The 144,179-nt window shown below is 44.7% G+C and overlaps 1 protein-coding gene and 2 long non-coding RNA genes across 10 annotated transcripts; all 3 read right to left on the bottom strand.

The window, feature by feature from the left end:
• Positions 1-18,433: 18,433 nt before the first annotated feature.
• Positions 18,434-116,895, bottom strand: KCTD1 (potassium channel tetramerization domain containing 1). 7 transcript variants are annotated; one of them, XM_080582834.1, is made up of 5 exons: positions 116,780-116,895; positions 51,719-51,897; positions 25,544-25,688; positions 22,950-23,255; positions 18,434-19,413 (listed from the first exon to the last, which is right to left on the bottom strand). In XM_080582834.1, the coding sequence occupies exons 2-5, from the start codon at positions 51,880-51,882 to the stop codon at positions 19,255-19,257; spliced, it is 774 nt and encodes a 257-aa protein (XP_080438960.1). In that variant the 5' UTR covers positions 51,883-51,897; positions 116,780-116,895; the 3' UTR covers positions 18,434-19,254. The 7 variants fall into 7 exon arrangements, with proteins under 7 accessions (XP_080438960.1, XP_080438959.1, XP_080438962.1 ...); XM_080582833.1 differs by lacking the exon at positions 116,780-116,895 and adding an exon at positions 116,654-116,698; XM_080582836.1 differs by lacking the exon at positions 116,780-116,895 and adding an exon at positions 85,065-85,439.
• On the bottom strand, positions 66,051-80,509 carry LOC308190975. 2 transcript variants are annotated; one of them, XR_013947599.1, is made up of 3 exons: positions 78,397-80,509; positions 77,802-77,908; positions 66,051-77,040 (listed from the first exon to the last, which is right to left on the bottom strand). It is a non-coding gene; the product is annotated as an uncharacterized lncRNA (long non-coding RNA). The 2 variants fall into 2 exon arrangements; XR_013947600.1 differs by having other exon boundaries at positions 78,261-80,509.
• LOC308191310 lies at positions 114,624-116,416 on the bottom strand. Its single transcript, XR_013947886.1, has 2 exons — positions 116,031-116,416; positions 114,624-115,967 (listed from the first exon to the last, which is right to left on the bottom strand). It is a non-coding gene; the product is annotated as an uncharacterized lncRNA (long non-coding RNA).
• Positions 116,896-144,179: the final 27,284 nt, after the last annotated feature.

Consider the following 144,179-nt stretch of genomic DNA (forward strand, 5'->3'; position numbering starts at 1 on the left):
AATTAATCCACTCTTGCCCTAGGTTGGAGGTAATACCAACAGCACCAAGCACTCCCTCCTGCTGCATAACAAACAAGTGTGGGAGTATCCTGGCCTGAAGGACCAAGCACATTAGCCTGTCCCATAAGCGAAGTGCCTACATCAAAGACGAGGTGAGAATAATGCGTACAAGCACAGCCAGCAGCACCTTGTAAACATGCCTGCTCGCCTTGTTAAAGGCTCTTTATCTGTTAGATGGTCTCATTATCTGGTAGATGGGCTCATTTGCCAATATGAATACACAGGTCTGCTTCCACACTCACTAGTGGGAGGCACACCATGCATGTAGCACAGCAGCAGAGAGAGGGAGGTGAGCCCAGAGCACATGAGGATCCAAGGCAACGTGCGCAGTCACAGCCCCAGGGGAGCAGACCCAACCACACCCCAGAGAAGCTCTTGCTTCCACTCCTCTTCTCCCAGTTCTTCCCAAACCACACCTACATGAGGGGGAGAGAGACCAGGAGAAGCCCTTCTCAATGCTTACTGGGGTCATGTGTAGTAAGTCAGCCTACACTCTCAGTTGGAGCATGGTGATGAGACCTTTAGCTTCCCCCAGGCTGAGTCTCTGCGATGTAGTCTCCAGAGAGGGAAATTAACCCTCTCTTCACTCTAAATCCATAGCTGGGCCCTCATGCTTTCTAGCTGATCAGCCAACACCATGCATGGCCTCCTGGGCACTGGGCACGGTGCTGGCTCCAGGGATGAACGACACAGAGCTCCATGGCAAAGCCATCTCCAGCTGCTCCCTGCCAGCCGGGGCTGTGCAGTCTCAGCCCAAATGCTGCTCTAAGCCAACACAGCAAGCACCCACCCCAGATCTGTACACAGCTCCCACTCTTCCTTGGGGACAGGGAGAGCACAGTGCAAGGTGCATGGATCGTCCTCTCAAGCCTTTTGTCCACACTGCAGGCCTGCTGAGCTACTCGCTGAATCCCACCCGCCCAGTTTCCTGGATACAAATTTCCATTCCTTGAGGCTGACCTCACTCAGGCTGGCAAGCCATTCCTCTTGGCCCCCTTACACACTTCTCCCACCTGCTTCTCCCCCTGGAGTTGCCCACAGCGGTTATTCTGGGACCCAGAGCGTCAGCCCATGAGTGGTGAGTGAATAATTTTACTCATCGCAAGCTCTCCATCAAGCTCATCAGTGTGTGCAGGCTCTGGAAGAGCTGTTTTTATGAAGCAACACTCATCTGGCTTTAGCTACGTGTGCCATCAGCCTGCTGAACTTTCCTTTGAAGGAGAGGGATTTCCCACCCTCCGCTGCAAACTCCCAGTGTGCACAGAGGTGCGTTGGTCTAGGCAAGATGGCCTCGGAGGGGATGGCTCTGTTCTTCATTTCTGAATACCGCTGACTCTTCGAAAGAATGGATTTGCTGCTTGCTCCTTGGCTTCAGAGCAGCAGCCCTTACCCAGCTAAATTCAGCTGGGGGAATTCCACCTGTAAGACGTGCAAGTAAGGGCAAAGACATCCTCTGCTTTGTCCCTGTCAAGTTTCTGCTCCCCAAGGCCTTGCTTTCCCTGTTGGTAGTTCCTGCATGCAGCAGCAAGTCTGCTCCCCATGTGTTTCGCTAAAGCAGAAATGCCCACACATTTTTTCCATTGTGAACCTGGCTACATCCCTGCCAGCTCACGCAACGAGCTATTGTTAAGTAATTGTTTGAGTCATCAGCCGAGCCCACACCCAAGCAGGCTTTTTAGATTTGACACATGGAGGATTCACTACCGTTGGTGTGGCTCTGGGGTACTCTGCCTCCTGCCTCGGCCCAGGATGGAGACAGCAGACGGGGCTGACCGTGGCCATGCCTTGCCCCTCCAGCTACCAGCAAGCCTTTTCCCTCAGGAACAGAAGCTGAATGCGATGCAGAAGAGCCACCAGATTGCCCCACGCAGGAGCTTCTTCCCCCCTTCCCAGTATCTTGCCTTTGCTTCCTGACGTCGCTATAGATAGAGGTCTCTCTTGCTCTCCCTGTCCCCGCTGTCATTACCAGGTAATGCAGAGCAAATATCAGCGCTGCTTCCCCAACCAGTGCCGGTGCCTCCTACTGATCCCTGTTTGACGTGTGGGATTTATAGTTCAATTTAAGTTTGGCACGGTTGCTACTCCCCGACTCCGGCAATTAGGGGATTTGAGAAGTGCATTATGGGCCCCTGATTTTTCATATGGTCATTCTGGCTGACACCACCCTTCTTACCGCCTTTTTACATACACAGCCAAAATGCTCGGCACATTTTCAGAAGAGGGAAGATTAAAAACCCAACCAAAAAAAAAAAAAAAAAAGGCAACAGAAAAAGAAAACAAAGTGAATTACTAAAGTTTATAAGGCTAATACTTTATAGGGCTAGTATGCACAGGCCTGAGGCCTTCCAGATAATATAATCTAATACTTGGAGATCCCCTGATGAAAGGCACTATATATGCAAAGTGCTTTATAAACATTAATTAGTTAATGTTGAAAATTTTGCCCTGGGCAAAAAAAAAGAAAAAAATACCAAAAATCCCCCTTCCCTCCCTCCCTCTAGTCCCTAACTATTCAACGTTAATGATTCTCTGTGTGCAAACTTAGAGCACATTTTAATTTCTGTTTACTTCTGGGAAGATGGAAGCACTTTCATATATATTATGTTTCTACAAGCACTGGTAACATGGTTGCTTCCCCTATCTTCTGATTTAAGCTTTGTGAACCAAGACACCTCAACGCCTACAGCATGATCTTGGCTGCAGTGTTTGCAGTAACACTGTCCAAGCTCTACCATCAGTTTCAGCTCTTCCCTTCTACTCTGTAATCACCAACCAACCAGGCCATGTGTCCTTGTGATGATAGCTTTCATACCAGGCCACCTGCCCAAACCCTGGGGACTCTGGGCAGCTTCTTTCAGCGTCATCACACCCCTTTCCATATGCACAGGAGCAACAGGCAAAGCAATAAACTTGTTAGTTATTGAAAAAGGAATTAACTAAGGGGGTCTGAAGGGAAGGGTAGACCTTGCTTCTGTAGCCTGTTGCATGCAGGATGAGGCTGTGTTTCAAAGCAGCTTGTGTAAAAGACTGCAAATTGTGCTTTCAATATTTCCAGCAGGCAGAGCATTTCATGATCCTTACTGAGCAAGTGCTTGGCTTCTAGGTAACATCTTTGGAAGTGTTCAGAGTTGGGTGGGATGGGGCTTTCAACAACCTGATCTAGTGATGGATGTCTCTGCCAATGGCGGGGGTGTTGGACTAAATGATGTTTAAGGTCCCGTCCAACCCAAGTCCCTCTATGGCTCTGTGATTACTGAGGCACCTTTCAGCTGAAGCCTACATCTGTGCTGGTCTGCTGTAGAGACGTTGTGCAAGACCCTCTGACAAGCAAGCACATTGCACCTTCCACCACGGTCTCTCCTGGTGCTTTCAGAGCACCGTGCTCACCTCCAGACTTTGTAAAGCTTGAGGACCCCCTTCTATCACCCTGCCACCAGCTGGGCTCCCGCAGGCACCGGCAGCAGGACATCTCAGAGAGGCAGCACCAAGGGATGAGACCCCTGGTAAGGAACCACCATTTCCCTCAGCCTGAGACTTGGTAACCGGTATGAGCAAACTCCTCATGTGAGACAGCCCAAATAACCGCTGGCAGCGCATCCATCCCCGAGGAGTGGTGAGAGCTGACTTCAAAACGCGCGTCCCCAGCACAGAGGCAGGCAGGGAGCCAGGGCAGCACCTGCAGCAGGGCTCGGTGCCGGCGGGGCTACCAGCCGTGCTGCCTGGCCTCGGCCCTGCCCAAACTCGGCCCGGCGCTGCCGTAAAGTCTGCGCCGGCTGGGGAATGTGGAAGGAGTGCTGTAATGGTGGCCTGGCCCTGCTCCTCTCCGCACCCAGGCTGTGACAGCCACCACAGCGCAGCCAGTCGTGGTGCCAGGAGGCCAGCTTCAGCCAGCATGACCAAAACGAGCCCCGTCCTTCCTGCCAGCCAGCTCTGTGCTCCCTCCTGTGAAGGGCTGCTCGCCCTTCCCCAGAGACTGCTTCTGCTCTCCGGCTGCACTTAACTGCACGGCTACGAAGGGCTGCTGGCTTTACAGCACTAATAAGACGAGGCCTTCACACGCAGGAGGTGAAGCAGTGGCTACCTGAGTAGGAGGTGGGGTGGCCCCAGCAGGAGGACATCTGAGGATGGGCCCAGACCTCAGCGGGCAGGCTAGGGGAGGCTGGCTCCTTCCCACCACCACAAATAAGGCTAAAATACAACACAGGGCCCCAAGGAAGTTGCAGGAAGGCTCTGATGGGGACAAGGGGGGCTGAACTCTTGGACATGTCTGCTATCCAGCCAGACTCCTCCAGCCCTGGTGTCTTCATGGCTTCCCAGTGTGGGGTCCCGGCTCCCCATCTTTAGAGAAGAGATGATTTATCAAGCTTTAACTCTTCAAGAAGAGTTTGGGCAATTCTTTTAGACATATGGTTTGACTCTTATGTTGCCCTGTGTGGAGTCAGGAGTTGGACTTGATCTTCATGGGTCCTTTCCAGCTCAGGACATTCTGTGATTCATGTTGGAGGAGCATTGTGCTCAGCAGGTAAAATTACTGGGCCACAGATCCCATGCATTCCTGAGGACCTCCAGTCTTAATGACAAGCCCTCTTCATATCGATGACAGCTATGGATGGGGCCTTCAGAGAATCAAAGTCTGCAGGGATTTGCCCTGGCCCAGTCCAACCGCTGCCACCTCCAGGCATTGTGGCCGTTCATCTGAGCATCTGAGGCAGGCGAGCCTTCTCGGGGGAGTTTTGTCTGTACATGAATGCAAGATTAAGCTAGCAAAGGGTAATCACTTACACATGTATCTAATGCAGACGTACCTGAATGAGCTAAGCTGTGCTTTCATCTCACGCAGTTAAGGATGTTTAATTTTAATCCTGTGTCAATGGGGAGAGAAAAAAACCTGTACTGAAGTTCTAATAAATAAACCATGCCACTGAATGCTCGGATCAGCACATCCTTGCTAGAAGCAGTACAGAAAAAGCCGCCTTGCAGCACTGCAGACTCTTAAAACATCCCTTCAAATAGATGCTATTGCAAGCCAGTGATACAGTCATGCTGTTGTGTTGACTTCGGATTGTGAAGTTTTTGCCATTCTGAGTGCATGAAACACCAAGGAAGAAGGAAAATGTGAAATATTTAGTAGCTTTTGATGTTCAGCTTAACTCTTGAAGACCTCTGATTTTTAGAAACCATTTAGCATCTGCTCTCAGACAGTCTGGCTGTTTCAAGGTGCATCATGCTGGGCACCTGCCAAGTCAGCCACTGAAATCACGAGTCTGCTTGGAAAACCCAGATCAGAGATCGCAGTGGGGTAAACCATCTGCACCGCTATTGCTGAAGTCATTGATTTTTACCTCTTCTGCTTTTAAATTACTTTGTGGCATTATCTGCTCTCAAGGAGAAAACTGGAAATTTCAAAAGCAAGACAAGTCATTTGTAGTGCAACAGGCAGAAGACCTGATTTTCCTGGGATTTCTTGAATACCTAGACCCTGGTTAGGCTCCCACGACAGCAGCTAGCACAGCTAACTGTTGCGTCTCAGTCAGATGCTACCAATTTTACCAAAGCCGTCAGTCTGTGCCACAGCAAAGTTATTTGCAATATGTATTAGGACCAAAGCTGTTTACCACCCACTGACGAGCTTTTATGTGTAAAACGTCCCTTTCACTCCCTGTGCTGAAGCAGACACAGGTTTGTTGCTTTGATAGTTATATGAAAAACCTTAACTTTGCTTCAGGATATTTATAACCAAAACATGCAGAATTATTGCACCATAAAGTCTGCTTCGCTGGGTTTTGCCAATATAAAAAGAAAAAAGGAAAAAGAAGGTTAATATAATAAAGAAAAAAAAAGACTGATGAGTACACTGAACACGGTTCAGATCTACAGCACTATATCGTCCCAGCAATGCCACCAATTCAATTTAAATCCTAAGGAAAAAGCTAATGCTATTGAGGCATGGCAAATTAACAACAGTGCTGGCCTTGTACATCACCTCTCCAAGACAACGAGCACATCAAACACCTTTGCTGCTCTGTGCGGAGACGGAGCAGGGGAAAAGTAGCATGAAAGTGAAATGGTTTCTCTTCCTCTGCCACGCCAGAGGCAAGTGCCAACTTTTGCTGCTGTAAACTGTAAGGCAAGGCAATCTGAGGAGTTATGGAGAGAAAATGAATGCTACACTAGCAGGCAGGCAGGCAGGCAGAATGAGACAGAGGTATTTTTAATTGATGCTAGACGAACATAAATACCTGAAGCTGGCATTAAGCAGCACAGCCCTTTTTCTCTCTGTGCCAGGTACCCATTTACCCGGGCTCATAACCAAAGGCCAACATGACATCAGAAGCCCTATGGTGTTTTGCCTTTGGGCAACAGCCGGTAAAACTGGTTTCATCTGGCAGATGAGTGTGTGAGCTGAGGTAATTGGTGTGTTCTTTTCTGCCTCAGATTCCTTATCTCATCCTGAATATTCCCATAACCTCCCTTTTTCCAGCCCTTTTGTTTCTCAACAAAAAAATATTTACATTGAAATAAACAGTGGGAGCCTCTAGATTGCATCACGGCGAGACACAGGTGCCGGCAGCTCCGAGAGCAGCGAGCAGCGCAACGGCAGCTGCCGGAAAGGGGAGCTGGAAGCGGGGCTTTTTTGGTGGGATGTCTCGTACGGAGCAGAAGGGGTTTAGACAGACACCATTTGACAAAGGAGCCCGGCTCAAAAACAGCTGCCACTCTATCGGTCTTTCACTCCTGAGATCAGTTTGGATTATTTTTCTGGGTTGTTTCATGACTGAAGAATAAAAAAGCCTCTGAATGTGATGGCAGTGTCATGAGGGAGTCTTTCCTTCTACAAACCAAAGCTAGAAACAGCCATGGCTGTTTGCAGCTCTGCATGAGCAGTGCTTTGCTCGTGCAGCCAGCCCGGTCTATGCAGATGTTGAGTGGGATTCCTGCGGGCATCCCCCCCATCAGTCCTTGCTTTGCTTGCTGAAGAGAGCAGGCCACAGAACAAATCCTGCTGGTAGAAGCATATTTTCCAAAATGTCAGTGAACACACATTATGAATTTTTTGTTAGTTTGGCTTCACCCATCGTTGCTGTTGGTTTGGGAAGACCACAACGTGTCCACAGGCTACACAGGCTCAGAAAGCTACTGTGGGGGCAGCACCACAGTCAGGCAACGTGTGAGCCTGTCATCTAGGTCGATGGGACAAATATTTCTAGCTTGCCAGGAACAAGCAAACCTCTATGAGCTGCCCCTGATAACACCTTGAAAGGGAAAAAAGTCTTTCTCCTCCTTTCCAAAGGTATTACTGATGGGCATAAATATAGCACAAGGACTGGGCATGATGCCTAGCAAAGAAAGACTTTCCAGAGATAAATTCCCTGCTCTGACACATTGGATCAAACCTGGTAGGATAAAGCCTCCATCATCTGCAACCTGAGGAAATGTGCCCTGCTTTCCACAGTGTCCTCTCTACCTACAGATCCACCTGAAGCTGCAAAGGGGTGCTGGGTTCAGAGAGAAGCCTGGGAAATGTGGCCATGTACAAATCCAGAAACTTAGTTTTAGTCTCTCATATTGGGACATTTTGGATATTTTCCCTGACCCTATGGAAATCACTGTTGAGGTTTCCCACTGACGCTGAGCTGAATCCCAAGTCTGTCAACCCCAGCCTAGATTAAGAGGCAGAAGAAAAAGCAGACGATAGAAAAGGGAGACTTTAACTTGCCGAACAAGGCTAAAACACAAATTGGGTGGTTATGTTAAACAGTCCAAATGAAAATTATCCAAATGTACAGGATTATAGGAGAAGAAAGAAAACAGACGACTGGAAGGAGATGATGAAAAATGGGTTAAGGGAGGAGGAAGATATAAAAGGTGGGAAAATGAATGGGAAAATCCACTCTGGGATGAGGGAGAGGCTGAAGAAGACGTGAAAGGAGGCCACATGGAGGAACATTGGTGTGAAAATGTGGCAGAAATGCAGGAGATGCTGGGGGTGGGGATGGACAAAGGAGTTTCAACCAGCGACATGAAGAGAGGGGCACCAACACCTCTAGAGAGGCTGGAGACTCTGAGCTGTTTGTGCCTGACACATACATGCACCCCTCATTGCACACCCGGGGATAGCCCTGTCCAAGAGGCTGTGGCACTGCTGTGGTGTACCACCGATGCACCCCTACCTTGGCAGGTAGATTTTTTGGCAACAAATGGCTTGAGAAGTTGCTCTGCTTGGCCCACCCAAGACGGTGCTTCTCCCATGGACCCAGTCCATAATGACCAGACAGCTCAGTGACCACACACAATGGTCCTTGGCCACCATTTTCTAAAACAGGTCCATGGCTATGAATTTGGGAGCATGGTTTGGTCGCTGCCCTCTCTCCCATGCTTGGAAACTGTTGGTCCCCAGCCTGGCCAGGGTGTCCACAGCAAAGCAACTTGCCTCCCGCCTGCTTCCCTCTCTCTTGGGTGAAATGCCTGCCAGCACACAGCTTCAGGGACTGGAGGAGATGAATGCCTTGCATTCAGGAAGCGCATTTCGGACTTTTAAGAATGATGAAATGAGGCAGCTGTCCATTGTGAGCAATTTAGCCTAATGTGATACTGAATTCATCTGTTTGATACACCCAGATGCTCCAGCAGTGACTGCATTAAAAAAAAAAATCTTCAATAAATAATGGAGATGTGAATAATTTTTTTTTCTTTTTTTAATGAAAATGGGAAAAACAGTAATTTGCTACTGTACATCTGCATCAGTTATTTAACATGACATCTTGCTGTAGTAATAATCCATCAACATCCAGTATTGCATATGGATTCATAAAAAGGTTTATGCTTGTGTTGGTGCATTCGCTGTCTGCCAAACCAATTATATACATTTTACAATAAATTATACATATTGAACTCAGAACCTGCTGTGTTAATTGCTTGCATTTTTATAGGGGAAAATGTGGTCACAGAGTGATTTTTCTTTTTAAGCATATTGAGAACATGGCAGAAGAAGATGCTATGTCTTCAGTTTACAGAGCTGAGAAATCAATATTTAGCCTGACAGTTTACCATCACTAAAACAAACAAAAAGATCAGCAAGAACAAACACTTGGAAAAGCTTTCTCTGGTGCCTTCACTTTCCTCATTCCTTTAGGCATCTGTGCCTTAGCTTGGAGAAACATGGAAATGTATGCACTGTTTTAGTACTGTGAGTGTCCCACGGAGATAAAGACCAAACTTCTATCGTACCAACAGCTAAGGACATATTTCAATGCCTTCCCATAGTGGGACTCCACAAAGAACTGGTGGTGAGCACTGGGTCTACCTTTCTCAATGTTCTGCTACTCACTTGTTCATTCTCCAGCGACAATGCCATGCAATTATGAGCTACAGCTTTGCTGCTCTCAGATATTCTGTGAGTAATGCTTTAAATACGGTTTATTGCATCAAGCTCAGCACTGGCTTTCAACCCCCGGTAGGACTGAATTCCCATTCAGTTCCCTACTGAAAAATATTGCAAAAGACCTCTCTCAATTGGAATCAAACAAACAAAAAACCAAAAAACAGAGAGCAGGATTAAAAAGCCAGATAATATGACTAAGTGAGGAAAGCAGAATTAAGTCATATCTTAATTGTAAGAAAATGCAAGATCATTTTGATGATCCAGAAACACATGGTGTAACTTAAGGGTGACATTTGGGGGGGAAATGCATTTGTGTCCTCTTTGGATCATTGTAAGTAGAAGGAAGCATAAAAAAACCCTTTCCTGCTCTTTTTTTTTTTTTTTTTTGAGGCAATACATGCAGACTGTTCTGTTTTCAGGGAGAAATACTGTAGAAAACTACAGCAGTTACAGTTACTGTTGTATAAAGGAAGCTGAAAAGTGAAGCCATTTTCCAGCACTGTTCAAAAGGCTCTGCTTTTATTTACCCCTGTTTCATGAGAGTTCCTGGTTGTTGCCTGCGAGAAGAGCTCTTCCTACAAAAGATTAACAGCTTCATGCTACGGCACTTCCCAAAGCAAACCTTTACTTAGTCTCTGCCACGTCCAGTTTCTCTCAAAATATACTAAATTCTAAGGTGAGAGAATGGATAGATGCAGAGTGCATAATCACTTATTAAGAAAAACAGGTATAAATAATGTTTTTTGTTTGTTTTTTTGTTTGTTTGTTTTCAAAAAAAAATAGAATATGGTTTCTGTTGCTTTTGATGAACATGCTTGCAGCCCATAGCACATGCTGCTGAACAAGAAAGAATGAAGGGATGGCCAGGCAGGAGACTGACTTTGTAATTAATGTAGAGATGTTGGAAGAAGAAAGCAATGAGAACATTTTCTGTAACAAAATAGGCTTTTTCAGGTTGTCTTTTCCACTCAACATCATGTCTTTTTTTCTTTTTTCTTCTTTCTTTTAGTATCAGGCATAGCTTTAAGATTTCCTCTTTAAAGAATGAAAACAATCAAGAGCACTTTCTCCTCCTTGCACTGTCCCTCAAGTTACTGTCCTTCTCCCACTCCGGCATCCTACGCAAAAAGTGTGTGCTAATCCCTTCATCTGATGAACATTTCCCTTGCCCTCATCTTTCATCATTCCCGTGTTTTATTGTCACTAACCATACAAAACACAAACCTGATACCAGAGCTCCCAGTGACCCTACGTGCTTCTTTTACGACAAGCTTGTTAAACATTGCTGATGACTTACAGCTTCGTTCTCCCACGTTGGGACCCTTCCCTGTTTACACAGCACTTTTCCTCCCATACTCTGCTTTTACCCCTGCAAAGTTCAGCTTGCCCTGTGGAATGGCAGGGCTGGGACACGGGATGCCAAGCCCTCAGTCCAGCTAATTACTCAAAATGCATCGGTTGTCACCTGGGGACACAGCTGGCCTGTCCCAGTAAAGCCCCTCTGACACCCTGAAGTTCTTTGCCTGTACTGTAACCACCCGGGGGGCCCCAGTGACTGTCCAGCACAGGTTTTGATGTTCTTCTTCAGTCTGCTTTCCTTGGCGCATTTTCATTTTTAACAGTGATTGCTTAAGCTTACAGCAATGCTGTAAAGAGTGTTTTTCCTGGTCTGTTCATAGCTTCTGTAGACAGGATAATTGTCTCTCTAGATTTATTTATTTATTTTTGCACTACAGGCACACCTCTCAGCAAAAAGAGGAGGGCAGCACCAACTGTGGGAGTAGGGCCACATTTCTCTCTTCCTAACAAACCTCTCACATCTCAGTCACTCCCATCCTTCGGGAGGTAACAGGATCACAGAAGAGCTGAGGTGAGAAGGGCCCTCTGGAGGCCACCTGGTCCAAGCCCCTGCTCAAGCAGCAACGCTGAGAGCAGGTAGTCCAGAGCTATGTCCAAGCAGCTTTTGAAGATCTGAAGGAGCCTGCCTGGAGAATTTGCCTGAAGGCAGGGAGCTGGGCATGCCTCCCACCCCTGCAGCCTGGGCACTCTCCAGCAGGAGGTACAGGAGCCGTCCTGGTCCTTGGCTCTCCCTTGCTGCTGGGCATTGCATCCCTGGTGACTTTTGGGTGGTTTCTCCATGCTGGAGCTCTCTTGCAGCACTTGGCCGTGCTACAAAGCTCGGTGAGTTGGGGAAGGCACCATTAAATGGTGGCCATCGGTCACCCACCTGCTGTTCAACCACCACATCAGTGCTGCGGGGCACCTAACAAGACCACACCGCCTGAGATTGCTGCAATAAAAATAAAGCCAAGCCAAGTGTTGACGAGTGGTAAATACCCTAATTTTTAATGACATGCATTGGAAGAGGTGGTTCATCTTGTACTGCAGCTGTTACCAGGCCAATGAAAACAGCAAGCAAGCAACAGCTGAGGATGTAGCTAAATCTCTAAAGTTAAGAACACATAGCAACGTAAGTATGTTTAAAGTGAAGGCATACTGCCTGAGAGATGCTAGCAAAAGGCAAAGAGCAACATTTACTACCAATATGTGCAGAAACATCTTGCTTTTTACCTCTTTGTCACAGTACAGCTCTCTAACATGTCTTTGATATATCTCATGGAATAAGTTAGAAAAAGACCCAATCCTGGTCCCGGGGAACAGGAAAGAAGTATTTCCTACACAGTTTGAGAAACATTCCTTTTTCTTTTCCCACCAAAACAAAGTATTTATTATCTGACTGATTTATTATCTCGGCCTTCAGGCTCAATGGATGTATTAACATTAACAAGTAAAGACTTAAGGATCAACTAAAACAGAGCTTGCAGCAGAGTTCTAGATCAGAATGATCTGTGATGTGAAAAAAACAAACAATCAAACAAAAAAACAGAAATGCTCCGTTAGATTCAGGCAAAAACCCAGTTGTGTTTAAAGGCATCAGTGAGGAGGAGGTGTGACAAGAAGTGTGGGTCCCTTGGGGACACTGTCCCATCCAGAGAGAGGATCTCATGCCAAGCTGCTGTGTGAACACAGTGGTGCAGTTGGTTTGGGCTCACAGAAAGGTCTTTCCCGTGAGCCTGACATTCATTCACTGTCCAAAGAGCAACCATAGGATTTTTTTTTTCCTTTCCAGAAACGAGAAGATCAATCAGGAATGAACTTGACTGCATGCAACATGTTAAAGCACCAAGTTACATGCGCTATGTTTGATTTTTCTTAAACATTGTCCCTTTGTGCCTCCTCCCTAGCCTTCAAAATACTCAAAGAACTCGGCTCATGCACTATCTGGTTTCAGGCAAGCAGTGTGGCAGTTTGCCTGAGCTGAGAAAATATGCTTGAAGTCTGCATTCACAGGCGGCTTCAACATCCTAAGGAAAATGCTTTGTTTTTCTAGCCTGAAAGTATGTCACAAACATGAATAGAATTATACGCTCACTCTCCCTCGCCCTCAATCCTCTTCACCTTAGGAAAAAATTATACACTTCCAATTACAGGGCCAGTTAAAATCAATACAAAGGTGGGAGAAAACAGATCATTTTTCTTATGGAAGTAACTGTTTTCATTAATTTTTCATTAGTCCTGCTTTTGTTGTGCTATCCATCACTGAAGGAGCTGGTATGCAGTAGATTACATTTAGGTTATCTTACATGCTTCCAGGATTTAGTAGATATTGCCTGATAAAGCTGCAAGCTTTATGGCTTTAACTTACATCTATCAATAATGCATCAGAAGAGAATTTTTCTGCACAACGGCGGTCCCTGAGCCAAGCAGCTTTCTCCTGGAAGAGTTGCACTGGTTACGGCGGATACGCTAGCACAGATTTCAAGCTACTCCTCTAAAGGCTACAGCTTCAAGAAACACGAGCAGATGCTTCAGGAGGGCGACAGTTTGGGAGGGTTTAGCCCTAGTTTCCTGGTGTTGCCATTTTGATTTTGGAGCTCTTTAAGCCAGGAGCCAGCCGTGTTTTGCTCGATGTCGGCAGCCACAGCTGGAAAACTTCCTGATATTGACCAACCTGGTGCATCTCGGGATTTTGTTGTGATCACTTTACTGATGAACAAAGCTCTTTCACAAATTATGTCATCTGGGCCAACCTCCTGCTCAGCCAGGGCCACCTGGAACAGGTTACCCGGGACCATGTCCAGGTGGCTTTGAAGATATTCATTTATTTTTCTCTTGCCTGGGAAGGAATTAGAAAAAAAAAAATAATCCCGAAGTGTATCAAGGCTAACACGGTCACAGTGTTACTTTTTAAGCTTGTTAGGTATCTCAAGGATGCTTTGTATGTGCTCAGCTTTAAAACCACGTGCCATAGCACCTCACCAGCTCCAGCCTCCTTCCATCCTGTATGGGCATTGCAGGAGGCAGCTGAAGGTGAATCCTGAAGGGCAGCTTGCCACCCATGTGTTTGGAAGTGAGCCCTCACGAGTCCCTCCCCCAGCTGTAAGACGAGCTTATTGCTACTTTTTCTCCTTACAGCTAGAGAGACATTTAACCGAAGGTTTGCATGATGCTTTGAAGAAACCAAGTACGGTGCTAGGGCCAAAATTTTTACTCTTGAGCTGCCTAGGCTTAGCCTCAAGCAGAAGAAAACCAAGCCTCCTGAACTGCAGAGAATGAGGGAAAGAAATGCATGGCTAGTTTTGTTATTTATTATCTGGCAATACATGTTTTTAACGTGAGCCCTCCAGATCTTAAGTATTTATTCATTCGGAGGCAGTAAGAATTAGTGAATTCGCTGCTACAGATGTTCAGAATCAGCATCCATACTTGGGTTGTTTTGTCTTTTGCTTTTCCATTGACTTTAATTTCTTTGGGGCTGATCAAGAAAGCATCAAACATCCCCTTGTATCCTTGCTAAGCCCCCTGGTTTGAGCTGAGCCAGAACGAGTGCAGTATGGGAGTTCAGGGGACTTCACCAAATGCAGTTTTTTGCTTTATGTCAGTGCCCACAGCAAGGCACACACTTAGCATGTTGCCACCCTGCCCTATAGGCTTGTGTGCCACCGGTGATGGGCTATCTGGAGAGAAGACCCTGTGGACCTGCAGCTCAGCAGGGCTTGGAGAGAGGATCCTGATTGAACTAGGCTTCCAACAACCTTCAGTGGGAAATAGTGTTGATTTTTAAAAAGGCACACCACAGGGACAAGGCACAATTGCATCTGATGCAACAGTACAGCTGACCACCACGCGGTGCCTCTTCTCACAACCCCAGATTACACCAATCTATCATTTGGTTCACAACTTGAGTGTGGGGCAAATTCATGACGAATATAGAAGGCAGAAAATGGGATCTGGCCCATAGAATCTAACATCAGCTGAAAAATAACGTACTGCATTTTAGGGACACAGATCTCAGTAACATATTGAGCCTCTAGACGACAAATGTGAAGAAAAACACAGATTCAAAGAAAATGGATTTTCTCCATCTGTCAGAGGACCACCCCCATTTCTGGAGCTTGCTCTGGTACAAATGGAGGATGCTTTGGGGGGTTGGCATCAGCATTTTCCCCCAGCGTGGACATTAGCATCCCAGTTACCAGCACTAGCTCAGCTTACAAAGGGATGTATTTTTGTGCTATGCACATGCATCTTTTATTTGGAAGATGTATGGTTTTAAGCAACGAGACTTTAACAATTTTGATCTCAAATAGAGGTCCCCAAATGCTAAGTCAGTTTTGGGGTCTTCAGTAACCAGATCAATGAGGTGGCAGCCAAAGCCAACATAGGGACCTGATGCAATGTATTGATTTTTGGTGGTGGCGATCCCTCCAGACCCTCAAGAAATAATAAACCACTCAAACTAAAGTCTGAGAAAAAGCAACTGATCTACAGGCCCTAAGGGTGTCTTGGTTTCATTTCCACTGTAAATAAACCTCAGGCTGCAAGAATGACTACATACAAATACCAGTTGTCCCTAGAAATAATTCATAATATAGAACTCTGCAGTCAAGAAATGACAGATGGAAATAAATGCTTTTATTTCTCTGAAGAAACCTACCCCATTGTCAATAAAAATACTTTCCTTGTCCTTGACCCCAAATCAAGTCTTCCTCCCCCAAGTCCCCAAAAAAGTGAACATCAAAGAAAAATGCACTTGACAACTTATCTGGGTGATGGTAAAACCCCTGTAATTAGTGTATCAATCCATTTTTAAAGGTGGTTGTAAACAAATTATGCTCATGAACAAAATGTTTCTCTTCCAGTTGAAAGCAGGGCCTGTTTAGTGTAAAGAAAAGTAACTAAGGCTCAAATTTCATGCTTTCAGTGGGTAGTAGGATGTCCCCATTGGATTTTTTTATGGATTCAACCAGACATCAAGAAATAGTGCCTCACCTCTACGTTTTTGTGGCAATTTTGAAATTTGTTCTAGACATATGCAATGGAAAGGCAAAACATCAGCTGGGCTAGAATGCCCGGCCAGCAAGGTCTTGGAGACAAAATAAATTAGCGGCACTTGTTTACAGGCAGTACTGCTGGAAAGGGGAAGTCATGACTCTGTGGGACTTCATGCCTCCCAGCTGGTGAAGCCAGCTCAGTCTTCAATGGGACACTCATGGTTTAAAGGTTCATCCAAGCATGCCAGGATCCATATTTATTTTATGCACTTGTTTAATACATTAAGGAGGCAATAGGGAAAGAATTAAACCTCACGTTGATGGCTACTGCAGGAATCCAGTTGTCACGTTACAGAAAGAAGCGATGAAGAGCCAGCTCCTCTGCCTGTGTCTCACCGTGAGAGGGTGGCAAGTGGCATCTGCCACCTCTGCATGTCCACAGCGGTTCTCCTGACAACTGCTTGACCAAGTTGCTGAAGTACAATGTTGGCAGGTACTGTTCACTGTAACTCTTCCTCTTATTGAAAACAGCACCACTGATAGCAACATTTTTAATTAAAAAATTAGGTAAATTGAAGCTATTGTATGTGCCAACGCTACTAACCTCTAGAAAATAGCTGATTGTAGAGTCTGGTCCTTCCCCACCTCCCACCCCCTTGAAATATTTCTCATTTGTCTCACTTTTTCTGAAGAACATTTTAATAAATGTTCTTTTTAATATCTTTTCTAAAGAACATTTTAGAAACACATGGTTACAAGCTGCAACTGCAAACAGGACTACCTCACTTTTTCTCCAAAATCCACGTCCAGCTTACTCCTGCGTATTGTTTGCCATCAGCCACGGCTGTGTTTACTCATGATCTCTGACTCCGTGACGGCACTGTAATCGCAGAGACATTAACATCCAGGGTCTCGGGGTGATTTATGACTCCTTTAACAATGAACACGGCCTCAGCGGGAGGCCATCCGGCCAGCCAAGAGGTGTGGAAGGAGCACACGGGTGTCCCTTGCTGCTGTCAACTCAAACAGGTACGGACTGAGCAAGCAAAACTGCTGGCTGAGCACAGCCTGACGGCTTGGGGAACAGCATGACAAGAAGCAGAAGGAGCAAAAAGTGGGGTGAAGATCAAGTGGATGCCACCTTTGCCTGCCTCCTCCACACCAAGGCTGTGCAAAGGCACTGTGGGGCCAATTTCGGGCCTGACGGTGCTCCTGGGCTCTGCCTCCGGCCTACACCGGAGCCCATGCACAGGCACAGCGGCCAGCAGGGCAGGTCTGGATCTGGACCTTTGGGCTCAGCAGCCTGGAAGTGTGTCCTCAGGTGCATGTGGGACTGCACCTGGGAGTGCAGGAAGGGTTTCTGAACCAACCCTCTCCAAAACGCCACATCACCTCACACCAACAGCAGTCGGCATATTGTCAGCCTACGGCACCGGCTTCTTTGTTGACATTGCTAACTCCGTACCACTTCCAGAAGCCTGAAAATCTGTTGAAAGTATTTATTTCCCATTTTTTGTTGTTGTTTGTTTTCTAACCGACTTCTACGCAGACTAACAACCAAATTTTGGGCAGGAAGAGTAAACATTTATTTGTTAAGAGGACTACTTGCTGCTGATTGAAAGCAAGCACTTGTGCTTGTTTGCGGCAGCTGTTTCAGTACTGGGAACAGACCGATCAGCGTCACATTGAAGATCTAATAATCTGCTAATGAACCTTAATTTCTGGAGTCGCCCTCCCCCTCCCATTTCTGTGTTTCAATAATTTCAAAACCCCACTGATTATGTGCCGACAGAGTTATTTAAATATGCCCTCTGACAAACTTTAATAAAAACCAGAAAAATTGTAGCTTTGAGTTATCAGACTATATTAAAAACCTTGTTACATGTATTTACTTTAACAATTTCTTTTTTCTTTTCTTAAATAAATAGCAAAGTGTCACCAAAATGAATGGAACGCCGGCACCATTGCCTCAATAGAAACTTCCATACCAGGATGAGTACACAGTCATATTTTGGAATATTGCATAAAAAGATACTTTGGAGGAAAGAAGGTGGTTGCTGGTGCATCTTACGTGGTGAAAGCATCACCCTGTGAAGGGGCCGTGCAGCAGCCTCATTATGTGGCCTTTTGTAAAGCCTCGCCGAGCCGGGCTGGCCCCAGCAAGAGACTGCAAAGGAGCAGCTGGCAGGACAACCACGCAGAACTTACTGCCTGCTGTCACAGGGACGGCCTAACACAAGGGGCTGGCAGTCTCACTCTCTCTAGGCAGAAGAACGCTAGCTCTACACAAGGGAAATGAAGGACATTGAAACAAACAGGCTGGCTAACACTCAGCAGGGCAAGGTCTTTGAGAATTGGAGCTGCCAGCTCCTTAGTTAAGAGGGAATGATGCAACATGGATGCCTACAGAACCAGGCACCCCTTTCTGATGGGCTTCCCTGGGCTGGACTGGTATTTTCTGAGCTTGGCCAGCAGCTGCTCTTCAAAGTGGGACAAAGCTTAAAAGGGACAGCGCTGAAGGAAGACCAGCACACTGGACTGACCCCGCAAAGCAACCCCACAACAGCACCTGCTGCCTTTAGCTCACTCCACCGCGCCGGACTGCAGTGAGCTAAATCCCACTTCTCTGCTCCTGTTGGCTGAAATCAGACCCCCATTACTTTAAACAGAGTTTATTGTATTTAATACATTATAAAATTTGAAAAATTGTAGGAAAGCAGCAGATTCAAACCAGAGCATCTCTACCAAATATTAATTATTCTGGCCCCCTTTGAAAAAACACAAAACAAAACAACAAAAAATAACAACGAAAAACTCATTCAAAAGAAAAGTTAACCTTTCACATCTGTGAGGGCAGACAAAACGTGTGCGACTTCTGTACAAACTACATTTAAAATTTCAGTCGACTAGCTTTCCAACGCAATGGATGGTCGTCTCCTGAACGCCTGCCCATCCACCTCCAAAACAGACAGACATAAACCTCCGTATGCAAATAAAGTTGAATCAAGGTGTGTACACATTAAAAATTGGATGGTGTTTGGCAATGGAAAATGCATTATGAGCAGTCCATGTATTCCCCAATGGTAATGGCTTGTACACCGTTAAGTGGGCCTGAGTAAGGCCTAGGACACTTAATGGCCATCACAGCACCAACCTCATCTACCACTTTGTTGTTGCATTTCCTACCCTTTGACATATACGTACATATATGTATGTATATACATACGTATACATATATATGTGTGTGTGTGTGTGTTTTCATTTACACCTTGAGGTTATTATTATTACTACTATTCCAAGTGTTCCCATATGAATTCAGGTGTGGTCTCTATATTTGATATAAATGTGTCTTTTATTCAATTTTAGTTCCAGGACTTATTTGGAGTCCATACTGCACATGAAACGTCCCCCTTTTTTTTCTTTTTTTTTCCTTTCTATCTTTTTTTTTTTTTTTTTGCATAAAGAAACATGTCCATTTTAGTCCAGAGGCTCTTGCTTTATTCGAATGACGGAGGGTGCGCGAGATGTCCTTCTGAGTTCCCGTCTCAGTACGTATTCACTGAATTGGGAAGAGTCCACCCCACCTCCACATGAGCCAACAATCTCAAACCCTCTTTGCTGTAACCTCTCAAGTACCTGCAAAAAGAGGAAACAAAACACCAATGTGTAAGTAAATAAACAGACTATTCACTGTCTAAGGATGATACATGCTGTGTTCAAACAGATCCAGCTAGAAAACAAATGTGGTTACACAGATCCACTAACTGGTTCCCTAAGTTCCACCGTATTGTCTGATTTCTGCTGACTTTTGGGCACACAGCAATAAGAAGAAAAATGGAGAAAAATAGGTATTCTTCAGTACTGTCAGCAAATGCAGTATTCTTCTACCCGCAGATTCATGCCTGAAAAACTGCATTCTCTGCTTCACACAATTTACAGTACAATAGGGCAAATACAGGATTGCACACCAGACATTGAAGCATGTTAAGCAAACACTTCAGTTCAATCGTGATAATGCAGACACTGTGGTCGTAATTTCAGAAAAGTTACCATCAGATTTTCTAGAGACTAATAAGCTACCAGAACTGCAAAGATCTGTGGCTGTACGCATACCAGTGGTAAAACCTGTGACCTAGCTAGGACATGTGCTAGGACAGCAAGGGCAAGCAGAGAGATGGGATAGGGGCAGAAGCAAGCTGGGTTTTATAACGTCTATAAAACTACAAGACATTTTACATTTTTACACGCACTGCTACAGGTCAGCAAATGTCTTTCCAAAATACAGCTAATTACACAGCAGACAAATCTCAAAAAGCAGGAGGTGGGAAAAGAGTTTCAGAAGCCCCCAGTGGAGATCAAACATCAAAACTTCAGTGAGTTTTATTTAACCTGATCTTTAGCATTTAATAATATAAGCCCAAATTCCCCAAATATGTCTCAGTGCAAGCCACTGAAAAATACAGGAGAAGTTAAGTCTTGAGAGAAAATGTGATGGATCAGGAAATAAGTGCATCCCTGGGCAAATCACTGAGTCTGCACCCCACTTTCCAGGCCTACCATAGTCCCTGTCTTGCCTTATATTGTTCTTTGGACAGAGATGCTTACTTCCCCCAAAATGGAAGATGTGGCATCATCAGCATGGGATCAGCATCTCTCTTGAAGCCTGTGTGTATTTTGCCACTCTGACTTGAGTTTTGCACATCATTAAATAGGCTTGGCAATCTTAGTGTGACAAAAATGTAAACATCAGGAAAAAAGCTAAGCTGCTAAAGGATAAAATTGCTTTGACAACTATCATACGACATTTGCCCCCTTGAAGTACTATGTCCAGGTTTGGGGCCCCCAGCACAAGAAGGATGTGGATCTGTTAGAGCAGGTCCAGAGGAAGGCCATGAAGTTGACCAGAGGGCTGGAGCACCTCTCCTATGGAGAAATGCTGAGAGATGTTCAGCCTGGAGAAGAACAGGCTTGGGGGAGACCTTATTGTAGCTTTTCAGTACTTACAGGGGGCTTATAAAAAAAATGGAGAACAACTTTTTGCTCAGCCAGATAATGACAGAACAAGGGGGAACGGATTTTAAACTAAAAGAGGGGAGATTTAGATTAGATATTATGAGGAAATTCTTCACTCAGAGGGTGGTGAGGCCCTGGCACAGGCTGCCCAGAGAAGCTGTGGATGCCCCATCCCTGGAGGTGCTCAAGGCCAGGCTGGATGGGGCTTTGGGCAGCCTGGTCTGGTGGGAGGTGTCCCTGCCCATGGCAGGGGGGTTGGAACAAGGTGAGCTTTAAGGTCCCTTCCAACCAACCCAAGCCATTCTGTGACTCCATGGACATGTGGCTAAATATCCATCTTTGAATGCAATATCCCTTTTCCATTATAATCTTGCATGCAGGGGTGTTCTAAATTTGCATTAGTCACTGGGAGAAAACAACTTTGATGTTTCAGCATGACAATAAAGGCCAATTATTTAAGAGACACAACTGCCCAAGCATAGCATGCGTTAACCATGTCTTGACAGGTCAGATAGGACTATCCCTTCTCCTGTGTTGAAGCACTAGCATTATATGCAGCATCTAGACAGCCTTCAGCACATACCACATTGCTCAACCCTCTTCATCAGGGGATGGGAGCAGAGCTTTGCTACCTGGAGAGCAAGACCTGGCAGCAGAAAGATGTCAAGCTCAACTGGCAAGTCTCCATGTAAGAATTTGCTCCTAAGTCTGGAGCATTTAGGAGGTGTACCTAAACCAAACAGCATCAATAGTGCTAATGATGATTCCAGATGTTAAAAAGTGTTCTCACTCCAAACTGCTGCCTGTGCATGATGTGCTAACTTAGATGAAGGTGGGTGTGGATTTTTTTTTTAAACTAACAAAGGATAAAACAGATGACACTACAGCTTGTAAGCTTAATGCAATTCTTACAGAAATTACCTGCGTTTGTCTCCCAGATTATTTTACCCGTTTCACAATTGTTTTTTTAAACAAATACTACTGATTTTAGTTATTGCCACATCCTCTGAATGTGAAAAAGGAGGCCCTTTCCTAAGATCACAGAATTAGATAGGTCCATTATTGCAATAAGCAGATGTGTCATTGTTGCCACCTCATGAAGGAGAAAGAATGAACCAGTTGTTTTTGTCCAAGGTAAAAAGCACATGGTACATTTGTTCAAGAAACATTTAGGGATATCATTATGCAAAAGACCTGGGTAACACTGGAAAAATTATATGCTAGTTTTTACCATGTGTGTGTGATAACTTCCCCCCTACTGCCTCATAAGAATCCTTCACATTTCAGCTTGCCTGACAGTCTCACTGAAGGGTCAAAGCCCCACAGGATGTCCCACATTGAGGTGTAGCAGAGAGGGCTGAGAGGCTCCTTCTCCTGTGGCTGCTGGCTGCTCCCTTCTCCAGAAATACTGGGTCCTACTCCAGGAGGAGGAGGAGAATTAGGAGGAGGAGGAGGCTGGCTGTGCTCTCCCTTCGTAGATGCATGGCCCTCATTTTAGAGGCTGGCCAACGCTGACACTAGCGTTCAGTCACCTCCTTCTCCAACTAATTCCCTTTTCCCCTCACTTTTCCCGTGTTCCCCAGAATAAGAGACCAGGGCTTTACCTTTTTTGCTCTTCTCTTCTCTCTATTCAGTTTCAGAGCTCCTAAGGACTCTCGGAAATCAGAGCACCTCCACCACCTTTCTTAGTGCATGGTGATTGCTGCCTTGCAAGGTGAAGGGACATAGCCTGATGCGCTCACAATAGCTCTGTAGGGAAGTGGCACCCTCCTTCCCCAGCTTGAGATGTCTCTAGGCCCTCTCGTCTATCCAAAAAAACAATTTATGACAAGCAAGGCATGGGACTGGAAGCAGGGTTGAATGGTCGCCTTATGTTCAAGTGTCAAAAATATTTCTCCAAATATACAGTGTCTTTATAAATTGAGGCAAACATACCTCTAAGAGCTGTTTTTTAACACTAGCGTAGTTTGTTTTGCAAAGAGATTTGGTGACGATGTGTGAGAATTTAGTTGAGAAAGCAGCCCACAGAAGAAAATAACTAGCTCAGAGACTCCAGCTGATTTTGTTCATTGAAACCTTTCAGTGAGAGAGAAAAGCGTGCCAACCCACAGGTACCTGGTCAACAATCTCCCCTCCAATAAATGCGTGTGACCTCCTACCTGAACTGAGTTGAGGTGACAGTATCCGTTCAGTGGAAATCTGATCACATGCGTTGAGTCATGATTCCAGCCGGCATTGACAGAATTACACATCACATCACCGATTTCTGGAAACACTTCTTCTATCAATGACTTATCACCACTCAGTGTAATCCTCTCTCCGAGATCTGGGGCAACTCGCACCACCAGGCACTCACAAGACTTTGAGAAGCGGCCACTCTCCCGGTCCTGTTTCCACCTTTCCATCTCTCCTAGCATGGGCTGAAGCTGGAAATACTTTGCTTCTTCGTATAGCAAACTGTAGTCCTGAAAGACACACATATTACTGTGCACAATTAAGAAAGAGGCATTGATAATGTACCACTTAATGTATCTGGTTATTCAGGCTAACGCTGCTCTATATCTGGAACCTTTCAGACATAGCTCATAGCTACTGCATAGGAAGGTGTAATAAAATAATAGTGCAAGAAAAAACAAACAAACAAAAAAACTCCACCATCAGCAACTTAAAACAGACTGGGTATAGCAGCATTTGTGTGGGGAGGGGGAAGTTACACTTGATCATGTGCCCCATGCTATGGAATAATCCAGGCAGTCACATTCCACTTTTCCCCACATCTTTATCCCCACAGTGATGTCATAAAATAATGACCTCATTGAACAGATGGAACAGAATTCAATCAGGATTCAGAAAATTCATCATTAGGATCCATCGCTTCTTACAGCAATACTAGCAGGCATTGTAACAGGTATAAGAATGTAAATGAGAGAGACTGCAATGGTTCTCTGTGCAAAATGCTTCAGATATTTGCATAATGAATTGCACATATTACTGCATTTTAAAAATTAAGTATTTTTTAATACCTCTCCATTTTGCCAACAGTATTGTTTACTACATCATCTCAAACACCAGAGCAGAGAGGATGCATTTCTACATATAGCCAGTACAGATGTAATTTAGAATTTATGATCCTGAGTTTGTCTACTGCTGTATTTTAAATAAATAAATAAATAAATCAAAATATTGTTCTTCTACGTTTAAGACCATAAGACAATTTGGAAAATATTTATACAGAAAAAAGAAATAAGTGAGAACTAGGGAAGGCAGAGGAATCAAATGACCACAAGAGATGATTGGTAACAGCCAACACAGCCCTGATTTGGGCTACAGACTGAATACTTGATGAGTATAGGACACCTGAAGCCTATTCAGAATACTGCTTATATTTAATGTCCAATGACAAAGTCATCTATATATTTCTAAAAAACAAGGGGCTGCAGTTTACTTTAAGCACTGATCTGTTGGACGACTTACAGCACAACTGGAAGGGACACCCCTTTGAACATCATGGTGGTTGGGTGAATATGCCAGGAGATAACGTCTCTAATTTCAGCTGAGCTATGGTATATTTATGTCATTAAAGGACCCCGCATATGTCACTTCTTAATATTGCATGGAAGGTGGCTTTTCCTTTTTCTGTATTTCTGATTGCTTTCAGGACAAGTGCTGAGAACAGCACAAAGACATTCCAAGGCTTTGAAAGAGGGACATGATGCTATCAGCCGTTTCTAAATTCCCACGTTATTTGGGTAGGTTTACCACATCACCCAGGGAGAAGTATGTAGGTATCTCCAGCAGACAATTCAAAGATTGCTCCTGAACTGAACCTCACACCTGTTATGCCCCAAACACCTGAAAATGTCTCAGATATGAGGGATAAAAGACTGCACTCCAGTGTGAACTGCTCTAACCCTTCCACATCACCGTTTCCATTCAGTCCAAATTGCTGTACTTCCTACGGTGAACTAATGGTGCAGCCAGCCAGGCTGATATGCACTCATAAAGTAATGATAAAGATCTCTTCTGATTGCAGCTTTGGTCTCCAGCACTCACTTCACAGCTACACCTACATACCTGCAAGCACACAATAGTCCAAAGGTCTGCCTCTGTAGGCTGACGTCTGACATGGTGAACTATTACAAATTTGTTATCAAAAAGAGAAAAGCAGACTTTTTAATAAAGGTTAAATGATAAACATAGAACTATTCATCCCTGACTTCTCTAAAAATGTAAAATTAAATTTCCAGTATGCATCCAGGAGTCTGGGGAAGAAAATATTCTATGACTTAATGCTCACATATTACCACGTGTGCTGTTTATTTTGTCAATACCATGATTCCCAAACGGTTCTCTGAATTTCAGCATGTGAGTGGAAGCTGGAGTTGTTGCAATCAGAAGGGAATGATAAAAGAGGATGACAGGACCAGTAACCAGCAAAGCTCACGATCAGTTGGTTGCAGATGGTAACATCCTTTGTTTCCATCACCATCCTACAATGTTTAATTTCCCTAGGTCAAATGTGGCAAGATTACTCCACCACACTATAGCTAGGAGGGGAAAATTTAATATTGATGCCACTCTAGAAAAGCCTGACAGATGCCACTACAGCAACCCCATGCTCACTTTTGCCAAGTACCTGCAATCAAGCACCGTATTCCAGAAGTGCCCCCGTCTGGGGCTCTGTTTTGATTATATGTCAGACTCTTGCTTTACCAAGGTATATGCAAAACATCCAAGTCCCTTGAAATCTCACCTTGAAATCATCAGGAATGAGGAGTTTTGATGTTCTTAAAAAATTCAAGATATATCTGAACATTTGCCCATCTCTGTCGATGAAATAATGCTGCTTGAGGCTGTCGAGGACGATGGGCTCCGTGCCATCGAAGAGCCTGCCGATTCTGGAGAGGAAAGAAGAGGATAATGTCAGGGTCAGACCACACACAGCTCAGCAGTGACTGGGAAAATTTGCTGCCTTGTCTCATGAGACGACAATGCAAGAGTATTTGGGGCACCTTTCTCAATGGCCCCTTGAGCAGACCCCATCCCACCCTGCTGCACCAACCTCCTTGATCGGATCTGTTCTGCTTCCTGGAGGAGTAAATGGTGAATTAGCTCGAAAATTACACTCAGGAAAAGCTTTTTATTTGATTATTTTGTTATTAAATTATTTTTAAACCCAGATCATTTTTTGGATGCTCTTTACTGCAACCCATGCTTGGACCACCACAATTGAGGAAGCAGTGGGTACTAAGTAGTTGGGGAAATAAAAGTTATAAAGTTTCAATGTGAGGTAATGATTTCACAGCAAAACCCAGCCATTTGTGGCAGGTATCAATTAGCATGCTCTAAGTTAATCAGGAGAAATGCCTCAGCATTTACAGAGACCACCCACCACCACGCAATTGCCCAGAGAGCCTCCGCTTGCTAAAAACACTTGCAACATCAGCTGCTGGCTGAACACACGTTTTCTAGAGGTGTTCCTTGCAGAACCTGATTTAGTCAGAGCTGTAGGAAGGGCTAAAAATTGGGAACAACCCCCCTGCCACAGTAACATGAAATACACACCGTGTTTTTGCGCTGAGGTGTTTGCAAAACACTCCGGAGTTACTCACAATTTCCCAGTGAAATCACCAGGGGTGACTGGCACGTCTGATGTTGTGCGCATGTTTATGTGCCTATACGTGCATGTGGAAGCACTTTTTGACTCTTCCCGATGCCACCCCTCCAAAGAACTGTAAACAAAACAGTCTCTAAATAGCTAACTTGTGATACGTCACGTGGAGGCTTTGCATGAAACACTACTGACATTCTTGGGCATGATTTTGGAGCCTTGTCACAAGCTGTTACATTCTGCAATATTCCACAGATTCTGCACCTTCATTGTTTTAATGAAAAAGCTCATTCTTATGTAGTTTTTGTCCTAATATAATTAATATGTTTTGGGAATTAGCACAGAAAAACCTAAGCAGTTCACTAAGGAACGTGCAATATCACCACCGTACACCAGCGTGCAGCTAGGGGATGGACTCTTGTTCCCTGATCACACTCGGCTTTTGGGGTACATACAAAGGCAAGGTACAAGTCTGTCTTTTTACAGGATGGATCCCACAAGCACAACGAATAGCCATGACACACACTTTTCCTTTTAAAAGAAGCGAGGAAACACCATTCCTCACCACCATCCTGAGGCTGCTTTGATCTCTCGTAGAAAACCAAACCCCAAACCAGCACAGCTCAGACATGACCAACCCTCTTGGCTGCACAGAGCACCCCAGGCTGAGATACACCTGTACTTGAGCAAGGAAAGGCAATCTCCAGCAAGGGTTCAAGAGGCAAAAAGACAGAAACAGCTCCCGAAGTTGGAAGGATGGCAGGGCTTGCAGTGAGGTTGTGGGGAACTGCTGAGAAACTGGGCTTCACATTATCATCAGATGGCTTGGGTTGGAAGGGACCTTAAAGACCACCTTGTTCCAACTTCCTGCCATGGGCAGGGACACCTCCCACCAGACCAGGCTGCCCAAAGCCCCATCCAGCCTGGCCTTGAACACCTCCAGGGATGGGGCATCCACAGCTTCTCTGGGCAGCCTGTGCCAGGGCCTCACCGCCCTCTGGGTGAAGAATTTCTTCCTAATGTTTAATCTAAATCTCCCCTCTTTTAGTTTAAAACCATTGACCCTTGCAATAAGCCTCTCGCCATCTTTCCTGTAGGCCCCCTTTAGGTACTGGAAGGCCACTATAAGGTCTCCCTGGAGCCTTTTCTTCTCCAGGCTGAACAACCCCAGCTCCTCATATGAGAGGTGCTCCGGCCCTCTGATCATCCTCGTGGCCCTCCTCTGGACTCACTCCAACAGGCCCATGTCCTTCCTGTGCTGGGGCCCCAGAGCTGAATGCAGGACTCCAGGCAGGGTCTTGTGAGAGCAGAGCGAAGGGGGAGAATCACAGAATGGGCAGGGTTGGAAGGGACCTCCAGAGATCATCTAGTCCAACCCGCCCTGCTCAAGCAGGGTCACCCAGAGCATGTTGTACAGGATCGCTTCCAGGTGGGTTTTGAATATCTCCAGAGAAGGGACTCCACAACCTCTCTGGGCAGCCTGTTCCAGGGCTCTGTCACCCGAACCATAAAGAAGTTCTCCCTCATAAGGCAATGAAGCCTCCTGTGAATCACCTCCCTCAACCTACTGGTCATACATCTTTTGATGCGGCCCAGGGTATGGTTGGCTTTCTGGGCTGCAAGGACACATTGCCAGCTCATACTCGTTTTTTCATCCACCAGTACCCCAAGTCCTTCTCCACAAGCCTGCTCTCAATCCATTCATCACACAGTCTGTACTCATGTTTGGGATCGCCCCGACCCAGTGCAGGATGTGGACAGAGGATGATTCGTGCCCACAGTCACATATCCTTCCTTTAAAACAGCACAGCCAACCCAAACGGAGTCGGAAAAGGCATTCATGCTCACAGCAGGCATCACAACAGTACACCCAGTGACACATTTTGGACAGAATACAAGTCTCGTCCCTTCCTTCTCACTGGGTGGGAGAGGTGAAGACTGGGAAAGAAATAAAAACCCATTAACCTTGGTTGGCCATTTAAAATTCTGTAGGAAATGCCAGAATCAATTCAAACCACGAGAAATCTGTAACATATAAGAAATTAAACATATTTTCCAGTATGATCCAGCACAAAACATTTTTCTCAAAGCTATCCCTTAGAACAATTCAAGCTTTCTTCCACGGTTACTTGTTAGTGCCTGCCCCGCTGCTCAAAATTTAAGCTGTGACAGGCCATATAATACAGACTTCTGTTCACTAGGTGGATGAGCAACATTTATGTCTAATATTGTAACATGAGGCATTTAGATTCGATTTTCTCCCATACTCAAGCACGTTGTCTTGGAATCTGTCACAGTATTCACTCACAAACCATATGTATTTGGCCAAGTCAGTCATTACTGAAATGTATAATTGTAATTGGTTTCTGCAGCGTTTCCCTAGTTCTAAATTACTGTTATAATTACATATTTTAAACCTCTAGGCTTTCTGTCTTCATTTTATTAATTGTTTAGAAGAAGAACAAGATAGTATCGGAGGCTGGAGCCTTCTGACAAAATCACAAAGCTGACACCAGCGCACAAACAGCAGGGACCCGAAAGCCAGTCCATCCGGCTTGGAGGAGCTAGCAAAGTGCCACCTTCGCGTGCTGCTGCTTTCCAGCAGCAGCAAACCACGAGGAATTGCTAAGAGCCGAGGAACTGGTAAGCACCAACTCCTCCCCTCGCCAGGACCACTTTGCAGTGCACAACCATACTTTCAAATGGTACAGCAGCTTCAGGAGACTTCTGTAAATAAAATTTAAGCCTTTTTCGGACTGAAAACCACAGATTCCAGCTTCATGGCCCCCAGGGAAGGATTTGCAATAGCTCAGTGGCAGGGTCTAAGTTGCGTTTGCTGCCATGAGAAGGGACTGGAGACCAGAAGAAGCACAGCAGCAAACTCTGCCCTACCTCGCACTGCACACTTGCTAGACGATAATATTTGAGCAGCCATCCTCCCTGTCTCCCACAGCTCTGCTTCTCCTTCTGCTTGGTCTCATGCTGAAATTATAAATGCTTAAGTGACACCAGGCTGCTGGCATGAGGCAAAGACTGTGAAGCCATGTTCATTATAATTTCGCTTCTCAAGAAAACCTAGAAGATGCTTTTCCCCATCTCCTTCTTGTCAACTTCAGCTGATGATTGACAAAGATATATATATATATTTAAATGACAAACACATAACAGCTGAATGGCTTTCCAAACAGCAAAATGCTTTGAAGGTTGCTTGCAAAATAAGTTGATAATTATATGCAGAACCAGCCAAATATCAAGGGTAAAGGATAAAAAAAATGTAGTTCATTTATAAGGAAATTTACTTCTGATATGTTTAATTAAAACTAACAGGCTGGAATTTTCTGTATATATGGAAAATTAATGTCCCATGGGTTGAAAGTGCGACCTCCAATGGGTAATAATTAACATCTTTGGCTTTAAGTATCATAATCCACTGTCAGAAATCAAATGCTTTAAGGGTTGAAAATATAACCATTGTAAAACTCAGCTTCCACCAGAGAACATGGGTTTACTTTAAGGACACAAACCTGGTTTTAGTGGGGAGAAAACAACAGGACATGGAGAAGATCAGTGTTTTACTTCTGTAAAATACTACAGGGACCCTTGTCCCCACAGACCAGCACTCGTAGAACAGCATTTCTACAACAAAAAGCAGGGGAAGATGACATTGCTTACAGGGTTTCTCAAGTTCTTCAGAAACAACTCCTGTTTGTCGAGTATAAAAATACACTCAGTCTGCAGCAAAGCTGCACGGCGTAAGTGTTTATATCCTTGCTCTCTGAAAGTATAAATATTTACATATATTATTATAGACATAAAGAGAAAGTCTTTCATTTAGTATATTCTGCCTCAGTTGAGTATTTGGGAAAGACGCAGTAATTAAGAACAAGATGGCCAATATTAATTGAACAAGCCAAGTACCGCACAGCTTTCTTACCACTATGAAAAATGTTACAGTTCTGCAGATTATTTGAGTGACTTCACTGGACACAGCAAAAATTCTTCTCTTTTGTATTTTGTATTCTCAGAAGGATACAAGGAACATGGAAAGGCAACAAACTTTGTTATCTGCAAGCATGCAGAATATTGCTTTACGTTTAATCATTTCAAGAGGTAGAAATGAATCCTTTTTTTTCTCAAGAAAATACAGAACCCTTATTGCTGAATATATTCAGCATATTATCGCTCATGTTATTATTATTTAAAGAGGACACTACAAACTCAGAACTGATTTTTTTTTCTCCAGTAAATCATTTTCAGCTGTTCCACGCTGTCAGCTCTCCTTGTTCTCCGTGCCTTTCACAAAACAGCAAAAAAGGAGGAAAACTCATGGTGCAAAGTCCTTTGAGTAACCTGGCAGAGGAAGAGGTGCAGCACTGGCAATGTGGTACCCGCAGTCCCATGGTAGGTACCTGCCTGGGACTTGACTGTGCTCTGACACCCAAGTAGCAAATCCTCATCTCCTTCCTCAAATAATAAATTACGTGGCAAATAATTACCAAAAAAAAAAAAAAAGCTGAAACCTTACATGGTTGGAGCAACGGAATCAAAGACAGCAGGGATAAGTGAATGCAGGTTTTCCTATCTCATCATTACATTTAAGTGGCTAATGCGAATGAATGCTTATTTAACACTCCAGGGTGTGCAGAGAGTGAGTTGGAAGAAGCTTTTACTTTTTTTTTTTTCTCTGCGACTTTTTAGTCCACATTGTCCTTATTAATTTCTTTTCATTTTCTTTTGCTGAGTGCTCAAAGGCAATTTGCATAAGAGCCCATTATAAATTAGATCTGTTTAATGGTATGCTCATCTCATGGCTATTTAATTTTACTTCCTCATATGTCTAAATTATATAATTTCGCACTCTCCCTAGAAGCTAGTACATTTGAAGGGGTAGCCACACCAGGGAGAAATGCTATGCTACCCAAGTGGAGAATGACTAGGCTTTTACTCATTTTTCAAAGGACCACTTTAGCAGTAACAACCTGCTCGTCTTTTTTTTCCAACATCTCATGTCATTTGGATCCACAGCGACTGAATACCTAGCAACCTTCATAACTCTGCATAACAAAAGTTGCCTCATAAACATGATATAAGAGAATAAATTTGCAATTTTCAGTAAGACATACATTATGAAAACCACATTTTAACCAAATACCCTGTTGTAATCTCCTGCTCTCAGTGCTATTATAATTTGTTCTTATCTCTTCCTCCTTACATTTAATTTAAGGTTTCATGTCCATGAGTCTCAGGAATTCCTTGGCAGAGACAGTTCCTAAGTTATTAGAAGAGGCATGAATACAATGATTGTAAAGCGAAGGTAACGGGGGAAAAGTGTATTAAAACCTAAAATCTTATTAAGCCTTCTATAGAAAAGGTATTTATATAGGAGCCAAAGCAGACAAAGCTAGAAGAAGACATTAAAACACCAGGTCTTATGAGATTTAAGAGAGAATGTTACATGGCATTTTAAAGAACAGATAAATCCCAGATACTAAGTGGAAGTGATGTCAGAAACCTTTGTGGAAATATTTGCCAAAGATTAAAGGACTGGATCATTTACATGGAGACCATTTCAAACATCTTATGATTGTTATTTGAGCATGGAGGCAAAAGAGAGGGTAAGGACAAGCTCAAGGGGCTAATAAAACACTTAGAAGGAATTGAGATAGATGGGAGGCGGTGAGTAGCCTTAAATGCAGAGTAAAGTATATGAGGAACAGATGGGAAGGATTTGAAATGATGAGTGAGGTGGTATCAGGAGGGAAGGCATCAGAGACAAAAAAAATGAAACGTGGGATTTGCTATAACCTGCTTGATCAGCGGCAGCACCAGGAGCAGAGATGAAAGCAAATCAGGCCTATTAAAAAGGAACCAATAGTCACTGGATCTAACCCACATGGACAAACTGACACAGTAACTGGGAGAGAACAAATTGCACAACTCCATGCAGTCATGTTGCAGGAATGAGACTTCCATGAGAGACAACTGCGGCTTTATATGCCGCAGATGAGTGAGGAGATGCTGGGGATGTATAACCGAATGACAAACAAGAACATGTGGGTCACAGGGAACATTGAGGTGAACTAAACAATGGATGGCAAAGGCCCCAGAAGACAAAATAGCCTGATCTGTTTGCCTGAAAAGGAAGTTTTCCAAGAAAAATTAAAACCTGTATTTTCCCCACTAAACAGGTGATCTTGCAACCAAGGAGATTCGGACCAGAGGTAAATAATTATTAAATAATAATTCTCCTGGGACGTTCAAATACCCACATTCAGGACCACCAGCCACCCAGACCCAAATGGCACTTGTAGAAATACTGATGTTTTAGAAAGGAAGGCAATAAATAATTGGGATGGGATGTCAAGAGCTGGTGACTCAAGGCTAGAAGAGTATACATGTGGGTAGACAGAAACCCTCTCCCCCACTGCACAGCTGCAGCCCGGGTGAGGCCAGCACAGCACTAACCCCAGACTGCAGATGATGGGACTAACCCCAAAACTAAACTAACTGAAGCACTAACCCCAGACTGCAGTACCACCTCTCCTTGCTCCTTTTTTCAGGCTCACTCACGCACTAGATCTGCTGCAGAGCAGGCTGCAAGCCTTTAAGCCCCACATCTCCTGCAGTGTTTGATATCTTGCAAATAAGTCCCAGAAAACTTTTTAGTTTTCCAGCGCGTATCAAAACCACTTTCCCTAAAAACATTTAAGCCAATGAAATGTTAAATCAATTATTCACGCAAATATTTTCTCCATCTCTATTTTTTTGTAACCAAGTTTTCTTGGCAATGATAACATTTCACAGAAAAATTAACAAATATTCTCTTTGCTTGCCAAGATAATTTTACTAAGCTCGAATCCGATTTCATTGAGGTACGTTATTTATGTTTTATCTTGAGGGAAGCTGCCTATTAGGTTAGTAGCAACCGTGTCCTTTTGCTTATGATACGGTTATTACCAAGTTATCAGGAGTACCTTTAAGTTATTAGGGTGCAATGGCAAATTAAGTACTTTGCGTCATAATTAGCTAATAACTTTTGAATTATATTTTAATCATGTTTAAGATGGTCAGGTTTGCTGTGAGTACAGATAATGGAGGATAGGAGCAGAACTGGAGTGTTTATCGTTCAATACCGAAAGCCAGAAAGCAGCTAAACTGGTGAATGCACAACATCCCAAAGGCCGTGATGCTCTATATATTCAGAAGACTGAGCCCCTTCACAGTCAGCAATGTACTGAAGTAGAACTTGTGTCTTGGGACCGTGTTTAGGTAGAAAGCAGAAAATATATCAGCTCCAACCCACTCTCCTTCGATCCTGTCAATTTTTTTAAAAAAGACATGTTAGCAATAGCCATCTTCATAGCTCTGTCAATATACCCTGTAAACCTAGATTACACAAAGAGACAACACTAAAAAAAATTAAGAAAAGCTACTAGAGACATTTTCCTTTCAAAAATCTTGGCACTGGGGAAAAAAAATCACCCAAAACCAACCTTCTCAGAATGGGGGAAATTCTTTGATGTATTCTTTCGTGCATCAAACTTGCCCCTCAGCTTTCATGAATTTCATTCAAACCACTGCTAGCTCTCAGTATTTCCTCTGTACCCTGAAGAACGCTCAGCATTAAAATTCCACATACAAATCACTGGAAATTAGGAAATACTGCCATGAAATTGTAACAGATCAAGCCTTCCAAGATCTTCACAACTCTGGCTACTTAGCCAGAAACCCTACCTGTGTTGTTTTGCTAGCTGCTGCCTCCTCTAGAAGGACAGACAACTCATCTCCGCAGACGGGACACGAAGGCACTTGCCAAGAGCTGCACAAGCTCCTTCTGCCCATACAGGCATCAGAGTGTGAAACCAACCTCTGCGTGCTGCACAGGGGTCCTACGAGGACTAATTCTCGAGAGGCCACTTCTACATTACAGCCTAATTAACAGCTTCTCACCAATGAATAAAACTCAAAGCGCTTCTGAAACCTCTAGCTGTTAACTACGATGAGCCTGTGTCCCCGGAAAACACAGAACCCAGCATGGAATAAAGCATTGCCACGTACTGTCACAAGGCAAATTCGCCAGGGAAGATGGAAAGGATTTTTAAAGCCTTCTAAGAATAGACAAACGGGGAAAAAATACACATGTAAAGAACATTATTATCCTAGTCAAAACAAGCGTCGCAAGTTAAGACGTCAGACACCGGAGGTCCTTCTGCAGCTGCCGTTTGCGAACCTCCCTGTGCCTGAAACGTGACCTTTTTGTGGTCTTTCGCGACCTACAGACTTCCCACAGCACCCTTCACTTGGGCAGCACGGGACCTGGGATAAGCCAGGGCTGCACAGTGTAGCAGACCCTTGCCCACGGGACCCCCGCTTCAGCTGCCGGAGGAGCAGGGAGAGGCCTGGCGGATGAGGCAAGGGGAGGCAGGAAGGAGCGGAGGCCGGGCAGAGAGGGGCCGTGCTGGAGAAACAAACTCCATACAGATCTCCTGCGTGATGCTACCAAGTGTGCCTGCCTTATTTTGTGAGCTCCCACCCTACAACGTGGGGGCCGGCTCGCAGAAGCACCGAGAGCTCGCAGCCTGAGGTGCCGCGACACCTCAGAGAGCAGCGGCCTGGTGGCCGGAGCACAAACCCAGGCACAACTTCCACGCCTCGCCACCTCAGCCCTTTTCACGTCACATCTCTGCCTTCAAACACTTCAAACACATCTGCCGTGAGTGAAGCAAGAAGGTGCCAGGCTACGGAAAGCTGCAAGAAAGCATGCAAGAATGACTCCTCAGAACGGGACTTGAATAATGTGCGGAAAATACGGCCCAAGGACACATGCTGAACAGTGAGGAGGAACAGGAGATGCTGACGAGATGTTTATTAATTGAGCACCATATTTCTCTGTGCGGAGCAGCAGGCAATCACGTCTTGGAGATGGTCTTACTGCACATATACCACGAAGATGACAGACTGAGGTTGCCCTGGCAGCTCTAATAACGTTCTTTTCCTATTAAAGCTGACTTTAATTGCACGGAGAAAAGCTGCAAGGCCAGCTACATGATAACAGGTTTACTACATGCGTCTCAAGCATTTGTGTCCTGCTTTAGTGCGCAGATCACCTGCTCCCACATTCCTCCGCCCGGACAGAGGATGCACTTCAGATTACAAATTCCTTGAGAAAGGCAACCCAGATAGCACGAGAGCACGCACAACAGAGGCAAGGGAGATGTGGGCGTTACGACCACAGAATTTACTATGAGAAACGCAGGGCCACGCACTGCTATTGTTCTGACTAACTCTAGCTTATATGCATTACAATTACATTGCCTCGATTCCTAGTGTGGACACCCGTGTGCCTACATAGAGAGACGTGTTTATACCTGTCTAATTTATTCTCATACATTTACATGTTTAACTGCTTCAATGCTAGAGGTTCAAATGATTTAAGCATTTCAGTAACTAGGAAAATCACACCATTAACCAAATCAGTTAATACAAAACCTGTGTGCTAATCAGGTAAGAGGACAGGAAAGTCCACCTAAAACAGCTTAGACAGTGGCTCTGAGCAACAAATAATGCTTAATGCATAGGTTAGAAATGCCAAAGCCACGCCTGCATATTCTGCTGGTGGTGGGGGTGATAAAAAGCACACAGATAACATTACTTCCATTGACAGACTTTACATATACTAAACAGTGGCTTTATTGTTTATTAAATTAGATGCTGTCATGGTGTAATAGTCCCTGCAGCCATACCAAACCCCACAGTAAGAATGTATTTCTGTGGAGGAGGTAAAGAAGAAAGGATAAGAACTGAGATACAGTACAGAAGCAATACAGCCCTGTAAATAGGGAGATGAGGATTAATTCATCAATCTAGGTGAAAACATACAGCATTATTCCAGCCAATGAAACCCTCAAAAATACCATGTCCAAAGTGAATGTCACACCACGATTCTTTCAAAGCAGGAGAGCCAGGATGTGACTCAGCTTCCAAACCGCAGGTGCCTGGTGTCGGGATGTTTGGGATGCTCGAGGGCATCCCAGGGACCCCTGACAGGCTGGGGGATGATGCAGGGAAGCTGCCGAAGGCTCATGGAGCAGCCACAGAGTCCCAGCCAGAGCCGTAAATGAGCACTCACTGCCCACGCTCAGCCAGCATCTCCCACCCACAGGATGACCAGATCCTACTAGTAGAAACCAGCGCAGCCCAACAGCTAGGATTTCCTTGTGGCAACACCAGGCTGCTAATAAACAAGTTGCCTCCCTGGAAAGCTGAGCACTGCTTTTAATCCATCAGCTAGATGTTGCTCATGGAGTAGTCTACTGCCTGAATCTATATATTTTTATTATTTCCTAAGCCTAATTTGAAGCCTTTCTCTAAAAAGACAGAATGAAATTTAAATACACTTGGATTAAAAAAGGGGGGAAGAAACAGACATTGCCTAAGGGTCTTTCCATACCGTATCTGTCCTCATCCTCAGACACAGGTACTGCTGCACAACTCTTCTAGCAATAGCTTAAGTTGCAGCTTGCACTAACGATGGATACTGAAAAACCTGATCAACGGCTAACATGAGTAAGTGTACACCACAAGGCCACAATTCCCTTACCAGCAACAAGAAAAAGACCTAGCAATTCTATAAGAAAAATCCTGAATTTCAGAACTGCAATTTTGGAGAATAACACAAGTCCCAGCACAGGCATTTCCAGGGACAGAAAAGTGTTTCAGAGTGTTTTCTTCCTTTCTGTGCTTGTTGAAGATAAAACATGTTACAACAACCTTGCATTATCCCCTCCACTTGTGTAGCTACTTAATACTGATACTTTTTTCTCTATTCCTGAATGCAATAAAATTTTAATTTAGCAGAAATCCAGGTGTTTTGTTAGATTTTATTTTTTTTCTTGCATCACCACAAGGCATAGATATAATTGTTTTTTGCTATCTTTACAGGAGATCTACAGAACCACATTCTGGTTTGCCTGAAAATAGTTTGGGATAATCAAAAGCTGTGCTGTTTCATCAAAGCCCTGCACCCCCCCCCCCACCTCTCCAGAAGTTGTCGAGGCTGCAATAAATGGTTTGGGGCTGTGGGAAGGTTTTGATCATTTACTGCTAACTTCCTGAAAGCCTACTTTTCTTGGAGTTTAGAGGCAGGTAGAAGCCAATTAGCACAACACAAGTCTGGAAAAGATAATGTCTTTTAAAACAAGCAATTCCAACCATGAAGCAAGACCACCAAACTATATTTTCTTGCTAACTGCATCCATGAAAGTCTGTCTTTATTTGCATTAGTCATGCAGACCTCTACGAGGGAAATTTATGCATTGCCCTATTTGACCACTGATTTTTGCGCAGCTTTCTTCCCCCCTTGGTGTACGCTGCAAGATGCCTACCAACAACAATCACAGAAGGCAAACGTCCTTCTGCAGCATCCTGAAAGTGGGTGCCTTAGTTGTCAAGCAGAAGCTGCTGCTGAGCACCAGTTTCGTGATGGGCTTTACCAGGAGGGAGAAGGCACTTAGGGTCAGGTTGGGCTCTGCGATGTTAGCACCGTTATTGCAGCGATACAGCCGACAGGAAAGCAGCAAGTGGGATGAGGATCTGCTTGCAGGTCTGCTGATTGACATCAGTCAAGACATGCTCGCTCCTTAAGGTCTGCAAACAAAGGCAAAATGAAACTCCCGATCTCATTTTGGGAGCACATCGCTGGCTTATCATCACAGGACACACAGAGAAGACAAAGAGGGGATTTCTCTTGGACCCACGGAGCACAGAAGGCTGTCAGGAACGGTGCAGAGCCCTTTCTGGCTGTGGGGACCGGCCCCGCTCGCACACAGTCCCACAAATGTTTTGTTACTACGGCAGAATAACATTAGCACAGCGATGAGGAAAATAAACTCTCCGTGCTATGATGGATGCGCCCTCATTTTGTACGTAAGTTTAGTCAGCAATGTACTGCAACAGACCTGACCTTTACTGGCACTGGGTTTCACCAGCCCTGTTTTTCCAGACCCCACCCCGTTTATTTTGTTCTGTCTGCAGCCTCCTCAGCTTCCAGCTGATGAAGCTTTCATAACCGCTCACCTTCCCCAGCGGAAGCAGTTTGCAAAGAAAGACACCGAGGCACATGAGCCGAAGGTCCTTCACAGGACGGGATGGGGCTGCTGGAAGATGTGCTCCTGGAGCAGCCTCAGCCTGGCTCTCACAGTGCTGCTGCCCTCTCCTCCTGCAGATTCAGGGACAGGCTTTGAAAACAACATGACTAATTTTTCTCCTGAGGATGAGAACTGCACCACCAGCTTTACGATTTTAGCATGGTAAAAAAGCCGGGTGTATGTTCTCCATCGATTCCTATGGCCCGTCGTGTTTTCAGGACTCCATTAGTAAGAGAAGGAAGGAGGTCTCACACCCCTTATTTAGCTGCTTTGCATTTTAACAGCAAATGAAGTGACCCACATAGAAGCTAAATGCAATTGAAAGTTGCAGCCATAGCAGCTGTTTCTATTTTCAAACCAATGCTTTACACCTTATAATGACACCAGACAAGCAGCGACTTCCAGCAACATCCTTTTCACCTCTCCTTTTGTTGAGCCTACCAAAGAGAGAAGCATGAAATGCACCTGATTAGGGCTGTTATTTCTGTATCTGAAGTGAGGAATTGGAGGCTCACCTGGAACCAGACCTCTGCAGCTTGGAGAGCAGCATCCATTCAGTCAGAGGGAGCTGCGCCATTAATCCAAAGTGGAAAGGGGAAAGTGCAATTGTAGCTCTGCTGATGAGTTTATCTGGGTTAGCTACTAAGCAGGGAAAGGCCGGCATGAAAGGCATGGCCCAGGGCCCAGCTTTATGAGACAACAATAATAGAAGCTGGAAAAATGAGAATGCCTGACAAAAAGCGGGGCCTCCAAATACACATTAGCTACTGAAAAGCAGAAGCTTTTCTCTCCTTGTCCTTTCCCTTGAGTTAGGTCTTCCACAAGGAAAATACAAGCAAGGAGGCATCTTTCCCCTAGCTTACTTCCACCTATAACAGCATGTTAGCAAGACTTACGAAACATTCATTTAAAAATAAGACACTGGCATACTGGGAGTCAATCATGATTGGCAGCAAAATGACTTGAAAACCAAAGAGCAGAAAACAAATACAGCAGATATGTTTGAAAAGCAACTGTCTGCTTTTCAAATGCTTGCTGGTGACTTCAGCCATAGCCAGCTGTACCAGCAGCACTTGGAGAACACGCAAATCACCTCATTGTTTCAAACAGAACATGCGCTGTTTCACGCGACAAGCTCCAAGTAGAAAATTAAAAAAATACATTTTTAAAATTCTGCAATTATACAGCTAGTAGAACAGAATTTAACAGCAAAAGTGAATAAACAATCGGTTTTGAGGCTGGAGAAATTACCATCGCGGTGTTATCTAATCTCTCCCCAGAAGTCAAGAATTATGACTAAGCCCTTCCAACATAGATGCAGCCTGAAATTCTATGTCAGAAGTATGTCCAATTGCATTTGGCAACCCTTTGTCAAGAGAGAGGCTGAATATAATTGGATGAATATTTGAAGTGCTTCATTATTCATGTAGGAAGGCTAGGTAGAAAGTATTTTGTAGTCCCAAGACACTCGAGGGTGTGCGTTATTGGGTAATAACCAATTAGGAATGTTGACAGCACTCTGCCTTTAGGATCACCATGGCCAACAATGCACCTGGGTGGATGATGTTGTGCAAAGGCACACACCCACTGCTTACTGCCCAGTTTATTTAAGCAAACCTTTCTCTAAAGGAAATGGAGGACACCCCGAAGGACTTAAGCTTGACAAGTCAGTTGCATTCTGGAATACCGTCTTCGTTCTTCCCGTTGCAGCTGCCCTCCAAAAATACATTTTTTCAATAGTCCTCCTGGATTATTGATACTACTGATTATTGGAATTGATCCTCATTTATTCTCTTTTAATTCATATAATTTAACAAAGAGCAACGTGCTTATTATTTGCAGCAAGGAAACACTGACAGCAAAAAACCAGCTCTTAACCACACAATCTGGTAAAATAACACCAGCAAACACTGCAAACTCAGAACAGCTGAAACCAAGTATCTTCCTTTCATGCTCGTCTAAGTAAAACATACAAATCATTAATACAGGCATGCAAAAAATTTAAAAAACGTCAATGTTTAAAAACTAACAGTTGTGACACACTCAACTCACAAGAACTTGAAATTCAACACCAGTTTAGCTCATGACAGTGCAGTCTAACCCCTTGACAACCTGCCAAAACAAGGCTAGAATGCGCTGACAGCACACGACACTGATTTTTTTCTTTCCTCTTTTATTCTCTTTATCATCGTAAAGCAAAAAAAAATCTGAAAGAAAGTTTGTATTCTGATCTAAAGCAAAGCAATTATTGTAATAGATGCCCAACAGGGCTTTCCTACCAACACAAGAGGCACTCAAAACTTTTCCTGAACGACTTGCTTGTGTTTCAAACATGTAAAATATGAAATCAATTTGTTATAAAAAGGAACATATCAGTTTTGCTGCAGTTCTCATTTTCTGGCTTGTATCGTATTTAGCCTATCCTGTGGCACTGGGAGCACCGCAGAGTTTTCTCTGAATTCCCCAACCACCACCTCACCCTCTCCCCCCACGTATCACCGAGATGATGATGTTTTGATGAAGCACCACACGCAGGCCCTCGAGATAATGGATTCAACGGGATACACTCAAAAGATCATTTTTCTCTTTTGTATTGACTGCCTGCACTGCTCTAAGACAGGAAGGGTTTTCATTTTTTATGCACACTGCGAGCCCCCAGGGCCCTCTGAACTGTTTAAGAGAAATCAATTCTCAGATGGGTGAAAGGGGCCTGGTGGAGCTCCTTGAATGGGGTAGCTGTTTTGGGAGGCTTTCCCCTTGGATCGCCGGCAAGTTTGGGCAGACCAGGAGCCATCTCCCAGCCCGGCTGCTCTCTGGCACGGTGGCGCTTCCCATCGTTTTAAGCTCTGAGGTTAGTGCTCGCGCAGAACTGTAATTTATCATGTGCGTATGGGCAAGCAAAAAAGAAGAAAAGTTCTACAGAAGCAAAATCATCACCACTGCCGATGGAGATAAACAGCAATATTGCTGCTAAGCAAAGCAGTCCTTGGCACTCGCATAGCGGCAGGAAACCATTGCCCCGTGACAAGGTTTTAATACCCTGACATTGTTGCAATTACATCCAGGCAACCTAACAAAACACATTCACTGTATGGCAGAAAATATTTCCAATTCAACGTTGCAACATTTATTTTTTAATTATAGCACAAAGAATGCTTTTGGGGTGTGGAAGGACGTAATCCATCATTTGCTCTGAAGTGACACACTTACGGGAAATGCCCCGTACTATAACTTTCTACGCCGCAAGAAGTAACTACAAGCAATGTCTTAGGCAAGGAATGCAAAGAGCCTGGGTGCGGTCCTGGGAGATGCTGCTTCTCCCTCCATCTCCCTCCCTGCCAGCAGGAGCCGAAGGCAAGCCACATTTTGCTGCTCTGGATTTCAATCACTCCCATTTCACACGTGTGTGTGACACAGCTCAAGCCAGCTCCCTGCCTGCAACGCGCCTCGCATGGAAAGGGCTTCAGCAGTTCGGGTACGGACTACGCCAGAACACAAATACAACTTTTAATTAAAAGGAATGGTATTTTAATAGGTCACTTAAAGAACAATTATGCCTACCATTTGACTGACAGACGAGTCACATTTTAGCATGAAAACCCCACTGGGGTCTAGGAAGTAGAATTAATCTTTGTCTTTATAAATTGATGAGCTACTGAAGTATACTGCCATTTTACTTAATATTGCTATGCTCTGCCATTTAATCTTATGAGGAAAATCTGTACCTTTCTATCACTCTCCCCTTTCACCTCTTTCACTCCTTCACAAACAAAGTTGATTTACAGAAACTGAGTTGCCAGCATTGCTTTCCTTCAACCGAGTGCCTGTGCTGCAAAATGCAGTGGTGCATAAAAATATAAAGTATTGGTGTTCAGTAATTAGCTTGGGTACCAGAGGCAGCAGAGCTGAGTTAGCTGGAAGCAGGATAAACGAGTCCAGGTGGAGCGTTGTACTATATTGCTCTGAGCATCAGAGCTAACCCAAGTGTCTACACAGACTGAGCTATGCAGTGGAAGGACTGGGTGGAAAGGTGACCGTCAGACCACTGCTCTCCTAAAGGCATGCTCCTGCAAAGCAGGCCGTGAGAATTAGCTACAAGCTCAACTCAAAACACTTTCCAGCTGTTACAGGAGACCCTTGATTCTCTGAGGCAGGCAGAGTGCCTCAAAAGCGTCTAGAAGATCGTCCAAATGAGGTGCAGAGACAACTGTGCTGGATCTAAGCTAACATACGCACCACAGTTAGTAATACTTTACTTAGATCACCGATTCAAAGATTCAGTGGAAGAGATTGGTATCAATGAGTCTCAGAGCATCCTTTCAGCTGATGTCACTATGAGTGAAAGCATCATATGAGATATCCAAAAAAATAGGCTGGCTGATTAACTACACCAAGGAAACTCACCAGTAACAGGAGTCAGAAACCCAATGGTGCGTGGGGAAAGAGGGACAAGAAGCAAGCAATGTGCCTTGATCTGGTCAGGTAAGGATCACTTGTGATCTTTGTGAGCTCTGACTCCTGACAGAGACAGAAAAACGCAGGTGAAGAAAAAATGAAGACAAAACAACGAGGGAATTCAGATGGCAAAATTAAGCTTGATGCTCAGAGCTGAATGCGGACAGAAGAAAGATGCAGTCGAAGAGACAGCGACATCCCGAGAGCTGAAGATTATAGGGAAAGAGACTGAGAATGAATGACAAAGGAGAACTCAAGCCTGTCAGACGACAGTTGTCTGGTTATGACACAACTGCATTTGAATACACTGCAAACCAGTTAAGTTAGAGGATGTGTTCACATAACAGAAACAGGTGACAATCCCACAGTATTTATGCATTGTTTATATTAGAAAGAGCACAGATAAACACTGGGTCCTAAGCAGTTTTTCCAAATTCCTATGCAAACTTTGCAGATATATCCCCAAATGGCAAACATGCTTGTATGCCTGAAACCCAACAGGAAAACAGATCATTACCAAAAAGAAGACAAATCAGAATCTACGTCCTAAAGCTCCAAACACACCCAATAGGTGGCCAGGTGTTGACGGCAAAACTGGAAGCCAAATGTTTACTTCTGCAATTGCGTACGCAGAAGATGCCAATTTCCTTAGCAACTGCATTGCAGTTCATGAAAGACCAGAGAAGAGCAAACAGCCCATGTGGCAGCAGAATCAGAACCTAGTGCTAACGTACAGAGGTCCCCGAGTGCAAGGACTGAGTACAGCGAAAGGCAAAACAAACCGGTGAACCTCAAGGCTATGATTCAAATCTGGACCCAATCAGAAATGACCGATAAGCCCAACACTTCAGTGCCAAGCAGGAAGCTGCCACCTCAGCTTCTCATGAGCTTGCCCTTATCAGAGCAGCACAACCCACAGGCTGAGCACTCCCTTTTCTCGGAGTGTTTTCTTGGTCAGTTAGAATGAGCAATACAGCTCGGGTGCCTTTATGCTGGCTTATGAGCCACGCTACTGGGCTACAAGTCTGAATGCTACAACTGCTCCTCGCTAACAGATTTCCACTCGCGGAGCTGAAATCAAGCAGCATGTGCAATGAGAAGATTTCTTGGAGCACCGACCCTTCACAAGCAGTAATTAACATCCCCTCCTCTTGCTGACTGACAGCTTGAACCAAACCATACCACCTCACACGGGTACTTACATGGCCTACTGGTACATGGACCTGTGAGCCATGCTGACAATACGGATACAGATTTTCTTATTTTTCCTCTAGAAAAGTATTTGCTACCTCAGAAGATTACTAGCCTCAGAAATAAGGAGATGAAGCCTTTCACTTTGTAACTCTCATGAATGTAGAAATTTCTTCTGAATATGTCTATCCACACCATCATACTCATGCAGCCATGGCTAAGCATGGCATGAACCTGTGACAGAAAGTCCCTGGGTCTGAGTATGTGTGAGGAGTACTCTAACAGTCCACCATCTTGATTTCACTATTATTTTACACATTAGACTGCAAAAGTCTACAGCAAGTAGAAAACTATTTTTTTAATCCTACAAATAACTAGTACACAAAAACAATTTTACTGACACTTGTAACAGGAAGACATCACCTTGATGGCCCCTTTCAGTGATGACTCACTAACAGTTACTGACCACATGATGTGAAAACCTACTAATCTGACCATACTATTTCTTTCACCCAGTCACTAGCCACAAGCAACAGCGATGGCTTGCTGACCTTGCTAGGTAAACATAGCACAGGACTAAGATTCAGAAAATATTCACTTCTACCAAGGAGACAGTGATGGCTGACCTGTGGTGATCATTTGTTGAGGCAAAGTGAGGTCAATATATACCTTGAGTTCAATATACATACCTAGAGATACAATTAATCTCGGTTCAGCCGTGACTAGAAAATACCCCTCTGAGCAATTTATTGACAGATGTGTGTTACAAAAGATGTCTCTTTACAAAATCAGCTGTGTAAATTCTCTAAATTTCTTGAAACAGGAATGAAGTATACTATCATTTACTGTTCTATTTTCCCCCCAGATCTGTATACGTGGTCACAGCGACCAAGACAAAATAAAGAACAGCAGCCCAGGAGTAAGAAACACCAGGTGACAATGCAGAAGTTTTAAACTTTGTTGAACTAACTGTATTGTGCATGGTCCTTCTGAATCAGCATTTCATTTTTCACTGATATATGCTTCTGATGATAATAATGTCATCAACTGTTTCTATCACAGTTACTGGCATCTATAAATATTTATGCTTCGAGACAGCAATCTTTTAAACTTTCAATTCTCATCACAAAGAATTTTACAAATTGCTTTTTTGTCAACCTTGGTAGGAAGCAACCAAAGCTCAAAGTCAGATCAGTTATCTTGGGTCACAGAACACACCAGTAGTAGAGTGTTGTCCTATTCCAAACCTTTTTTCTTACCACAAGACCATGCAGCAATCAAATGATGAAATATAAAAAGTGAATAATTAGATGAGCAAGCCAGGGTAGGTAACAAAGATTAAACCAAGACTTTTCCAACCTCTTCTGCCTATTCTCCCTTACCAGGAAAATAAAAAATAAAAAATACAAAATATAAAATAAAAAATACAAAATATTAAAAAATTGCCACCTGGACCATTCATATTGAGGCAGCTGCCTGAGCACAACAACATTGAAAACTCTCAAGGGAGCTTGGTCTTTACAACTTACAGAAGAAAAAGTTGTATAAGAAATTTAGCACAGTGATTTAAGTAATAATACTTCAGCCAGCTTTGATGTTGCTACTCTAGAAAGATCACCAAATAGTTCTGCTGATACAGTTGTGCCTTCCAGGAAAACGAATTCAAATAAGGAGACTAGAAGTAAAGATGTAATAACACGCATTCTATTAGCATTTTCATAAAAACAGCAACAAAAAAAAAATCAAACAAAGCTCATTAATTAGAAAACTTAGCTTTTTTTTTTTTTTTTTTTGAATGACTAGCCTCATACGACAATAGTTTGAGAGGTACCATCCAACATGAGTCAGAAACAAGTAAGAGGACTGCTCTCACGGAGGTGTTGCACGGGGACTCCTGTGCACGGTGTAGAACAGCCCCACCACAACAGGCCTCCTACCTAACAAGAAGCCTCCAGCATGGCCTTGCAACCTGCAGAAGCATGAAACAAGGGACATGTCTTCTTCTGGAACTGTGGACAGTCTTCAGACTGCAGAAACTGCCAACGCTCTGGAACAGGTAAACAGCAGTATCCTGCCTAAGGTACAGGATGTCCTTAGGGGTTCACATATGTAACCTGTGAAGGGTAAGGCCTGCTCCCAAACCGTCAGTAAGGGCCACGGGCTGTCTGGGCATTTTGCTAAGTGATTTTATGCTATTGATGCAAAAGAAACCCTTGTCAACCAAAAAAGCCAGTGTCCTAACTAGATCTAAGTGTGTGAAATTTAATTTCCCTGAGGGCTGAGAGTGAAGATTGGGTAAGAAAACTGGGACATGAATGGATTGGTTCATATGAAAACCTGAAACAGCCCTGGGCAGAAATTTGGAAGTATTGTGAAATACTATACAAGAAGAACCCATCTTTGTATGCAGGGAGTAACTCAAGATGGGAGATGTAGCAACGCAATCAAATACCCCAAAAGGTTTTAGAAGGAAAAATATCTAAGGTTTTTAAGAAATCTTCTGATTCTACAGTAGGAATACAGGATGTGCCGATTTGATGCCACAGAATTATGCAAAGGTTTGCACTGTGCGACTCGGACAGAACTAATTAAAAGTCCAGATGCTTTGAACCTGTGACAGACCACACTGCTGATATTGCTGATAACAGAGATATCAGAGAGCTGATGCTCATATGGATCAAAGTCAAACAACTCATTTAGCTACGATAGTCATTTGAGGTTGTCTTAGCCTGGTGCACAACACCTTTTGGTAGATACCATACAGACAGCATTAAAGCTGAGAAATTTATGATTGCCATCTCCAAGCAAAGGGTTTGATCTTATGCAAGATGATAATACATAGAGAAGGTGAGTAGGCTGCTCAGGTCCAAACGAGAACTAACAGACCTGTACTTCCTCTACTCATAATCATAAACTCTACAAACTCAAGCCACTTTCCTCAGACTCTTTGGTGACCGTAAGGAACAATGGGAGAACTTGCATGTGCCTCAGCTCTCAAGTGAGAAAGGCACTTCTAAGAGATCCTCATCTTGTATCCATCTTCCCATTAAAAAATGTGAGGCTTATTCTGGGTTGTAGAAAGCAGGCTCATTTCTGAAAATCTTCATTTGCAAAAAAAAGTAATAAGATAAAAAAACAAAAGTCAGTGCATCCAAATCTTTAACGGATAACTGCATTGCCAAATATTATCCTGCATAATCTAGTTCAAAACAACAAATTCTAAAACCTCGAGACTTCTCACAGAGTAGAAACAACCACATTTGCTCCATTCGCATGGACATATGCATCACCATTGGTCAACAACTGAAAAACAGGAGGAACAATCCACACATGAGTAAATGCAGCAAAGTTTACAGTATTGTAGGGACAAGGTGCACAAAAGGACACTTGGCCCTGCTCAGGTATTTAAAGAAAACTAGCTTTTTTTTTTCCCCCCAGCCTTATATTAGGTCTTCTTCGTTCTACTGATTCAATTTGCCTTTTCATGAGCCTAACTCTGGCAAATTTTATTATTCAGCTGCATGAGATCATGTCTGAGGCATGGTTTCACCGATGGCTTGGGAGAACCTGAAGTCTGTTGATGAGATAAAACAATCATATGAGATCTTCCTTGTGAAAACAGCAAGTTCTCCCTGGTCTGAAATATAAACTGGGCTCTCCTGCATTCTGTACTGCTGATTCGTTATGAATTGTATTTTTTTAAGCATTATTTCAGCTTCAGAATTTTACATTCCAAGATTACTTAATTCAAAGATAAGCTGCTTGTCTGCTGGATTTCTTCACTGCAATCAGCCTTTGGCCAGAATACAGTTAGGTCCTGATTCCTTGGTTTCTTCGTAAGAGTATCTGAGAGAAGCCCTTGATCGTCTTTCCATAGCAAAGGGCAAGGACCCAGCATCAGCAGCAAGATGTTTTTATACTCTCACCTAGGTTTTCTCTGGAGGAATGGATGGATACTTGTCAGTAGGCATTTTACATATCAAGTCACAAACTGGTTCTGGGGATCTAACAAAAGAATTACAGAAAACGTGCCCTGCAAACTGGAAGTCTTTACCTGGTACCATTTACGGAACCCTTTTTAAAGCACTCTTTCCAATTCCTACTATACTGTCCAAGAAGGGGAGAATGGAGAGGCACAAGAAGAGATGTTACTGAACCCAAAAGGGGAAGGAAGAGCACACTTGCTCCAAAGCAGACTGCTCTATCAGGATAGGTCTCCTCCATACCGGCAAGTCACAGTGACTCCAAAGCTGCTGCTTTGGATATCACCCTTTCAATCTCGCAAAGAAAGATGACTCTGGTACCTGGCCCACAGATGAAAGGTTCATTTTAGGCTTCTGGCCCTTAGACTGCATGTAATACGAGTCAGGAGCCTAATGACTTTCATGTCTCAACCTGTTAGATGCTGGAGCCTGCAAACTATGCCTTGACTCATCCCTGAAGCAGTGCTCTTTCAGGCAAGATAGTCAAGACCTTATTTTTCAAAGACAATACTTCATGTGACAGTCAGCCTCAGGAGGCTTCAACTCACCCAAAGAGATTGGTGAGACCCTGCCTTAGTTTTGATTTCATTCACACACACGATATTGGTAGAAAAAATAAAAAATAAAGCAATGTTGACCAAAACCTTGGACTAGAGTAAAACAGCATTAAAAAAGTTAGTCTGTGGATACAGACTGATCAGGTCAGGCTACAAGGAACAATTTCTACTAAGGCCCAAATATTACTGGATAATGTGTACCCAGCGCTCACCATAGTTATACACACACAGCATTGGAAATAAACGTTAAGGTAAGAACTCACAGACAAAAAACAAACTACAGTATCATGATTGCCAGCTTATTGCTTCACGCCACAGTCTTGACATCCAAATGAGTTTAGTAATTGCTCTTTTGAAGCTGCTAATGTTAAAAAAAAAAATCTCAAGTTCTGGAAGTGTCTGGGAATTCCAGATTCTAATAGCTGTGCTGGAATTATTCACTCATCAAGGGGTTCAAAAGACACTTACTGTCAGAACTGAAACACAAACGCATGTCAGAACGACTTGAAACAGAATGACTATAACTTAAGAGTTTGGGTTTTCTTTAAATTATGTTTGAAGAGCTTTAAAATGTTTAATTTATTAAACCAGCTTTGATACTAGAGGCATAGCTTCCACTTTAAAGTGTTACAATAGCTCAATCGAATGCAGAATGCATTAAGCTTAAATTCCACTGCCACCAAACACACTTATGAAAGACATTTCAGTGTTTCTTCACTTAAAAAGGAATATGCTGTCCCGGTGAATTTGACATGGAAACAGAAGCTGCATGCATTATTAATAGAAACAGCCTCTTCTACTGCACTGAAAGAAGGAATACACAACAGGAAGGCATTTCCCTACAGTTTCAGACACCATCACTACTACAACTACTGAGAAAATGCTAAGTAATCACCACTTCTAGTAGCTGAACACAATCAGGTCCTAAGAAAAGTTTCTGAAAAGGGTAGATTCCATTTTTGAAGAACAGTTCAAGTTTTTCCAGACGTTGCTTCAATCTCTCCTGGCGGGCCCTTGCTTTGGCAATGCTTCTATTACTTTGCTCTGCCTGGCCTTCCTTGAGGAGGTTGTCAGAAGAAAGGCCATGTGTTCAGCTGTTTCTCTTTCATATGCCTTTATTTACCATTCTCTTCCCATAGCATTGTCAGCTCTAACTGTTAGAAGCACTGTCCCAGTCCTACCACCTAAAACTATTTAGACAATGCTGCAGAGGCAGTAGTACCAGCGAAACCTATGCTCAGAACAAAATCATATCCCATGAAATGTATCTTGTACCCTCCGGAAAGGCAAGTTACAGTCGTGGGATCAAGAAACTCACAAACTCGCCTCTGGTCTTCACCCTCTACAACCCAGTAGCTAAGGGCTGATGGAAACAAAATCTGAGCAGACAAAAGAAGTTCTCTGAATAAACGCTTCAGTTGTGAATTGCCGTTATTAAAATAGCTGAAAATAATAGGCAAAAGCGACACTGGAGACCTGTCATGTGATAGGACAATAATTAATAGAGGGAATTGCTCTTGAAGCAGAAACAGAGAATTGGCTGCTTGAATTGCAATAAGGATCTTTCTGGGTAATTGTTAAATGAACCACTTAACTGAGATTCAACTAGAGCAATAGGATTCCGCCAAGACATGGACTAACCTGAATACTTCTGTTCTAAGTTTCTCTTAAAGCCTTAGTCAGGACTGATTTAATTTCTTTATGTCCCAGTACTAGAATTACAAGTCTCATCATGGTGGACAATATCATTCAAACCATTCACAAAATCAACAAAAAATGGGATCTCAATGCTATCAAGAATGACAATGTTGCCAAGTGCCTCTGGACAAGGATCTGACAGACTGCACCTTCCTCCTTCCACTAAGCCCCCATGCACCAACCCATCTTTCCTGTTAGAAGTAATGAGACCTGGCCTCACCTTTCTGCAGAAGGACACATGTTAAGGTAGCAATGGGGCCCCTCTGGGTCTTCCACTCCAATGAACCCATAGACTTATGTCGATGATGCTACACAGAGTTTCTTTTCTGCCCTAGCAGTGCAAAGCTGAGAGAGAGAGGCATGCAAATGGCTGGGGGAAATGGGAGCTGCACCTTAATTTCTTCCCTGTTCCCCGCTCAAATGCTGGCGTGGAAAGACCATGAAGGTAACACTGTCTTCCCACAGGATCAGGCAGTGATCCTGGCAGTGAAGGGCAAGGTGTAGGCTAATACTGCAGACACGATCAACCTCTGATAACTGATAACCACTCTTAGAATTATAATATCACTACAATGTTTATCTGCCACCACCACCACGAAACATCAACATAACATATGTTCAATGAACTCTTGTTCTCTTAAAGCTGTGCTTTTATTACATCTACTCTAGATACACTCTTTGCTCATGCACCCCAAATTTTTCTAACCGCTTAATGCTAGTGAGATACCAAAGCCACTAAATTCTCATTTAGAAGATATATAAAGTGAGAGTTAAGAGTCTAATTATGTAAAAGATCCTAAGATTCTATAAAAAGTATGAAGTTAATGCTGTCCTATATTCTGTTACATACAACCTTGCCTTTACCTCAAGTGACACATCTGCAAATATACTCTGACAGTACAGGAAAGTAGACCCAAAAGAAAAAAATCCCAGCACTCCCACATTAGACTTAAATTCAGTACCTATACAGTTTTTGATTGTAATAAACCACAGAAAAGGTCCCAGGCATCAGACCAGAATCCTATGTGGTAGAAAGTCAGCCTACTTTACCATCAACTTTGTTTTAGTACATACACATATGGATCTGTAGAGATGCCATTTGTCTGGAACACAGTGGAGCAGGGAAAGAAAAGCCAGTCTCTAACCTCCGACGAACAAAGAAACCTAATTTAATTTTGAAACAAAAGGAACTAAATTTATCACTCTAAGACAGCCCAGGGATGTCCAAGCATGAAATTGAAGAAAAAGAGTTGCCACAGACATGCAGAACAATCTTTTTAAAGTTACCTGGAATCGGGATATTTTGTAAGCGTGGCCAAGCTGCTGGTATACATGTGCCCACCCACATCAATGTGAACTGGTGCGTTGGATTTTGTGAGTTGTGCTGGAGTGGGGATGCCTTGATTGTTCAATGGAGATGCAGGGGATCTAGTGATCAGAGGTCTTGACATATTGGGCCGACTGTCCTGTGAAGAGATAGATGTGGGTTAATGATCTCCTTGAAAACCTCGCAGAAACCCACAGTCTCGAGTCAACAGCACTGTCTCTCATAGTCTCAGCTTATGATTCTAATCTCATTAAAGCACAGACAAATATTTGGCAATTTTTAAAATCAAACCAGAAGTCTTAACTGGCTACGTTTTAAGTAGGTAAAGTGTGGCAAAATACAACGACCAAACCCAGAAAGTAGAAACCACGTTCAACACAACAAGTTCTTCCTGAACACTGCTCATGACAGAGAGAAAAAAATCTCATTCTCGCATTTCGGAGCTGATAAAGGCTCTGACAAAAACACCACGAGAGAAAGACTAAGAACAATTACTGTTTTAATTAAAACCCACAGGTAGAATCTGCGCTCCTTCCCAAGCCCTCCACAGTCATTGCGAGGCAGCCAGAAGAGAAATACAAACCCTCAACTCCTCCATTCTGCGCACTCTTCTCTCGAATTTCCAACTCACATATCACGGAAACCGAAGCAGAAACACCTGGACTAGTCAACTGTTCATGCACTGCAGACCACTGGACATCGACAGCCTTTGAGAAAGACATTTTCCATTTAAAAGTTATACGTATAGCGACAGATGCCCCGGCGTGCCCCACATAGGCGGCGGGTCTGAGCGGCTTCCCCGGGCAAGCGAGCTCGGAAAGTGGAGCAGGAGCAGATGCTTGCTGATGAAACCAACTTTTAGTCACAAAGGCAGAGATGTAACGCCGGTAAACTGCGCGCTGGTAGTCTGTGCACCCAGCGGGGTGGGGCAGGGCAGAGCGATTTGCTGGAGCCAGTAAGGCAGGCTGCATTCAAAGTTGGGGATTAAAATAGAAATGCATTCGAGAGCGGTTTTGAGACAAGCGAGCTTTCTGCTGAAGGAAAGCTCCACGCACCTTGGAACCTTGCAGAGATGCCCTGAGAACTAAAAGCCCTTGCAAATTACCAGGTTTTACATTTAAAAGGTAAGCAAAGCAGCGAGAAGTCAGATACACTTCATCACAAAACTCTCTTTGTTCTTTCGACACATCTTTTAGCTGCACAAGGTAATGGCTTCTTTGTAAACATCTCCGCAGAGCCGGGTACTAAAACCTCGCAGAAGCAGAGGATTGCGGGGAATTTGGGCCGGCGAAGCCCTCCGCTGCCGAAAACATTTATACATTTTTCACGGCTGTTAAAGATTCAAAGCATAAAGGCAGCGTGAGCCAGGTAAATGTCTAACTGAAATGATTTACAGGCCAGCATTGCACAATAAATCCAAGTAATATGTAACAAAAGGCATCTATAAACCACAAGGTACTTAACTAATTTTCTTTCATACGCAAAAGCAAGCTTAGGTCAAATACCGATAAAAACGAAGGGGATGAAGAAAAATGCCTACTTTAGATGTTGAGGGGGGAGGGTTGGGTTTTGTTTTTTTCCCCCTGTTTCTGTATAAGCAGAAGTTAATATATTATTTGCAGAAATACCACTCTTAATCACTACAATTGCTCGAGGAGGTGCCTGCAGTGCAATGAAGACAAGTCCAGACAAAATAAGGTACACACGCTATGCAAAACTAATGTCTGCTATAAATGCTATGTGGTACAACCACCACCCAAGATGCTACTGATCTGCAGCATGATATTTAGTAAAATAATGAAGAAAAAATGAAAAACAACAACTGGAAAGGCGAAAGTAGGAAGGCAAGAAACTACACAAAATGGGGAAAAAGCACACATTGTGGGGAAGGGAACACTTTTCAGTGCTCAAAAGCTGGCAAACAATTTGAAAAATCAACAAAGAAGGCTGAAACTAAAATGAAAAATAAATTCTGTAACTTGTATGAAATAGATAACATCACTCCCCTCACCAGGATCCTCTCCGCCAGAAAAACACAGCCCTGTTACAATTTAGCAGACTGCAGCACCACGGAGCCTGTAATAGTTTTTCAATTGGACACATTCTCCTGTATATCCTGCCTGGGGCTGCTCAGGAGAAAATGAACAGATTTGCAGGGTTAATATTGTAGTTAGGCTGGGACCTCGTTCAGCATAGCTGTGATAGCACTGGGTGTATGAAATGGGAGAAGGCGGCGTAGGATAAACATCATCGCGAGGATGGGATATTGGTCAAAGGACCACGGGCCTTTCACAAGGCAGAAAGAGGTACGAAAAAAGAACTGGTTTCAAAAAGTGAGACATAACCAAGCAGCCCTTTACAAAGTTTACTTACTAAAACTCCCAAGAAACATATAATAAAAGTACATATAATTTTACATTAAAACCTTTGTCATTTTATTTCACCCTCCTCCTTTTTCAACATTCCCCTTTCAAGTTACCTGCAGTCGTCGTGCCTCAAAAAACAATGCGCCATATACTCGATATTTAGATACTAAAAACTCTAATGCTAATATTGCTCCAGCCTTAGCTCACAAAGAGCATTTCCCTGGATGAAACCTATTCACTGCTGTTTTGGCGGCTACTTTGAAATGAAGCAATAGTATTACTATTATTTCTACCATTTCTATCCAGTTGCCCTGGAGAAATTAATGCAGAAGCAGGATTCAAAGAACCGGGCGATTGAAAAGCAGCTTCTTTTATGTGGCGCAATCCACCAGCGCAGCAGAGAAGATCACCGCTCTGACATTTGCTTAACAGATTGGAGTTAAACTGTTGTTTTAGTTCAGCTATGAAAAAGATGATAGGGACAGATAGTCTCTCTGAAAAAATATACTGCTTTTGCTGGATTACTGCAAATATGAGGTGAACAAGCTTAGATAAAAAAAAGCGGTTAGGATAAGACACGACTGGTAAATTAAGCATCCACTAACATGAAGTGTTTACAAACACAATTCCTTAGAAACAATTAGAGGAGGAGAGAAAGCAGTCATGGAAATCAAACTCAGTGGGACCCAGCTGATTTCAAGCTATTTAAAACAGCTGATGATAAAGAGGGCTGAAGGGCTCTTCAGCAGCCTTCCTTGGGGTGTTCGGTCTCACATCGGTCCCTCCATGACCCAAGAAGGGTTTGTAGCTCAGCCATTGCTGCTGCTCCCAGCCGGCAGGGAGATCACAGAGGTTGTTTTGCGCCTCAGGAACTGCACCGACTTTGTTCACGAGCAGGACACAAAGCAGAGCCAGAGTCCACGCAGGCTATAGGGGCAGCAACCTTCCCGATCTGCTATCAGTTCATTTTTCACTTGGTATCTTTCCTTTTCAAATATTTCAATATTTACCCCACAGAAAATTAAAAAAAAAAAAAAAGAACAGGAAATCTCACATTTTACACCACTTCCTGTGGACCAAAATGCTTGAAATACCTTTTAAACATTTATCATTACTAGTACTCTTTTTTTTCCCCAACAACTTTTCAAACTAATGAGTTCAGATTTTAAACAGAATGAATTCATTACTGAAACTACAAACTCAGAAGGGCTACTAAAAATCTATGCACTGGGCAGTTTAAAGATATTTAACTTTCAACAGCAAGCAGTTAGTTGGCCCAGGATGTCAGAGTATATTTGAACCTGCTTCTCACTTTCTGCCCTAGGCAAGCCTTCCTGTAGGCTCAACAGAAAAGCAACCTTGCCTCAACTCCTCCTCCCTGGACGTAGAAAAATCCTTAGGACTGAGAAGCCTTTCTACCAAAGGGGACCGAGGGTCGTGGAGGAGAGCTTTCAGATCTCTTCTCCTCCCTGTCTTCTTCTCACCAACTCCATTGAAGAGCGTTGGTAAAGAATGAGCCTTTACATACAGGCTGACAAAAACACAGGAGCTGTAGGGCTGAGATGTGCACCAATGCCATCGGCTTACCAAAGAACACCACAGAAGCCATGTCAATCTTCTGGTAGCAAGTGGAAGAAATAAGAGATATCTGAAGAACACGAGCTATTAAAATGTGCTGCTAAGTGTACAAAATCAAAGAGACAGGAGGCTTCCTCCTCCCCTGAAAATATGTGCTCATGTTAGGTTTCTATGATTAGAAGCATTTCAGAAGTGTTATTTACACTCTGCGGTCTTGAGCAAAGTCATTTCAGTTCCCTTCTTAAGCAGGGAACCCTGACAAAAACCACAGCACTACAAGACAACCCATGCTCACTCACTGGAGGACCCATGCTCAAGTACAAAGAACCTACCTGACCCACAAGACTGGGGGGATCATTTTTGGTTGTGGGCCAAGGCATATCTGGCCAGGGTTAATATAGCCCAGGAGCCAGCCCAGCTCATGCAGGAGCATAAAAATGCTACTCAATATACTGCAGGTCTAGGCTTTGTATGAAATTGCAAAATTATCAGATCCTCCCTGTCACAATTCAAACAATTATCACTGCTGAGAAACTCAAAATTACATATTTCAAAGTTTCTTGGATTTTGGGGGGAAGGTGGGACAAGCTTGTCTCATCTAGACCAGGCAGCAGAAAAGACAATCATGCAACAGCTTATTGTATTGCATCAAATCCGTCTGTATCCATTACCTTTTCTTACAATAGAAAGTCACAAGAGAGAGGTTTCTATTCACAGCAGCTCCGTGCTTAGGAAACACCTCAAGTAGCAAAAGCAGCCAGCATAGTCACACCAGCAATCTCTGGCAGAAACATCTCCTCCAAAGATATGCACCCCACTGTGTGGAAAATGAATCCAAATGGTGAAAAAAACTTCAGAAGACAGAGGCACAAATGCCCATTCCTTCAGTACAAAGTAGGAACCACTCAAATCTCATGGACAGCTGTGTGCCCCAACACTGAAATAAACAGTGGGCTGATGCTTAGGGGTGTCTGAGGGGATGCACGATACCCTGGTTCAGGTCCCTCATCCAAACCAGGAACATTAGGATGACTCTCTCAGATTTGGCTCCTGCAGAAGTGTCCTCGTTTTGAGGCCACACTTTTTCAAAATAAACATTTCATTAAAGATTAAAAAAAAAATCATGATCATGTCTCACCACAATGCTTAAGCAAGTACCCCCCACTTTTTTTCAATTCAGCAAAAACAGTCACCACAACAAAGAAGCTGGAGAATATATTTATTCAATATAAACAATATCAGTAGAGTACAAACAGCTCTTCTGGAAGGTTTAACAAGCACACAGAGATATAGAGCTACATGTCCAGGAAGCCCAGACACTTTCTCTTGGAAGGGGAAAACCCAGCCCTGGGTTCCTCCATGGGCTGAACCCTCACACAGAATTCTCTGGCTACAACCATGGTATGCCGCATCCACAGATGACACCAGGTTGTGCTGGCCCCTCAGAAAGAGCCCACAAGGTGTTCAAAAGATGACTATGTGCACAGTACGGAGTGTGCCAGATGCTTTTCAGTCTCCTAAGTCATGTGTGCCATCCGCATGCTTCTCTTCACCTTCGTTCTGAATAACACAGGCACCAAGAAGTGGCCCAGGCCTTTGACAAAAGGTGTTTACACATGAGCATATCAATTCTCTTTCTTCTGCTTCTTCACCCTTACCCTGACAGGTGGTAGCTCTCTGAGGAGATGGTTGGGCTGTACTGGAGCCACTGGGTCTGCAAAACAAAGAAGTAACGCATCACTTTCCCCAGTGAAAATCTGCCGATTGTGCTGTAATGTTTTGCCTTTCATCAATATAATGAGTGTTCTCTCCCTTGCAGCTGCGAGCTTTAGGACTGCTGACTCTGAACATTAAGAATTACGTTTATAAAGCAAAACTCCAAAACAATTGTGTTTGAGTGCTGCATGAGAGACAGGCCCAAAACACTATCAGATGCAATTTAGTGCCACAGTAAGCTGAGATACTAGGTCCCCTGAGATGCAATGGTAGTAGCAGAAGAATTATTTTAGACCTCTGGAGGAAAAGCCTCATTTTACATCCTGAATGTCTGTCAACATGTGATGGAAGACCAAATTATCCTATACAAGAAAGCCAAGTACAACAGAGAGCTTGAGAAGTTAGGAGGGTTTTCTTGAAATGCTGAAGCACTTGAGTACAGCACAAGACCAACTACTACACCAAGCAGCTGCTCACTGCCCGCCACCAGTGCCATGTCTGCAGCAACCAGTACAATTTGCAGAAACACAGGCATCAATGCATTTTATAACAAGGTGGATGCCACATGGCTGCTTGAGAGAGAGGACACAGGTACCTGGAGTCCATCATAGCCAGGGGGTAAGGCACAGGCCATCAGAAGATAATGACATGGCTGAAACCATCTCCTAGAGGTAAGGTCTTTTGCATCATGCAATAGCCCAAATACTGACCAAATCTACAAAGGCAATGACAAACCTTTGTCACACCAGAGTGGCTACAGCGATGGTGAGTGGAGCGCTTACCTGACGGGCCAGTTTTAATTGCTATATCCTCCTTGTCCCAGAGGTGCTGCCCCCAGCAGTGGAGCGTCGATTCTGTCCCTTGAGACGGGGATCCCTTGCTTCATATCCTGCACACTGGCTGCTCACAGCCTCCTCAGGATCTGGGCACTGCCAAGCACACCTGCCCAGTCAGTGCTGCGAGCGCTGGAGAGAACGTGGTTGCATTTCCTCGGCATAACGAGCCTTGCTGGGATTTCACCGGAGCTGATCAGGACCTAGAATAAACGCCACAGGTGCAGAGAACCAAGTGCAAGGCAAGGGATCGAGGGAAGAGGGAGTGCTGCCTACCTGCAGACTCAGGACAGCTAAAAGTGCCCTTGGACAGGAGCCTGAAGATGCTTTGAAAACCCCAACACCCAGGTGGACAGTAGCCGAGCCTGTAGCTCACGACTAACTTCAGCAGAACAGCTCTAACCACAGCTTCATCAGAAACTGTCCGCTGAGAGCTTAAGAAAATCTCTAATTAACTTGAGAAGAAGGCTTTAGGGATAAGGGCAGGGGCTATGCTTATACCACTAGTGCAGCAAGTCCAAAATCTGGAAAAGGTCAAGTTTACAGAGACAGGATATATCTTTTCAAGTGCTTATAAACTTTTCTGAAGCTTCCCGTAGGCCTTGAAACTGCATACAAGAGTTTAATACCTCCCTCAAGTTATTCTGTAATTTGGTACTCTTTATGGGAACTCAGCCCCTTGCCTGTTTGGGTAGGCACTGCTGAGGCCAGCCCAAATGCTTTCTTTTATTACCTTCAGGCCCTGCAAGTAAAGCTCTATTCTTCTGCACCACCTACCCATTTCTTGCTGTGCACACCCTCTACACTTTGGTCAAGCCAGTGGTGAGTGTGGCTGCCACAGGACTTGACCTAAGCCCATACTGCAAGCAGGATCTTCTGCATACATGCAACCCACTGCACTATTAAAATAAAATCCCCGTGAAACTCAGGGGCCCAGCCCCGGCCCATCGCCCTCCCCCAGCGCACATCCACTGGCCACTTTGCTTTTCTTAATGGAAGCAGACTTGTACGGTCTCCGGGCTTGCTGCTGATTGGATTCTCGCTCAGAAAAAGTGGCAATTTAATTTACAAGCAGAACCGGATTCGAAAGCTGCTCCCAATTACCGCGCAGCACACAATGCCCACCCGACACCGTATAATCACAGGGTGCGCACCCCAGCACGCAGCTGGCAAAAACATCCCGTAAGCACGCGGGAGGACGCAGGAGGACATCAGACCAAAGGTCAACAGACCTGCTGTGCCACTTCTCATGGCGTCCCAAGATAGGGATGGGCTAGATACCTGCAATTTCAGGCCGTTTGTTCCACGGGGAGCTTGTTTGTTCTGCACCGGCTTCTACTCAAACCGACAATAAAGTTGATTTAGGAGTGACCAAAAGGAAGTGCAAGGCCCCAGCCGGAGCCTTCCCAAAGTAACGTGCCCAGCCCCAAATACGTGAAGGTTTGCATAGCCGGGCACCTCAGCCGCCTCACTCAGCCGCCTGTGTTCTTGCAGACAAAAAGTGGATCCTGCCAGATCCTGCAGAAACTTTCACTAGCCACCGACTGCCAACAGATCCCTCAGTCTCGATGGAGGAAGGCCACAGTCATCTCAGACACCTTTATGCAGTTATTTTTATTTTTTAAAAGGAAACACACAAAGATGAGCAGTCCCCGGGAAAGAGGCTTGCAGGCCTGAGAGCGTTTAGCAGCCTGGCAGCCCTGCCCACAACACTACAGCTGATACAAAAAAACCCTTAGCTTCTGCTGCCCCGAGGACAGTTTCATTCACTTCCCTTTAAACCTGGAAAATAGGTCACTTTTCTTCTCTTTCCTCTATCGAACCTCAGGTAGCAGAGAGGAGGTGAATTCTCTTGCCCTCCGTACCACAGCAGGCACACGAAGGGAGTTTCACCTTCTGGCAAAGGACGGAGGTGACAGACCCGTTCTCCTCTGCACAAGGCTTCAGTTGTTCCCGCAGCAGCGCTGATCCACATACCTCGGACCACTTCATCCCTGCTGCAGGAGGTGTGGCCTGCCAGTGCCTTTGCAGATAAGATACCTACCTGCTCTGGGCCCTCGTCCAGGGCCTGTACCTCCTTCCTGGAGGAGGCAGGTGAGCAGCTCTCCCCGGCCCCTGGGAATAGCCAGCAGCTCCTGCTCTTGATGACGACCATGCAACAGCCACCTCAACCCCACGTGTGTACGTGGGGATCGGATCAGGAACAGAGGTGGGAAGGGGCAGGGAAGCTCCGAACACTGGAAACCATCTTCTACTCCTCCCAGGTGGACACCTCGCAGCTTTAGATGCTTATATTAATAGCCTAATTTTTGTCAGACTTCTCACTCGAGTGTTGCCTTTCATCCACTTCTAGTAGGCACTCCATGCATATTTTGTAAGAGTCTTTACATAATAAAAGCACAAGGAAAAAAAAAAAAGGCAACAACAAAAAAATACAACACTCCCTCCTGGGTTTAAAAGAAAAGAACTTATGTTTGCCAGGACCATGTTGGTACATTTGAATGCAAAGTTAAACAACTCCTTAAAGATGCTGTCAAAATTTGAGCGGGGGGAAAAACAACACCAAACAACAACAACTGGTTACATTCTTCTTGTACTGAGTTTGCAATTTGTCCCATAATCTTCTGGTGAGAAGCAACACCAAAAAACAAGCATTGCTAAAATCTGTCTGTTTTGTTTGCGAGTTAAGATCCTATCAGCAGTACATGAATAAAGATTACCATCTTGAATTGCAGTCATATCTGAAGATTTTAAAGACTCATAAAAATGCAGACTTCAGTGGGATAACTGGAAGATTGTCATTAACTGTCAGAATTTGAGAAATGGGCCTTTTCTGAAAATTTGACTCACAACCCCAACAGAAATAAGCCCACACTACCTTATTTAAAGTTAATTTACACTACAGTTTGAATAGCACCTGCCCTTGGGCATGTTCCAGAAGAACGTCTACCTTTTCACAAAGCCAGGCTAACACCCATTGTAAAACTTCCAGAGGCACATTAGATGTCTATTCTCCCCCCAGCAATTTCACCCTTAGAAGTAGAAGGAACGCTGCCAGTTACAGCCTGTGCTGAGGAAACATGAGTTATAATTTTACCCTGGGAAAATTGCTGAACTGGGAGCTTCTGGTGTGGCATAGGTCTTGCCTTCGCAATCCAATGGTTCTTTTGATTCAGAGAGGCTTTGAAAGGGTGGTGATGAAAAACATAGCCTCTCCCTTTGAATCAGCCAGCCGCCTGCTTTCCTCTGCACTTTTTAAATTTGTTTTATTAATTTGCCTAGGAGCAGAAAGAGATAATACTGACCCATCTGGAGCACACGCGTTTTCGGACATATCAACAGAACATTATCTACTTCAGATTGAACAAGAAGCCAACAGAAAGAACCATCTCCAGACTAGCTGAAGAATTTTATATCTGGAATCACCTTAAAAAAAAACAACTAAAAAAAAAAACCAAAAGCCTCTGTTAGCCCTTCCTGCCTTATGAAAAGGAAACAGACAAATTATAAGGATCCAATAAAACTGTATCTATGAAATGCGGTAGCGCACTCAAGCTCTAAGCACTCTCCAGATGTTTCTTGCAGCAACCAATAATAAAATATTCTCAGCCTGAATCGTAATTTTGAAGACACTGCGTCCACTTAGTAATTACGAGACTAGACAATACAACAGACAGATAGCTTCATCTATAACCTCACTGCAGAAAAGAGGCACAAAAGGGCTTTAAAACCATACCTTTGTAATTATCTAATTTACAGCGAAGATGTAAACAAAACTGCGTTTGACAGTTACAGTTCAAGCTGGTGCAGAATTAGAAATACAGTGGAAAATTGCTATCCTAAATTATACATCCCTCACTCCAGAATTGATGCAACGCAACACTATAGGCAAAAAGGACCGGCTTTCAGGAGCCCTCTGCTGTCACAGTGCTCTCCTCCTCCCTCCCGCCTACTTCCCCTCCCAACGCTATCAATGCAACGATGCCATCACTCAAAACCTACAATCTGCTGAAAACCTGCCAGATGGACAGAGACCACCGAGAAGACAGTGCAAGGAAATGGTAAAGACTGAACTTACTGAAGCAACAGGGTTTTTGGGAGTCTTGGTGAACGCAGACTGCAATAAGGAGAGCTTGCTCGGCTCTGAAATGATCCCGTGCATTTCCAGGGCTGGCTGGAAGATTCTCTCTCCTCTTGTAACTCTCATTGAAATTATCAGCCTACATATTTCATAACACGCAGGAGAATGAAAAAGTCCAAGCACTATCACGAGAGAAATCACATTATTTATCATTACACTATTTCAAAACACACGTAGGTTACTTAATACCTCGGGACAGGCGGCACAACAACAGGTGCTGGGAGAGGAAATAGGCTTTTGCTGAAGACACGCACACGAGGTGGCACAGGACAGTCGAGGGGTCCCAAGAGCTCTCCAAGTGTGCTGTTCACGTGCCATGCCACATACGGGAGCAGAGCTGAAAACCCTCAGCCACCCAGATACTTTCCTACCCCTGCCCCATACCAGAAACGTGATGCTCTTTGGATGTGGAAGCCTTCAGAGGAGTAGGTACGCAGCTGGTGGCAAGGGGCTGAAGTCTTGAATTAAATTCAAAAAAGCTCCTTCATGCAGTAATCCATGAAGGTTTTGAGTTCTTTTTACCCCTTTCTCTTTTTCTGAGGTTTTCTTAAATGCTGGGAAAACACTTAAGGATGAAGGGAGAAAAGGAACTGTGCACACAACTATCAGGAACAAGCAGCGACTTTTTTGGGTAGCATGAAGGGCAGGATTTGAGGAGAGGAGAACGCAGGATCCTGCTTTGGAAGGCAAGAAGCATGCTTGGCAAGACAGCGACCGTATGGCATAGGAACAAAGCATACTTTAGATTTGGTTCATTTGATTCCATTATGTGTAAAAGATACTTTCGGCTCCAAAGCTAAGAAATACAGTTTTGACTATTATTGTTTTCAGACCTGTAGGGATTTCTCCAAGTAGTCATTGTAGCTCATATGATAAAAACATTCATTTGGCAGCTAATTTTAGCATTTTTTTTGCCCACGAGGGTAGATTAACCATGAATCTATATAACCATGTGCTATATGCTAACAGAAGCCATCATCACCACTGCCAACTTCATGAAGCAGCAACTGGCTAACTAGTTTTAGACAGCTGCTAACTAGTTCAGTAAATTCTTTATTTCATATTAAAAGGCTTTATCTTGATCCCTCGCCACAACAGATCACATACACATCCTCAGAATACCAGTCAAAATCTTGGTATCTTTAGCTACATTAGCTTGGATTGCATGTCCTGTTTCTGAGCCTGGTTTTGTGCTTCTCTGGTTATTACTAACACGTGAATTGCCAGTGCTTGAACCAAAGGAACTGAAAGTGTCTAAAGAAGCATAAAAGACAACATTGGTTAATCGACAAGAAATGCCTATCTTACTTTCTCTAGCTACTGGCTTTTATCACCTCCAACGTTCAGTGAATGTTCCAGTAAAATTGACAAGCAAGAAATAAAGACATGTTAACAAACTCATGCTAAAGATAGCTGCGCTAAGGCAGAAGCCAACAACACAGAAGAACGACCTAACAAGATGATTCTGGGACAGCTCGAAAGAAAAAGGGCAACGGGCAGCTTCACCAGGAAAATTAAAGCCAAACTTATAGCACACACAGTTACTTCATCTTTAAAACATGCAGAAGCTACATTAGACAACCTAAGGACATTCACTGCCACTTGCCAGAGCTGGTTCAACCACCGTGTGGTAACCACTCAGGTATGAAATTTCTCTTTGGTAGGCTGTTCTGCAACTGGGTTCTCGGAGAAGTTGGGCATTGCCAAGAGGTTAGGCTAATTTAACCACTGATGAGGCAGTAGGCTTGATGTGAAATTATTCTCCTTCAAAACAATACTTGAAGAAATCTTGCATTGGTCTTGGGGGAAGACTTCACTTAACTAAAGCTGCAGAAAACAAATCCACTACCTTGAGTGGTAGCAACCGCTGGTAGTAGCCAGTAAGAGCATGCCAACAAGGGGACGCATCCTCTATAAACAGCTCAGGTCCAAAACTGACACCTTCAAACTACACCTGACTTCTGCAATAGAAAAGAAACAATTTTAGGGAAGGATCGAGACCACAAGATCTGATCTAAAAATGTCTAAGACAGCAGTTTGAGTATATGATAGAAGATCTCTAGAAGATCTTAGAAGACATAGTAATTTGGGATGTTACTAAAATGTAATCACTTACTAGAGCAAAATCAGTTTGATTTCCAAGGAAAAAAAATAGGTTAAGGAACTGTTTTCTACACAAAGTGAAAGAACAAAATCTTACCTCTACCCAAAACAAACAAAAAAAACAAGAAACACAACACACAAAACCACACACACACAAAAAGAAGAAATGAACCACACACCAAAACAAACAAAAGCAAGCAATGATTGTAAGACCTTGTCCCTTCTTTACAGAGGACAGACCACAAGGGGCTTTCTCCCTAGGCACACACAGGAACACAGCTCCGGACCCCGGCAGCGGTGCCCACCCAATGCAGCACGTGGCAGGCTGCCGACGCTCAGTGGCCAGGACAGCAGGACGGAGGACACACTTCCTCACCCCTGCAGGAGTCAGAGGGAAAAAAAATAACTCTCCTTCACAAAAGTACCGCTTTTATGTGAAAAACTAAACGAAAGCACTGCATTCCAGACACCTGAAAAGCGGGAGAAACCACCACAAGAGAAAGGCTTGGCAGCTAAAGGGGCTGAAGAGGGGATGGTTGCCCACAGTGACACATCTCAAGGCTTTAAAGAGCAGTTCCAGACAAGGCCTGGGAGATAGCACCTGCAGAGGACTTTCTCTGAAAGCAGGCAAATCTGGGGGAAAAGGCCAGGGAAGCGGTGCAGGACACCAGCAGCTCCTCCCAGCACAGAGCGGAGGGAAGCAGGGCGGCTGCAGTGCCTGCAGGAGGGGAGGAGAGCAGGCAGCGGGATGCCAAGTGTGCCCGGGGAGTGGGAGAGGGGAGACAAAGCATCCCCTGTTGGGGCAACAAAGCCCTGCCAAAAGAGAAAAGGGGAGGCTGGCAGAGGCAGCGTTTAGTCTGCAAGAGTGGGGAGAAGGGTGGTGAAACACAAAAAAAAACATTTAAGTTGTCAGGCTTTGGTCTCCCCTTTGGAACAAAAGCTTGCCTTCAGGAACAGATGAATTGTAAATGACAAACACGAGTACGAGCACTTGGAACAAACAGGGAAAGTTTCACAAGTCCTGCGATGACCATCTAGCAGAGGGGAGCAGAAAACAACTTCATCAACAATTCCTAAATTATGGATTCGTCTCATGGCTGTCGTCTGTGGCCCCATTATGGACATACCCGGGCTGGGCACCTGATTTCTGCTGAACGCAGAACCGAAGGGGATTAGTTTGGAGAGAGGGGGCAGTGTGGAGGGATGCGTGGAGAGATTGCTTCGTTTTCCAGCAGAAACCCCAAATCTCAGGATTTCCACCCGTGCTGCCTCACAGAGGGAGCAGAGCTTCAGCCCAGAAGACAACAGGCGATGAGGGTATGCCTTCCTCCACATATTTAAGAAGCCGTGTGGAATGAGGTGTGGCAGTGGTATTTATACATCCAGTCCTAGCTGGAAACTGTGGCGGGATGCCAACCACACCGTAAAGGTCCTGTCATCTCAACTCCAAGCAACGTCCTGACGATCCTGACATTTTCTCGTACCGATGCGTGCCACAGGTACAGAAAAACACTGCACTGCAGTCAAGAGGCCCGACAGCCAGAGCAGTCTTACCTGCCACACACTTGTCTTAACCAAACCTTGTGACCCATCTCACCGTGACGGACCTTGCGAAGGGCTCAGCACCGGGCAGCTCCACCGAGAACAACGCTCCTGCCAACAGAGATTTCACTTGACCACAAGCAAGTCTGGAGATTTCTAGGAGGCTGAAGCAGTGGCAGCTGGTGGTCGGTACCCAGCAGTAAGGATGGAGGCTCGCCTGGTGGGGCCAAAGTGAAGCACACCAGAGATGCATCACCGGGACTCAACACCCAGAAGAAGGCTGAACGCATGGCTAAGCTGAAGTAGTAGCAGTGACACCAGAAAAGGCTTTTAAACACAAAAAGGAAACCGAAGACAGCCAGATAAACTCTAATACTCACGTGCAGATTACAATCAACGATGACTATTGTTTTTTATAAAGGGCCTAACGATGCAGCGCAAGCTAATTCCTCCCATCTGAAGCCTGGCACCATTTGGTATTTTGAATTAAAAAAAAAAAACAAACTAAACAAACAAAAACCAACAAACCCAAACCACCGAATGCCTTTTTTCTCCCCCCTTCCTTCTCCTAGCTCTTTTGCCATGCTAACGCTTGTTTGCATTACGTCTATTTTGAGCTAAATTAAATAGGAGCAGCAGAGTTCTGATTCAGTAGTAGCAATAAATGGGGTTAGCCTGGCATTGATCTGTGTAAAGGGGCCAAAGCTAGGACTGCCAGCAGCAAAACGTGGTCAGTGAACTCTGCAGTGCCACAGAGTGACCCTGCAGCTGAATTCTTAGCCCTGATTACAACAGAAATAGACTTGCCTTCCTGAACAAAGAGTATTTCAGGCAGCAGATTAGCAAGAGAAAGTGCACTTATAACGGCAGATTGAGGAAACAGAGCAAAAAAACAAAACCAAAAAAACACAGCAGACTTTGGAGTATTTTAGAAAGCTCCTAAACAGTGCAAAACACGCATTCATTGCTCTGCATTTCTTGTGAGCCAGCACTAGACCCAAACGCTAAAGAAAATAAATTTATTTTGCATTTCAGTTAAACAGCTTCAGTAAGCAAACATGCAGCAGGGAAGATGAACCAAAACCACGTTACGGATAGCAGACTGAAGAAGTTTGCAGACTGAGAACATTTGCCCTGTGGTCCTGCAGGAAGGGAAGTCATGCTTTCTACAAGAGGCAAGGTCCCCTTCATAAATCATGCTCCAAATTCAGCCAGCAAATTTATACACAGCCAGAATTTCACAACCCTTAGGGAACACGGGTCAGATCAGCTAGCTTGCTGGGTGTTTGTGCTGTTGTGCAATGCAAAGAGAGCGAGAGCGCACCACCAAATCCATCCTCATGACTATGGGGTTTAATCAGAGTGCATCCAGGATCCAGAACAAAGCGGCCCTTGTTCGCACCGCGCCGCGATCCCCCTGCTTTCCAGCCAAGCGGGGTCAGCCCAGGTCTTTGGGCAGGGAGCCCCATCGGGGCGAGCCCCCAGCAAGGCCATTTCATGCAGCATGAGCCCACGAGGTGCTGGATGCTCGCGGACATCCCGACCAGCACCTCTGGCTGCTGCTCCCACCGCCTGGCAGGTCCAGAAGCCACGAGACCAGCCTCAGCGTGCCCCTCCTCACTTTTAGCCGATTTCTTTTCTGTATTTCACAGCAAATGCTCATTAACACAAGCGCTCCTTAAAAGCAAGCAGCACAAAATACCACGTCACTTCAAATCCTTACGAACAAGCCCCTAAAGGATTTCAGCCCATTTTTTTTCCTGCAGAAAGTCCCACTGTGGATTTTTGTTGCTTTATCAAGCAGCAAGGGGCAACACGGACAGCACAGAAGAGAGGGAGATTTTAAAAGTCCACCGGTACACTGGCAGCCTGCAAAAAAAAAAAACAAAAAAACAAGCCAGAAATGTGCAGGACAGCACCCTGTTTTTTAAATGCCACTCATCTGACTTGCTGCTCTCATTACGGGCTGATTGCACGCTTCACCAGGGTTTTGTGGCGGCTGCGATGTCGGAGCATGGGACATGTGGTTGTCACAAGGACTGGGAACTTGCCGACTGATTTATGGGAACTTACAAACCCACAAAACCAAAAGATATTTGTATTCGCTTATGTCCTGAGTGCTCCTTTCACCTCTCATTGAATAACTCTCACGCAAGTAAGCGAAAGTTTACGTATAGTTCAAAACTCCCTTTTTCTTCTGGGGAAGGCAACATCGCCTTATACCACAGCACCCAGCCCGAGCAGCTTGGGGCCAGCACCGGTAACAGCAGCTGGAAATTAAGTTGTCATCTTAACTGGTTAACAGGTATTGAGACATCTCAAATAAATCTCATTATTTTTAAAAAAAGGGCAATTATCCTAATTTACACTCTTCACAAGAGCAACAGCCTAAGCTTTAAATAAGGTACGATACCTGCCTGACCACCCTTTTTGAATGAGGAGAGCTGAGGGCTCCAACTCACCATCACTCTGCAAACAGCTGGGCTCTGTGGGAGTGCTCCTTGGAGGCGAGCATCCCTCTCCCCAGGGGCGCTGGCAAAGCAGGGGCCACCTGCCCGCCGGGTCACCGACCAGGCAGCATGGTGCTGGTGACAACGGCAGCCCCCAAAAGCCATCAACCAAGGCTCAGCACAGCTGCTGAAGCCCAGACACACGGCCGTACCTTTTGCTGACTCCGCAAAGGAGCGAAAAGCTTCAGCAAAGAAGGAGGGCAGCCGAGGGCAGCAACATCAAGCGAAGATTTGCCAGGGCTTGTCTGCCAGAGGACGGAGTCTAGCATTTTAACCATTTTTGGCACATTCCACATTCGGTATTTTTCAGAAGCTTTCTCGGATGTTTATGAAACAACTGCAAGGTAGGCAACTAAATTCACAGCGGTACGAAGAATTCCTTCCCACATTCCTCTCCCATGCTCTACAGCCGAAATAAATGAAGATGTAGTTTATGTTTCTTTAATTACAGTTTGTTAAAAAGAGAACAGGTTGTTAAGTTATGGTGAGGAGCCTATGAGCCTGTGCCCTGCTTTGAATACCACAGCGGCGTAGATTTCACTGAATCAGAAAGCCTGGCCAAAACATCCCTCGGGGGGATGCGTGTTCTGCTATTGTTCAGCAGAAAACAATTTACCTTTAAACCAATCATGGTAATCAAACCGATCAATTAGAAAATGATCTTAAGAGATCGCTTCCAACATGGAGAACACTGTCAAGTTTCAGTCATTTAATATTAAATATCACGAGGGTAATACTGCACATTTGTTTTATGACATTTTTATACCATCCATCTTCTGCTGTTTGCTTTTAATCCTGCTTTTCCCCCATTAAATACTTACAGTATTTATATAGCCTTGTAAAACTCCAGTACAAAAGAATAAGCAACAAGAACTTTTCCCCATACATTACTTACCAACTTAATTATGTAATGTAATGTGAAAGGTTTATGTACACCAGCTGGATCTCATTACCGCTACGTTTCTCTCTTTTTAAAGTGCACTTTATCTGGAATACTCAAGTCACTAAGAACTCCACTTAAAATATGTTCAGCTGGCACACACGCAGGCTCACGCTGCACTACGCTAACTCATTAGACAGATTCACAACAACTCAAGTTTGTGGATGCTTATTTCTGAATTTTAAAACGCACACGGTAAATTAAAATGTTTGAAGCCAACTAATTCAGTCTTCCCCATACTCTTCCACATACAGCGAGGATCAGAAAAGTGAAAAAATAAAAGTTTCACGAGACTATTGGTTTCATGCTCCTACCGATCAGCGCTAAAAGTCAGGGATGTGCCAGCTTTATATACCTAATAAGACTCATCTAAAAAGCAGATTTCAGAGCCGTGAAGGCCTCACCAGTAAGAGCTCCTATTCAAGGAGGCTATTAAACACCCAAGTGAACCGAGGCAAGCCTGTCGCACGCCTTGGTGCCACCAATTGAGACATTCCTGTTCAACCGTGAGGCAAGAGTTGTGGTTTAATAAACGAAGAGAACAAAACCAAGCATAAAAAAAATCCTGTGCAATGGTTTTATTTTTGTTGTATATTTGACTGTAATTACTGTCTTAAGTATTTTAATTGCCTGGCTTTTCTTCAAGTGCCTTGCCTGTGGGGAGGGGAGGCAGGGCAGCTTATAGTTTGTCATTAATGAATAAAGTACGAACAAGTTTACCTTGTCTGTAATCAACATTCCCATCAAAACAGCTCGAGAAGAAAATGCGAAGGGGTCCGCTCACCCCACAGACCCAACACCATCGTGTTAACATCTGATCTTTAATAATTAGTCTCCTCCTGCCATGCCACTTACACCTCAGAGGGGAACTGGCAAGCCTTTTTATAGCACCCACATGAGAAGCATCCGAGCCCATCACAAGCATCGTCTCCTTACCCGTTTCCAATCCTCCTCTACAGAGGTTGCTCTTGGCCACCGGTCTGGGGATGGGGCACCAGGACAGCCAGCCCTCGGGTCTGGCCCCAGATGACCCTTCCTTGCACGCATGTGAGGTGAGAAACAGAGGGAAAATATGTTCTGCTGCTTGCAAGCAAATCTGTAGGGCCATTTACCGTTTTGCTGTGCAACAACACACATCCAGCCCTTCTCAGCTGGAAATAATTTTTGCCTGGGGTGGAAACGGAGCGGAGGGAAAACAATGAGTGACAAAAAGAAGCCCATGCAGGACAAAGTAAAATACACCCCTCTGCTTCATTAAGAACTGATTAGACGCAAGAAGCCATCAGTAAAAGTCAGAGCAGTTGTATTAAGGAGATGGTAAAGCCAGGAAGATGGAGAAGCAAACGGCTATTTTTCACAAGTCAAAAACATGAAGACGACAAATTTGGCCATTAGTCTTGTTTTTCCACTTAAATTGGTACAGGAGTCTGCTGCTTTTCAATACCATCATGTTCCCAGCCCAGCAGCCTGTCCCAACAGCCAACGCACCACTGCCACCAGTGTGCTTTGTCCAGCAGCAGCTCACCTCTGGGGATGAAGGCAGCTCTTCCACCCCCCGCCTGGGGAAGAGGTGGAAGATGCAGTGACCACACTCATCCACTAGGGTCCCGACTGCGACCACTACCTTTCCCCTAAATCACAAAAAAACCTGCCTTAAGAACCAACAGCTTCCCGTTACTTCGGATGAAGACTTCCTTCCACACCCCGCTTTGGGCTAAAATCGCCGGTGCTTCCTGATAACATCTCTTATCAGCTCTCTCAACCCAGAGCCCATCTCCTCCCTTCAGCCTTGAATCAGCTGGTACACCATCGCCAGCACCCTCATCTCTGCCTTGAAGCACGCCTTGAAGAACGTAAGTTCACTCTTACGGGGCGGTCCCGCCAGCACGCAGGGACACTTCTCGCTCCGGGAGGCTTTATGTTGTGTCGGCCGCTTCTCGTGTGCTTCATTTCCCCCACAGCAAAACACAGAGCTTTTATTCTCACGGCACGACAAAAATAGCATATCCGACGGCGTCTCCGAAACAATGCTACTGATTTGCAACAGCACTCAAAGCATCTGCCTGCCGTTGCCAGCCAAAAGCACTGCTGATCAGATGAACACCTCTCCTGGAATAAGTTTATAATAGAGCGCATGATTATATATCTTGATTCAGCTACATACATAAAGTAGGGAACCAGATGATTTAAACACTGATCTGAGGTCTTCTCCTCATTAAGATGCACAGGCAGAAGCTTGGTAAAAGAGAGATCTGAAAAGACGCCGTATAAAAGTTTAAAATGGGTTTATGAAAAATGGACTACAGTACGAGAGCAGCTTAACTACTTCTGAAGAATTACGTGCTGAAAGCTAGCAACCAGCCATCTACCCCCAGATCCAACAAGAAATTCCCGGCGTCTCAGAGCTATGCCCCTGCATTTGTTTCTTTAGGGGGAAAAAACAACGCATTTTGACTAAGCACACCACCGAAGCACTTAAAGTTGTTATATATAGCATGAACTGACTACGCAATGAAAACACAGGCATTAACACACAGCATAGACCAGCGTACACAAGTAATTTTAGATGCAGACAGCTCTTCGTAGTAGAAATTTAACAAAGCTAATATTTCACTAGGAAACCATGAGCCAGATAGATACAGGGAAACCCAGACCCCAGTGCCGGTAAAGCTCCCATCGCATTGAGGGGCTACGAGAGCCCGTGTGGCACCCAGGTGGGATGAAGCTTTCTTTGGAAGCAGGAACCCAGTGGGTTCTCTCGAGCAATTTTATGAAGTGGCTTAAAGATTAATGGAGTAGATCACCAGCTCACGCAGCACTTTGATCAAAACCATGTTTTCCCAACCTCCTCACTGAGTTTTAATAAGATGTGAATGAGAAATTGATCTGGACACTTTAGTTTACAAGGAGTATTTCAAGTAGCTTGAGGAAACTAGTTTATTGTCCATTAGGAATAACAACAAACACAATGCTCATATGCCATTTTACCGCAGTGCTGACAGTGGATCTCTTCTGGGATACATACCCAAGAACCAACACTTACTCTGAAACAAAACTCTATAGGCAACCACGGGTTGAAATGTCTCCTTTTTAAGGTTAAGGAAATAAAACCTTTTAGATTTCAATTTCCAAATTTGAGCATACGATGTATTTAATTTACACCACACTCAGTTTCTTTTAACTGACTTGGAAGTTGAAGAAAACCAAGACCTCCCCGCAAAAAAACACACCGCCACTACTACTCTTTCACATTTTGCTCTAGCATTTCTGCTCTAGAGAAAACACACAGTTCTTCTCTGCCACTTCTCAGCTCTATCTTTTCCCTGATCAAATTGTGTTTCAGTGCCTTTTTACATGTGTTATTTAGTATTAAGAAGGGCAAATTTTCTAGTTTTCTAATTCTAGCTCCACTTCAAACAGGAGCATTATTTCCCACCCTTTAACCCACCAAACTAACCCAGCAGTGCACTGGCCCTACAGAAATCAATCTAGCTCCTACCTGACGTGCTGTGATGAAGCAATGGGTAATGTTTTCTCACCCTGCTTTCCCTCCCCTCTTCATTTCCTTTGTCAGTGTTTTTCCAGCTCCTTTCCTTACCACAAAATTCCTACAACCTAGCTCCAAAACCCAGCTGGCACAATTATTTAGCCCTGCTTGCTGGCTTCCAGATAGGTCAGAGGGCTCATCTCCGCTCTTTTCTCACATTCAGGTAAAACAGCTATTTCAGACCACTGCCATTAAAAGAGAATAAAATAATTTCAGACTGCACACTTGCTTTGGAGCTTTTCGGCTTTTACAAAGAGTGTTTGTGAGGGGAAATGGCAACGCTTTAGTTTTTCCTTACAGTACTTGTTTACAGTTCTGGAGGAAAACCCAGGGGGCCGCGGGCTGCCTCGCCACCAGCGCCCGATGTCCCCAAGGCAGGGCTCCGCGGTCACTGCTCAAACAGCAGCACTGAAGTGCTTTTTGTTTGGTTTGTTTCTGTTTTAGCTAAAACATGGACACAGGCCTTGTGAAATCTACAACAGACACATGTATTTACTGTACCTTTACCTGGACATATTACAGATTTCACCTGATGCTTTAGTATCTCTCAACTACTGAAATAAGCCACAGAAGCTTCTAAAAGCCTCTCTGTACACTTTACATGACTTCAGCAGTTACTGCCGTACCATTATCCTGCGCTGCAAACCTAGCCCACTCTTACATTAGTGATCCTGAAGGCACCTGTTAGCAGCCTGGTAGTTCAGCATACTCAGGAAAACTGGTTAAAATTCCACTTTAGCATGGGCATGAGGAATCCTTGTCTAATGAATTACCATAGTAAACTTAGAAAAAAGCATTCGGTTATCCTTCTTTCTGCTATGTGGATACTTTCACCTTTTACATTATAGCTTTGTGCTACTTCCACACACCAACGCAATACGCTAGCACATTCATTCATGCTACATCTAGTATTATTCGCATCACCACATTTTAAACTTGATACCCATTTCAACAAATTTGTATTTGCTGGTTAAAATGAACCTGGCTTTTTTTTTTGTTTGTTTGTTTGTTTTGGCATTCCCCACTTTTGATACTTTCCAACACCTAAAAACAAATGGAGCAGTTTAGGTCCAGAAGTACTTTTAATGGAAACACTTGTACGCAGTTCCTCCTTAAGCAACACCAAAAAGACTGGGAACGTTTAATTTCAAAGCAGCTGACAAATGGAGGTGCATTTCAAAAATAACGCTTAATTTATTTTATTTTAAGGTAATCTGCAAGGTATTCTAGAGATTAAAAAAAAATACAGAAATTATGCTGTTATAGAAGTGTTTCAAATGCTTCTAAAGGAAAGCAAAACTTACACTGCGTTCTGAAAAGACATTAAAGTTGTCTCTGTTTCTTAAAAGTCAAACCTTAACTATGTTACACATGCTGCTCTGGATTGGCAACAGCTTCAAAAACGGATTTTCCAGCAGTGTTTTTTCTTTTTTTTTTTAAGCCTGACACCTAAACCCACGTCAGTCCCATTCTGCCTATTTTATTTTCAAACAGCACTTAGGCAAAAGAGCCGGAGTCAAAGGCTGAGCAAGGAGGGATTTGCACTGCAATTCCTGCTAAAGAATATAAACTTGTGAAGCGTTTGTGCTGGAGAGAAACCTCATTCCTACCGACATGGGCCGGTGGTGCAGAAGGGAGTGCTACAGGGCTGTGCGTGACCCCCTCCGCCGTGAGAGCAGCCGCTCCTCCGCTCCCTGCAGTCCTTGCGATCGTGTTTGCCAGCCACCGACTACCGTGTATTTTTAGAGAGTGTGCTTTTTCAGAGAAACTCTATTTTCAGAGATATAATCAGCAAAATAGTTACTTCAGCATTACTGAATTAAAAGGCAATAGAAAAAGAAGGCGTAAATGATAGTAAGAGGCTACACAATTCTTTCTCAGCCAGTTATTTGCCAAAACCCACACACTTAGAGCATCTTACTACCTTTTTCCCCCCCAAATGCATTTGAAAAAGTCGAGTAGAAACGTGAACCTGGTCTTAACCGGGTCTTGGAAGAGCTTCTAGAAACCGGTGCTACGATGACAGGAAAAGAGCAACACATTTTCTAAACCAAAGATGGGAACTCATGAACTCGATAAAAGCCTACAGAAAGCCTCATCTCTCAATCCAAGCAAGCATGGTCTGCAACAGTTCTCCAGCAACCTGTGATATCCAAGATGAAGACAAAAGGAACAGCACACAAATATACACTGCGAATGCCGTTAGTAATAAAATTATTAGAAACATAGGATAGCCCTCAAAAATGCAACTAATTCAGGCAGGTTCCCTCTTCATCTGACATTCACGCATCATCCACGCTACAGCCTGTAGGTTTGTCTGTTACGACATCTGTGTTCCCTTCTACACTTTCCAGCTAGCCAACCTAACCATCAAAATTAGGTCCTCCCAGTTTGGCATCAGAGCCACGTGGGTTAATTACAGCACTTAGGGCAACTCACACGCTTGGGGGTGGCATGACTTTGGTACAAGGGAAGGCTGTGTCGAGAAGGGAGGTAACTCCTGAACCCACCTCACCTTCCCCGCTCCCAGCCCGCAGGCGCACGGAGGGAGCCTCAGCCCAGCCCAAGCAAAATCCAGGTGGGGAGGGCGACACCAGCGGATTTCCCCTCCTTTTTTGTGCCAAACCCACGTACGCCATTCCCCTTGCATGCTTCTGCTGCTTCATTTCCAGATGAGCCTCAAGCCAGAGGACGCTTGGTAATGAGCCACTGATTGCATGCAATAGTTTGGGTGCAGTGGGCCATTCCTTCAGGTGCGCTGCAGGCACCTCACCCGTGAAACAACAGCTCATGCCAGCAAGACCGGCATGGGCTTCATGGCCAGTAACCCAAAATCATAGTAACTGCTCAAGACTACTCTATCCGACCTTAGTAACATCAGATGGAGCATGCTGTCTTGCTTCTGAACACCTCCTCCCTGCCACTTTTGAAGCCTATTAGAAACATACAGAGAAAAATCAACAGCAGTGAAAGCAGCATATATATACACATGTATATAAATATACACACATACATACCAACATACACATTATTTATGTAATTGCAGTTACTAAAAGCTCAGGGTTCAGCTAAAGGGTTGAGAAATCACTCTTGAAATTTTTCCAGCAATCCCTAATTTTAAGCACACGTAAATGGACACACACACAAAAAGAGAAGCTTAAAATACAGTGGTGTTTTAAAGAAGTCACTCATTTACGCATTGCATTTCTGACAGGCAGACGCAGAAGTAGTAACAGCATACGCAGGTGCCAATTTACGGGGAAGTCCGTGAGCCGCAGCCCCTTCATTAGAGCTACCAAGCACAAGAGTCACAACTTCATAGCCTCCTCTTCCTCCCACTCCCCATATCAAAAAAACAAAACAAATAACAACAAAAAAACAACCCACAGACTAAAACAAATGACAGCATCGCCGGATGCTGGGTTTGGGTGCTTGAGGAGGAGGGAGTGAAACAGAGCACGCGAATGCTAGACCAGAAACTGCCCCAGTGCCTCCGCAAGCTCTCTGGGATAAGGAAACAGAAGGAAAGCCAGAATTCATCTTTATGCCTCGCCTCTCATAGGTTTATTTTGCCCTCACCCTGTGCACCCCTGAACATCCCCGCACATTCCTGAGCATCCCTGGGCTTTGTCCTTCCACACTCCCCTGGCTCCCAACAAAAAGCCACGAGAGGACTGCGGAACGCGTGGGTCTGGCACCGCCAGGGCCCCCACGTCCAACTGCAATGATCCGTGCCAGCCACAGTGTACAGACAGACACAACCAGTAGGCATATCAATTAACTGAGAATTTACTGGAAATGTACATACTGCATCTGTGCGCTGCAACTATGATTATTTCCCAAACTAAAAATGGCACTAAGAAGAGATCAAAGGCACTTGTCCTCATTAGGGATTAAGTCCCTAGCAAGTTTGAAGGTTTTCAGATCAACTAACTAAAATTGGCTGAGTGCAAAAGCGCGTGAATTTCTAAAAGCCTGGAAGAGCCATTTTTCTGTGTGGATAATCCTGAAAAACAACAAGAACAGAATTCAATCTCATGTCTTCCGACATTACTTTCAGATCAAGGTATTGTGAGAAGTTGCAATCCCTTCCTTCCTCCCCCCTCGAACGCCTGAGAGACTTACAAAGCATTCCCCGAAAACATGATTATATATTTTTACTATCACAACATTAATAAATCTCTTCTACATCAGATAAAATGCAGTTACTAACACTTGTCCCTTGAATCCAGAAATGCGATAAAAAATTATCTTGCACGTACATATTTGGCTACATGCCCTTAATGATTTCCTCCCGAAAAGCAGGGTGCTTTTATTGCTTCAGAAACAGAAAAGCAAAATAATAAGGGAAAAAGGACACTGGGAAAAGGATGAACAGAAGGGCTTCGAAAGTGACTGAAAATCTACAACATAGCTAATTAGGTTCCAGCTTCTAACACAATAGTGGGTGTACCATGGTCTGTTATCAAGTTTATAGCCAAGGGCACAAGACAATACAACCCCACATTCAATTTAATTACAGCCTATGGCTTGTGCAGTAGTGGTGTGTTTCAAAGGGTTTAAGCACTCATTTATTTCTACACCACACATGAAATAAGGCAGCTCACTGTCATACAGACTCACCAATTAGACCGAGCAGTTTCTGATCTCTTGCTCTCTAGCAGGAGAGCATTGGGCAATGGCAAATCTTTTACAGGATAATCACAGAAGACTTTTTTGTTAAAAAAAGAAAACCACCTCCACTGCCTTTAAGTTTGTGCAGCTTACCTTTGATGTTCGCAGAGGAAGAGTAGCGACTTAGTCATTTCAGATTCTATACAATTACAGAAGTGTCAAAATACAGCAGCACTCCGTCGATGCTGTTTTCCCCCTAACTGTATGAAAAGGGTCATCTTCATTTGGTTTATACAAAACGGATCACCTCTTGCATTCTTATCAGTGTCACTGAAGGCTGCACTAGGCAAGTTTCTGACTAGTTCACACGGTGCAAATAACTTAAAGAACTCTAATTTCCAAAAAGTAAAAGTATTTTAAGAATTGATGTGTTACTGGATGAAATCATCACTTGAAATTGTTACATAACGTATTTTCTCCAATATAACACCCCATTGCATCTAAGACCACCTGCAAAGACAATATAGCAGATGTGTTAGACTTTGTACTCCAGAATCTAAATTCCACCTGCGTGTAACAAAACACCATTCTCACATCTTCACAGAAACTCACCCCGAGTCACCTTCAAGCAATCTCCTCCCCAGCAGCCGACCCAAACAGACCGCTTCCATTCCAGGAAAGAAAGACCAGCTCCCTTCATTCATTTCAGTGCGAGCACAACCCCCAGAGCCTAAAGGAGATCACTGACCCCAATCTCTATTCTGTTTCTCTTGAGCTTGTCTTGGGGCACATTCATATTCCCACAAACCTCCTGTTGGTTATAAGGAACACAGTTTGGGTTGTCTTACCATCTTCAAAAAATAAGATAAAATAAACAGCCCTGTTCAATGATTTTTTTAGAAGAACTGAGAGTTACAGCACTGACTGACCGACTGGGGCACGAGCCAAGATTTTGCTATGGAGACGGATAAGAACACCAGTTTAGGGGTTTGATACCCCTGCCTCCCCTGCATCAAGAGCAACTTTAATGACCAGCAGGTATAACAGGTACCTCCTGCAGTTGATCACTTTCCACATCTGTAACTAACGGAAAAAGAAAGGATTTCCCATTAAGAAAAACAAACAAACAATAAAAAAAACAACCAAAAACCAACCACGAAACAGCCTGTAAAGTAGGTACAGTTTTTATTGTTCTTTTAACCCTCACGCTTAAAGATTTTAACGTCGGTGCTCCTTTTAAAAAGACACGTAGCAAACCCTAGGTTTTCTTGCAAACTCTGGTAATCCATTAATCAAAGAGGATGGCACTCACTAGGCAGTAGCACAGCCACAACTAACCTTGGAAACTAAGTAAACAGATATACTCCCACGAGAACTAACAAGGTATTTAGAAGTCATCAGTCTTAATAGCTGCTGTGCTTTAAGCCGTTAAGATAGGGATATTGCCCCATCTATTATCTGTATAGAAATAAAGCCCAGCATCCTAACGCTGCCTCCCAAAGTGTCCCTGGAGCTTTCTGATGAGTCCTCCTATTCTGCACACTTGGAAAGCTCCTAGTGATGATCCTGGACAGAGTACCAAGAAAACTTGTACAGAGCAGGAGCCTTTTTTGTGGCCTTTTTATGGAAATTTGGGATGTTCTCATAGCAAACATTAAGCAGAAAGATTCTTATCCACTTCCAAAAGAAAAAGATTAAAGAGAGCTAGACTAACTTATTAATTACGTTGATTTGTTGCAGTTTGTGCCTGCTCTCTACTTATATTCATCATGTACTACTGTTTTGCCTTGTTTTGCAAAACCTGCAGTCAGAACAAGATTTCTGGATCTGGTCAAAGTAAGCCCCCTTCAAAGAAAGCATAAGGCAATGAAAAAACACGTGCCAGATCAAGAGAAAACACACACACGAAAAAGCTGTCCCTGGGTTGAAACCAGGAAGAAAAAACCTTCAGGTATCCCTCAGAACACCCATGACAAACGCACGTGAACCATGCTTAAATGACCAAACGTTTGGTAGGTATCTTAAGAGCCAATGAAACTCTTCAGAAGTAGCCCAGAAAAACCCAACCGAGTCAGAGAATCAATATAACAGAAACATTTTGAAGCCACCCGTGACTCCCCTCACCCATAGCATAAGCCAATGTATTTCCTTAGACCTATTTTGGGGAATTTCTACTGCAGGAAGTTCAGCACGTACCAGACCTATAAATCTCAACAGCTACCACCCGACTGTAGCATCAAAGGCTTAAAATTTAGCTATTGTTCATCTTTCAGTAACAAGAGAGATGAACAACAGACAAATTACATCCCTCTGTCATCAGCTTGAGCTGAAGCACTGCTGTCAGTGGCAGGAAAATTGCTACACTTCAGAGCAAATAAGGACTGAAAAGAAAGTTGTGCCATGATGGCACAGGATGCTTAAAATACACTGTATAATGCTGCTCTCACGGCTGCAACCAAAAGCAATCGTTGGATCAAGTTGAGCATTTGATGTACCTTTCCCCGGCTCTGGAGGAGGCTCCTGCAAACCAAGAGCTACAAACACATCTTGGGGCTAAAACAAAAGAAGGAAGCAGCCACGACAGGAGAGAGTAAAATTAATATCCTTGCTCAGATTCCTAAAGTTTGCAGCCAGTGCAAATTCAATACCTTCAGTTTAGTGCCTCCATTTAACCTTTTCCATACCTTGCTTAAGGTATTAATGCTATAAGAAAACATACGTACACACAAACAGCATAAACACGCTAAGAAGCCCCCTCATTGCACTGATATTTATTCGACGGGGTGTTTCACCTGCCCACGGGGCAGCAGAATCTGTCCCCTGGACGAATAATTGCAGACAAGACCAATAAAACACAAGCTTCTGACCTTGGTGTTTTCAAGAAATCGGTGATATTTGTCAACAGCAGAATTTAGCGTCACATTGCCTGATGAGATGTATTCAGTGAAAAGGCCTGGAAAGTCTTTGTTTATAATTAAGCAATAACGATTGAGGGCCAGGGCATTTCCTGGGGATTAATGACCAGCTGGGGGAGTTGATGGCCTGAGGCAGTGCCTTGGGCCATTAACCCCAGCCAGTCATTAATTTCCCCAGGAAATGCCCTGGCCCTCGATTAGCGTAACTATTACAAAAGGTAGCTAGGGAGAAAAAGTTTAGCATTAACAATCTCCCAAGGAAACCCATTCCCCAGACAATGCTTTTTCATCGCATCCCAAGAAGAAGTGCGTAAGTTAAAAACTGACACGACAAGAACCAGCGATGAGGAAGAAAAAAAAAGCTCCCTTCTCCTAAAGGCTCAAATTACCGAGTTTTGTAGCGCAGGCAAGATTTAGCTACAAAAGTGGCTGGGCAGCTTGTTTAGCTCATTAGATTGTGAATGGAGATGAACATTTCCATATAATTACTGAGAAAACCCACACTGTCTAGTACCCTTGCTGATTGCTCATTTTCCTCCTTGCTGCAGCTAAGAAGGCAGCACATGGCCGCGTACGCTCCCGTCTATTCGAGCCGTTTCTCCCTTTCCCCCGATAGCCAGCCGCTAATGAGAATCGCAGCGCCGACCGCGCAGCCACACAACGAGCAGTCCAACAGCTGGGTTTCTCCTCGTGTGAGCTTTATGGGAGAGTTGTGGGATTTGTGTGACAGGCTGGGACACCTCGCCGTGCAGGTTACGGGCACGGGTACCGCGCGATGCCCTCTCCGTCACCACGGGTCCCTCTGCCCCATCCTCATGCGCACGACCTTCCGAGGAGCCAAGCCACGCCTGAAGTTCCCAAATGACCCTCAAGGTCACGAAAATACACCTGAAATACACCTGGTGTAATACCTGAAAGAAGGAGCTAGAACAAAAGCACTATCTGCACGCAACCGAGCCTCCGAGCCACTCGGAGACACCAGCAGGAGATCAAACCGCGGCGCTCCGCTGAAGTGGTCAAGAAACCCCAAACCCACAACACACTAGAAAGGAGAGGTCGCAGGTACCGTACAGAACATAAAAGCTTGCGCAGGCGTTCCCAGAAAGCCGCCCTCCCGCTCCCCCTCCCCGGTTAGCCCGGGGCTGGCTGATTAGCCGGCAAGCTCCCTGAAAGGGTCACTCTGTCCAGAACTGGTATTGCCACTTCGGAAGCAGCTCAGGCATGTCGGATACCTGCGTTCACCCCACCCCACAGCACGGGGCCCCCGCCACCGAAATCCCTGTTACTGCTCCACACCAGCACGTCGCGGGGGGGTTGGTGACCGCGCGGGGCAGCGAGCATTAAAGTTACTGCCCGGCACACGGGGTTTTATGGGGCGCGGCGTAGCTGCAGAAGTTTTATAGTCGGAGCTGGAAGGACTTCCAAACTCGGAGCCAACTACAAAAGCGTAGCGAGTCCCTAATTGAAACGCGGCGAGGTAATTTAGCTCCAGCCGTCAAAAAAAAAAAAAAACAACAACTGGGCCGGGCAGCACGTGTGGCGGAGGGGACTCGCAGCACGGGGCCGGGGGCACCTCTCCGCTCCGCCCGGCCCGCCTCAGCCACGCGAAGCGCCTCCGACAAACTGGGTCTCGCTGCACCTAACCCGCCTAATTGCGCTGCTGCTGTATATTTCGCCACTATGGCAACTAATGCAACTAAAGCCAATTTGCCTTATAAAAAAAAAAGAAAAAAAAAAAGAAAAAAAAAGAGGATCACTGCCAGGAAACAGAGCTATTTTAAATAAACAAATACAAGATGAATGCAATTGCCATATTAACCCTCTTGTTAACTTCTGAAGTTTAAAATTACACCCTCATTACTAGTGTGTAATTGAGTATTCTCCTGGCTGTTTCCTGCATTTGAGGTTATTCAAATAGTTCATTAGCACATCAAGAACACCACACACACTAATGATATCTGACGCCCTTATCTACTACTTTGGCCCGACTTTCGTAACTCATATCTTCCGCAAAAAGGAGGGGTGGAGGGGGGGAAAAAAAAAAAAAAAACAAAAAAAAGAACAACAAGGAAAGAGGAAAAGAAAGCCAAAAGGAGGGAGAGGGGGAGCCGCAGGACTGGTGCCACCGCCGAGGGGGAGCAGGATGGTACCTGGGCACCTCCCTGTGGGATGAGCGGGGTTTGGCCGGCTCGCGGGGGGCTCTGGCTGCCCAAACGCTGCCACCGGCCCCGGGGGAGATGGGCAAGCGAGGGGGGAGCACAGGCTACGTGGGCCAGGGTGGCCAGCTTGGGGGTTGTATATATCTCTATTTTTTCCTCCTCCTCTCCTTTTTCCGGTTACCTGTGTGGGGGAAACAAGAGCAGGTGAAACTACTGTGGGTGAGGTGGTGCTTCTGTGCCCATTGGCTTCGGGGAGGAGGTGAGGCAGGGGGTCGTGTTTCACTGAGACCACCACCACGGCGGGTGCGGCGGCGTCCAGGGGCTCGGCGGGGCGGCGGCAGAGTCTTTTGGGGGAGGCCGAGGGCCCGCAAGCATCGCCGCCGGCCGCAGCCCCCGCCGGGAACACCGCCTCGTAGAGGGCCCGCTTGGCCGGGGCCACCGCGGCCGCTTCCGCCTTCACCGGCGCGGCGTCGCCGTCTTTGGGCAGCACGTAGGGGTTGGCGGCGGGGGGCCGGGGCCGCGGCCCGCCGTTGAGGGCAGCGGGGGTGTAGCAGCCCCCACCGGCGGGGTGGTGGAGGAGGTGGTGGTGGTGGTGGTGGTGGTGGGGAGGGGGGTGGTGGTGGTGGTGCGGTGGCGGCGGCCCCCCCAGCTTGGTGCCGATGCCAGCGATGCTGTTGAGGGTGGCGATGGAGACGGCGCCGATGCAGTGGTTGGTGTAGGTCTTGGAGAGCTTGGCCGCCTTGGAGAGCATCTGCATGCGGGTGCCCAGGAGGTTCTTGCCGATGGCCTTGTTCTCGTACCAGGTGATGTCGCCCTCGCTGCAGTGGTCCCGCGGGCGCTGGAAGAAGGCCTTGCAGAGGGGGTTGCGCTTGGAGAGGTACTTGACGAAGCTGGCGTAGGGGCAGAACTCGGTGCCGGTCTCGTACATGCGGGGCAGGTTCTCCTCGTCGCTGCTCTCCGCCCGCTTCTTGCTCCAGGAGGACGAGCGCGACTTGTGGTAGGGCCCCAACGCCTTGAAGTAGACGAACTTGCGGCCGTCCTCGTCCACGGCCAGCCCGAAGGAGTCCTCCTCCAGCTCCCGCTGGTTCTCCCGGCCCCGCGTGCAGAAGTACATGCAGGTCTCGAACCAGACCTTGTTGAGGAGCCCGAAGGGGCTCTGCGTGCTGAAGACGCTGCAGGTGTAGAGCTTGCGGAGGTCGGCGCGGGTGATGGCCTGCTTCTGCACCACCGGCCCGGCGCCCTGCTCCTCCAGCTTGCGGATGACGGCGGCCAGCGTCAGGTTGGCGGCGCGCAGCTCGGGGTCCTTGGTGAGGTCGAGGGTGCGGCAGTAGGGCGGCTCGTTGAGGTAGCGGTTGAGGGAGCTGCGGATGCTGATGAGGGAAGACTTGGAGTAGAGCTGCCCGCTCTTGGAGCGCGCCTCGGCGTAGAAGGAGCGCAGCACCCTGCACAGCGCCCCTTTGTCCATGGTCTCGAAGTCGGGGCTCTGCGCCTTCTCGCTCAGGTACTCGCGGAAGATGCGCACGGCGTAGCGGGTGGCCAGCCGCGTGTTCTCGCTCAGCCGCGCCCGCTCGGGACGCTGCAGCAGCAGGGCCGCCTCCAGCTCCGCGTCCTCCGACGGCGCCCCCCCAGCGCCGCCGCCGCCGCCCCCGACGCCCCCCGGGGCAGCGGCCGCGGCTCCCCCCGGGGCCGCCCCGACGCCGCCGCCGCCGCCGCCGCCGCAGCCGCCCGCGGTACGGCCCGGAGCGGGGGGCAGCGGCTCCGGCTCCTCCTCGCCGTCCCACTCCAGACCCATCTCCTCTTCCTCCTCCTCCTCCTCCTCCTCCTCCTCGTCCAGCAGCAGCCCCCCATCGGCTCCGTCCTCCTCCTCCTCCTCCTCGTCCCCCGTTATCTGCACCTCCCGGATCTCATCCTCCTCCTCGCCCTCCTCCTCCTCGCCGGCGCTGCAGTAGCGGGGCGGCCGGGGGGCGCCTCGGACACGGCCCGGCGGCCGCTCCCCCGCCTTGTCCCCGCCGCCGCCGCCGCCCCCTCCGCCGCCGCCGCCGCTCCAGTCTCCGCCGCCGCCGCTGCCAGGCATTCTCGCCATATTGCCGTCTCCCTGCCAGTCCTCGGGCAGGGCGCATGCGCTATATTGGACCGCAGCGCCGGAGCGCTTTTGTGTTTTAATGACCTTCAGCTACCGGGAGGCAAAGCCGGGCTCTTAAAGGGAGCGCGCTCCCAGCGGCGGCGGCGGGGAGCGGGCGGGGCGGGACGGGACGGGACGGGACGGGACGGGACGGGACGCGAAACGGGGCTGCGAGGTGCCGGGGGGGGGGGGGGGGGGGGGGTGTCCCGCAGGTACTCACCGCGCCGCTCACCTCGGGGCCGTCCCGTCGAGCGAAGGGGACGGGCGAGGGGGGAAGCCGCCGGGCCGGGGCTCCCCCCTCGCCCGTCCCGCTGCGCCTCGCCCCGACGGCTCCTCCCCGCTTTGGATGGCTCGCAGATGTGCCGCGCTCCGTCGCCGGGCCCCCCGCCCCGAAAAGCCGCTGTTCCGCCGCGCGGGGAGGCAAACGCACGTCGAGGCGGCCGGCCCGGGGATGTCCGGGGGCGGGCGGTTGTGAATAGAAGAGTAGGAAGATTAAAATCGTTATCGGGACTTCGCCTGCCCGGAGATGTCGCCCCGAGGTCTCTTTTTTCCGCTCTTCCTTCCCCTTTTTATTTTTATTATTTTTTTTGACATCCCCAGCAGCTAAAAAGAAATCCGCAGCCAGGATGCAGGCAGAGGTCGGCGAGCCTCTGAACACCTCGTCCTTTCAGCTTTCATCAATGATACCAAAAAAAACCAAACACCTCGTCCTCGTAACTTTAATAAATAATACCAAGAAGAAAGAAAAAATACCCTAAAACACCGCACGCCGCCCCGCAGGGCTTGCGGGACCCCCGGGAAGGTGCGATGCGAGGAAATGAGGACTTCGGCAGAGTCCCCGGGGAGCCCGGCTCTGCCCTCCGCCGGCTCCGAGCATCCCCGGGAGAGCCGTCGGGGAGCTGCCTTCGCCTTACCCTTTCCCCTTCCCCGCAGAGGGGGACGTGGCCGGGCTGGGACCCCGCACGGGACCCCAGCAGCTCCGCAGCTGCTTAACCCGAGCTTTTCCAGAGCCTCCCCCCCTTCCCCGACCGGCAGGTTTTCTCCTCTTTGCTCCGTTGAAATAAATATTCATTACCACCACCGGGCTACACCTGAAATTAAAGTCTTAATTGCAGAGCTGCCGGCCCGAGTTACCACAGTTGGGGTTTACTCATCCGCAGGCGATCGCTCAGCGCCGGGCACCAGCCGCGGGGTTACCGTGGGCCGGGGGGGGGCTCAGCACCGTCCCCGTCCCCGTCCCCGACGGGGCGTCCCGGGCAGCGGCTGCCCTCGCAAGTCGGCGCAAACGGGCAGGCAGAAAGAATGCGCGAATTGTCGAGCAAACGAGGCCAATTCGAAACAAATAAGCGCTCCAGGAAGAGAGCCTGCCACTCCCAGAAAATAATTGCAGAGAAAGCCGGCACTGTTATATTGATGTAAGCCCGGAGTAATTACACGGAGGTCAGGGCTGTTGCATGCACTGAAGAAGTTGTACTTGCTCTGTAGTTTGAGAGTGGATTATGTCGATGTTTTATATATATTCTAGATTTTTTTTCCCTATGCACATAAAGAGGACATAAATATTCCACCACCACCACCACCCCCCCCCCCGTCATATGCTATTTGCAACCCAACGCTCAGTCAAAATCTCTAAGACCTTCCGATGAGGTGGACCAGATGCTGAAACTGACAGCCATCAAGCAGAAAGACCATTAAAACCTAAATGTCCCAAACGAGCTCCTGTAAGGAGCTATAACAGCCCATCCCAGGAGACAGAGAACTGCAGGGCTTGCAGCCTGCATGCTTTCTATGAAGATCTTCAGTTTCCTTTATTGTTCCACTAAATGCTAAAAATGACATGACTGGCAATGACCTTCGAATTTGATTCTGTGTAAGGATCATAGAAGAGGTGATGCCTTTCCCTTTCCCTTTCCCTTTCCCTTTCCCTTTCCCTTTCCCTTTCCCTTTCCCTTTCCCTTTCCCTTTCCCTTTCCCTTTCCCTTTCCCTTTCCCTTTCCCTTTCCCTTTCCTTTTCCTTTTCCCTTTCCTCTTTCCCCTTTCCTTTTCTCTTTCCTTTTCCCTTTCCTTGGTTTTCAGAGCCACATGAGCACAAAAGGTAATTGAACTTTTTTTTTTTTTTTAAACTTTAGAAAAAGATGAACACCAGGTTGACAGCTTCTGTACTTGGATGTTCATTTAATCACCATTTCCTGATTACAGGAGGTGAACTATGTTGACAGACTTGGAGATGAATATGGAGCCAAGTATACTAATAGTAAGTATAAAGGACATAAAGAACTTGCAGTGAGGTTGGAGGGGAAAAATATATATGGAACATCCATATTACACACATCAGTTGGAAGCACCTCAGCAGCCAGGGGGAAATCAGAGAGTAGCAAACGAGGTGTTTAGGGTGCTGCAGGTGACCATAATTGGGAAGACACCCATATAACCTATATACCTGTATAACCTATATGTGTATGTATATGTGTGTATGCATATGTATATAGATGCATTTTACTCGCATATACAGGTGAAGATGTCTATCTCTCTCGGTTCCTAAAGATAAAAATTAGCCTAGTCAGTTGTATTCCAGAAGTCTAAATCCTATTGTTCCAGCTCTCGAGCTACGCCAGGTAATCGAACTGCATTCCACAACTGCCAGAGTTGCACAAGGTTGTCTAATTGAGGTTGGCATAATGACATTAAACTTAAATCTACTCCACCCTCCACGTCACTAATCAAAGTTTTATCCTGCGGAGTGCTCCACGTAGGCAGAGAGAGCCTTCTCCCCTCTGACTCGAGGTTTGAGTCTAATGTGAGCTCTGTCCACACCATGAGAATGAGTTTTATTACTGCTGTCAGCGAAGAAGATGCAATGACCCGCAGAACACTAATAATGCACCTGCCCCACTAGGGTTGAAACTCTAGACCTGATTTTCCTTCCTTTCGTATACCTGGAGATCAGTTTATATGCAACAGAATTAGCATTCCAGGTTAAAAAACAAAACCAAAAAAACCCCACCCTACTCTCTGAATCAGTCGGTTTACAATAAAGGTAATGCTTGTAACCGTGCTACCAAAGAGTTTCAGGCCTTTCCTCACGTCTTTTTCAAGCTCCTTTTCTCTCTGGCCCCTGGTCTGGCTCCTGGCAGGCACAGAGCTTACTAGAGCCGCGGTCTTTGACAATTAAACCATTGTACTGAAGCTCTCCACAGCCTTGTTCTCCTTCAGACTAGCACAGGCTACTTCTCCTGTAGCCTCCATAAGTGGTTATTTGACTTAGATCCATTTAAGACTTCCCCGTTCTGTGTTTCTCCATACATATTTCATTGTGAAGCCTCACTAAAATGGAATATCCCCCAGAAGGCAAGAAGCAAAGAAAATCCACTGGACCTGCTTGTTCCTTGGGATCCAAACTAGACATCTAGAAGAGATTTTCAAAAGCAATGTTTAAAACAAGCTTGCTGGTTAACCCTAAGGCTGACCACACGGCACGGTTCTGGGAAAACAGCTTTTTGTCATGTACACTTTTACTGTTAGTTTAAATACAATAAACATGTTCTTAAAAAGTGTTAATATGTTCTCTAAACACAAGCTATTTTCTCCATAGAGGCAGGCTATGCAGAAGTCGGTATGAGAAATCCACACTGACACTATGGAACTTGAAGGCAAATAATGCTCGAGACTCCTGGAAAATTCACTTAGGGAAAAAGCATGTCCTAGAAATCCTTCTCGCACCCAGAAATACTCAGTTTTTAGGCAAGCTCTTTTAGCATTTCAGAATTGTCACTTCAAACGTTGATACCATTTTTCTTTTATTCTTTTACTTGCATATATGATATTTTTAGTTGTTTCATTACTCTCGATACTAGGGACAGCCGATACTGACATGCTAAAATAGATCTTAAATATCTTTTAGTTTATTTTTTTCTTTTTTAGAGTAGCGGCTCCTGTCTGTGTGGCAATGAAACAGCTTTATATAACTCAACAAAGGAGACATTGATTAAGGAAAGCAATGATGTATCCATCAGAGCTAAGTTGCAGCTGTTCTTAATGAATTTTAAAACACGGAAGCTGTTTCACCTATTAGATTGTCATATTATGAAATGTTAGCGGTAGTTGTGCATATCAAAGCGCCGGCTCCTACCGACACGTTGTGAAACGTGAAGGCAGCACCAAACCACCCCCCTCGCCAAGCTCCACGCTGCGAATCATGAGCATATTGCAGCGAGAGCGCTCACTTTTTTTCCCACAGGTACTGTCCATTATTCACTTAATTTTTTTTTTTTTTTACAAAAGCAGTATTTTTGTTGCTGAGGACACGGCTCATTTTCTGACTGCTCTGTTTCCCAAGCAAAATGAAGAAAACCCGTGTCATCATCTTTGCAAGAAAGCATGTGTTTAGTGCTTGGGAAATTAAAAGCCAAGACTTTGTGAACTGTTGTTATTTTCAGCGTCAAGCAGCTGGAGCAGCCTTTGCTTCCAAAAACAAAGACCACTGTCAGACAGCTTGCAGGGAGTCAGGTAGTAAATTGCATTGCACTGCACAAAGGTTTTAAGGGGCTTTTAAAATGTGCTGGAAGTAGGTTGCCAGGAGATATATTAATCTTTTATTTATTTGTGTTTGAGCTTGTGTTTGTCTTTGCTTCTGTGGTGATGACGGCACTCGAAACAAATTAGCCGCTCTGTAAGGCACGGCTGGTACAGTGGCTCCAGCGGTTGTGCAGTCATTTGTAGGAACTGCTGACGCTGAGCAGTCCAGTAGGGCAGGGACATAATATTTGTCCTCTGTGGAGGAAAGCAGCTCTTCCCATCCAGGCTGATAATGTAGGGTAGCTTTCAGTCCTTCTCAGCGGCGTCCATAAATGCTATGGGGGATGGGGATGAAGGAAATTTGGAAGGACCAAGGCAGTAACTCAGAGAGAAACCTCAAAAAAAAAAAAAATCCTTGTGAAACCACAAAGCCTCATTTATAGGTGTTGTAGGTCTGTGGAAGTAGGGGTTTTCACTTTTTATAGTGCTTTTAGTAGTATGTAATGGAGCATAAATTAATACTGTATTGGATATGGACTTCTCAAAATCCTATTTTCCGTTCATAATCCTGCAATAAAAATTTATTTTGAACTAAGAGCAGAGGCTGGAAGTCAAACTGGGCTGGATGAAATCTATAAATGCAGTGGGGAATGAACAGTTATATGGCAGCCAGGCTTCTTAAGAAGAAGATTTCTGAAACACTCCCTTAAGAAAAAAAAAAAAAAGGAAGAAAAACTTGAGCCCTCACAGTTTAACAAACAAAATGTTGCTCTGGAGACTGTGAAGAAATGCCACTTTCCACCTTGTTTCCGTGCCGTGTGGGTTCTGCTTCATCTTGTTTATTTTCTCCATCCCTGGGGAATGAGCTGGAGCCTCTGGGTCGCTCCAAGGTGGGGCTCAGCGCACGGGGCCAGAGGTGGGGATTTACACCCAAACCCCCTCATTCACACCAGGCTTTTTTCAGGGCTTGGGGTCCTCGGGGGACGGGGCAACAGCTGGCTTTCGGCACAGCCTGGAAAAGGGAATCTTCCTCCCACCGCCAGCTCGTGGCTTTAGAGCCTCTTTGCACCATGAATTCACAGTCAATATACTTTTGTTTTGACTTAGTGACTGAAATAAACTGATTATTCCCCTTTTCCACTGGTATTATGTCTGTGTCACTGTGGATTTGGAAATTCCGTTTCAGGTATTTATGTAGCAAAAACCACAGCACCAATGACCTGTCTACTTGGATTTTCTTCCCTCGATTGAGTTGTCTCAGCTGGGCTGACACAAACCCCGTTCAAGCAACTTTGAAACTGGGTGAGTTCGAACGGAGCACACAGAGAGTGTCACCAGCCTGCTCACGAGTGTCAGAGCCCCGCACAGGCTGTCACCCAGACCCACCCGCCTGCTGCTGGATCAGGATGTTTCACTGTATGTTGTACCATTAAAATCAGGAGCTGCTTAGCTCCTGTTTATGCCCCTCTCTTCGTTCACCCACGTCCAATTTGGTAGGATGTTGGCCTCCGCAATTTTTTACACTTATTTTCTTTTAAACCGTTATCTGGCCACAATGGTTTCTGGCCCTAATAATGGGATTCCACATCCCCTCCTCCACGTGTGAAATGCTAAAGTATCCCAAGTTATCCTGATTGACCTAAATGCACGGGGACTGTCTACACAAGGTCTGCATCACAGACTATGCTGACTATAAAGCAGCATTTTAGCAGTAGGGAATAAATTCATACATCATTTGGAAGAAGAGTACAGGGATAACAAAGTATAATGTGTTTATTGCCAGCCCTCGCCACGTCCTCTATCAGTCCCTGATTTGATTCATATCGTGAAAAAAGAAGTAGAAAAGAATGAGGTGGAATATTACTAGATAAGCAGAGCTAACTGTGCACTGATTTTAATTGGACTGGTCCTTTATGCAAAAGTACTTTCACAAACTGAATGAGTGTGTGATTTCAGATAACAATTTGTAGTAATATCTTCAGGGTATTGTCCGGACTTTCATTTCTGGTTTGAAGCCAGTGGCCATGGAGTAAAAGAGACCAGAAGGTGCAAACTGCAATAAAAAGCTGTATTTTAAGTTTTAGAGCATAAAGCCCTCTTTAGGTAAAGCCTGGACAAATATATTAAAAAATAAAAATAAAATCAAAATGATTCTTTTTAAAACAAAGGAACATTACAAAGTTTAGTGAAAAAGACTGAATGGATTGGTTATTACCTCTCTTGTTTTCCCCCTACCAAATAATACTAAAGCAGATGAAAAATACCTTCTAACAGCTGATGAGTATCAGTATTTTGTTAGGGCTTGGCATTATGAGAACGTTACTTCTATAGCTGTTGAGAATGCTTAAATTCAACAAGCTTTTTGTCCATCCTTGAGGCACATCTTGTTTTGAATAGCCTTGCCTTCTTATATTCACGAAAGATTAAGTTGTGCCCACTCCAAAGTTTCCTTATTTGGTGATCAAGGCTAAAATTCCGTTTCTTTTTACAGAACTGAAGGTGTCATCAAATAAATAAAAATCATTTAGAAAACTCTCAGCACTGGCATTTTGCACATTCATGGACTGGATTATTTAATTACAGGCAAGGAAGTTATTAGACAGCAAGGATGTCGCTTCTTAGGATCAATGAGCATTGTTAAAATAAGCAAGAAAAAATGATAAGCTCTTTTTTTTTTGTGTGCCTTGGACAAAATGAGGTCACATTTGCAATTTGCAGTGCACAATCCCTCCATTAGCAATCTTGGCAAAGGTTTATCAAGTTATTCCGAATAATTTCCTCCAAGTTACGAGGGAGGGTATCACTTTGCCCGTTATAAGACTGTCCCTGCAGTTTACTCGACTGTTTACCTGTACATTGTCAGGCTTGTTCTTGCTGATTGGTGTCAAAGGAAAAAAGCAGTTTTTAAAATCAAAGCTTCAGCATGGAAGGATATAAAGTGTGAAATCCAGACCCATTGCTTTCATTCTGGCTTTAGTAATCATAGAAACCTGCTGTAGGGCAGGAGTAATCTGCCAGAAAATTATTATTGAGCCCTGGTAACTCAGATATATGTGCAGACATGAAAATGTGGTTCTTAGTGCCAACTCGAGGTCCTGCAAGAACCTCACATGCCATCCTCCACCTGGCTTGCAAATATGCTGCATTCCAACGTAAAGGAGAGGAAGTTTGTTAATTCCCAGGCAGCTGTGAACAATTTAATCTCTTTCCAGACAGCCCGGCATCCTATTCCAATTGTGAAGTTTCTCGGGGGATGGAGAGTTTGAAGAGTTGCTGAGAGATAATAGGGCCTTTATTCCAAGGTCATTCCTATGTGTTTGGCCTTGACAGTAACATCTTGATAGCGGGGCTGCCAATTCGCGCAGTCTCATGATAGTGTTTTTGGAGTTTCCTCTTCCATATGTTGGAATGGAAGGGTTGAAAATTAGTGATTGGAAGGAAGAAAAGCTTGAAACCTTGAATGACTGCTCTGTAAAAACCTTGGAAATCAGATGGAGAAGCAGTTTGGTAATTTCAGAAAGGAGAAATCCCTGTGATTTTTAAGATAGACTTCTCACTCTGAATACTGGTTGTTGGTGCTCCTGAGATTTCCTGGACAATGTGCCCATGAGGACTGAGCTTGTAATTTGACTTGTTTTTCTAAATTACTGACTGTTTTTTTCCCTCTCAAGACTTCTTTATATATATTAAAACAAACACAATCAAAACAACAAGCAAACACAAAACCAAACCAACCAACCAACCTCCCCCCCCCCCCCCAAAAAAAAACCAACCAAACAAAAACAACACACTACACCATCCAAATGGTGTGCAAGCCATTTTTTACTACCTCATTGGGAAGACGTTTTGAAGAATCAAAGAATCACAAGCAACTACCTCAAGAAATTCATATCCAGCTTTCTTCAAGCTCTCAGAACCAGTAACTTGGCTCGGGTTTTTTGAAAGTCTCTGCATTCAGAAGTGGTTGTAGAGGCATTTAAACCAGCTGTACTTTCAAACAGGCTTGCACCTGATATGGTTTCCATGGGAGCTGCTTGGTGCTTAGCCATTTGCAAACATGGCTACTTATGTAGAGAATTAAATTAGAGTTAGTGAACACGGCGTTCTTCTGAAAACCTGACCTTTGGTCTTTCTGGCACACTGGTAGAAGAGTCAAGGAAAATACATCCTTTCTGTGCTTTACCTATCCTGCACCTCCATATTAGCCTCTAAAACCAGCTAGATGTCACTTTTAGGACTATGAACAAAAACTCTCTCTGTTTCACTGTATTTTCAGCAACTACAATTGGATTATTCTGCCCAGCTCTAGCTATAGCGCTTAATTAGCTCAGTTCTTTCTATTTTCACTGGAATTCTCAAATTCCAGAGCTTTTCTTTTATTCAGCAAGATATATTGGGTTTGGATTACACGAAAATGTTTAGTAATATTCTCTAAGTAGTTTTATCCCATCAGAAGTAATGACATTTAAGTATTTAGGAATCTTAGTCAACTGTAAAGTAGAGAGGCAGAATTACAGGAGCTTTGTTTGTGAAGCTAAAGGGATCAAAGTATCTGGATTAATTTGTAATGTTTTAGGGATGGGCACTTTATTTTAAAGGAACTTCTAGATTTGGTTTGTTAACCCATCACTCCAAATGAGCTTGTCAAATCCCAAACAGCCAGGAATGGGATTTTGTCTTCTGAATTCCAGTTTGGCCACCAGTGCATGGCGTAATTTAGGGCCAGGTAGAGAGAAGTCTGTGAAGTCCAAGAAGCTTGGTACCATTTTGGGAAGTCATCGTGAGTTTCTGTTCTCAGCAGTAGGATCCTTAACACAATGAAGCTACCCGGCCACCTCGATGTTGGGGAAAAGAACACTTCTGACTGAGAAATGCACGGTCACTGCTCCAAGTACTTGCTTAAACAGAAAGATACTGAACCCCTGGAAAGCACATGTGTATAGGAGATAGCAGAAAGTTGCCCGGTCTTCATCTCTTCCTGCTTTCTGACCACAGACTGAGCTTTCATGAATGCCCTCCCTACCGCCATGGACAAAGGCTCCTACCTACAAAGCCCACCAGGCTGACCTGCTGATGATGAATTCTGGCTTTGCACAGGCTCTCCGCATGGCTGTCCAGTCTCTTAGGCTTTGTCTAAAGCCGGGTGACTTGTTAAAACAAAAATATACACCCCAAATTATACTTTTTCAGTATTTTTGGACATTTTAGTGGAGTAATGCCTAACTGAGTCTGCACACCTCCTTACAGCATTTTTACATCTTTATCTGCTAGTCAACAGGAGAATTTGTAAATAAATTAGCAATAGGAGTTTTCACTCTCTGAATGCTTGAGAAAAGTCAAACACAACATCTTTCATCATATTCTGAACATAAGCGCCATGATATTTATATTAATCTAGTCTCCTCCATATAGTACATCAGTAAAAATACATTTTTTGAATCAAAGGTGGTAAATACCAGCCCTAGAGTAGTTTCAACAGGTCTCATGAATAAACAACCATTTTAAGTGGCAACATGCAAACAAGCACTCTCCTACATGAAGGGTCTACCTTTCATTTTAACCTCAGAGAGAAAACCATTCCTCTCAATTTCTTCTGCTTTGCCAAATGGACATGATAAAAAAAACAACAAAAAGTTGTGAATGTTCTATAGCTTTGGATTTGTTTTAAAATTGAATACTACTACTAATAAAAAACTAAGCCGCAGATAGACTAATATAAATAACAAACTGAATAAAAATAGATAATAAAACTTCTGTTTTGGGTGACAGAAGAGGTTTACACACTGCTAAAAGAGGATCTTTTCCCTCAACTGTATATAAAATATCAGTGACTCAGCAGAACAGTATGCAGAAATGAGCAATAATTGCATTGTATTGGAATAGTGAATTTGAAGACAGTCAGCTGGATGATGAAGAAGACACATTTGTCATGTGGCAGTTACCAATTACAGCAAGGCAGTACTTCAAGGATCATCTCAAGAGCAAGAAAAGGGAAAATTCCAAACCTGAGGTCACTGGTTGCACCTCTGCTTCCTACCATGAGGAGCAGACTTGTGTTCTGGGTTGACACAGAGGATCTCCCAACAAAGTATGGCTTGGCAAATAGGCTGGGCAAAGGAGAACCGGGTCTCAGCTGTTTGCAGTCATCTGAGACCTTGTGGTGATCTATGCCATGCTGTTTGTGCTCACTGCAAGTGTAGGCACCTTAGGGGGAAAACGTTAGTAATCTGGGCACAAGAGTTAAAGACTTTCTGGTAGAATAATCTGTGTCACAAACTTGGCTTAGTTTCCTCATGGGAGAAATAGGAAGCTCCCTTGTTCTGCGCAGTCAGCTGTCATTCAGCTTACTATTTTATTTGTAAAGAAAATATTTTTTTCTTTATTTTAAAGGACATTCTCAGTAAACAGCAGGGATGCCAAGGCCGCTGATGTGCCATAATAACATATGTGGGACCTTCACGTTCCCGTTAATACAGAGCTCAGATTCTTGAAATCTAGGAGGGAGAAGGAACTCTAGAAAATCTCCTGCCATGTTTGCAAAACCAGCCATATTGGGGGAGCTCAGCTTGGACTCATGACAACCAGTCTGACAAACAGTGACTTGTAAAGGCAGAACAGACAGAAGTACAACTTCACCATGGACATTCCTCTGAATAAAGAACCACCCAAACAAACAAACTAAAAAAACACTGGAAACCCAGGCCAAACGGATGGCTATTTTCTCCAACAGCATCCTCTCTTGATCCTGTTGACCAATGCCACAGCCATATCAGAGAAGATCCAACACCACTACATGAGGCTACTTTGGGCTAGCCAAGGAAAAGAAGGGGGAACAATGGTGAATGACAGGAGAAGGCAGGGGCGCTGGTGTTGGACCACAAAAGAATATGGAGTGGTTCTGAAATTGCTCTCATTCAGGTTGTGTTTTACTCCAACGGTCCCTGCACGTCCTGTAGGTCTGTTGGCAATTATCTGAACCTTTACAGCCCTAAAGCCATCCTGTTGTCAGATCGAGTGCAATTTATCTGATACTTTGCTGAGAGGAGCCTTTAACAGACGAAGATGTGGTCTGGCTGTCTGCGGTTTCTCCCCATCAGCTGTCCCAGCCGATAGAGTCACTGTGGGAGCATTCCTATAGCCCTGATGGTATAGCCACGTACAGATATATTTGTGAGGTCTATACCCAGAACAGGGGCAGGCTTCTCAGTAGGTCAACTAGATTTCAACTAGATTTGAACTTTACTGCCCCAGTGGTGGGGAGTAAGGGACAGGTGTGACAGAGCCAGAGGGAGGGTGCCGTAGAGCCAGGCCTGCCTCATCCCACAGCTGACACGAGGCAGGAGCTGACTCTTTTCCCTCCAGGCAGTGACTCTCCCTTGGTGATGGCAGCAGCAGGAGCACATCTCATTTTCCAGGGCTCTGACCCAGGTGTTTTCCCAATGGCAATCTGCTGCCCTGTGTGGCTTCTGCATCTCTAGAGCCTCAGGTCAGCTCTGCTCAAACCCTCGAGCAACCCCATCTCAGGTCAACCCCCTGGTGTCCCAAGCAAAGCCTAAGTAAATTTGCTGTGCCTGCAGAGGCAAGGCAGGATTTCTGACCAGGACACTGACAAAAGCCCTAGACAGCGGTGCCAAGTGGCACACGTCTTGCACAAGGTCATGTGCCTCCCTTGCAAGGGTCTCCGTTGGCAGACAGGGTTGCTTTGCCCCAGAAATGAACAGGAAGTCTGGCTTTAAGGCACATTAAGGCTTCTTGCATTTACCTTTTTTTGCAACCCCCAAAGAGGTACAAAATCTGCCACTTCCTTATTCCTCGCTTCAATTAAATGCAGCTGTGGAGAAATTCATCTCATTCCCCTTCTGGTTTTTATTCCTTTGATACCGCTCTCAGCAGTCCAGCCCCATGCTGGTAAAAATGGCTGATGAATGTCCCGTGCCTGTCACTCTCCTTTCCGATGCTGTTCTCCTGTGAGGAACTCCCCAGATTTTCCCTTCTCCCTTGTGCATTGCACGCAGGTAACTGAAATACTACACAACAGTCCCAGCTCAGAAAATGCTTCCTCTCCTCATTTGCTCTCCCCTCTCTCCAAATCCCCTGTTCTTTCTCTCATCCCCTCTCCTGCACTACCTATTATTCCTTCAGGAATGAGCAGAGGCACCTGCCAAGCTGCGTGAGCCATTTCCTAGATTTCTATTTGTGGGATGGAGAAGATGAAAGGCAGAAATGTGGAGGAGAAAATACACTGGTCTGGTGTGCAAAGCTACCCTGTACATCTCTTCTAATATCTCCTGGTGGGATGGCTTCCCACACTTCTTGGGGAGAATCCCTGGCTGCTCTGTTGTTCCCATGGGGCACGCAACCAGATGAACACAGTGCTGACACTTGTGGGAAAGTCAGGATGCTCCTCATCCTCCTTCTCCAAGTGCTTCCATTATTTTTGTGTAATCCTGCCCGCCTCCTTGGGAGGTTTCACCTCCTCCCCTTGGCATATGACATGAAACAACCGTGATGCTCCACTCGCAGTGGCACCATGTGCTGCGGCAGTCTGCCAGTACTGATCCCCATGGCCAGGTGCAGGGGAACCTCCGTGCTTTCATCTGTGTGTCGTTGCAAGTGTTTGGGTACAAAAGTGCCCAGACATTGCCAACCTCCAGTATTCATAAGCACAAGATGTCCCCAAACAAAGAAGCATGAGGAAAGAAAACAACCAAACCAACCAACCAACCATCCAACCAACCAACCAAGCAAAAAAAAACCACAATAACCTTGATTATTTGTTAATTATTTTTTTTTCAGCATATTTGGGGGTATTCACTTAACGTCTGATTTTGAGTTTTTGAGTTTTCAGATTGCATTTCATTTGTTTTCAAGTCCTATTCTGTCTTCTCTTCTTCTACTGCCCTACCAATTCCTGCTCCATCCCAAACATAAGGCTGAGAAAGATCATTTCCCCCTTTGAAATCTGAGAGTCTCTTCATTCCTGGATATAAAGCTCTGAGAAATAAATATACTGGGAGGTGAGGTGGGGGAAGTGGCTTGGCAACCCAAGAAAGAATGCAATAAACCAGTCATTTCCTTCCCAAGCATTAAACTCCACACCCTAGAGTTAGTGGTCTTTATGACAGCCTAGTCAAATAGGAAAAGGCTCTCAGAAAAGCAGAGGAGAAAGGTCCTATGTTTCAAAACTAATGCACGGACAAGGTGCCAAATGATTGCATTTCTTTCATTTGCCGCAAACTGAGTTAGCTTTGAGCTTGAAGGAGCAGGTTTTTAAGTACTGCTTCTGGGCCTGGCATCAACGCTTCTGTTGCCATAATGAGTCAGACATCAGAGGCAATACACACTAAAGGACTCAGGCCAACACCTAGGCAAATACAAGCGGGAAAGGAGGGCTTAGAAAATACACGCACCTGACAGGGAAGAAGGACTCCAACCCCACAAACGTTTTGAAATGATAACCTCAATTTCCTGTGCTTCAGCAAATAAAATCACTTCAAAACAAAAACAATGAAAAAAAACCCACTCTAGAATCTGTGCAATGTTAATTTGCCAGAGGCGGATTTTGCTCTGTTAATTGCCATTTGCCATGTACCAAAGCCACAGACCCCAAATGCTCTTGCACATTTCCCATCAGGCAAGCAGACGCACGATTAAGAACATTTGAGCAGTCATCCTTAGGACTGTAAAAAAGATAAATCTTAAATGAAGGGAAATTAATCTTCTGAGCCACAGAAACCACAGCCACAGATGCCCCTTCCTCTTGTCACCTGTCAGGGCTCCTGAAGGGCTGCTGGATGGCTGGGGGTAGGTAGCTGGCTCTGGGGACAGACTATGGGATGGAAAGTGCATTGATGGAAAACATTTGAAACTGATTTGAACCCCAACTTGGGCTCCACCAGGAACTCTGGGCAGCTTAGGGGCACTTATTTAATACCACTTACATCAGCTGTCAAGAAAATTTTCTGATTTGTTCTCATCTGCCTCATTTTTCCCATTTTTCCTTCCTCATCAGTTCATTTTAAGACCATCCCTCTTCTCCATCCTCTCTTTGAACTTTTATCATGATCTGAAGAAGTGCTATGTTTTTCACAGGGCTCTTTACTTTCCCTTAGTCTCTCCAACACTTCATCAAACACAACTGTCATGAAGAAAGCATTTACTACTAGAAATTGTAATGATCTGCTAACCATCTAATACAAAATGACCAACTACAGACCTCTAACAGACCTCTCATGTTTCTTCCTTTCTCTGCTAATAGGCTTCTTGTGCCATTTCAGGTCCAGTCTAACCTTGACAGTTTTATTCATGTGATTGATTAATGGGAATAGTTTTAATTTTATTCTGACCAACGATCGTACTGATAGAGTCTCATCGCCATTATCCCAGTTGCATTGTTGTGAAGATGACCCACACAAGTCACCTTTCTGATGAGACCACCACCACCAGACAAAGCACTGTGCAGCTACCAATAGATATCTCTTCTTTTTTCCTGAGATATATCATTGAACCTGCCTTTTGACTTAAAAATTAGAGCGACGTGTTACAAACTTTGTGTTATAAAACCATGCGATGTAAAAAAAGAATCACCTCTACTAATGCACACAGAGATCAATAACCATGTTTAAAAACCTCCAGTACCTCGATTTCTATGGTGTTAGACAGCACTAACACTATACAAGCCTAAATGGTGAGGTCACCACTCCAACAGGAACAAAATAATGAAGTCCGATACCCACAAAGAATTTGTATTCACATGCCATTGTTCTGGAGCCAGTTAATGATTTACCCAGATTAACTCCTGTGCCTTATGGACGTAATGCCACAGTTTCCCCAAAATGCAGAAGTACGCAGATATACTGTAAGAATTTTGAAATAGACAATATTTTTTAAGACTGCATAGTGGTTAAAAGCAAGGACTTTACAGAACATTAAAAATGTGTACATTTCCCGACCAGCCATTATTTTACATGCAGTGCCTTAGTATTTCAGGTCATGCCTACCTTGTGTGATCCCACATACATGCTAGAAATAAAGAGAACATGATAAAGCAGAAGGATCATGATTAAGCTTTGATGTGAGGTTGGATCCTGACTTTACTGTGTTGTTGAGAGTTTGTGGGCACCGAAGGGGATATGGTAAATTTGCTCAGGGAACTGAGGGTTTGATACTAGTGCAAGTGACCCAACACTGAGGTCTTCCACACAGCCATGTCTACAATAAAGCAGTTTCCCTGCTAGTTAGATTAAAGCCAGCGTGGCTATGCTTCTTCTTCTTACTGCCACATTTTCTTTTGCACTTAATGATCTAATCACATCCTCTTTTTTCTACAGGGCCTTTGCCTCGTTCAGTGCCCAGGATGGATGGGGCTCATTGAATAGGCATCTGTAGTCTGACAGTTTGTCTGCAGATTCGCCTGGAGCTTAAGATACATCCTTTGATTCTATCCCTGTCTGTGCCACAAAGTTCCTGTGTTAGGATACAGGGCTACTCACTTACACCAAACCAAAGTGGGCGCCTGACCCAAATCACTTGAGATCTCATTTGCGGAAGAACTAAGCACTCATTGTATGCAACCAGAGCAGAGTGTTCCAAAATGCTAAGTGTTCAGGGAAAGGTAGATACTAGGAAGCTCAAACTTAAAATTAGGAGATGGTTTTAGCCATGACCTCCCAGGACGTGCCAGACAGCTGCCTTATGCACATTTCCCATCTGGACTGCTGAGACTGTTGCAGGACTCCCTGAGAAGAGCGTGCCAGTCTCTGCTTCCGAAGGTTGTTGTTTTGGGTGAAGTCAAACTAGGCTTGCAAAGGCATCTCTTTCATCTGAACTCTGTTGTGCCAACTCTGGATGCTCCAGAGCTCCTGAGGAGGTCACCCGGCTCAGGTCATCACCCCATGATACAGACTTGGAGGGTGACCAATCTTCGTGGAAAGCCCAGTAGCCCTGGGCCATCTATCCAACCTGCGAGGCCTTCAGTTTTCCTCAGAAGGGTACCCTGCTTCTGACTTACAGTACTCATTTGGTACACATTTCTATAAATTATTAGAATAAAGCCTCTATAAACATCCAAGCTTTATTCCTTCTTCACATACATATGTCTTTCTCTACACTGCATCTGGATCTCCTCATCTTTCAGGGACAGAAGAGAAGAGAGATCACTTGTCCTTCAAGGCCAGTGCCCAGGGGAGACAACGAGCACCTGGAGTGGCCGTGTTTATGCACTGCACAAGCCAGGTAATCAAAGCTCTTCTGAGCAGAGGACTCAGTCAGCCCACCCCTCCTAGACTGCAGCCAGGTATTTCTGTACCCTTTTTCAGCAGTCCCTGGAGGATGAAAAAATGCAGGCATGTAGGCAAGACTATTAAAAGAGATGGAAAGAAGTCAGCAGGTTGTGGCAGTGACTACAGGCTTTGCTGTCTGGGTCCTGTGCACGTCGCTTCTAACAGGGATCAGTGCAATCTGGCGTTTAGGCAACGTTACAGGGAGAGCGATTCTCTTCTGCAGCGTGCTACAGTTGCTTGCACAGTGTCAAATTTGGTATCATCTTGACGTCTGGTCTGTGGCACCCATCCATCTGTTGTAACTGAGTAGGTGTTGGGTGGGGTTGGCAGGAGAGGCTTGTTTAAGTGTTTGTTTTCATCCTGAAGGGGAACTGCAGCGTCAGCTCGGTAATTAATTAAATACTTGTCTTCTAAAAAAATGTGTGTACTGATATTCCAAACAAAGGGTGAGTAAGGCAGCTGGTGCTTCTCACTGCAGAAATGCGGAGACTTTGTTCCCCTCTCTCCTTGGTTCCATGCTTTTTCAGGTAGCTTTCCCCAGGGCTGGCACTCTGGTTTCTCCTCCTGACTGAGCCAAATGCCCCCTGGCTGAATTTGGATAGGCCACTCCATCTTCTGTGCAGCAGTTCTCCTCTCCGTAAAATGCACCCGAAGTTAAACACCTCCTTTGTTAGAGGCTTTGAAATTGGCTGATAAAAAGCATCACAGAAGAGATGGCCGTCATTATTGATATCACGATCTTGTTGTGTGGTTATTCCATGCAAATACTCATAGCTTTAAACATAGTTTTGGTGTCATCTCCTCAGAGCAGAAGAGACGTGGTCTCCTGACACAATGGAAACCTAAGGCTGCCTCTCCAGATAAACCTGTGCCCTTTGGGAACCTGCTTCACTCATTTCACCCAGAACAGAGCACAAAAGCACTTCTCTCTGCTTTACTGCCTGCCGGTACCTATTCATAAAGGCACGGTGTACCAAGCGACCCTCGTGTCTCCTCCACGTGTGACTAGGGAACGCTCCACCTGCTCTGTCTGAGCTTCTGGACAGACCCTGGTGCTCAGCTCCTCGCCTTGGGACAGTGACTCCTGCGGGTCTGTTTTCCAGTCTGCCAGGACACAGGTGTACTTTGTATCGAGCAATCAGCTTTAACCCGATCCTGTCCACGGATCAAAGAAGTGATTGATAGGATTTATTACTACCTTCAGCAGAACATTTATTTGGGAGCATGATGGATAGCCAAGGAAATGGGGGACCTTCCTGAGTACAGCTAAGCATGGCAGGTCTTGTCCCATGTGCACAACCCTGTGAAGTTCTGGCCACCTCCACCGAAACCTGGGGACAGCAAGGGATGTCCTGAGCAGCTCACAGATGGCTATTTTGTGGCTGGCAGGACTGAATGACGATTTCATTAATACCCGGGATATATTTAAAGATGTGCACCCACCTATGGGGTTTATAGGATCTGCCACTGTGAACAGAGCCATGATCAGCTGTTCTCTTTTCTCCCCTCACCTGCTTACAGACACACAGCAATAGGCACTGCCCTCGAAGCCTCTGTAAAGGAGCCGGTGGGTAGATCATCACATATTGCACGCTTCCTATTTTCTGGCAGCCCCTGGAAAGACTAGCGTCTTGGCACTCCCACAGGTTCATGATTTTGCATCTAACGTTACCAGTCCTGTTGAACAAAACCATAAATCAAATACCAGGCTTTCAAATGCAGTTTCCTGTAAAATACACTGGAAGAGCCTGACCAGAAGCACCCACTGGGGCACTGATTAGAAGGGACAAAATAGGACTTTCACTGTTCTTTAGTTAAATAACAGAAAAATGCCAATGTTGGCAATATCACTCTGACGTCACCTATATTTTACCTATACCGTCACTCTTTGGTACCAGAGAAAAGTGTAGGAATTCAATCCTTTCTATTGGTAGATCAGGTTGGGAGAGGGGCTGTGTATTATTATTTCTTATCTTGCAGACTAAAGCACATACTGTATGTGGGAACAAAATTTATTGTTCTTTTCTCCACCGTGATTTGTGTCATAATAAACTTTAGTTTCTCCTCTAAATTATTTCCTTCTCTATAATTTCCTCGGGTGACTCTTGGACCCTGAAGTGCTACCAGCCACAAAATTACCAATCATAGCATTTTGAACTCCAGTTATTCACAAGAAACTTGTACTCCTCACAACCCACAAACACTGTACTTGCAGTAAGAAGGGAGCTTACTCTGTGCTTTAATTATGTCCTGTTCATTTCCATGAAGTAGGATTTCTCCTCATTCAAGCGGCTCTCCATTTTTATTTTTTTTTCATTTGTGAAAAACAAACCCACCATCAAATAACCCCATACTGAGCTGAGCATTTTTCACTAGCAATTTTGCAGCAGAACATGACCACTACAGGAGGAAGGGAAGGAAAAGACACAAGAACAGTGAAAAGAACCTTTGGATTAGAAAAATATTTAAATCAGCTGTAATACCGGTGGTGTTAGACATGGCTTTTTCCAGGTTTGTTTTGGGGAAGTCCCCACCTCCAGCGGAGAGCTCAAACAGCCCATGATAACAACTCCATTCTGACCACATCCTAGCACAATTTTTCTCCTTTTTTCTTTTCCCACTTTTGCCTTTCTTACTTTTCTACTTGTCTTTTTCTTCCTTGTCTCCTCTCATCTCCCTGCTTATTCTTTGCAAGAATATTGCTTTATTCTCTATTCTTTATATTCTTTTATTCTATTGCTTTATTCTTTATTCTTTGGGAGAACATTGCTCTGGCTGTGTCAGTTCGCAAAGGTAGGGAGACCCAGATGGAAACATGTGGGAGTGACGGCTGCAGCCGGTATGGGCAGAAATACAGAAAAGCTGAGTGACTCCTTCAGGAATAACACCAGTTTATTTGACGGTGACGGGCACCCTGTGGCTGAGCACACCCAGCACAGGGTGAGGAGCCCGGCTGCAGTGCAGGACCCCCTTGCGCTGCCCTCCACACCCCGCTGCTGTGGCTCTGCCTTTAGCAGCCGGGCATCACTGCCCCTTTGGCTGCGGCTCTGCTCTCAGGTGACACGTGAAATAAAGCCTTAAGAGGGTTTTCATAACCTGATAGCATAACCTTGGGTCCCCAGGTTTTTCAGCCTTGTCTTGCCCTGGGTGATCAAGGGGCTAGACAATTTTGCTGATTTTGTTAGATCCAAATACCACACCTTATTGTTCAGATAATTGATCAAAGTATTAAAGATTACCCCCAGGGGCTATCTGGGGGTATTCTGCTGCCACCCTTGCTAACCTTGCTAACCTTTCACTTCTCTTTCTCACGACGCTTCCTTTCTATTTTAAACCAAACAGCAGGGCAGAATTTTGCATCTTTCCCGTGGCTGCTAGATTTTCTTAACCATAACGTTTTTTCTCCTCTTGTGAGAAAAGCCATGATAGACTTTCCAAAATCCCCTCTAATGTTTATATTAAAAGGTTCTGCATAATCCATGGCTTCATTGAGAAACTTCAAGATTTTTTTTATGAAATTAAAAAGACGTGCTTTTCCTTTACTGGCTCCGTCATGTCTAACATTAAGCTCATCTGCAGGTTTTATAACTCACTACCTTGTAGTTCTTCCCTTTTCGTGTGTGTGAGATGATCTCGATTTTAAAATAAAATACTTGCCATGTTCCATTTAGCTGGCATAGCAGAATATTATGTATATTTCTAAGGGAAAGTTGCATGATTTTCTCAACAGCTATCAGCCTTGATTAATGCCATCTGCTCTGGGAGGCTTGTTACTTTTGATACCTCAGTGTTTGACAGGCCCTCATCTTTGGTAATTAAATGAAATACGTAGAGAGTGAAGATATTTCCAGCCAGTAAACACTGATGGGACGATATAATGTAGGCTCTGCAACACACTTGTCATTTTTTAATTGCCCCTTTGATCCAGCAAATACACTAATTCTCTTTCAGGTATTTGCATTTCTCAATTGTTTGTAGTAGAAATGTGTTTGTTTTCTTTTGAAACTTCCTCTCCATCCTCCTGTTTCCCATCTTTCACCTTCCTTTGCCAGTTTGTGTTCCTTTCTGTCGGGTTAGCCAGGGCTAGATTTCCTTTTCCTGAAGGTTACCTGTTTGGTTCATCATACTGTGTTTGTTTTTTCTTGCCTTCCTGCTTCCTTTTTGGTTTCGGGGTATGCATACCTTCTGTGATGCAATTATGGTATGCTTAAGTAGTTCCATGCTGAGGCTCAGGATTGCAGTGTCTTCACTTCTGACTGGCTTCTTTCTCTGCACTTATCCCCAGCCCTCTCCTTCCTCCAAATCCAAGAATTTTAAAGGATTATATTTTAATTGCAGTACAATTTAAGTGTTAGCTGGCTATTAGATTTCTCTCTCCACCCTGGAAGGCTTTGTGTGATGTTTTGGGTTTCTGGTGCTATACTGGGGCGGGAGGGGAGGTATTTGCATAAGCTCCTTTATTTAAGGCTGGCCCAGACCCAAGCCTGTACACTTCTAGGTGCCGCGTGAAACACAGTTGTGACACAAACAAGTGGCAAATGCAATTTCAAACAAAGGTCCTGCCAAGGCACTTTGAGGGGAAATGACAAATTAAGATTGGTCAGACTGTTTGATGCCGGAGCATGCTTCAGTAAGTTCAAGGGCAGCACCGGGTTTTGGAAAAAAATCTGGATGTGTTATCAGGTTGGCATTATCCAGGAAGGGAGGAGTTGCTTTGTTTTTTTCCACTGTGATCCTATTTAACTATGTTTGCTAAACAAGAAACTGGGGGGAAAAAAAAGTAAGAAAAATCCTGGTTTAAAACCAACAGACACACATGCTTTGTTTTAGCATCTCTCTGCCATGGTAGGACAAACTGCTTTAATCAGTTTCAAAACAAAACAAAGCGAAGCAAAACACGTGCACAGCTCTGGAACCTAAAGGGAAAAAAAGGCATTTACAGAAAAATGCCAAGAGCACTGAGAAGGAATGAAATGAGAAGGTCAGGGAGGAAAGAATTGACATCTTGCCTTCTGCTCACACACTGAAAGTAGGAGTATTACCCATACCGGGGGAGACAATGGGGAAAAATGAGGAAAGAGTCACGCAAGACCCCAAATACGAACAAACAGTTTGCATACAGAGGGTGGCCATAAATTACACCAAACTGGTGGGCTGCAAAGCTACAATCAAGTCCACACAGGTCCAGCTTGGAGTGGGGGAACTGAGAGGGTTTTCCTTCCGGACTCCTGATCCAGCCACATCCCAGCTCAGCTCTGGGCAAGAACCCACTGCCCTTCCCCACCAGCCGGCACCCTCCAAGCTGTGTCTGCAGTTTGGAGGTGACGGGTGCCACCAGGCACAGCAGGGGACGCTTTAGAAAGAGTGTCACTGACTTCCCCGCAGTGGCGTGGGGCCTATCTGGCTGTGGGTGGCTGAAGTCCGGCAGCATCGCATTCACGGGACTTTGGCTTTAAAAGGAGATGTGTAAAAGAGAAGAATAGCACCGATGTATTTTTAGGACACAGAAAATTTTTAAAAAAAGATACGTATTTTGAAACTGACCCTTGGCAGCCTGTTTAAAAGAGCTTGAAACTATCTGAACTACATAAGGAGAAAAAAAAAGGAAAGAAAAACATGCCCATGAGGGCTGAAAAATCACTTCAGTAATAGATGACTTTTAACTTTACATCAGAAAATGTTTGGCAGGCATAATTTTAAAGTGTTAGGGAAATGTGTGTGATAACTGCTCGGGTGAAAGAGCAAATGTAGTCCACAGTGAGATTTATCAAATGTTCACATAAGCAGTCAGAATCTGGCAGGGCCAGCTGCCGGAGAGGGACAAGGAGGATCACAGCTCTGAACTTTGAAAATCTAATGAAGCCCAGTGATTTCTCACAGGAAATTTTTCTTTGAGCATGTTCATGTGTCGTGGGAATGCTAGGGAGCAGCAGGCTCTGAAAAAATGCCAGCTACAAGGCACAAGGGAAACAAAACCCTCCACAACCTACCAAAGGCCAAACCACCCTTTTCCTCTTTTAAAGCCGCAAAGATTCTCGATGCACCAAAACCCCTGAGCCCTGTTGTATTCTCCTGAATTACACAAACTGGACAATTGACAGACCAGGGTTATCAGGAGGGTCTTGTAGTCTCTTTTCAAAGAGACCAGAAGTGCATTGAACAATCCTGGGTCTGTGTGGGATTACGAGCGGAGACTTCAGCCAGCCAGCAGACTGCAGTGCCACTTGGGGGTTTGACTATCTGCTTGCAGAATGGAAGTGGGACATCAACACAAAGAGTTACAGGACTAGGAGGAGAACGGCCAGAGGAAGAAAAGCAGCTTAAAGCAGAATTCAGCTATCCCTGGTTTTGCACCACAAATACGTAAGCAGCTGGCTTTTGTTCTGCTACAGTTGCATCCTATCAAAGAAGTGTAGCACTTTAACACCTTTTGTGACACAAGACGCTTTAAAAAGCTGGGTTTTATAGCTCAGATATCTCGGAGATCTTTCCCCGTGCTTGAGGCATGACCATTTTCCAGCACATGATGACATTTTGGGAACATGTTTTCTTGTAAGGTTCCTTGCAGCATGGAGCTGTAGCAGCTGGGTAGACCTCGGATCCCATGTGCCAGAAATGATGGGACGTTCAAGCCTCTGAGGTGCCCCAGACCTGAATCGGGCTTTTGGAGAGTGCTGGATATGCTAGAAATGTGCAAGAGCCAGGCCTAGCTGCAAATGTCTGAGGAGGGAGCCAGATGGGTGAGTCTTCTGTGCTTTGTAAGAGTCTTGACAGGTTGTGGATAATTAGTTCATTTAGACTGGAGACAAGCCAGCACTACCTTAGCCTTGATCCCATATGCCTGAAGTATGAGCGGGAGTGGGGGTACCCAGCACCTCCCAGGAACGGGCCGTGTCCTACACGTAAAAAGCTGGAATTTGATTCTCTTTCACACTTTCAGCAGGACTGTGCTGGCTTTCCAAGTCCTTAAGGACGCATGAAAGCCATGTGCCTGTTTGGCCCCAGTCGCTTGTAACTCATACTTTCCATATGAAGTTCACCATACAATAACAAAGAGAAATGACTTAATTGAATTTGTTTGGAACCCAATATCAGAGCAGTGTAACAAACAGAAAACAGTTAAGCGCTGTGCAATCAAACAGTTAGGGAGAAGTTACAAATTTCAACACACATGCAGCTGCATTGTGGAAAAACAATCAAAACTACTACATCTAATATGGTTGTGCTTCCATAACAATTTCCATCCAGGCATAGAGAAACACTTAACATATTTTACTTGAAATTTCCCAGCGCGGTTTCCTGGGACAAAAAGGGGAACTGCGGATCTCTGCAGCTGAGTGATTAGCCCAGGGTCACAGGGCAGGAGATGTGGAAGCAGGACTTTGGACTCCTGGTGATGTACTTTAACCACAAGACCATCCTTCAGTCTCCTTCACACCGATGACTTTGGAACTAGCTTTAAAAGATCCAGTGAGACGCAATGATGGGAGTGCTAGATAGCTGCACTAGATAGCCAGAGGCAACAAAAATGATTAAAGACATGTGGGGGTATTTCTAAACGAAAAGATTAAGACCAGAACTATTTTATTTAGAAAGGAAAACAGTAAAAGATGATAGAATTGAGGTATATAAAATAATGAATGGTGTGAAGGAGAAATCAGATGCCCTTCATAAAACAAGAGGGCACCTAATGGAATTTAAAAAGGCATTAGCTTATAAATGGGTAAGGATATCACTCTCCAGCCTATCTCTAAGCAACCCATGTAACTCTCAGTTGCAGGATATTGATGTAAATGGTTCAATAAGATTAAGGAAAAAAGGAATGATTATATATAATCAGTAATAAATACAGAAGATCTGGGGGCTACAGAACATACTTCTTCAAAGCTACAGTTTTGCCCTGAAAGAACCACCTCCTTTCCCGAGAAAGAGCTAACTCTTCTCGTTCCCAATGGAGTCTCACCTTCCCGAGTGCAGGAGGCCCAGAAAAAACTGTAGCTGCTTTCTCAAATATCCCCAAAAGAGGAGCACTCCTGCCTACACACTTCTCAGGAAGCCTGTTCCTCAGAACAGCATCAACAACCTTGGAGATTTAGTTCTGCTAATACCCCAAATCACATCCTCATTTTGCCTCCAGGAACCCCAAACTGCCTTTGTACCGCAAAGCCCCGTCCAATACAGACTGCAAGCCTGTCTAGCCCCTTTCCTGCCACACCACTGAGAACAAATGAGGCTGCTGTATATCAATGGTGTCAAATTTGCCTATTGGTGGCAAGCTAGGAAGGCCTGTGCTTACCCTGTGTGAGTGATCCTTAGTGCTGGGAGTCTCTCTCTTCAGTGTTTGGAAAAGCGTTTTGTATAATGGGTACATGAATGGTTACAAAACTTACAACGATCATTTCTGATAACCGCTCAGCACTGGTCCCTGATGCTGAATGGTTAGACCATCAATCCTTCTTAGTAAGACACCTCAACTAAACCTCTAGGCTAACCCTTTGGGTTACTTGGAAAGAAGTAAGCCTTAGGGAGACAGGAATCAGTTTTTTAGCCAGAGACCCCGCTTCACTCCTTCCTCTGGGCACGGCAACCATGGCACTCCTACCCTTGATCGCGATGGTGGGCCTGCATTCCCTTTGTAAGGCACAACATGCACCGCTCCTCTTCCATCTACTGCCACCCCCACGTACGGTTCACACAGAGAAATAACACCTTTCCCGTTTCAGACGAGCACTTTGCCTTAACTTTGAGCAATTTTAACAGCCCCTGAACACTTTGGCTTCCAACAGTTATTTGTGTGGTCTCAGTGCCTGCCTCTCCTCTCTGCCCCCTGCTCCTCTGGCAGCACCGATAGCAGGAGCTATTGTTAATTACTTGTTGAACCCCTGCAGTGCCCTGCTACAGCAGGAGAGGTGGCCCTTCCCCAGCAGGACTTACAAGCTGGGTACACAAGTGAACTAGTGTGTAGAAAGTTTGCCAGGTGATCGCATGAGGAGGATGTTTTTAAGTGTTTGTAAGAAAGTGAGGAAAAGAAAAAGGCTCTCTGAGCATGTTTCTTTATTAAGTCTGTCCTCTCCTTGTCATACGGTATGATGAAAATGAATCGTAGAATCAGAGAACATCCCAAGTTGGAAAGGACCTGAGAGTACTACCGAGTCCAACACATGTGGAAGGGAGTGAGTTGAGCAAGCGAACTCATGATAAAATGAATGTTACTGAACAAGTCATAGGAAGACAATAAGCATGAAGGGTTTGACTTGAAGAAAAAAAAAAACAACTAGAGAAAAAGAAACAGTTTTGCAGCTGGAACAGAGAAGAAATGAAGGATATATCTACAGGGCAAATCAAAAATTCTTCTCACTGACAAATACATGCAACATTTTCACTGATCAGAACAACAGGCATTGACTGAGGATTTTTCCTGTGAAAAATTCAGATGATTTTTTAGATTTTTTTTTTTCAGTCAGATGGTCTTTTTCATACTTCTATTTAATTAAAATTCAAAATAAATAGTGGCTTCCAGTTGTGAGAAAGATCTGGTTTCAGTTTTGTAACAGAATCCCAAATTGCTTTTTGATAGATGTGAATTTTTTTTTTTAATTAAAATGTATTTTTTGCTTAGGAAAAGTAAACTTTTTTCCACTGACAGAAATGCTGATGAAAAAAACCTTAGTCAACTACAGCCTACTGGGTCAGCGCAGGTAAGCTCACCAAGGTACAGGGTTGGCTGTGCTCTCTTTGTAAATATTCTCCAAGTAGCTGAGGCTTTGAAGACATGCCCAAAGCAGAGTATTACCAAATTAAAGGTATCTCACTTTAAACTGCATCTTGTAGATATTGCATCCGAAAGTGTTCCTGGACACAAACACTAAACAGGGCCACATTTATTGTCACTTAGATTGAGCAGATCTTTTCTCTCTGGGATTTACTACCTATGTATACTTACAGAGAATGCTCGTATCTCTTTCCAGACTGTGTTTTGCCAACTTGGACATTCAAGCCCCTTTGCACCTCCTTTCACAAGACACATACTCCACTCTCTGGTCATCCTTCTAGCTCTGGTTCCAGCCTAGGTTCATCGTTCTCCAGGATGGATGCTGTGAGCTGCACACCCTGCTCTAGATTGTTTCACCCGTGCCTTACGGGTGAAATTCATACGTGCGTATGAATATTTCTTCATGTCTGCTGGAAATGCCTGGCCTGGGACAACCTCCCATAATTTCTGCCCAGCCAAACCACAATGGGATTTCACAGTTCTTTCAGGAGAACGAAAGGCTATGACAGATGAAGCCTGGCAAATCTTGCTACAGCAGTAGGAGACAGTTCTGTCCCCACACCAGCTGCGTGTTTGACAAGGGCCACCACACTCACCCTGAGCCAGGAGTGGGCTGCATATGGGCGATCCTAGGCACTGCCAGTTACAGCCCCACATCACAGCTGTCCTGTAAGTCATCCGGAATTGTTCCCGTGAAAATAAAGGAAACCCCACAGACGCTCACACTGAACCAAAGGTCTGGGGCCACCAGTGCTGGTTGAGGTGCAATTGCAATGACTGCAATTGTACAGGTCTGACTTGGGAACCACAAGCAGAAAGCCTTGGTGAGACAGAGCTCCTTCCCCATCAGAGGGGACAACCCTCCTGTGCAGTGCTATTTTTATTTTATTTTTATTTTTTCCACAGGGCTGTTTCTTATTCAGTGTGAGTGCATCGGGCAAGGAAAAAAATAGTTGAGCAAAAGCCACTGAATAAATTGTCAGGATGAGTTGTCCTCTGCCCCGACAAGCACTTCTAAGGTTTGTATCCCTCACCTGTAGACTTCGGCTACAAATAAACCACCTGCAAAGCCGCATTTGTGCTAACCTGCCAACCACATCAAACTGGCAGCTTCCTTTGCCAGTGGGGGGAACCAGCCCTACGAGCAGCTATCAGGAGAAGGTTATCAGGTGAGCCATTTATTTCATAAACATGGGTTTAAAGCGACTGAACATGCATCGGCACCCACTTTGGTTCAGTTGGGTAGGGGATGATTGGATTTCTGCATCAAAAGCTTGATTAAAATTCACAGCAGACAACCCAAGATCATTAAAACTATGATGTACATCATCAACGTGGAATGTGCTCATGGCTTTCGCGTATATTTAAAAAATGCTCAAGGTATTACCAGCTAGAAAGATAGTATTTACTGCCTCTCCCCCTCCTCCCCCCCCCCATACACATTCTCTAAGCGTATAAATATGTTCAACATCATTTACCAGAAAAGTAGGGAAAGAAGAGGTACCTCTGCCTGCACCAGTAGTAAAGTAGACAAAATAAAAATGAAGATTTGCATTTTATATTATTCACCTTCAATCTGAAAAAAAACCAACAACTGTGTTCTACAGAAAGTAGGACAACAGAAATCTGTATTTTAGCACAGTAAGGCAAATTAATTCTTTGTGAAACAACACAGAAGTTGATGGAACTATACCAGAGATGAAATTTATCCAGGCTGTAAAAAGAAAACATAAGTACAATGCAGACCAACAGAAGAGATTCCATTTAAAGTAAGAGTTATGTTTCTGTCAGAAAAACAAAAAAAAAGAAACAAACAAAAAAAAGAAACAACTAACTAAATTTGTTTCCTGGAAGGAGATCCAACTTGGCTCCACTGCAGCAGTGTAAAAGTGTCCAAAATAAGTAACAGCAGGCATCTCTGCTAAAATTTGCTTCTGATCAACATTATTTTTCCTCTGGTACCAGCGCAGAGCTGAACACATATTGCCAGTGAGGCACAGAAGTTTACTGCACGGAATGTGAAAAAGGAGGCTAAAGCTCTGGAATTTAAAGCTCAGCTCAGCCAGTGAATCAGTTCATGGTCTTAAACAATTCACACGCCTTCTGTGGGGCTAATTCCCACCTAAATGCTTTTAATTTCATGAACACATACGGCCGAAGTTCGGGGAGGGGTAATACTCTTAATTTCACCCATGTTCTGTGCCCTCTTCCCCACGCATCAAGGTGGGACCCTCACTGCAGGAGTGTTAGCAACACTGGACGACTGTGAGCTCCCCGAAGCATCAGCATCCTACTGAATCCCGCTGATGACTAGTTACACCAAAGCAGGAACTTTACACTGCGTTTTAGTGGCCGTGATTTGTATATGCCAGCACACATTAATAAATGAACAGCAAAGCACCATAATCACAATCTGCACATCTGTGTCTGTTTTACGGTATCCTGAAAATGTTTCTAAAGTAGCTAGACTACAGAAAGCAGAAATATCTTTCCTTCCCAGCTGGGCTTATGCGAAATTGTGCCCAACTGTGAGTAGCAGATATGATATTTTGTTAATTGTGAGAGACCCCACTTTGAATAATGTCCTCACGTTTTTTACGATCACTGAGTATTTCCTTTCACGACACATTTTCTCCATACATAAACTTAACATAATCCAATAAAAAGCCTGTGTGTGCAGTTCTTCTACATGCAGCCTTTCCAGCACGAGGGGTTGGCTTTTCTATACACGATAGTCATGCGATTTTTCATTCCTGCGTGAGTAAGACCCACAATGAGTGGAAGCCTGCCTCATGCAGAACCGTTTGTTCTCAGGTTGTCCCAGCCTAAAACCGAAGGCTTCATTCGGAGACATCTGGCAAGTAGCGCTTCTCAGAAGCCAGCAACAAAAGCTGCACTAGACATGAGGAAATTGTTCATTAAAGAAACAATACCAAAAACCAACTAGGGAACTATGCTGATGTGACAGATGAAATTGTAACGAAAAGAACAGAAGGAATCCAGAGCCAACACAGTCCCAAAGTTTTGCAGTAAATTGTCTTTTGAAAATGAGATGTACGCCAAACATCCCCCCTACATTCTCGCGTCTAATTCGGTTGTGTTCAAAATGGAATTTAAATGGAGGCGGTTTCAAAGGGACAGAGCAACACCTAAGGTCTGAATCTGGCTCAAATCCAGAAGAATTCTCCTGAAATCAACGGTTACAACAGTGCAAATCCGCAAGAGATCTAAATCTGTCCTAGCTGATTCCAGATCTATCTTTTATTTGCTATATGGCTTTAGGCAAGTCAGTGACCTTCTTTTTATTTCTCAGTTTCTCCATCCGTAAAATGGTGATAATACTGCTTGTAATATGTGAAGGCTGGGGGGATGAGTTAGTTCTGTAGCACGGTCTGGATATGAAAATTGCTTGGGATAAGTTGTTTGTGGTCACCTCTATCAACTCTCTTGGCTCTTTATAATCCTAACACTCATCTTTTCACCGGCTTGCACATTTCTCTTTCAAAAACCATGAACCGTAGCCTGAAACCCTCGTTCAAGTTTTCCGCTCTTTAAAGCCATAGCGGGATTCACACCAGAAAACCGAGGGTGAAATTTGGTCCCTGGCCCCCCACAACGACGACCTGCAAGGCTTTCCGCCACGAAAGCTCTCTCTGCGCGGAGCGGGGTCCGTTCGGAGGCGTTTTGCAGAGCTGGGAGCACCACACACCAACAGGCGCGCCAGGCCTGCCTCCCCCCGCCCCCGAATAACGCGTCCGTGCGGGTCTCAGCAGCCTTGTTCCAGCAGAGAAACACGGAGGAAAAAAACCACAGAAAACCCCACCGACAGCCCAACCTGAGCACACCCTGGCTGTGACAGCTAGGAGAGAGACCTCTAGCGTGTGCTCCGCCGCTTCGCCCGGTGCTCGGGGCGTCACTAACACACCACAACCACCGCAGTCATTTTGAACGCGCGAGGGGAAGTTTCGCCAAGTGCCTCCCAACTACTTTGCGAGCATCCTCGTACGGGAGCAGCTTAACCCAATCGGCATCAATTAAAGTTCCACTTTTTTTTTTTTCTCCTTTTTCTTTCCTCCCCCGGCCAAGGCACCGACTCCCTCGGATTAACCCCCCCCCCCCGTCTCCCCGCTGGCTCGCCCTCCCCCGGCGGCCGGGGAGGGAGGGATTAAAGCGGAAAAGTTGCGTTTTGGGCGAAGCGCTTGTGACAGCGAGGATGCGTGAGGGAGAAAAATAATAAAAGAGGAAGGAAAATAATAATGCCCGAGGGGCAGCGGGGAGGCTCCGTGCCTCAGGGGCCGGGGGAAGGGGTCGCCCTGCCCCGCTTCGCCCATTTTTAATTTGCCCCAACGATCCCAGCACGCTGGGTGCCCGCGGGGCATTCTCGAATAAACTTGTATCTCGCTGATTGAAAACAGGCGGCGGGCGGCTTTTTCATTTATTTATTATTTTTTCTTTGGGGGGGGGGGGGGGGGGGCAAGAGAATTCTTTCGGGACGGGACCGGGCACCGGGGGCAGCGCGACCGGCCCTGGGGGGGGGGAGGGCACAACGGCCGCCCTCAGCCGCCAACGGTCGCGGCGCCTCAGCCCCCTCAGCGCCCCGCGGCAACGGTCGCGGCGCCTCAGCCGCCAACGGTCGCGGGCGCCTCAGCCCCCTCAGCCCCCTCAGGCGTCGGCGGCGCCTCAGCCCCCTCGGGGGCCGCGGAGGACGGGCTCCGGGGCCGCGCAAGGGGGAAATGGCCGCAGGGCCGCCCTCCCTTCGCCGCCCCGGCAACAAAGGGCGCCAAGGCCGGGGGGGGGGGGGTTGCTCCGGAGGGGCTGCGTGAGGGGAAGGTGCCCGCAGCTCCCACCCGGGCGCACAATGGCGGCCCCCTCCCGCAGCCCGCCGGAGAACAATGCGAGGCGCGCACCCCCCGCGCGCAAACAGGGACCGATCCCATTAAACGCCCCCCCCCCCGCCACACGCACACACCTTGGAGGGGCGGCGGGGAAAGGAGGAGCCCCCACCACCCGTCCTCCTCCCTCCCTTCCCTCCCTCCTTCCCCTTCCCTTCCCCTTCCCTCCCTTCCCTCCCTCCCTTCCCTTCCCTTCCCCGCCTCCCCGCGGCGCTGCGCGGGGGCGCGGGTTGCGCGGGGGAGCGCGGCGGGCGAGGGCGGCCGCGTCCCCGCGCGGGGTGCCCGGCACATGCGTGGAAGCGAGCGGCACCCTCCGCCGCGAACAACAACGAGCCCGAGCAGCCCTTACCTGGAACGTCGGAGCCGACAAACTCTGTCCCTCTTTTTTTTTTTTTTTTTTTCCTCCTCTTTTTTTTTTTTTTCTCCCCCTTTTCCCAACCTCCCCCCCCCCCCCCCCCCCCCCCCCCAAACTCACACTTCCGATATTTCTCTCTCTCCCGGCAGCGGTCTGCTCTCCTCGCTACGCCAGAGAGAAATGCAATAGCTTGGCTAAGGTAGACAGAGCAAAATACAGAGAATAGTTGCTCCAGGGCTTTGAAACCCCTCAAGGCAAGGATCAGGATACAATTAGCTCATGTCTCTACCTCCAGTCTGAATCAATCTCCGAAATAAAAGTTAAATTAAATTAACTGATCACACGGGCATAAAATTGATCTCCTTCGAAACGTGCATATAGATAGATAGATATATATATATATTCCGCGTGTAATATTTTTTTTCGGATTTTTTATTTTTTTTTGTGTGTGTGGAAAAAACAGTCTCATTCCAGCCTCCAACTTGCTTTTTACTCTCCTCTTGCACAGAAAAGCTGATTTTAATCGTTGTGATTAGTTTTGATGTAACGTTTCCGCGGGCGATTTCTGCAAATGGATGGAGTGTTTCTTTGCCAGAAGAGGGAAAAGCAGCAGATGATGATAATTATAAGGATTGTTGGTTGTTTCTTTCTTTCTTTCTGCCTCTCTCCTTCTTTTTATTTGTATTTAGAGCTGTCTCTTCACTTTCCCGAGCTGACCTGACATTGCCATTGCACTAAGGTCGCACAACTTGTTGATTAGGATCACCTCCCGTTTTGATCGAGGGATATGTGATAATTTGGCAGTGGAGCAACACATTTTCTGTTCCCTTGGCTATATAACTTCCCAAATGACGTGTATAAAAATAAGCACATGGAGTCTGCTTTGCCCCAATCAAGTCTGAATCAATGCCTGGGGGTGATACACAAACTCATTTCAAATGTTCAACCATGCAGAATTGCAAAAAGATTGAAGGAGTTGCATTGCTTTTTTTTTTTTTTTTTTTTTTTTGGAAGCAGCAAAATTAAAAGAAAACAAATCCATGTAAGCAAATCCAGGAATTTACCACTTAGCTTCATGTGACATTGCTCGCAAATGCTACTAACTTTCTTTCCCCAATTACCCAGTTAAAATGGAGCCCTGCACGTTTCCTGTTCTTCAGCTGGGAGTTTGCAGCTCCCTTCTCCTGACAAAAATGAAACCAGGGATAACAAAATAATTTGAAAATCTTTCTCCTGATCGGGGTTCACTTATACTGCCTCCCGCTTATACTCCCACTCCATTGCACGTTGCGTCGGTCAAAGCTCCTGTGTATAGAAGTCTATTTTTTTGTTGTTACAGTGGGCTATTTTGTCATAAACCCATGGGTCACCTCCCATTAGTGTCACATCCTTGCAGTACACTTTTTTGAAACGGTATGTTTCTAAGCACTTCACAGTCCATTAATTCAGAGACTCTGCTGACATTTCTTGTGAAAAAGACCAGGCTGGGAGGCCAAAGCTGCCCGATAAAGCCTCCGAATAGGACCAGACATATCCAGCAAATACCTACATTTAGCTTTTTATTATATTTGTGTTTATTATCTTAAATAAAATGATGCAAAATATGACAATTGCCTTTTCCTCCTAAGGCAGTTGGTGTAACCTAAGGAATGACTAATTCTCTTGCTTAAAAGTAGATCCAACCCAATCCATTCTTTTTCCCTTCTTTTGCTCTCTGAACAGAAGAATAATAACGTGGTAGCATTTCTCACGTCAGACTCGCATCATTTGCAACTGCTTTGCCATTGTGATATACCACACGTAGATATACTGGGTTAATTAATCGAGAGTGGCTGACAGAAATTAAAAGGAAAAACTTTAAGGAACCACACACTTCCATGCCCCAAGAAATACTGAACCTAGCCTCATCTGCAAATTTTAATGTTAATATTCTTCCAAACAAACCAGTAGCACCCAGGAAGAAGAGCTCCACTCAACCATTTGTGCCTTCCTCACTTGGGTTTGCGTGGACCATGGTCACTGCAACTCTTACTGACGTAATGCAGCTTTAGCAACCGAGTCCCTTTTAAGAACTTAGCGCTGGTTTAATAACTTAAAGTCTTATGGCTTGCCAGTGAAACGCAGTAAAGAAAATGCTCAAAGTTTTCCATCCAGATGAAATGAGCGGTTTATGGAGTTCAGTAGACCTGTGTCTTGACCCAACTTTATTTCTGTCTCACTGTGTGTCACTGCAAAAAATTGTATGGCTCCTTGTATGTGACTGTTTTAAATGCTTCACTGCTCTTCTCTTTCTAATAAATAAATAAAGCAATGCCAGCAGCCTGGTACTCATTAGCGACCTGCATAATACAGAGAGAAAATCAGGAAGGGAACAAATTTTAATTTTAAGGTTGCATGTGGCTGCTAGAGAGAAAGGTGAGGGAAAATAGAAATGTACCTTCCTTTAAAAAAAGTGAAAAATATTATTTCGCTTTATTTTACCTGCATGGAGGGCTTTATCAAATTATGTCAACAGCTGGTAAAAAAAAAAAAAAAAGTATATTTTCTTCATAAGCAAGAAAATGTATTCGTTACCTTATGGAGGCTCATTTGGTAAAACTTTCATCTCTGAGTCAAGAAATGATGGGCTTAAGTCTCACATCACGTTAACAGGATAGGGCACATGCTCGCTGGGGGTAGCAGCAAATCATGGTGGGTAGTAGATACCTACCAGTAGATACAGGGGTAGATATTGCTGCCTTCGTTTGTCTGCTGCCGTACCATGACGGGACTGCAGCCTCCTCCTTCCCATTGAATGATGGTGAAAAATATGAATGCACGTAAATAAAACGGAGATATCCTCAAAGAAGCCAAGGTTAACGGTTACGCTGACGTACCATCTGCATCTCTTTTTACATGCAAATTAAACGTTTCCACAGAACTTTCCAAGCGGAGCAGAGGAAAGACCCAGCCTGTGGTTATCCTGCCTTCTCCCAGCAGCCGCTACCCGCAGCCCTCCTTCCCTCAGCTCAGGCCTCAGTTTACTGCTGGCGTGGCCGTGCTGTGACCTACAGATGTATTTTTGACTTCAGTAGAGTTCACAAAAAGACAGCCTAGCTCATAAGGGCTGTCACATATAAATATATATGTATAAATATGTTAGCAGTGTTTACCTTTATCAACTGCTTGGAGGTAATTTGCATGTAAAGGAGAATGCATTAAACCAAATTCTTTTCTATTTTACTTGGAGTTATCTTTTTTTTTTTTTTTTCGAAAACAGGTTTACATAAAACTTCATTGTGTTTGTGCATTATAAATATTTTACTGATGCTGAATAGCAACCTTAATGAGCACAAACTGAGTTCAATATTTGATTTCTGAATTTTTGCTCAAATCATCACCTGTTCCTAATTAGCCTCTGGAAAACTATAGTAGTTTTGCTGCATCATTGTCAATGTTAACAGTTTGGAAAATTGCAGCTTTTGAAGAGGCAGGGTTTCCAACGGCTGCGGATCATATGTGTCCGCTTGCTAAAGGGCATTATTTCTGATTTATCTGTAATCCTGTCTGGAAACAAGTACAGGGGCTCTTCTCAGGAAGGCCCTCATGTCAGCTTGACCTTCTTTTCAAAGTTTCCTCCTGCAGTTCAGTGGGTTTTATATGTGTATCAATCTCGTTTCAAAAATATTAAGAAGAGCTGGTTAGTGTGGAAATAAAAGCCAGCAACAGTTGCCTACGTTAGATAGTTTGTAAGTGATTCCTTCTCCTTTTTAGTAAAAATTGGAGGATTTTAAATTGCATGCAAAGGGGGAGATTTATGAACACAGTTTCTCCAGATTTGTTTTCCCCAAGGACTGTTAAAAATACCGTATTTTTTTTTCTTTATTATCAGTAACATTTTGATGCAGCGTTTGAAGAAATAGATTTTATTATTTAACTGTAACATGAATTGAACAGTGCAAGCCATAGGAAGCAGGGAAATAGCCTAAGCAATGATATCCTTTTTGCACTTGTGAGAAGAAATGACTGGAAATCAAGCCATAAGTGCACTATAGGAAGGTGTCTGAACTCATTCAACACTAAGTTCTACCCTGCTTCTAAGGGGTCCAGTTGTTCCACTACCACCTATGCCATTTATGCCCTGGTGCATTTAGGAAAACAACAGAAACTGAATAGGGGTATTTCTGTATCCCTCTACAGTTGCCAGCTATTTCCATGTGGATCCCCTCGTTCTGCACTTAGCTGCCCAGAGATGATGGCTCTGCCTGCCGTGCACCGCCGGAGGAGATGATGTCCCTCCCTGCACCTTGGGCTCCAAGCTCTCAGTTATCTGCTTCAGGGAATGAGAGCACAGTCTGTGGGTAGCTGATTTAAGGACAAATAGCATCACTGGATTGGGAGGTAAAGTTCATTTAACTTTGTGTGTCATTTTTCTAATTAGTAATGAAAACTGAGGTTGAATTAGGTTCTTCCCCAGAAACATCGATTTTTGGTGTATCATAATCTCCTGAGAGTCTCTGGGTCCCTTGTGAAGATATGGATAAGCTTACAGACTGTATGGGTAATCCAGGGACCACAGAGCAGTTTTACAGAAAGCCTCTCTTCCTTTTGGGGGGGGGTCTCTTCTATGAGTGTCTTTCAGAAGCCTTCAGTGCCCCTAAATCCCTCTGCCAGTGAAGAAAGCTGGAGATGCTAAGAACTCTGGCAATTCATGACAGTTGTGGACAGGTTAAAAAAGAAAGGCTTAGAAGATTGTCTTTGAGCATGCAGGACTGAAACTAAGAGTCCGGGTATAATTGCCTCCTATGTATATTTGCATCTATAATGAACTTTGGGAAATCCTCTGCATTTTTCTGATGTTCTCTACTTCTTTCTTCCCTCCCCAGTTACTCCTTCCCTGAGAAGCATACCCCTCTGCTTGCTTGGTGATTGCAGAGAGGCTTTTTGAGGAGCAGAATGGGACAGTACCACAGTGCCTTTGTTTCTTGCCTTCAGAGAGCTGTTGCACAGAAAAGTTGTGGAGAAAGAGACAATTCTGCAAAACAGGTGGAAAAGAACCAATTCTGCACAACCTGTGAAGGCAGACAGCAAACTGGAGTTCACCTGTTCTCTTGCTATCTGTTACTTACTTTTTTTTGTTTGTTTGTTTTTCTTTTCCCTAAGCACATTTGAAACTTCTTCCCTCCACCCCAACACAAGCCAGATGTTTTATTCAGATTAGTGTGTCCACTTTACCAAAGGACTAATGTACCCATATGGTCACTGTGAGCTTTTCTGGGCTGGACTGTGTGAAATACCAGCAGAATTGAACGTGTAAGAAATTTGAGTCAGTCTGGTAGATAAAGCATGCAGAATTCAGGGCATAACTGATAATGTATCTCATGAGATTGTACAAATTGCTCTAAGACCATTCCAACTGAACTGCTCAACTAATTCTAATTAAAGACTACGCTGAGGAAAAGAGGGTAAGGGGTGTGTGTGCATGTATGTGTGTGCATGCTGGGGGGCAGAAGGGGGAGAGGAATTGGTAAGGAGTAAAATATGCATTTGATTAAATGTTTTTCCTATTTTATATTTTAGTACTCTCTAACAAAACACACGGTTTCTAGAGGTAGTATAATCTGCCTCATTCTCAGTTCACCTGATCCAGAACCACTTAGCTTTGCTTCACGGTCCTATTGCCTGAGCCAAAACTGCTCATGAGAAGCCTTATAATACACTGGTGGTACCTTCAGGGCACCATATAAATTTATGTTAGAGTCTCTCTTTGTTCATCCTTTGGGTGCATGAACCTCTTAGCTTTCCTACCCATAAAAATATTCCCTGAGCACACCTGTGCACATAGTGAAAATGAGCAGAGGTATCTGGTATTATTAAATAACAAAACACACCAACCTTCCCTTCCAGATTTTTAACATTAAAACCACCATTCTCAGGGTTGTTATTCAACTGTACCATGAGTTTTCAGAGAGAAAATTGGCACTGACGATATAGCACTCTCTTTCAGTATAGCTATACTTCTATACACACTCTTCCGGAAAGTGTGAGATAGTAGCAAAATATGGTAATGCATTGAGATAGTTATTTGAAACATGAATTTCTACTCAATAAACCATCCTATTCAACTGAGGAAATATTTCAGAGGGATAGAAAATACAGCTTTAAGAGAAACTCAGGCTGTAAAATCTGGATTCATATTTGTGTTTTGGATATCCCAAAGTCTGGGAGTGCATATATTGCTCTGGGATGTTCAAGTGGCTGATCTGGATAAAGAAAGGGTCTGACTGTAGCATTTGAACCTGGCTGTTATTATGTCCACCCCTCAGAAACAGTTCGTTCCAAGGTTTTAGACCTACAAATAGTGATTGCAATGAGTGACCTGCAGATTTTGGAACCATACTTATTTTCTACACGCATTGTAGACTGAGTATATCTTAAAAAAAATACACAGGAAAGACCAGGTACTGCTTGTAGCACTTTCCAAATCAAAAATGTATTTTGGTTTGTATTGTATTTCTGTAAGACAGAAATTACCCTCTGCTTTCAACGCTATGCATGAGTTTTGAAAAACTGACATTGCTAATGTACCTTTGCTCCCTCTTTGCAGAAAAGCAGTGGTACTTTTCTGCTTGGAATAACTTGGAGAAAGCCACTTTTAAATCAATGTTGTTTTTCTCCTAGCCACTTCATGAAAAGCAGCCGTTTTTCACCTCACACCGATTTTACATCATTGTCATTTCCCAAGCTTGCAAGGTATTATAGGAGTTGGGCTAGTCTAGTCCTACTTGATGGATGAGTTTATGTAAAAGAGGAGTGGTGCAAAAATGTTAAGCTACTGTCTGCTTCATTCTTGGTTCCATATGTAATGCGGATATCACACCTGCAGTTATATTGATGATTTTTATGTTTCAGTAATGGCCTGATAGTTTGTCTTATACAAGGAACTTGTAAGCACTGAGTAGTACTAGGCAACAGTGGGTTTTTAGGTAGGGACAGCAGCCAGAGGTACAAACCTTGCCGCCTCATCACTATTCTTATTTGTTCATTTTATGGTCAAAAGTAGTGGCTTGCCGGAAGCTCATCGATATTTTAATCCATGCCCTGCTGGTCCTGTCACAGCTGCTAGGGGGACATGAGGAGACCTACAAGTTTAAAGAGGATTTTAGTTGACTGCCTGTGAAAATAGAGACTGTCATCTCCTAAGGCAAACGCTGAAAATGTCTGCCAGGGAAAAATGCCCATCTGGAAAAACTCTCCCTCTCATGCCACAGTCAATGAAAATTGCTGTGCTAGTTCATGCAAGGGCAGTACTCCCGTAGATACCTTCAGGCAACCCTTCTGTGTCCTAGCCAGCATGAGACAGATGTTGAGAGAAGTCCTACCTTGTCAGCCAACCTTCTGCTATTCTGCTTGGGGTTTTGTTGTTGTTTTTCTTCCAGTCTTCCGTCTTCTTGGGAGTGACCGAACCATGCAGTGTACATCCTAGAGAGCCTCTAGAAAAAGGACACGATGATCACCAAACATATATAGGTGAAGGTGGCATGAAAGAGGCATCTCACAAGGGCACATTAGCAAGGAAACATTGCTGCCAAGGCCACGTCTATACTAGGAACACTCCCCTGACAGAGCTAATAGCAAGGAGTGCTGGCAAAGAGTCAGTGGCTTGATGTAGCTGGCATAGCTGCTGGTGCAAAGGAAGGAATAGAGCTCTGTGTTAAGGCCGCTGACGGCCTTCTCCTCTCTCTGCAATTACACTACCTGTGCACAAAAATAGCCACTCCAAAGTGCACTCACACAGGCAAAACTGCCTTATCTCTCTGCCTCCTGCACTTCTCTGCCCCGGCAGAAAATGCAGAGTTCTGCTAATGCAGCAGCTGCTGCTCTCTTTCTCCTCATGATACCAGCCAACAGTGAAAAGCAGTATTCAGAATGATCAGAAAGGGGCACGAATATGAAGAAAATATTCTTTCCCCTTTGCCTGGGCATTTGCTGCCACTCTCCAGTGCCTTGGCCATGATATTGTCTCTCTCGATTTCTCTCTTAGAAAGATATGCTCCAGAAAGATGTGCTCAATTTGCCTTTTTTTTTTGTTTGTTTGTTTTGTTTTTAGCTCAATGGTCAGCTAAACAACCCACTCTATTGCGAGTACAGGAGCAATCCTCTCTGCTACTTCTCTGTGCCCACATACAGATAGGTGTGGAAACATGCAGGTTGTTACTGTGCAGCAAAGTCAAACCAAACTTAATTCAAAGTAAAACTAATGATGTCACAGAGAGAATTGTGCCAGTGTTTATTACCTTACTCGCGTCCAAGACTAAGCTCATTTGATCGTCAGTTATCCCCAAATTCAGGATACACCAATGCCTCTTAATTCATCTCAGGCTTCTCACAATCCTTTTCAGCTGCATGGGACAATGAGTACCATTAGCAAGTGTCGCTCAATCACTGTTTATTTTCCCCTGCCAGCTCACTAGTGCAAACATTTGCTGGGAGTGGTTTCTGTGTCCCCCTGAGGAGCAGTCCATTCTCCCTTCTTTCTCACCAACAGCTACAGTCCAAAACCTGAAAGATGCCAACCACACCAGGAGGGTCCTGGGATCCTCTGACAGCTGTGGGAGGGGATTTAGTGTGTTCAGCCTTTTGCAGGAACAAACTGAATTACAACAGGTATAGTTGGTGTCACGGCTGGATTCATTTTTTTTTTTCTGCTGGTATTTATTTTCTGTAGCATGCTTTAGAATTTATTGGTCATGACTTTCCAAGAAGCTGAGTGTCCCTGCTTCCCTGGGAGAATCGGGTCAATACTCTTCAACTGCTTTACAAACATTGACCAACTAATCCATGCAATACCCCCCAAGACAGGAAAAGGAGGCAGAGAGATTGTATGACTTGCCCAAAGCCACAGAAGGAATAAGTGTCAGGCTTATTATGAACAGGGCATATAGATCAAAGGAAATACAATGAGAACTCAGGAGTTCCTGTCTCCCAGTTCAGTTTTTACAACAGAGAACAACAGTTCTTTTCTACTGTGCAGCTTTTACAGGTTTTTTTAAGCAAGGGATCTTGTCAAAAGCTTGAAGAAAATCCAAATAAGTCATCTTAACTATGTTGGTGCAGATGACTTATGTTTGTGAAAGGAACTTGCAGGCTTGCCAGCTTTCAGTGAGAAATGATGTTGTAAGATCACAAAGGCACAATCTCTTTCTCGAATAAAGTTGTTGCAACGAGTTCCCTCTCTGGCCTTAGCTATAAAGCTGCAGGATTTTTTTTTTTTTTCCCTTAATATGTGTTTTAAGCCGTCTCTTCTTCTCTAATTTAATTACAAAACTTTACTACCTGGAAGATTTGAGTTTCAAACCTCGTTGTAATGAACCCTTGTCTCTTTTGACCATAACACTTTGGTGAATGAAGAAGTTACAAATAGATGGGTACTGCCCATCACCCTTTTGGACCCTTCAGAGACTTACTTAGTTCACTCCAGTAATTTGTATGTCCCAGGGAAACCTCATTTTCACTGAAGCCAATAACAAAGTTCCTATGGCTTTAAATACCACAGGGTTGTACTTCTCATTTCTGATTTGCTCTGTAAATTCCTTTTAATGTGGAGATCATATCCAAGTGTAAGCTCGTGGAAACAAATGTACTGCAATTTCATGTTACTTTAGTACTGGTGGTAAACATGTTCTGTTAATGTTTTGTTCAGGCTTTAAACATCATGCAGTTTTATAGGCACTCCTTTACAGGTGTGGTAGTACTGAGTACTCTTCTGCACATATGTGTATGTGTGTATATAAACATGTGTACCTCTATCAATCTATCTATATATCTATGCATGAGCAACAAAGAGGACAAAGTTAAGACCCACAAAATCCTTACATTTCTAGATTTAAATGATGAGCTATGTAATCAATATTTTATTCAGAATAGTTTTCTCCTCTTAATTTTTTTTTTTTTTTAGAGAAAAATGGGAAAATAAGAAAGACCACTGGGCAAACCATGGAGAAATTTTCAGGAAGGTACCTAAAAGCTGTGTTCTAAAGTGGGTGGTTTGGGTCACAGGCAACCTGAAGGCTCTCTCCAAGTCCAGATGCCTATCATCCTGCTCAACCATTGAGTGGTTCTCAGCGACTGTAGGAGACAACCATCCCTGTGTGCAACAGGATCTCCAGTGATGGGAGGCAGACCATTTCCTGCCTGTCACTGACAGAGAACCTCACCTTCTCAGAAGGTGTTTTCTTAGCACTTAGGCTTGACTTGTTAGATTCTGCTGCATGATGGTATTTGATTACTTTTTACTGATTTTTTTTTTTTTTTTGTACGGGTATATGCCAACCAGCTCCTCCTTTGAAACAGTGCTCATAGTAGCTGCAAGATGATTCACTGGCTTTAAGTGTTTTGTTTTGCCCTTCAGCCTGCTAATTCCCTTGCATTCTTAGATTTTACGCCTAGAAGTTTTTATTCAGATGCTATTTGATGGAATCGTATTACCAGTGGTCTGAATTAATCAGTAAATATTTACTCCCCAGATTTTCTATCAAGTCACTGAACTAGCTAAACACTTAGGAAGAGACTTAAGTCTCATTAAGTGCAATGATACTTAAGCACATGTTTAAATGCTTTAATGAACTGAGGCCTAAAGCCTCCACATTGTTATTACACTAGATTAAGCCAGCAATTAAAACTTACCATTTGGAAAAAAGTGAGTTGTTTCTGACATTATTGTTAGAATGAATGTTCATTTGTGCATACTTTGTACCATGACTTAATGGAAATGCTCATTACATTCCCTCAGCACGAAGGGAAAATTAACAACAAAAGGGGAAACCCTTGTTTACGGGGTTATGCTGGTGTTTACAGATTGTCTGGATCATGAGGTTTTAGTAAAATGTCTCTCTCCAAACCAGTCATGTATCAACTGGCAAAGTAAGCTGGGAGTAGGTGAAACAGTTACTGTTGCTATACTGTGGCCATATTTAATTTTGTAGGTAGTTCCATACCAGATTACCTTCAGCAGTATAGAAAACATCCCTTCTAATGCCACCTACTATATCATTTGGGCACAGGGCTTGTAAGGCACTTAGGTGCACGAATCTCTTGGCTACAGTGTTGAAATATACAGTCCCTACGTGCTTGTGTTTATTGTTTTGTTTTGTTTGTTTTTCCCCCCAGTTTCTTGCTGCTTGGTTATACCCTGTGTGTTCACAGAGTGCCTGCCTAAACCGGCCAGATTTATTCAGTTTTGGTTCTGCTGAGTTTCATTTTAAGTTTGAGTGCAATCCAAAACATAGGCAACCACGTACCATCCCAGGCACGTTTTGGCAGGTGTTGGCACAGTTGGACTCCTGGGACCTGCCCAGATCCCCTATAGACCTGGGCAGACCTTTTGATCCTTTCTACCTTGTTGGGGTGAGAGGCTAGCTGGCTCACCTCATTTCCTAATCATGCTAATTCTTTGCTCTTCTGTGGTGCTTCCTGTCTGGAGAGTGCTGTTTTCTTGTTGTTTAAGTATCCCGAGAGGCAATTGTTGCTTCCGTGCGTTTACCCTCCCCGCTGCTTATAAATGGCACAAGTCGAAACCACCTAAAAGGCTGACAAATGGATCTGAACCCTGTGAATACAGAGAGGAAGACATGCAGCTGTAAGAAAGACAATTTTACTTGTTTTGGAAGAATTTGCTCAGCATCTCCTGGCATGCTCTTTGGTTTGTTACTCTGATGCCAAAGCCTTTAAGAGAGAAAGAAGGGCTCATCTGGTTATGCCCATTTGCAGTACAGCTGACTTTAGCAGTGATTCATTTACTAAGTGAATACTTTTAATTTGGGATAACATTTCACTTATGGATGAGATTAGTACACCCAGTGTGAAAGTGGAAGTGTTGCTTCATTCCTCGTTGCCTCACTGTCACAGCTTCTCTCATGACATCTTCCAGAAACCAACAAAGGACTCATGAACTAGCTGTGAAGAATCACAAGGCAGGGAAGTGTCAGCACTGCTAATTGAATTTGAGGCCAGTGTACATCCATGGAAACTTTGCTTCAATAGAATTGTATAAATAATGGCAAGATGATTTTACTTTATTTGGATGCCAAAGATAAAAGTAAGATCTGGCTACCTAGTAAACACTCCAGGGTAACGGTGAGTGCAGGATACAGCCCTGCAGGGTGGAGTAGCCTCACATCTGGCTCATGTCAATGGCAGAACAAGGTTATCAGCACCATCAGCTGTCACTCAGCACTGTCAAGATCAAGCCAAAAGAGAAGAGATTCTTCTCACAGTGCAAGAAAACAGCTCAGGGTGCGTACTGGAAGCTTGCCCCTGTCAGATGCCTGCCACTGTTTACTGCCCATTTGTCTCATCATCACAGATATTAGGGTTCAAATATGAATTCTCATTTGAGACAGACCATATGAAAAGACAAGGAGAAACTCCCAGTGTCACAGTTATCTCAGTGTCCAGGGACTACAGCATCCTAAATGCAGGCTTGTGGCTTGCTTTAGATAGGAGCAGAAAGGGAAGCTGGACTGACAGTAAAATTCTGTAAACATAGGAAAACATAATTTAGGCAAGCACCTGTTCCAGTTGAGCTGGAAGCTCTGTTTCAAAGCCTTAAAATCTTATAATGTAGTCCTGCTTGAATCTTAGTTCTGAACCATCTTCTGTGTTTTTACTGGACTGGATGAAAGAACTTGCATCAAATTAAATGGAAAGAGTTATAAAACACAGGAGTTTCCACAAAATGCTCTTGTTCTTCTGAGCCAAAACCTCGGGAGGTATCAGGCACCCTTTGTAAATGAATCATTCATCATGCAGCTTCCTCTTACTTTTATTTTTGGCATCTTAATAAATACAATCAATTTAAGGTTGTTTACACAGACACACTGTAAATGAAATAGTCTGGGCTGATTTATTTCATATGAAGGTCTGGCCTATTACTATTTGTGTAAAAAAGAATCAGTGTGGAAAGAATTCTCACAGTTCTTGTAATTCCCCAAAATGATCTTAAATTACAATGGGGCTGCGTGAGTGTAATTAGAGAAGAAAGGAAAAATGAGTATCTTGACCACTAGCTTTGCTCCCATGCCCCATCCAAACTGTTGTTCCTTAACACTGATTCTTTTAGAAGTTACAATAGTAAAAGACAAACAAACAAAACGAAACAACCAGAGAACCAGCCTGCCCCAACCTTCAGTGGAATTTACTGTACTGAAACTGTATGGTTTTCTAGCGGAATCTACAACGTGATCATAAACCAGCCTTGTTGTGTCCTAAATTTTACGGTGCAAAGATTGCTTGGAGGAATAACCCCTTTTGTTTGGCACATTGGAGCCCAGATTGCCATGACTGTGGCTCATGTTTTGTTCATGTGTATACATATGTATATATTTTCACTTTCTGCTCTTTTCATTTCTTTTGGAGCACTGAGGCTTGTGCGTTAGCTAGTTTTAAATTTCTGCAGCAGGGGAGCTGAGGAGCAGCTTTTTATTTTTATTTTTTTTTCCCCCGTTTGTTCCCTGAACTCTTCTTGCAGTTTAACAAGTCAAATACAAAACACGGGGGGAATAAACATCCACATGATGGTACTGTGCGTGATATTGCATCATTGATTGGATATACTGCGTTGGAACATCACACAAAAGAGCCTGTAACCAAAAAAATTCAGTTGCCTGGAGCTTTGAGCTTTCAAATTAGGCTAAAGAGGTTCCCCTGATAACCAGCAGTGTTGAAGCTTTCAGTATTATTTAGCTGCCCAGACATCAGTGAAGGTTTTCAGTTAGAAGGGCCTGGAGAGCTAACACACCAGCGAGGTAACCCACCTGCCCACTCAATACTTTAAGATCAAAAAGTCTATCTAAAAATCTTCAGTTTACCAAGCATAACTGGGAGCAAATGCGACTTTCCCTTCTTCAACACTATCTCCGTCTGTGCAGCCTATTTTGCATCAAAAGATCCATTTGAAAGTAGAGATCCCTTAGAGCTAAATATTCTAAACTGACAGAAGAATTTCTAGTGGCACACCAGCCTAGAGCCATATTTTTATGAGGACATCACTTTCTATTTCTAAGCTTCAGTATGCACTCATGCTTCCTCATCGCCAGGAGCCATGCCACATCAAGTTGCCTCCTCCCAGCTTTTATGTTTTTTTAATGGAGTCCGGTTTTCTGCCTAACTTATGGCTATCTCCCTGACAAATTGTCAGACACCTAAGTCACTGGGATGGAGGAGACTTGGTGTGACGCAAGCCAGAAAGGGCATCATAGGTGCCATTAAAAAAATATAAGGGACGTCCATTTTTAAATCTGATTATTCCTGAAAGTTGGGAGGGATTTGAAAGAGAATGTGGAAAAAAAAAAAAAAAGAAAAAAAAAAAGGACACTGTGCACTATGTAGCCCTTAATAAGCTGTGACCTAGAGACAGACAAGACACTTCTCTTCCCAGAGACCTTTACATTCATGGGCCTGATCCCATACTGCTTGGCACCCCACAATATTCCTACAAACAGGAGCTGTGCGGGACCCTGGCACCAGCAGTGCTTTGCACGACTGCCGTGGGGTCACACGCTCCTTGGGGCAAGGCTCGTGAGTCCTTGTACATCTCATTCAGCGCTGAACAGACTGATGGCACTTAAAGGAACTGCAGTCCCTTTGGTGCCTGGCTAGAGCCCGACACATCGTACTGCTGGGTTTAAAGAAACAATAATGGACCTTCCTCGATTTCATACCGGGCGGAAGCACTGCTTTTACAGTAATGAAGCTCATTTGTTTTCCTGATGAAAAGGCATCGGGGTTTAGCTGCTACTTTGCAGTGCTGGGGAGTTGAATGCTTGCTAAAATATTCTAAAGGACTAGCACAAGATTTCGGTCCTATAAATTCCACATCCATCAAAGAAGGTAGGAATTTTTATGTTAAAAGAAGAAAGATGTGCTGTTATAAGTCAGCAACTTAAATGCCTTTATCTATCCAGCCTGCAAGACATCTGCAGAACATTCAGCAATTAAATATGCCCCCAGCTGAACAATAATGTTGCTGCTTGGTCTGCATATAAATTAGGATGAGTTAAGGGTGGCTGCTCAAGCTGGGCTCTGTTGTTGTCAATATCCTATGCCATAAGCTGCCCTTGAAATCACCCTGGACTCTGCAAAAGACCCTTAAAAGGTCCCGGCCACTCATCTCTTCCCCCCCCCCCCCCCCCCCCCCCCCCACCTCCCAGACCTAATAAAACAGAGCTCAGATCCTTGTGAGTGGGATAAGTACTAACCATTCATCACCTTAGATAGCTTAGGTTGTCTCTCAGATTGCCAAAATATGCCTCTTTGGGAAGGACAGAAGAAGAAGAGGGCTGCACTGCATCATTTCTGAGGGTGACTAGAGGATGCTGGCATCAAGGGCTGCTTGTGGAAATTTTATTGTGCAAACATCTTTTCTCTGGTGACTTCTGTGTAAGGATCCCAAAGTATTTTGCAGATGTTAAAGTATTTCTTGAAGCTGTTGCATTTCTCTGGCAAGGCAGACAACCTGGGGATGATCTATAGGTGCCCGCTCACATGCAGAACAGCAGCAGCTGCGGATCCTCAAGGGAAAACAGCCCCTGCCCCGGTCTCTGGACCCTCTCCTCTGCCAGAGGCCACCCCTTTCAGGAGCAGAGGTAGCAGAGTAGATGCTGGGGACATGGACATCCGCAGCAGCAGGGGTGAGATTTGCCAGAGCTCAGCTTTCAGGACCTGGAGGCATAAACTTCTCAGATGACTTACACCTTCCTTAGGACTGTAGCACCTTTCTGCTTACATTAAATTGCCTTGAGATTAGAAAGGGGGGAGAAAAAAAAAGAGAAAGCATTTGTCTTTGCCTGTTGGAACTTATCCTCCCACACAGCAACAAATTTGTAACTGGCAAAGAAAAACACTGGCTTGCTCATTGCTCCCAGTAGTAACCCTGTGGAAGATAACCTGGAGAACACAAGAAAACACACGGCTACATAGCACAGCACCTTGCATGTTGACTGGACTCAAGCACGTGTGATTTCACAGCAAAAAATCCAGTTGGAGCTCTGTCTTCTGGGCAGAGCTTTCCACATCAGCTCTCAGTAAGAAAGAGCTACTTATTCTGTGCCCTGAATCGAATTTTAGCAGCACCTTTATTTATAAGCACTACAGAATATCTGTCTTCTTTCAGCAATTTCATGGCAACAAACAGCTCACACCTCCCTTTCACTGTCAGCTTCTTTTTAGGGATTTGAGAAGAGGCTCTGCGTGTAGCGTGGTGCAAAAGGTGTGAGACTTGTTAGAGATGATATAATGGGACGGAGGGACTTGCAGCACGCAGACCAACACCCTTGCATGTCTTGGTAACCATCTAAGCTGCTGGGAGAAAGGTACAGAAATATCCAGAAGCAGTAAATATAGTAAGGTGTGCATAGGGCAAATACAGCCCAGTAGCTAGGGACGGAACATTGCCATCTTTAAAGGCATTTCTGTTTCTACAATTTTTTTTATGACAGTTTTATGGCAATTCTGTAACTACTGTACTTCACTGCTTCACAGCGATTCTTTTTTATCTCTAGAGATTATTCCAGGATGTTAGGATGTAATATATGGAGAGGAGAGCAATCATTGCATAGCAAGCTACACATAAAAGAGTCATATAATCAATTGCTCTGATGTCATAAAAGTCACAGTCCACTGATCTGATGTCACCGTGATGGATTGAGACTTTTAATGTTTCATTTATGGCTTTTAAAAAAAGGGGGAAAGTGTGGTTATGTTAAAACACATGCCATTCTTAGTGTGGCATTAACAGAGCTAGATAAAATGCAGCGATACTTACTTGTTTGACCACAGAAGTGTGAACCAAGCTCAGTTTTAACAGCAGAAATGCGGCTACTTCTGTGTGCTTTTGCCAACCAGTGGGTGAGGGCCGGGAGCAATGAGTATTTACTCCAGCTGAGGGTTTCATCCAATGTTTTGAGTTATAATAAGGGAACGAAGGGCTCAGCCACGACTTTGCCCCAGGTCAGGGGCAGCACCTGACCCAGGGAGCAGCCTGGGAAGCTGCGACTGTCAGCGTAGGCAATCTGCTCCCTGGATTGCCCTTCCCTTGCTTGTGGTACTTAGCACACAGGGAGAGGAATCTGGAAGAAAGTTCTGCAAGTATTGTCATGGGCAGAGGCGGATAGACACAGAAGGCACGAAGGTGTGGCTCTCCTCTCTTCGCTGTGGTCGGGGAAGGCTGCTGAAGGGCATGACTACGTCATGGCCCTTAGCCTTCAGGTGAGAAGATGCAAGACAACACTCATGGGGGCATAAGACTCAAGGTATCCATTGCTCACATAATGTTAGGATTGAGGACCAGAAGAAATCCTGGGAGTTTATCTCTTTCTCAAACTGCAGCTGCCCACGGGTTGGGTTTTCCATTTGTAAGAAGGAAATAAAAATAACAATCGAAGTTACAGGAACTGAAATGGAGATGTTTAATACAGGTAGGAAATCCAACATTTTGGATTCAGTTTGTTTAGAAAACCCTTCATCTATGTAGCCTGTCTGTGTTTTTAAGGGAAGAACCTGAGGCTGGCACTTCTTACCCTGGCAGTCAGCCATGCCCTCCATCAGGTGGCTGTTTCTGCTGAAATGCTTATTTTCCTGGTCTTTGGAAGTGTCACGGGGAGGATGCAGGGTCTGGGCATGCTGGGATGACTGGGGACAGCTCCCGATTCCCAGGAACTGCCCTGGGCCCACAGAGCTTGTTTTGATTTTCAGTCACGTTAAGGAGTTTTTCTTTGTAACCTAGAGGACTGCAAGAATGAAGTTACTCTTTAGCAAATACCACAGCCATGAAATCACCGAATACACGGGTGTTATGAGTAAGAGCACCACTACCTCAGTTTGTGATAGGCATTCAAGTTCTTGCACCTGGCCGGGCTTAAGTCTGGAAAAAAACATCTTGAGTCATCCCTGTGCAACAATCTTGCTCGTCCTGGCGGCTGTTAAAAGATGATCCCTGTCACATTGCCAGGCAGAGACGTTATCGCTCTTCTGCCAGCGTGCTCTCAGCTCCCCTCGCCCTCCCCTCCCCTCCCACTTCTCCAGCGGCCCCTTCGCTTTCACACCTCTGCCCCCCATCATAAGGCAGTCCCTTTTGGCTCAGGAAAGGCAAACACCATGCCCTCGGGAGCGTTTCAAGCAGGCTCTCTGTGTGTTTCAGCCCAGCCATGCGACACGAGGTGTCCCCTCCACGGTGGGGTGGCGCCCAGTGACGTCTCCATCCCGGAGCAGCATCCTCTGACTTCCCTTGAAGACCTATTGCAGACTTCCTGGGTAGATGTGAAATGTTTTTTCTCATCAGTGTGAATCCTCCGAGGCTTGGCTTTTTGCTTCCACCAGATCCCCCGATGAAATCGCTGCCTCATGCTTCTCCGCATCTTTCCCCATACCCAGCAGGTTTTCTGCTCCTCAAAGGCCACTCTGGAAGGGAAGCCAAACCAAGGGATCCTCTCCAGATATCCATGCTAGTGCTCTTTTTTTCAGCATCATTTTTAAAGTATCATACAGTCCCTTTCCTTCTTTTTGAAGGCAGAGTAAGAGAACTCCAATTTCATGCCCTCGGGCCTGAATAAAAGGATAAAAACAACACAACATTTGCATCTGTTTAACAGGCTCTGTTCTAGAAGTCTCCATGCAGGAAAAAATGGGGGGAAAAGCCCCATCACCCCAGGTTAAATGGCACTGGTCAGAGATTACTGCAGAAAGGGAAGGCAGAGCAGAAAATTATTGTTGTAAATGACCTAGGAATTCATGGCCTTGTGATTGCAAACACAAAGTCTAAAAAGGTTACATTCTCTTGCTTCTCTGCCTACCCCCGATATCAATGAACATCAGCTAAAGGTGGCTGAAGAACCAATTTCATGCATCTACTGTAGAAGGAAATGAACTGAGCCAAGGGCAAAAATAAAATTATACAAATGTTATTATAGACTAGCCTGCTTCTGTCCTAGTTTAATTCAAATTTCAGTGCTGCAGGCTTTGCTGCCGGCAGTAGCCTTCCTGAATAAATCAACATTTGCTTACATCTAAATTATTAGAGAAACATGTGACTTTGTTTATTGTATAAATTATACGCAAGGTTAAAGCATTAACTGTTCCGCTGGCTTTGTACAGCCACACAATCGCTCCCATCTCCCTCCCAACCTTCCCCCCCCTTAGCCGCGGTTTTTAGGACGAGCCGTCTCGGGGTGGCTCACGGCTGAATTTCAGGGCCCTTTTTTCTCCATCGCGCTGCCCTGGGGGGAAAATCATTTACTGCTGTGCAGAGTGCACAGGGGATGCAAAGCAGAGTCGTGCTGGCGGGGCGGCGTTCCTGGCCGGCTGTGCAGGAGGGCTTTTGGCTGCAGGAGGCGGTGGGGAGAGGGGTCTCCAGTGCCTGGCCACATGGACGGGGGGAGAGAGAAACCTGCTTCTGCCAGGGCTGCTGCCTGGCTCGCTGCTGCTGCTGGCACAGAGATGCTGATTCAGAAACCCAAGCAGCTTCTTTGCTGTCACCATGCATGCCCCAGCCCCAAAGGAGACAGGGCTTGGACGCCCATCTGCCAGCTCTGAGTCCATGTGGTGACGACTGGTGTGGTCACTTGTTTCCCAGAGCTGCTTTCCTTGCTCTCCCTGGTCTGGAAAAGGAGCTCTTTGCTTTTTTGGACACAATCCAGCCCTGCTGTAACAGTCCTAACCACTGCAACAGCATTATTTTAAGATGTAATATCTGGGATTATTGCTACAAAGTGCTGAAGGATTGTCTTTTTTAAAAGAAAGAAAAGAAAAAATCCCAAGGAGCCCTTCTCCCCCAAGCCAGCACCTTCTCACAGACCAGTTGGTACCATGCTTTCCAGCACAAGTATATCACCACAGAGAAGCTGAGTGAATCTTTTCCACAAAGGTATCAGATGCCACTAGCTTAGAGTCTAGGACATGGAATCCAAATATACATCTCCTGGGTTTCTGCCCTGAAACACTATCAGGAGAATTCTGTGTCCAGATTGAAATGAATATTTTATTTACATTTCATTTACACTTAAAAATTAATATATATTTTCAGTGCTGTTAAGGGGCCATTGAACAGTGCTGTAGTTTTATATTCAGCAACAGGATGTAATTTCCCTATCAATAAAATTGTTGTTTGTTTTCCTCTGCACTCGATTATTATTGAAATTTCACAGTTTCTCAGCCACAGTGATGTCTAGTGAAATGAGCAGGCCACTTATGTGGAATTCTTTTTTAGCATCCTGACTCTTTTCTATTTATGCTAATGTTATTTCATGCTAATAGCAGACTATATTTTGCTTTGATACTATTAAAACCTTGCTGGCTTGAGTAAAGGGAACATTTTTATAATGCTTTCTGGAAATGATCTAACGTAGTAAAACTATCCCCATTAAGAGTGTGGTTTTGGAGGACACTCTGCTTCCCCCACCTTTCAATCCAAAAACTGAGAAATCTTTCAGACGTAAATTAATTTCACTGACTCTTTTTCTCATTTTCATTCTTTGTAAATGATAACTTACTGTGTAATTTAGCTATGCTGTAAGGAGCTCTTCTTGCAAGAGGAATTCAGGAAGCATATATTGTTTATCTCAGCCTGTGAACATGAGGTTTACAAATCCCATTAACAAATAATGGGATTGGAATTCCTATTGCAGTTTTGCATGCATCCCCCTGCAAAAACGTGCCCTCCAATAGCCAAAGTCTTCTTTCTCTGTTAGAAGCTTGTGAGATCTGCCCAGGTTTCCTTCCTGAGCATTGCCACAGATCTCAGTGGGGCTGTGCACACAAAGCCAGAGCACTATCTTTAAAGAAACACTGTAAATTCACTCCCAGCCTGAAATGTAAACTAGAATGAACTCCATTTCCATTGCCTGGAATGTATATCAGACCCATAAAAGGGGACTCACTGATTGAAAAGACTCATGCAGAAAGTGTAATTAATATTTAGGTTCTTCTAACTACCAAGTAAGGCTTTCTTCTTCAGTCGCTCAGCTTGAGGCCTGCCTTCTGAGCCCTCCAAATAGTGGCACTGAAAATAACACCAAGAAAAACCAGCCTGGTTTCCCAACACAGACCAAGATGGCGTGGTCACGCATTTGTCCTGGTGTGGGACATGCCCCAATGCTAGCGAAGTCTTCCTGGGTCTCACGCTGCTACCTCCGAGCTGCTACACCGGGAATAAATCTGGCGCAGCAATGCCTTCCCTCAGTCGGAAAATTTTCCTCATCTGACTGACAAGCCTGGGCAGCGGGGTCAGCTGGGAGGTCTGGCTGAACAGAAGGCTGTAATGAAGACATTTTCTCTCTCCTGGCTGACCTCCTGCAGCCGACAGATTTGAATAGCCTCTTCCCCAGCTGACAACATGAAATACAGGCTAGCAGAGATCAAAAGCACTCACCATTTATCTATCTAGTTATTCATATAAAGACCCCCATCACCATGGTATCTGAATGCCTCCGATGAACTGGGGAGAGCTCCCCGGGGCCAAGAGCCTCAAGTGCTTCCTCACAGCAATCAAAATTGCTTCCTGAGGGCTTTTTTTCCCTGCTCCTGCTCAGAATTTTTATCCATTACTGCGGATCATCGTGGGGATTAAAGGGAAGATTGAATCAACTAGGCAAAAGGCTTTGGCTGGATTTGCATAAACTCTCGGCCAGCTCCAGTGTTCTAGCTTCTGATCAAAACACTTATATTAAGAGTAAAAAAAAATGGGTGAGGAGAGGAATTAAATGCTCCCGACCACAAAGCCCTGTGTAAGAGCCCTGTGAACTAGCTAACAGGAACAAAACTGCCATTTGAAGACCAGAACCAGATATGTTTTACATACTGAAAAGACAGGTGAGTGCATAGAATTAAATATTTTTACAAAAAGATTCAGAATTCCACAGTGGGAGTTTTCTCCTTCCTTGTGATTTACACTACGCTGTGACTGTCAGTCACACAAAGCCAATAACCCAACGCCATTAATACCAGGGAAGCAAAATCTATGATGAGTGACTTGTCTAAGGAATCCCAATAAAGATAGAGGCAATGGCAGGTGGATGTTGGTAGGGAAAGACAGAAAGATCATGAGTTGTAACAAAGGATTTAATTGCTTTGGTTGGGAAAAGTGTCTAAACAAGTTTCTGCTTCGTTAGGTCTCGTCCTGATCTGCATTCATTCAGCTCCCCCAGATGCGTCCATCCAAAGAAGGGTTGTGTAGACGTAGGTAGAGCTGGGCTCAATGCATTTGTCTGAGCACTGGGGACTTGTGCGATGGGAGATGTGGAGGACCCTGGTTAACCCTGGACCCTGGTGGCCATACCCACCAGCTGCCCCAGCCTTGGGTACCCACCAGCATCCCAGGGGTATCAGCCCCTCTGTACAGGCAACTGCATGGTGCCACCTCCTCAGCACCTCCTCCCTCACCCAAATTCGGTGCCAGATGCAGCAAGGAAAACACGTGAGGCAGTAGCACCTGGGTGCTTGTCCACTGCACCAGTAAATCCTGATCTCCTCCTCCTCTTGTGGGCCTGGGCTTTATAGCCAGAGAAGACCTGACAACACCAATAACACTGCTTTGGGATCCAAACCTCTGTCTTGGCTCAAAAGCGGACAACTCAATATTATTGAAATTCTGTCTAAAATCTTCATGTTCACCTGCCACTAGGCTCTATAAGGCATAACCTTTTAAGTTGTTAGAATTAATCCTCCTGAATAATCAATGCCATTGAATAAATACAGTACAGACTCTAGCAAATTTTTCCATGAGTTTTACAACATTGGGCACTTGTCTTTAAGACAAACCCAGCTCCTGAAGGCATTGCATACAATTTTCAAGACTTTTTCAAAGCAAATATGAACAAAAGAAAAAATGAAAACTCAAACGAGTATTTCTAGAAAAACATCATGATATTTTTTACACTAAACTCATGATTTCTGGAAATCTGTCTTATGATTTCTGAACCCTTACTGCTAACATTACTAAAAATACCATGCTGTAGATTTTTCCATTCTGGGACCCCAGCTTCACCCAAAAGCAAATGCATGTGTCTGCAAGCTAATTCGGCTCTTGATTTTCTTTGCAGCCTGTTCTTCTTTCTGTAGTCTTCTGTTCTGAAATAAAAAATAAAACCAAGACTGTCAAGAGACTATAAAATGGTCATCAGGTAAGACTAACTGATAAACAGCCTACTATGTTTTGACATTGATGCTACTGGTTTCCTCTGGGACTGCAAGCGAGTCTTTTAGTTGGTCTGTGCTCTGTTTCCTACTTGTTACACTCTTTTTACATCACTTTTCCACTTCTCATCAGTATCATGAGACCAAATTCTTTATTGTTTGAGAGTGGCTGGGATACTTCAGTAATGAACATCTTAAAGTTTCTAATAACAAACTATGAAAGAATTTAGTCAAGGGATGCCAGTGTTTGCTTCTTCTGATTCACATTAAAGAGTCAATGATTTATTAAGAACTTCTTAATTAATAATGTGGCCAACCTGATGATTAAAAAGAAACCCAAAGCAGCAGAGAGGAGAAAGTCTACTGGATTATCTCATGGAAAACTCAATCAGGCTACAAAAGCAAGCTAAAAATAAAACTAATATCTTCTTCATTGACCCGAGGCAGTTGCAATTGGATAGTGTTCTTCAGTTTCCCAGCAGTTTTGTGTGGTGTTGCTCTATGATAGGTCTAGCAAGTGCATTCTGCTTGGAGGAAGACTCATCTCAGCTGTGGGGGAGAATTTTGAGTTCAAATGAAGCCTTAGAAGAGTCATATTTCAGGTGCCTCCAATTTTATAAACACAGGGTCAGAGAAAAGTGGTTGCTGTTATGGAAGTGCCCACTTAAACCTTTATTTAAACGTTTGAACGACATGAGCTACAGTACAGGTCATTAATGTGTCAGGGCAGAAAAAATTAGCTTAAAATAAATCTGTTCTTTATTGCACAGGTGGTGGCAGGCATCCCCCCCCCCCTTTTTTTTTTTTTTTTAATTCAGGCTGTATAGGACACTGCAATAGTGGAACTCTATTTCAGTGGACCACCTTGGGTTTTTATTACAGAACTTGTATCATTTTAAATATATTTAACTGTTTTAAGTATAAGCTTACACTCTCTCAATGTAATCTCTTTCCTTAAATGTAGTATAGGCATTAAAACTATACTACATCTGTCAAGAAAATTAGTCCAGTATCTGGTGAAGCATCCTGTACTGGTTTATTTGATAGTCTTTACAACTCAGAATTTACAGAATACATTAATTCATAGTGGGGTTTCCACTAACCAAATTGTGTCGTATGTGTTCAAGCTTATTGGAACAGCATTGTGAGCTCAGAACCATTCTGCCCACACAGGATGCTGCACAAATCACACACAGAACAGTGCAAACAGCAATAAGCTCCAGTGTGCTGTATGTATAAACAGCTTTGTTTTTTTTTATTTTTATTTTTTTTTGTTAGGAGCATAATGTTCTATCACATGAGAAACCTGTGCTGTGGTGTTAAGCTCAGAGTTTAGGAGCATCGCAGAGGTGATATTTTCAGCCTTGGAGGGATAATGTATCATACTTGAGCACCTTGTTCACAGCAGTGCTGCAGTCCTGAAATAGGCTATCATCACTTCTCGGGGCTGATGGCTTTGTGCTGCGAGGTAGCACCCGCACCTAATACTGCGAGGAGAGGGGACGTGGGTGTGGAAGGACAGAATTTAATGAGGAACAGTACTTTGTGGTTGTGCTTAAAATTCCTCAGCCTTCGTGTCCCAATCAGCTCTGGGTAAGTGAGGACAGGCACAAATAGCTTAGAACTTCCATATTAAAAAATAAAATAAAATAAAAAAATAGTGGTTATGTAGTCTACAGTTGTGCAAGGATTATTTAGGCAGCCTTACTTATACTTTTCTTTTACTTATAAGTGTTGTCTGCAGTGATGGTTTCAGTGCTACACAACTGCACGCAGCCACCCCTGAAGCAAGGCCTGACACTTCCTTTGAAGCAAGCACACAAACCCAAACTCTGCCCTGACCAGGTAAGAAGAGACCAGAGGTGGGACACGTGCCATGAAGATATATTCTCCAGCTCTCTGCCCTCCTGTGTTGAAGGGGATTTGACCTTGACTCTTATTCTCAGCTCAGGGGAGCCTGAAGGATGAGGGTCACTGAGCTGGTTCCCCTGTGTGCTGATTAAGTCCTCCATCCCAGGCAGCTCCAGCTGGAGAAATGACCTGCTCCTTTTCTGGCCAACTGTTAAAAATGGAGTGGTCCACGGTCCACTTAGGATAGGGTCCCAGGCAGCGAATCCCAAACAAATGTTAACTGTATCCTACAACTGATTAATTACTCCAGCCCTGGAAAAAGGTAAAATGAAGACACACCTGTTTGCCTGGAGTTTCCTACCATGTTGTGCTAAGCATGAGGAGGTCGCAATTACATTGCAAAGTGTATTGACTGTTCTGGCACTTGTTATGAGAGTAGTGTGTTTTGACATGAGCTATTGCTGTGATTAGTCACTCAAAATTGGGCCACTAGCAAACAGCATCACCCCTCGGGAAGAAATTCAAGACATCTTTTGTGCCTTTAGAGACCAAGCCTGGAGCAGTCCATAACCACATATTAAGAAACTGGTTCAACACCAACACAAAACATTATGTTACCTGATTTACTGGTATTGTGAAGCTAAAAAGCTCAGGCATGGTGCTGCAGCAACACGAACACAGCTTTCAGGCAAACCAACTTGCAGGAGGGAACCGTGCCCACTGACCGTTCTTTATTGTCTCACTGGGGAATTCACCCCCAGGTGATCAGGCTTGATTTTGACTAGTTGGGAAAGATGACAGAATCCATATCCAAAGCATTATGACCATGAGAAAGAGTGATGACATGGTTGCTATACCAGTGCACTTCAAACACATCCCCTTTCCACAGCCATAAAGCTGGGAACAGCAGAAGTGGGTGTCCAGCTGAGGCATCTCTATTCTTGTTGACGCCTTAGAGCCCTCTGAGGTGTACGTCCACAGGATGCAGGGATGGTGCTACATGGCAGAAGCACAGGTGGTAGGCATGACTAGGAAAGAGATGCACATGCAAACATGGTCTTGTACCTGTGGCTGGAGCTGCAGAACGAAGCTATCGGTGTATGTTCTCCCTGCATTGAGCTGCGTGGGTTGGAGATGTTCCTGTCGTGGCTGCTGGAAGGTGCTACTCCTGCCACAAGACGTGATTCAGCGAGAGCTCCCGGGCAAGGGCACTGGGTGAGGTTACACTGCTGAGGAAGATAGTTTTGCTAACTGGCTTGAAGCAGATGAGGAAGGGCTCCTGTGCCTTTTCCTTGGAAGAATGGAGGTGACAATGCTTCCTGGTAGGGGCATGGTAACCCCCGTTAGGAATGATAGCCTTTGACAGGCACAGCTGTTTGCAGAATCCATGCCCTGCTACGAAAATTTCAACGTGTCACTGGAAAATTAGCTCGACAGTGGCAAGCACAATATTTACAGATGGGAAAAATCTAGCCAGGCTTCTAGGCATGAGAGGACTATGGCACACGGTACTGTGGCTGCCACAGGGTTGCAGGGCTCCTGGCTCATATCTCCCTCCTCTAGCCTCTCTCTCCCCAAGCCTGTCTCCCAGCCTCCCCCAGAGGCAGGGCGAGCTGGAGGGGTGACCCGAGGGATGTCCTCCCTCATGCTGGCATCCAGCATGGTCTGCCCAGTGCAGAGCTCAGCAGCTCTGACACATGAGAAAGCACACACACAGCCTGCAGTTTTGGCTGCCTGGAAAAGCAAGTGCTGGCCCTCAGCCCTGGCAGCTGGAATGCAGAAGTGCAAAGTGAAAGGAACAAAAGCCCTGCTTCCTTTCTCTCCTCTTTATCTATTTATTCCGTTAGTTAATCTAGTTTGGGATGCTGCCTGTTCCATGGGCAGCCTGTGTCGACCCTAAGCTACCGTACCCTTGATTAAATCCAAGTGCTCTAATAACGAGAGAGCTGTAGCTCTGCGTGGTGGTCCCACACTGTGCAAACAGCAGCGGGGAAGCACAATTACATATAGCGACAGATGCAGGGCACGAACATGTGTGTTAAACCCATGCACAGCTCACAGCCCAGCAGGCCCCGTGGCTTTTCAAGGTGAATGTGCTGAGGCAGAGGAGGCAGGCAGAGGGTGTATGTCTCAGGACAGGTCATAAAAAAAGGTGTACTTTTGTCTGAGTGGAGGTTTGCTTGGGAAAATTCAGCTGTAATTTTTCCTTTCCACTGTGGACCTTCCCTGTTTTTGTCATATTTGGGGCAAATTGTGTAAAAGGGATTTTAGTAAGAGCCCACTTCATGTAGGTAAGCAAAAGAAACTGAGAGAAGGCTTTAGCAATGAATTTTGCACATCCTTATATTAAAATCTTGTAAGAGCTGAAGTGCTGATCTTCCTGGTGTCAGCTCTCCTCTTTTGCTGCATCTTCATTCTGAGTGGATCCCTTACCATCAGCATGTCTGGTATTCATGAACTTGAAAAGAATAGCATATGGGACTGACAGAAGAAAAAGGGAGACAAA

This window comes from Anser brachyrhynchus, assembly GCF_964034855.1.
Source record: "Anser brachyrhynchus genome assembly, chromosome: 2".
In the NCBI taxonomy this organism is placed as follows: Eukaryota; Metazoa; Chordata; class Aves; order Anseriformes; family Anatidae; genus Anser; species Anser brachyrhynchus.

Excerpts from the sequence above, each read along its gene's own strand:
- KCTD1 (XM_080582831.1), bottom strand. The coding sequence starts at position 84,805 with ATGGCGAGAATGCCTGGCAGCGGCGGCGGCGGAGACTGGAGCGGCGGC. Across the intron at positions 25,689-51,718 it reads ACAAAATATCCCGATTCCAG|AATCGGCAGGCTCTTCGATG; the intron begins GTAACTTTAAAA and ends TTTCCTCTCCAG. Across the intron at positions 19,414-22,949 it reads GTCACCTCAACTCAGTTCAG|GTACTTGAGAGGTTACAGCA; the intron begins GTAGGAGGTCAC and ends CTCTTTTTGCAG.